A 144,179-nucleotide genomic window follows, 5' to 3' on the forward strand; every position below is an offset into this window, starting at 1 on the left:
TCAACATTGAAAATCTACCAGAATGCAATTTAGAAATGATTAGAATTTAATAGAAACTCAACAGTTAATCAAAAAAATTATGGAAACACCATTACTATATTTTGAATTTCAAATTATCATGTATATTTGTTTTTTTTTTCAAAAATTTATGTGAAAATACGTTTTGATGCAAGATTTGGTCGTATACAAAAGTTGTAACAAACTTCAAGCTTTGACTACGAGATCTCAGTAACTCTGTACAATTGTTTAAAGGGCAAAAATAATTTTTTATGAAGAGGCGAAACTAAGCTTCGCACCACTTGCAAAACAAAATTAGCATTAAAATTTTGCGAACAGAAAATCTGTATATCCTAGAAAGAAAACTATGATTTTAAAAATGACCCTATTCGTTATTCGCTATAAAATGTAAATTAAGATTAAATTGAAAAAACACTTTGCTGCAAAATTTTCACACAATAGGTGCAAATTACAACTTCACAAAAATCTGGAAGAATATGAAAAAGTTTCTGGAAAAGTTTGACATTAAAGCAAGACGCATTGTCATCAACTTGACTCGACTTCAAGTAAAGTTGCTCTAAACTAAAACACACTAAACTAATTAAAACTATAACTAATTTAACGCACTTATAGAACAAAAAAAAATCAGAAAATTTACTGCAGAAAAAATTCAAGCAACAATTTTTGAAAAAAAAATTTTTAGAAAAAAAGTTCTGGCGTGTATTAACCCAGGAGACCATAAAAACATTCAAAAACTTCACCAGGAAGAAAAAAGGTTAAAAATTCTACCAAAGTTAATACAGAACTAAACATCCGGCAATTAAGCCGACAAAAATTGGGTCGAAATCATAAAAATTGACTAAAAAGTCATTTTATTTCTGAAAGTTTTTCAGCTGCATACCAATTAATTTTTCAGAAGCTCTAAACCAGTCAGAAATGAAGATTGTAAAACTGTTAATCCTGTACACAAAAATTTTTATGGGAAAAAAGTATAATTGCAAGGGTAAAAACCACTTAATAAATCAAATTTAATCGATGCCAACAAACGTGAATTCTACGTAAATCACTGATACAATAACCAACAATTTCTCAGAATCGAAAACACTGGTAGTGAGACCACAAAATACGCACTAAACTTAGACACTTTTTAAAAGGAAACAATAAAAGTTACATGATAACTCTTTGAAACTACATCAATAACTACTATTTTACTAACAAATAAAGAAAACCTGTTTTAAATTCGAATGTATAAAAAAAAATTTTAAATAAATTCAGATATTCAACAAACTGAATCTTCGCGAATCGGTTGTCAACAATTTCCAGATCTAACACATCGTTTAGAAAATTTTACGCAACAGAACAAAATTGTTCAAGTTAATTACCTATGAATTAAAATGATCATAGGCACAAGGAGAGACCAGCTCACAAATAGTTATGGCAGGAAATTGTAAAAAAAAAATCTTTTATCTTTCTTGAAACTAAATTCGATCAAATAGTAGCAAATTTTAAAAAACTAAGCGCACTCAACTAAAATATTTAGCAAGGATGAAAACCATAAATATCGAAAACCTATACAACAATCTTCTTCCAGTTTTATTACTAACCAAAAAGGCTAGTCTTACAATTTTCATATATGGTAAAATCCTAGTCATACACTTTTCATGCTTTTCCAAAAGTACAGAAAGTTGCCTGAATGTATATGACTAGTGATTTTTCATATATGGAAAATGTGTGTCCAGCATTTTTCGATAAACCAAAAAAAAATGATTTTTTGAATTTATTTTTACAAAATTTTTTGGTTGCGTTTGTTATTGAGCATAAGTAACGAAAATCTCGGTAAAAATAACAGACGTAACAAAATTAGGAGTCACCAAAAGTTTGACCGTCTTGCCTTTATAAAACATCGAAAACTTCTTGAATTTTTCTAGATCTGTCGTAAACGAATCATTCATATGCTGAAAGAACCAAACATTAAGAATTCCTCAAATTTTTTTTAAAGATGATCATTTTCAAAAATTGATTTTAAAAAGTTAATTAGACATTGATCAAGGCATTCAATAAGATGCCATACACTAGAAATAAGATTTTAAGGCGTTTCTGAAAAAAATTTATCCAGAGAAACGGAAAAACATCCAACTTTTGTAAACCGTAATACGTTATACACATTTAAAAAAATTTGCATGCAAGAACTTGTTTTGGAAAATGTTTGTTTGAGTACAAAATTCGTTTTGCGGTTAAAAAAAAAAAGTTTTAGGGGCAATTTTAATTTGACCATAAAAAAGCTAGCCGTACAATTTCCATATATGGAAATTGTATGATCAGCGTTTTTTCTGATTTCTGGTAAAAAAGCTTTTTTTCTTTTTTGCTTCGTACAATGCACTGACTTTTATGCCAAAACAGGAAAAAAGTTCTTTGAAAATTCGTTGACACCATTTTAGCACACCATTTTTTGATGTATATAGTTTGTATGACTAGTTCTTTGCATAGAATTAGTTTGAGTTGTGGCAAAAAAAAAACTTTTTATATAACTTTATACTCTGGAAAAATTGTTTATCTTTCTGTTTTCACACTGTTTTTGGTTCCTCATTTTTTGGCTCAGAAATTAGTATCAAAATAGTAAAACTTGAACTTGAATTTGAAAAGCATAACTTCTGAAAACCTATCCGACACCAAAGGAAACACGTTCAAATTCTCACCACAAACTATGCTAACAATTGCACGTATTCTTATAATCGATTGTAAGCATAGTTTTTGAAAATCAAAGAGGATGCTCAATTCAACACATTACTTGTTCAAGCATACTTTGAGAATAATTGAAACATTAACAAACCACACAAAACCTCTGTTGAAACATTTAACAAATAAAAAATGTCAATTTAGTTTTCATTATTTCTAGTTTTTTGCTATAACGCTTGCCGTTCAGACTTTCGAAAAAAATTTCGGACAATTTTTTCCTCGATGTAAAAGTTTTTCTTCAGGCAAAACTCAACTGTGGGTAATTATTCTAAGTGTAATTGTGATTTGAAAGATGTCAATTCGGTCAGTTTGAGACAACTAAGGTGCAATGTAGTATCCGTGCTTTTAACGCGTAAGCCGAGACTCGACCCGGCCTCAAATATTTTGCAAACTTAACATAGGCTAGCAATTATTTTCATTAGTATAGTTTTAAAATTGTTGAATTTGAATTCAACGGAAAAAAAAAAACATTTTAAAAATTGGCTTTTTTTCTCCGATTAGTCGTAATTTGACATGATATAAATTCAGCCAAAAAATTTTAATAATTAATTTAAATTATAAGGACCCAATCTGTTGAGCAAACGTTGGCCCGAAAACTGTATTCCTAAAATGCGTCTTTTTGTCAGTTCTTAGTTAATCAAATCATTGCTAGAATTATCTTGTGGTGTGCAGACCAATTTATGTTAAAGTAGACCCCATATGAAGACCAAAAAAATATGAGGCTTATAATGTCTAGAAATTTGAATGAACCACTACAACTGAAACATTATTAAAAGAGACAAAACCTCAATTGAAACATTCATCAAAAAAAAACACATCAAAATACTTTTCATCCATTCTAGTTTTTGCAATAGCGCTTACCGTTCAGACTTTGGAAAAAATTGATGTACAATTTTTGCTGGGTCTAAATTTTTCTTCAGGCAAAACTCACCTGTAACTCATTGTGATAAGTGTAATTGTGATTTGAAATTTGTTAAATTGGCCAGTCTGAGACCCCTAATGTGCAATAAGGTTTCCGTGCTTTTAACGCGTTAGCCAAGATTCGATCCGGCCTAAAATAGCTTGCAGAGGGAACTTAAGCTAGCTGTTCATTTTATCAAAATAAGTTCAAATTTATTGAAAATAAATTGAACGCACAATAATTCTTTCAAATTGGCTTTTATTAGTCGCACATTCACGAAAACTATTTTGAGCGAATATTAATAATTAAGTAAAGTTAAACGGATGCATTTTTTTGAGCAAAAGTTGGCCCGAAATTTTATCCCTAAAACGTGTCGTTTTTGTGAGTTTTTTAGTCAATCAATTTACGCTAAATTTATCTCTCGTCGAGTTTATGTTAAAATAGGCCCATATTTAGACCAACAAACATTAAGAAGCGTATAAGATCTCGATTTTTGTATGAACAAAAATGTTTTTCATCCAAATTTGTGTTTTATAGCAAAGAAAATAAATTTACTTCATCAAATACAAACTCTTAATTTGAAAACAATTTTTAAGGTTTATCACAATTTTTTAGAAATCAAACCCTCTGTAAAATTTTTTGAGGCTACAAGAGAGGTTTACTTTGAGGAAGAGTGCTTAGCAAATGAACCAGTAGGTGGTGTAGCGTTTTTTTAGGTGGTGTAGCGTGTTAGTTAGGTGGTGTAGCGTGTTAATGGGAAATTGGGAGAAACTTAAGCATCAATTTCCCATTAACACTCTATTTTGACCCAATTTTCTGGGTCGCATTCAAATTTTTGAAAAATGGGCCGGAAAACTACGTTGTTTTGGCGCAAATTCCCCTCCAAATTGGTGTATATTTAATTTCCTTGAGACTGTTTCAATTGTTTGAACTTAAATTAAACGCACAAAATTTTTAGCAACTGGCTTTTTCTCAGATTAGTCGAAATTTGACATAAGGTAAGCTGAGTGAATGATATTTAAAAATAAACTAAAAATATAAGGATACAATTTTCTGAGCAAATGTTAGCCCGAAATCTTTGTCCTTAAAATGTGTAGTTTTTGTGCGTTTTTAGTCAATCAGATCTACGCTAAAATTATCTTGTCGTGTGCAGATCAGTCGCTGCTGTACAAAACAGTCCCACAAAAAACAGTCCACTAGAAAACAGTCAGAAAAAATATGAAAATGAACGAAAAAACAGTCCGAAAAACAGTCCCAATTATTTATTGTTATAACAAGCCGGCACGCCGAGAATTGTCTTTTGTTTTACAAACATAATGAACAAAATAGTGACCGCTGCAGTCGCGCCAACGTGTTGCGAGCTTGCCAACAGAGGGTAGGATTCAAAACGAAAATAAGAGCCGTTATCGACCTTAAACCGGACTGTTTTGTATCGGACTGTTTTTTTCCTCCGTTGCATGATTTTTTCGGACTATTTTGTATTGGACTGTTTTGTATGGAACTGTTTTGTATATGCACCAGATCAGTTTATATTAAAGTAGGCCCTATATGTAGACTAACAAAAATTATGAAGCGTATAAGGTCTCGAACTTTGTATGAACGAAAAATGCATGTCGTAAAATTTTACCAAAGGCCCACCATTTTCCCCCCTAAATTACCCCTAAATCCCTCCAATCCCCCCACCCCAAAGACCCCCCCCCCCAAATCTGCCCTTGTCTGCATATGAGTTGTTTTTTACTTGGGTTTTAATTTGCAATTCATACAAAAACAGAAGTTATCACGTAGATTTGAAATTTGAGGTTTAAACTTGACTTCTCGTGTCATTCAAAATTGCGCTTATCTGGAATTTTTGAACTTTAACAGAGCGCGGCCTCCGAAGAACTAAGATGTCATTCAATTCGTAAGGTGAATGCACTTTGTAAATTACTGTTATCATCATTTTGTATTCGTGATCTAATTTGGCACCATCAAACATGATCCAAAAGATCTTCTGAAAAGATTTTCAATTCATTCTAAGAGCGAACTTGTCTCAATAACAGTTCAACGACTTTTCAGCGAATTTTTCTTTAAGCAATGAACGGATTCAAATTCGGTCCTTTTGACGAAAATCCTCTGGTCTTTGATAAGGTAAATTTAGAAATTTGGTTTTTCACCACAATTTTTGCCGAAAAATGGATGACGGCAACATGAATAGACCGAGGAGTTTTCCCTTTTATCTGATCTGCTTTGATTACATTTTTTCGACTGAAGAATTTGACGACGCGACTAATCAAATATTAATACTTGTCATATTTACGCTAATAATACATATTTCTTTTTCATTTACACGAGTAATATAGATATTTACTATTTACTAGTGAACACTTAATAAAAATTTTCCAAATATTTAACATATTAATATTTAAATTTTTTCCAAATATTTATCACACTAAATCATTTATACGCTAATGTTTTTGTATTTCTGCTCCTTGTTCTAGGCTTTCGTGGGAGGAAAATGGGTGGACTCATTATGTGGAGACACTTTCGAAGTCATCAACCCAGCCAATGGAGAAGTACTCGGGTAAGGAAAAAAAAAACTCGTTATGCTCGTTATTTCACAGAAAAAAAAACCAGAAATGATCCGGTTGCTAGCCATTTGTCTCAAATGAAGAGTTAAGCGACTATTTTTTCTTTTTTTTTCAGTAATTTTGACACTGAGACAATTTTAGAAACTTCTACCTCAAATGATTTTTAAATCATTTGCAATGAAACTGAAATAACTAACAATGAAACCAAATGAAACGACTGCAATGAAACCAAAACTAACATTAAAAATATTGATATGATCAGCACGAACATTTTTTTGCAAAGCGAATGGATCAACGTGCAATAGTAACTAGGTCGAATACCGAAATTCATTAAGTCGTTACCTTCGCGATCCAAAAAAGTAGGCCGGATCACTTTGCGCGACCAAAAATATAAAAATCTCGACTTTTTGCGACCGATATTTTTAACGAGACTTGCTCAACAGAGAAAATCCGAAGCAATTTTTGCAGTGCAAAGACTTAGGCGCGACATCAACCTAAAAGTGAATTACTTTTTAGCCAACTCGATTCGCGGTCAACGCGTTAAGCAAATAATTTAAGCATTGCGCAATAACAGTCATAATTCCAACAATGGCTAATTGGTAGTTCCCACAAACTTTAACTTCACAAATCACGATGGACTTTTTTTTATTTTGACTCACTTCGTCCACTTTTTCAGTTTTTTTTTCAGCAATAAATGTTTGTGAGCCAGATTTCGACGTATTTGAAGCATGTCTTTTAAGGTTTATGGAGCAGTAATAACATAAATATCATTAACATATTAAATGTAATAAAATAAAATGAAAATTTATTTTTCTAAAATTTGAAATCTTTTCTACAAAAATCATCCCCCACACACCATAAAAAGTACAAAAAAATAGATTTCGCTCCTTGTATTAAATCAATTATGGCAAAAAAGCTTCCTGAAACTAACTTGGAACGATTTCTAAGACGGATTAAACATCCGCTAACGCGTTAATAGCGCGAAATATATCTTAAGTTGCGCTGAATTTTGTCAACTAGAGTAATTTTAATTAAAAAGCTGTGTCTGTCAAATTTTTCACATCTCAAAACAATCTCAGTTGATTTTGCTTGAACAAAAATTCACTGCGTAACTAATTTCTAGGAAAATAATTAAGACATGGAAAAGGTATGATGAATATCTTGGCCAAAACTCAATGCATGAAATATATTTGTTAAGCTTCAACATAATTATTTTTCATCCTAAACAGTATACTAAATCAACAATCAACGTCTCAAAGCAATTTGCTCCCACCGCCACGTAGTTGAGTTGTTTTGAAATCATTTCTCTGGAGTGATCAAAAAGTGAGTAGCTTTTCCACACACACACACATACACTCACACACCCATACGGGGTTAATTTTTGTACAATGATGAAAAAAGTATATATTATTCTAACACTACGACCATTAAACTACCGAAGCTTAATTTGAAATATCTTTGAGCCAGTTTGTTTCAACTATGCTAAAAAGTTGCCAACGCGAGCAAAAAAGAACCAAGTACACATAGACACAACTTGCACGTAAAAAAAGGGATATAACTAACTATACTAACTTTGCGCCTAATAATTTGGGAAGCATAAAACAAAATTAAGTATAGATTATTCATTTCAAAAAAAAGTGCGAGATTTTTAGCTGAAAATTTCTGGAAGGAATTTTTACTATTGTACTATTATTTGAAACGAATAACTTTCTTCGGTTCACTCAATGAATGAAAAATGCATTAGCTCTCTCAGCTTCTTACTAATCGAAATTACAAGCACATGCTATCAAAAAGCAGTAAACGAGCCCCAAAGTTACTAACATTTGCAAATTAGGCTGAAAAAATAGATTAATTTGACTGTTAAACTATGCTCGCTAAAGCGCGCAAATGGAAACTAAAAACATTTTGTACAACAATACAACTTTTTTGTCATTTTGGAAGTTAGTGAATTTAATTTCACAGAGTCGAGAAAAACCAATTTAAAATTTTTGATTTTTCGTTGTGTTTCGAGCGAATAAAGCGAGCGTGATGTCTTATTTCATGTCGAATATCGAATATAAATAATTCCTTACTTTTTTCAGCTCCTTTTATCACAATGCGCCGAAAAAAAACAATAATTTTAAAAACGTTGCTATAGTTTTCAAGACCACCGTCGGAACATTTTGTGTTACTTGCACAGTAACAGGCTATCCTTGTTGCACTCTGAAATCACTTGATTAAAATTATGAAAAACTTCTCCACCAGATACCACTTATTTCTCTTTAGGTTTGTATGTCTTAACATAGAAACATGGGCCAATTTGAGACAACGATTGAGCACTACTTTAATAAAAAATAACAACAAGTTTGCTTAAGCCTCCGAAAAAAAAAACAATAACTTAAAAGCACAATATGTTACACAAAGTTTTATCAAACTTTAAGGAAAAAGACCTTGTTAATAATGCTAAAAGATCTAGGTCAACCATTTGTCCAAAAGGAAAAACGAGCTAAAAACTCTGGGTAAAAGATGCTCAAAAACGCAGACTGTCCTTTTTGATTCATTCTGTCTGTTCCAATTTTTTGGCGCCTCTCAATATAACTAGCTATGTCTAAACAGTTGGAAAATGTTTTAACGGAGATTTAATTTTTAAAAGCAATTTATTTTTTTGTTAGTTTTCTATGAGATAAACATGAGTCCTCAAGCTTGCCCGAGACATCACTAAGAAAACCAAAAAAATGCCTACACCTAATCTGTTTTGACCTAGATTTTTTGAAAACACAGGTCAAAAAGGCGTTTTAAGCCGGTTTTTATAAAAAATTTTGGCCAACCTCCTTGCGTTTTTTTGGCACTTGCTCCCCGTCAGTACATATAGTACATATTAAAAATTTTCATCTAATTGATCCGCTACAGGTCTTAAGGTTGTCTGAAACATCAAAAATGCGCGACAAAATGCAACTGTTGTTCTTTTTCAAAACATAATTTCTGTTCAAAAGTTTTGCACCTCATCTATCTATTATTTAAATGAGCGAGCAATTTCCAGCCATGTTTAAGAAGTCTCTACCTTGACATTTTACGCATGTTTTAGCTACAGTCTATATTTCTACAGCTATGCTGTGCAAATAGGTTTAAACGCTACTGCTAACCTGCGCTTTTCATCAAGCATCGGTTTTGTGCATAATCTTATTGTTTTTATTTAAGCATGCATATTTGAACTAATTGATGCTTTGCAAGGATGTTTTGTTTCACTTTTTTATACCATTTTTATGAAAGATAAGCCCGGGTTATTTTTTGATGCTTGGTGATAATTTTTTGATGCTCTGCTGCATTTCAGACTCATTTTACTAAAACTACTCTTGGTTTTGGGCTTCAGTTTTCGTTTTGAAAGCTGAATCCCAGCTTGAATTTGTTCATTAGTTGCTGCCGCATGGGCTCAGTTATGTGTCCACTACCTCAAATGCCTCCATATTCCTCTGCGGGTTTTATGGAGGCTACAAGTACATGGCACAGCTGGTAAAAGCAGTAACCGTAAAGTGAACAATTTCAAGAAAGTTGAATGAACCGGCTACGAGTCCAACGACAAGCGAGTTTTCGAGTCAAATTTTACTTTAACAGAGAGATTTGTGGCAGGAAACTGGTTGAACTTACCTTTTCAAACATGTTTTGTGAAGAGCACCGAACCACAAAAGGATGTGTAACGTCAGGGTTGCCATCAGCAGCTTTCTATAAAAAGTATTTAAACTGAATTTTTTTAAAATTCAGTTTCTTTGTTTCCAGTTACTTTACTTTTTCCTTCAACATCTACTTTTGTTAATTGAGTGATTCATTTTGTCCAGTATTGAATGATTTGGGATTGAGATAAACCGTTAACCAATCAATTTGTTGAATTTTTTCGTTTGTGAAAAAGCAGTAATTCGTTTATTAGAACTTTTCAAAAAAGTTCGCAGCTGTTGTTAATGAGTTTTTTCCCTTTATTTGTTACTTTCATGTATTTAACAAACTGCTATGCAGTAATTTCTTCTATTCGTTTTTTAAATTTGAATAAAGCTAGTAACTGGTTACTTCAGTTGTTTTCTTCTCTAAAGCGTTGCACTGATTTGTTTTTTAATTTTAATTTTTTTGTGTTTTTCACAATTTCTGGTTTGAAGCCAAATGTTTTTTTTCTATCTCAATTTTGTATTTTTCTCATTTCGAGTCTCCATCGAGTGTTGGTTGATACTTTTTTTAAATTGATTTTCTGAATTTTTGAGTTGGCTGATTTTTTAACTCATCATATAAATTGTACAAAAGACGCCCGCTAAGTTTTGGCTCTGATGATATCACTCTTATGCTTTTGTTTTGTATGAGCCGTTGAGTTTCTGAGTTTTTTCTGATGTTTTAAAAAACGATACCCGGTACTTGACTCGGTATGATCCTCTAATTTTTGGAAATCGTTTTACGATTGTATCAAGATTCGAGCTTTGAAAAATACAAATTTTTGAAATTCTGCTAGTTGTTTAGAAAAGTCCTTCGTTTGATTCATTTATGAAAAAACATTTGGAAAAAGTTAGGGTTATGTTCGAAATCTGATTGATTTTTTTTGTATCATCTGTGTATCGCTGAATCAGCCTTATCTCCAGGTCATATCCTTATCCTATAGAATAGATAACCGGTAATTTTTTATTTCTGTGTGAAATACTGCTTTTCAAATTTTTCGACAACAAAACTTAATCGATTTATGATTAATCGTCCTACTCTTATGTTGCTGTTTTCTTGTAAACGCTTAGTGTGTCTAATTCACTATTTTAACTGTTTTAAACCTTTACTGCTGGAGCAACTTATTTTCTGGAATTTTGGTGATATATATGTAACTTTTCGAAAAAGATTGTGTTTTATGGAGCTTTCTTCGAAATATGTTCAATAAAGTTTCTGTAAAAGACTAATTTTACCCACTCTGATCAATATTTTGAGCTCTGCATTAAATTTTGCCTTGAGTTTCTTGATGATAAAGAAGTTCTGCATTAAATTTTGCCTTGAGTTTCTTGATGATAAAGAAGTTGTGACTTGAAATCTCACAATATTTTTCACTGATCAATTTTTTTTAGGTGTTTTTCTAGCCTAAAAATTAGATAATCATTTAGAATGCAGAAAATTCTGCAGTGGATTGCCAGTTGATATTTATTTGTGTAGATCAGTTCCTGACATGGATGAGGTTGACACTTTGGAGGCGATTGAGAGAGCACATAGAGCTCAGAGGGAATGGGGAGAGAGTACTTTGAAGGAGAGAAGTGGTCTGCTTAGGAAGCTGTTCGGCCTGGTGGCCACCAACACCGACCACCTCACCCAACTTGTCACTCTAGAGGGGGTAATGTATGATAAAAAATGGTACTTGGGGGGGGGGGGGGGTGTTGGTAATCCCATCTCAGAAGGACTGAATGCGAATTATTTCACTTGACCATTCTAATATTTCTAATATTTTTAGTATTTTTGGATAGCGCTTTCGAAAACTTTTAAAGTTTCCACAAAAAAATTACCCAAATTTTTTGAGCCCCATTTCCGCTAAAACTGCTTTATCTGCTCCTGATTGCATGAGCTGGGTTTTTTCTAAGCATTTCTCTAAGCACACCAAACTGTCGATTGAAATTTTTTTTCAGAAGAAAATTGGCGAAATGTTATTTAAATAACAAGTGTGCGTGTGTGTGAGTAGGGTAAGCCTCTATCTGACTCTCGGGGGGAGATTGTGAAGGCGAATGTGTTCCACGAGTGGTACTCGGAGGAGGCGAAGAGGGTGGGAGGGGAGTGCATGTTGGGGGTGCAGAAGAAAGACAGCCAACTGCTCTTCCTCAGGCAGCCAATCGGAATCGCCGCCCTCATCACACCTGTGAGTTAACAGTACTTACAAGCCAGTTTTTACTTTATTACAATTTAAAAAGCTAATTTTTACAAATCAGATTCAATCGGAATCGCCGCCCTTGAAATTCCTGTGAGTTGTTATTATGTACACAGAGGCAAACCAAAGGTTCACAAAAAATGCGATACGAAACAAACATAGCCTAGCAATTTATTGAGCATAAAATGAAGGAAAACTGCTGTCGAAAAAATTTTAAAAAATTTTTGAACAAAAAAACTAGATCTACCATTATTTTCATATATTTGGCGTAATTTGTTATGAAAACCTCATTTTGAGAAAAAAAAAGCATCGCAACAAAAGTTAGGAAGCGATAACAAAGCCCACAGTACTTGAGAAAACACCCGTTGAGCTGAAAAAATGTTTTCTCAAAAAACTTCTCCTTCAAAACATACAAAGTCCCATCCTTCAAAACATACACACTCGTACTCAGGAAAATTGTTTGCTCATACGATGCCCAAAGATGCTATGGAACCGATATAATATAAGCCGAAAGCTTTGAAACCGATAAAGTAGAAAAAAGATTTTAAAAAAAACAAAAATGAATACCCGGGTTTTTTAAAAGAACGGGTATTTTAAAAGCTGAAAAGCTCAAAATTCGTCTATTGATTGACAAATGTACAGATTGGAAGATCCTGTGAACAACGATATTTACGGGGGGGTGAAAGTCTAGTTCTCACATTACGAGACCAAAATGTGCACTGGATAGGCGCACAATTTTGTGTCTGTATGTTCCTGGATTCCAGAGACAAATCTTTAAACATGTTTCAAAATGTAAGTGGAATCCACTTACAAAAACTTCGTGGATTCCGCGAACAAATACCTGTAACGTATATTTTGTCGGCGCATTTGTTTTGTTGCGGATTCAGCAACAATAAAAAATAGCTAGTCGTTTTGGGTTCCGCAACTGTAAGTGGATTCCGCAAAATGTAAGTGGAATCCGCAAAATGTAAGTGGAATCCGCAAATTTAAGTGAAATCCGCAAACAAAATGCGGATCCCACTTACAATTTGCGGATTCCACTTACAATTTGCGGATTCCACTTACAATTTGCGGATGCTACTTACAATTTGCGGATTCCACTTACAATTTGCGGATTCCGCTTACAGTTGCGGATTCGGCATACAAATTTTGCGAATTCGACTTACATTTGCGGATTTCACTTACATTGTAATGTAAATAAACATGTCTTATTATTTGTTTGTGGATTTCACAAATTGTTCTGGATTCCGCAAATACAGTTGCGGATTCCGCAAATTTGCCTATTTTTGGAGCAATTTTGAATGGTACAGTCTTTTATGTATTTGTTTGTGGAATCCAAAACAGCAAAGAAGATTAAAGAAAAGTAGCAATGTTGCGGATTTCGCAACAAATCTGATTTTGACCTGTTGCGGAATTCGCTTACAATGCACAGAATGCCCAGTTTGGTTTCGTAATGCGGTTGCAAAACCCTTGTTTATCGCAAATGTAATATCACTTCATCGCTTAATATAAGATAAAATACAAAAAATTCATAACAAATAAGACCTAATCGAATAGGTCGCCCTGGTCACTCCTGTGAATTGATAAAATAACAACCCATTTATCACTACATTTGAAATTACAAAAAAACTTTGTAGCAAAAAGATCCAATTGGAGTAGCCACCCTCATCATACATGTAAATTGATAAGGTTTGTTCGAGTTATTACTTAATTATGATTTTGAACAGTAGAATTGATAAATTTAGTCTTTTTATTACAAACCTGGTTAAATTTAATTCACGGAAAGTGATGATCGTACAACTCAATGGGTTTGTGACTTTACATACCTTTGGGAGTTTACGGAAATGCTTTCACAACTTCATTGGAATCTATGGAAAACTGCTTTTATACGACTTCCATAAATGCAATTGATTGAATGAGCATTGTTACATGGCACCAAGAAAATACAGTTTACAAAAATTTGAAAAAAACTTGAAAATTTTTCGGGAAATCATTCTATGCTCAAGCTAATTTTTTTCCGAAAAAAATAATTACTTTCACGCATGAGTAAAAAAAGTACAGAATTAACTTTTCAAAAGATTTTCAACCACTAGGTTTTTTGAAGTAAAAGCTTCATTGCGGCTTCATTTTCAAGTTACTATTTGGTTATTTTGAGTGAAAACAAATATGAAACTTAATAGCAAAATTCTGAATGCTGTTTACAGGCTAAGTTGTTTTCCTTTAACCAATGGTATTTCTTATTAGAGAAAACAAAGGTTATTTTTTTGACAAAAACTCAAAAAACTAGTATTCAGATAAAAAGCTGCTCAAACATTGTTTTTTGTGTAGAAAACTATTTGGCTGAATTTTTTTTGATTTTTTTTGCACCCATAAAGACATTAAAATTGTTTGACAAGAAGCATTTTAAAATATGAAAATTGTATGATTAGAACAGTTTAGTCAATCTGGGTAATTACAAGAAGAAACAGTTTTTTACGAACGACAGTGAATGTAATAAGTCGCACATATCGAACGGGTTTTTGAAACTTGTAGTTCACAATTCTTATTTTACAAATACAAAAAAAAAACTGTCAGTTTATTACTAAGTTGAAATCGGCTCCCTCATCGCATTCTGGCGTATCGGTAGTGATGATTCCCAGCAAGCGTATGGTTGAAAGTTCGAACCGACCATGCGCTGATATTTTCAAGGCGTGTTCTTTTCTTGTAATAGCTTGATTAAACTTGCCATAGCTTGATTAAACTTGTAAATTAGCCTTCGGGCTAGGCCTGTGGCTCATACAAAAAACATCTCCTAGTCATTATTATTCTTTTATTTTGCAAGAAAGTCGAATTTTTACTTTTCTGAAAATTTCGTAAAATATAGAATATGATCTTTTATAAGGTGACTACCCTACAAACTTGTTAAAGAAAAAAAAACTAAAAAACTATAGGTAGTCAGGGGCGGACGCCCCCCTTTCAGGGATTCGAACCCTTGCCAACCCAAAGGGTCCCCCTTTGGTACTTTTTAAGAAATCCATTTTTGGCCGACCGACTCTAAATTTTTTCTAAAGGCACCTTCAGCGCCAATATATACTAATTTTGAGGGGGAGCGCGCGCCAAAAAAAACGCTTTTTTTGTCAAATATTTCAAAAGTGCCCAAAAACGGCTTTTTTGACCTGTTTTTTCAAAAAATTGCCTGCGGCGCAGAAAATTTGGCCAAAACAGGGTCTTTTTACTGCTTTGGGAGAGCTCGGAAAATCAATCTGATCGACCTAAAAAAAAAGGTCGTCAAAATTTTCAAATTTTTTTTGAAAATCCGCCCCCTCGAGAAAATCCTAGATCCGCCCCTGGCTACTGTGTTTCTTGGAATTTCAATTTAGCTCATGTGCTTTCTGTTTAGTTCTGCGTAAAATATGTTTTGCTTATTCACTAATAACTTGAGTTATTGATTTTCCTCTGCGTCAGTGAGGCTTAAAGAATGTGGGTAAAGACTGTTTTCAAGGTGAAATTAGAATAAAAAAAGATACAACACTAAATTGAATGAGGTTTGATGTTTGCTACATTTCATGTCGCTTTCCAGTGGAACGCGCCCCTGCAGATGATCTCGCGGAAGGCGGCCGCCGCCCTGGCTGCGGGTTGCTGTGTCATCGTCAAACCAGCAGAGGACACGCCCCTATCTGCACTCGCTCTGGCACACCTCATCAACCTAGCTGGATTTCCACCGGGTCAGCTGACAAGTTTATACTTTTTTCTGTTTTTTTTTACTTCTTAAAAACGTTTTTTTTTTCGACAAACTAAACAAGCTTTCAAACGTTTTTCTTATAAGTTTTGTTTAAACTCAAATTTAGAGATTTTACTACACAAAAACTGATGCGTGCACCAATATGTTTGAAACATCGCAAGAGAGGCGCACAATCCCTTGCTTGACAAATTTTGGCTCATGTAGGGTTTTTTTGCCAGATTTTCACAAAAAAAAAAATTTTTGTCGCGCTTGTTTAGGTCAACAAAATTGATTTTCCAAGCTCTATTGACATCAACGGAAAAAAAAGGAGCAACAAAACTTTTTTTGGCTTGGAAATTAAAATAGTACATTTCGCGTCTAAGCGCTTCTAGAAAAGTGAAGGGCTGGTCCGCCAAAAATGGGTGTCTTAAGAATAGCACAGGGAGACTGGATATTCAGGCTGCTGAGTTCCTGCAGGGAAAAGAACGTACAACTCCCCCCCCCCTCTCTCTCCAATCTGCAACCCTCCCACACCACCCCACCTACCCATCGCCCCTTTTATTAATTGAACAAGCTGGTAGAATATAATAAAGAGTTCCATTTGGTTGATTGGTTAACTAGGTGTACCAATCAGATCAAGGCATCTGTTGCAGGTGTGTTCAATGTAGTCACGTGCAGTCGTGACAAGATGCGACGGGTGTCTGGGGTGTTGTGTGACAGTCCACTGGTCCGGAAACTCTCATTCACAGGATCCACAGTAGCAGGAAAGGCAAGAAATTAATACGTTTCATTTCTTTAAAAAATCCCCATATATTTATATTATTTAAATTATTACGTCAGTTATCTGAGAATTGAACAAAAAAAAGAAAAACATCATCTCGAGCTCAAATAAAATCACGCCTTTGCTGCCTCCCTAATTTCATATTCGAATTAATTGATGAAAAATAAAAAATCAAACGGCTTTTTCTTTTTTTAATTTCATGACAGCAAAAAAAAAACGATAATGATATGGTGTAAGGGTACCCGGATTTAGGGGTGGGGGCGGCGGATTGGGAGGGGGGTTGCTTTTTAACTAACACCCTGTCAAAAACAACTTGACACCCTGACCAACCAAGGCCCCCTTGAGTACTATTTTCGGCTGTCCGACCCTAAAGTTTTCGAAAGGCGCCAATGTATAATCATTCTGAGAGCGCGTGCGTCAAAAAACGCTGTTTTTTGGTCGAAATCTTCCAAAAAAAGCCCAAAAACGTCATTTTTGGTCTGTTTTTTTTCGCCTAGGGCGAAGAAATTGTGTTCCAAATAGATTCTTCATAGTGATTTCTGCAAGCTCGGAAAAAAATTTGGTCGATTTACAAACAAGTCGACAAATATTTCGAAAACTTTTTGAAAATCCCCAACAGTAAAATCGTAGATCCGCCCCTGTGGTGTAATAACATGAATTTTCCTTTTAACTAATCATATTTGAAAACAGCAATTTTGAAATGTTTCAGTGGTTGTACGAGCGATGCAGTCAAACGGTTAAAAAACTTTCGTTGGAGCTCGGAGGAAACGCAGCCTTTATAGTTTTCGAATCTGCCGATTTAGAAAAAGCTGTTCAAGCATGTACTGACTCCAAGTTCAGAAACGGAGGCCAAACATGCATCTGCGCCAACAGAATTCTAGTTCAGGATTCAATTTACGATCAATTTTGTCAAAAGCTGGAAGAAAAAGTGAAAAATATCAAAATGGGCCCCCCTATCAATTCCAAAAACAGTCAGGGACCCTTGATAAACAAAAGAGCAGTGGGAAAAGTTTCGAGACACGTTGACGACGCAATCGCGCGTGGAGGGGTTCTAAAAATAGGCGGGAAAGTCGACAGATCACTGGGCCCCCTTTATTTTGAGCCGACACTCATTACTGAAGTTCCAAGCGATGCACTTGTACATAGAGAGGAGACATTTGGACCTCTGGCTGCTATAACTAGGTAAATTTGAAAAACCTAGTCGAATTTTTAAATCAAACTTGGTATAAAATCAAAATTGATAAATTGTTCAAAAACAGAATCAATTAGACGGATACTGGCCTATTAGCAGGTGTGTCGATTAGCATGCCCATTTAAAAAATAAAGTTGAATAACGGATAGAGGATCAATTGAGCCACCTCAAAAAATTTTCTCGCTACTCATGTAAATTGAACTTTAGTCGATCAATTGCTTGCGTGCTATGATCACATTAACCATCTACTTGCGTTTGCTGAAGTCGTTTTGTAGCGTCTTACTACTGGGGAGATAGCCCAAATTGTGTCATAACGGGTGGTGGGGGGAAGGGGGGGGGGAGGATTACTCAATGGATCCTGAATAGATTGCTATTTCACGATTTGCTGATACAAATTTGTGACTTTAAACAGCGTGCATTCACCCAAAGTATTAATTGGTGGAAAAGTCTTTTTAAATTCCCCGACGAATCAAGTTAAAGCTTTTTTACTCGTCTGAGTGAACATCTAATAAAAGCAATGCTGATAGCATTCTAAAGGTCATTTATGCTTATTACTACGCCCCTTCGATAATTTTATAACGTATGACAAATAAGACCCCTATTAACCGTTAAAAGCGTGTTATTTTTAAGCATTTAAAAAAACCCACGCAGCTGTAATTGTTCCGATTTTCGAAGAAAAAAGCAAAACATTTATGCTTAGTGTAGTTCTTTTTCTATTCGGTCACTTTTCGATTTTTCAACTAAGCGTTTGAGACAGAAGTTTTTAGAACTATCTGAAAAACTTTGTTGTCTAGCGCCAAAAAGTGAAAAATCATCTGCGATCTTTTTCCTAAAGCTATTGGGGTTAAAAATTGGCCAATGTGAATAATTAACGCGCGATATATTGCGTTCTGACAACACGAGTAATGCGTTTTAAGGCGGATTAATGCCTAACTCCAAATTGAATTGAGGAAGTTATTTGGTCTGGATTTCAGTTACAGACTTAAAATACACCACTTTGTTGTTAAAATCAAGCGTGTGGGGGTAAATTAAAAAAAAAAACTAAACAACCGATTATTTTGTCAATTTTTCTACCAAAATACTTTTAAATTGGCCTTAAAGTGCAGTCGTCGGAATAATCAAGAATTTGCTCCGGTATATGAGCAGTCTTCTTATGCTGAAATTTTCAATTACTTCGATGTCTAATTGAGGGCCGCAGCGATAAGGATGTGTGCATATTAGCATGCAATAATTGCTATAATATGTGGTTGTCAGACAACAAATATCAGCCTATTTTTCTTTTTTATATCAACAATGACTTTGTTTAAGGGAAAGATAGCTCAAATGGTGTCATTGCGGGGGAAGGTAAGGGGGAGGATTACTCAATGGATCCTGAATAGATCGCTATTTCACGATTTCCTTATAAAAATTTGTGATTTTAAACAGCGTGCATTCAGCCAAAGTATGAATTGGTGAAAAAGTCTTTTCAAATTCCCCGACGAATCAAGTTAAAGTTTTTTTACTCGTCTGAGTGAACATCTAATAAAAGCAATGCTGATAGCATTCTAATGGTCATTTATGCTTATTACTACGCCCCTTCGATAATTTTATAACGTATGACAAATAAGACCCCTATTAACCGTTAAAAGCGTGTTATTTTTAAGCATTTAAAAAAACCCACGCAGCTGTAATTGTTCCGATTTTCGAAGAAAAAAGCAAAACATTTATGCTTGGTGTAGTTCTTTTTCTATTCGGTCACTTTTCGATTTTTCAACTAAGCGTTTGAGACAGAAGAGCTATCTGAAAAACTTTGTCTGGCGCCAAAAAAAGAAAAATCATCTGCGATCTTTTTCCTAAAGCTAATGGAGTTAAAAATTGGCAACTGTGAATAATTAACGAGCGATATATTGCGTTCTGACAACACGAGTAATGCGTTTTAAGGCGGATTAATGCCCAACTCCAAATTGAATTGAGGAAGTTATTTGGTCTGGATTTTATTTACAGACTTAAAATACACCACTTTGTAGTTAAAATCAAGCGTGTGGGGGTACAATTTAAAAAAAAACTAAACAATTGATTATTTTGTCAATTTTTCTATCACAAAATTCTTTGGAATTGGCCTTAAAGTGCAGTCGTCGGAATAATCAAGAATTTGCTCCGGTATATGAGCAGTCTTCTTATGCTGAAAACTTAAATTACTTCGATGTTTAATTGAAGGCAGGAGCGATAAGCATGTGTGCATTTTAGCATGCAATAATTACTATAATATGTGGTTGTCGGACAAAAAATATCAGCCTAATTTTCTTTTTTATATCAACAATGACTTAGTTCGTTTAAGGAATCAAAATTTTGTTTTTGATCAATTAATAATTTGGCGAACTGCATGCTGTTCAAAGTTACAATAATGAGTAGTAAATCAAGATGACCGCTCGACTAGCATAAAACTCGACTTGCATAAAATTTTAAAAACATTAAAAACATCGACTAGCATAATTTAATAGCATTATTTCTCAGAAACACAAAACAATAGTATTGCGATCAAATTGAAAGATGCATTTCTGAGAGCTTGAAATTTGAGAACTTGAGCAATCAAAATTAAATTAAATTCCTTTTGGCATGATCAGTCACAACAGGACCAGTAATGGCTTGAACCAAAGACTGATCGCCGCGCAAATTATGAAATAAGCGAAAAAATTGATTGCATCATGATACTCCCACCCTCCTATTGCAACAGGGGGGCCAATTCGTTTAAAGGTACAAACTTTATCGGATCTAACAATTTCCCCCTTTTCTAGAAGGGGGAGGAGATTAAGTAGATCCAAAAATTTGCATATGCTTACCTGTTTATAATTTTTTTAAATCTTGTTAACTATTCCCCGCCCCCTTTCGGGCCTCTTTTTAATTATTCCCCCAATGCATGTATCTAACAGCCATATCTGGATAAAATATGTATTTCAAAAATGTCAAAAACTAATTGGGTTTTCATTTTCGCTTGTTTTTGTTTGTATTACTCACTATTTATATAATACCTACATAAAAATTGAAAATAATTATAATTTCTGAAAATTGTTTTAAACTATTAAAAAGTGACAGCCGAAGTTCAATTTCTAAAAAATCGAAATAGGAGAGTGGGAATAGTTAACAAGATCCTGAGGGCCATATATTGTCATTGAATGTCTGTAATAATTTTAGTTTTGACTAGTTGAATTTCGTATTGTGAGTTTTATGCTAGTCGATACGATTTTCAATTTGTAAACTTTTATGCTAGTCGAGCTTTATGCTAGTCGATGCACCGCCGTAAGTCAACTATGAAACAGCGAAGCGAACGCGTCAACTACATTCTGTTTCATGTGCATGTATATCGATGCACATGCTAATGGGCAGGTTATCAAAACAGCTTGACAAAAAAAAATAATTAAAAAAGTCCTCACGTTGAGTTTGAGTATCTTGGCTGAAAAACGCCTCCAAGAACACAATGACCTTCAAATCGCTATATACTGATGTGACCACTCGTGTTGAGAGAGAAGGAGCTGCTGTATCTTGCGCTTTTTTCCACCCAACTTCGACTACCTCAAAGAAAATTTCGACTACCACTCTTACCTCATAGTTAAGTGTGATATCATAATGAAACCCTTTCCTCATGATTTGGATTCCATAAAAGTAATCAGAAAAGTGGTTGGAGTATCATTTAATAAACCGTTTACTGAAAGAAAAATCACACGAAGAAGAAATTAAAAAGCATATTACAATTTTTTTCAGTTAATTTTTAGTCCTCGTTTTTAATCAACAGAAAGAAAAATCAATTTCGGAACCATTTCGAATTAGGATGGAGTGTGTGAACCGTTTTCTCAGTTGATATATATTTTGCTCTCAGTTGTGAAAAGTAATTTGAATTGTAATCTTTCGAAGCACTTTAAAGTTCATTTAGATCGTTCTAAAAGTTTAAGGTTACCAACATTTGGTTTCGTTCAATTTATATTGAAAACGAACTTGCTATATTATTTTGATCACCTGATTATAGCCTTTGTCTTAAATAACAGCTGAACAATTGGTAAATTTGGAAAGGTTTCATTGCGGTAGACTATCTTCTGTCAATTCTTAAAATCTGCTTTAAACAAAATGCAAATGCATGAGCAAAATATTTGTCCCAAAATGTGACCTTTTCGGGACAAATGTTTCGCCCAATTACTTGCGTTTTATTTAGAGCATATCTTAATGATCAATAGAAGATTGAATAGAAGATAGAACTGAAATAAAACTGAAACCTTTCTACATTTACAGATTGTTCAGCTGTTATTTTAGGTCAAAGTTTATAATCAGCTGATCAAAACAATATGGCAGGTTCAATTCTTAATATAACTTGACCGAAACCAAGTTCAGGTAGCCGTAATCTTTAAGAACGAATTAAATGACCTTTGAAGAGTTATTCGAAAGAATACAATTTAAATTAGTTTAATTAAATATAAATCCAAAAAAAAAGTTGACACGCTTTTATCATCAATTTACAATGACTAGAGGGGAAAACGCATCAAGACAAAACTACAAAAAATTATATAAATTAAATGAAAACTCAGTATAATGTTTTGTCGATTGGTTTTTTATATATTTTTTTTCAGGTTCATCTTCGAGGAGGAGGCAATACAAATAGCCAACAGTGTACAGGCCGGTCTTGCCAGCTATGTCTTCACAAGGAACTATGGCCAGGCCCATAGACTTTCCAAGGCCATAGAAGTGGGCATGCTAGGAATCAATGAGATTTCGATCACACCAGAGCAAGCGCCCTTTGGAGGGATCAAAGAGTCGGGATTGGGACGAGAGGGGTCAGTTCATGGAATAGAGGAGTACCAGGAAATCAAGTACTTGAACTTCAACATGGCAGCATTTTTGTAAAATTAACTGTATTTCAATCAAATTTCTGTAGAAATATTCAAAATTCAAAAATTATGAGTTTGTAGAACATGTTTTTAAAATTGAATGACAAGGCATTAGAAAACTTCTGACTCATTTTGGAAAACTTCTGACTTAAGATACCGAGACAAAAAAAAATTTTCAATTAGACATCATTCTCGACTTAAAAAAAGGTGCAATGCAAACATTCGGTACAGCTTTGTGCACATCAGAAAGACAATAAAAAAGTATTAAATCCTTGTCTAGAACTGTTGAAATAACAAAACATCCCAATTTTAAGCATCAAGTCAGCTCTTGAATTTAAAAACAAAATCACTTAGCATAGTAGTAGGGCTTTCACTGTAAGACTATCAAAAAGAACATGAGTTCAATTCAATGCCCTACCATGGTGCTGATTAATAGTGTGTAAAAACTAGCTCTCACTTGACCTCTAGCTGCAGGTCTTACAAAGCTTGACCGGTTTCGGCAGCATATAGTGGTACCATGTGGAAGTTCTATACGCATAAAAACAGCCCCGAGTAGCAAATTAAGAGCTTCGCTCAACAAAATAAAGACAGGCCTGATAGACTTTCATGGATCATCTGCGCATCGCAAAAACCAAAACTATTATTGAAATTAAAATGCATTGTGGTGCTCCGGTAGTGATGTTGCCCTGAAATCATATGATTGTTGGTTCCAATTGCACGTGCATCACACTTTGCAAGGTGAGCTCTTTCTAGTAAGTCATAGCTTAATGGGCGCTGTTCATATACGCTCTAGTCAACTGAAATATTTCACTTCCGGGTTAGGCCTCCGGGCTGGTAGACTTAAATGAAACCATAGTATGGTCTTACAAAAGGAACAAACCACAACAGAAAAAGCAAGCAAAATATCACAATACATATTAACAAAATTTCGCAAAAAGTTCCAGCTACTTCATAACGTTACGAGTTGTCGTAATTGAAGTAGAGCCAGTTTTAGAAAGTTTCGCATAATAAAACAAGAATGAAGAAAACAAGGTACCAGTTTTATTCAGACAAACCTTTCCATATAGGACAGTACTGAAGATTTAAGCCTGTCAAGAACAGTTCATTTTGAATTTGAAGCTTCAATTAATTTCAAACAACTGGACAAAAATGACCATTGGACTAATAATTAAATAGACTTGAAACTAAACACTGAGACGAAGCGGAGCTTCGTATCACTTACAAAACAACAAAAGCGTAGCAATGCAAACTACCATATGGAAAGTGAGATTGAAATTACTAATTCGAAGATGGACACTAGTGAGAACTAGAGTTCATGTGAGAACAGAAACATAACCACTAGCATTAAACAAACTTAGTATTTTCCAAGCGTTCATTAGGCCGACAACACGTGGCTAGACGCCCATTGATCCAAAATAAAAAAAAAGGCCGAATAAAGTTTTTGTCTTAGAAAATTTTGAGCAATTCAATTGTTTGAACTTTTACCTTTTGAAATGGTACCGACCTGATTTATTTTAAACAAAAAAATCTGAAGCCGAAATTATGTAGGCCAAACAAACTTTTTAAGCAAAAAAGCTACAAAAAAAACGGAAATTAAACACGTCAGGGTTAGTAGATTCACAGAGTACAGGAGTTAATCAACGACACGCGAGACTACAATAAAACCTTTTAGTGCTAAAAAACCGAGGTGTGCCAACTAAGCCAACAAAAAATAAGCCGATAAATTATAGTCCCACTGAGGAGTTAATTTTCCCGGAAAAAATTTAACTTCGGACACTTACAAAGTACAGCAGTTAATGAACGACATGCGAGACTAAAATGAAAACAACTTACCTTGCAAACAACCGCGGTGTGCCGAATAAGCCAACAAAATATAAGCCGACAAAGTATAGTCCGACTGAATTATTAATTTATCCCGGAAAAAAAATAATTTCGGACATTGAAAAAACAAGGTGCGAACGGGACTCGATCCCCAGACCAAAGTGTGCAAGTGCAACTGCATTACATCTAGCCGAAGTGAGATGGGGCCTGACATTTGCTAAAGTTTGATAATAAATCAAGCTCAGTTTCTGACAAGTTTGTACGAAATGTTGTTTACGGGTCTTAAAAATACATTAAGACTGCACAAAAAAGATTTTAAATTATTACCAGATCACCATTGGGGAAACTTCAAAAATTTGAGCATCAAACCAGTGATTTAAAACGCTTGTGATGAAAGATAAAACTAAAGAAAACCTGAATCATTGAAAAATATAGGTGGCAAAAAGTAGAATCTAGGTAGACGCCATTTATGCCGAGGATCTCCGAAAAAAAAATTACGAATTTTTTTTCTACAGTTCAGGTTAGATGCTGCTATAGGTACATTAAAATTGGGTTAAATAACTTATTAGAAGCCAGTAAAAGAAAGTTTAGTCGAAAGATGTTGAAAAAGTCAAGTGAGAACAGAAACATAACCACTAGCATTAAGCAAGCTGTTAGTATTTTCCGAGCGTTCATTGGGCCGTTAACACGTGGCTAGACGCCCAGTGATCAAAAATAAAAAATTCTTGAAGAAAATTTTTGTCATAGTAAATTTTGTGCAATTCAATTGTTTGAATTTCTACCTTTTAGAATGGAACCGAACTGATTTATTTTAAGCAAAAAAAAATCTTAAGCCGAAATCATTTAGGCCAAACAAACTTTTTAAGCAAAAAAGCTACAAAAAAAACAGAAAATAAGCCAGTCAGGGTTAGTAGATTTACAGAGTACATGAGTTAATCAACGACACGCGAGACTACAATAAAACAGTTTAGTGCTTAAAAACCGCTGTGCCAACTAAGCCAACAAAATTTAAGCCGACAAATTATAGTCCCACTGACGAATTAATTTTTCCCGGAAGAAAATTAATTTCGGACACTGAAAAAATCAAGGTGCGGACGGGACTCGAACCCCAGACCAAAGGGTGCAAACGCAACTGCATTACCTCTAGCCGAAGTGAGATGGGGCCTGGCATTTGCTAAGGTTCGATAATAAATCAAGATCTGTTTCTTACAAATTTGTAAGAAATGCTGTTTATGGGGAAAAGTTTAAATCCTGATTACAAGAAACTTTCTCTCGCAAGTGTTGAAAATACATTAAAACTGAACAAAAAAATTTTTATATTATCAGATCACCATTGGGGAAAAATTCTTTAAAATTGAGTTAAATAACTTATTAGAAGCCAGTAAAAGGAAGTTTAATCGACAGATGTTGTAAAGGTAACAAAGTTGTTTAAAGGGGAAAAAGTCTAGCTCCCTATTTAAGACACCTGCTAATGCAAGCGAAATCAACGATAACTAAGCAAAGACGAAATCAACGATAATTTTAGTGGTTTGCAGACGAGTAAATTAGCCACACAAAGGTTAAAGCGTTTCAAATTAAGCCTTAAGTAACACAGAAATGGAATATTTTCATGTGAGGGAACTTATGACACCGGATTGAATCGTCCAATCGACATTTTGTTTCTTGGCGTGTAGACCACAAGAATTTTCAGAAAAAAATTTAACATGAAAACAAAACTGGCTGCTCACAAGCAAGTTAAGACCTTATATCCACCAGGGAAATGACCAATATAAGAGTTGTTCGCCTCAGAGCTAAACGCTCTTGCACCTCTGAATATTGAGAAATACGGGCAATTTTTTGATTTCTCGGGCGTGGAAAATGTTGTCTAAGCCTTGCAAGCAACTAGCACGAATAATGGCGGCTTCAAACTGTCAAAAAAGAGGCCTATGTAATAATAATTAATAAACTAACTATTCTAAATTTTAACAAAAATTTATAATTGAAATTATTTCATGGGAAACAAGTCCAACCTATGTGTCTCATAATGATACCAGTCTTTATTTGCTCGCACGTACAGATGACTAGCGTTCCCAATTTCTGTCTGTTTCAAAATTTTTCCTTTACAGAACTTTGCCTTGAGTTTCATTTTCGGTAACTTTTGCGACAAATTGTTCGCAAAATGTTCTCTTTTCATTGCTTCGAGTTTCTCTTTTGTGAACAAATTCGATCCGATTTTTTCCGAAAGGTAGAACAAATCTGTGAAAAAATCGTGAAAAGATTTTTCATCCGATTTTTTCACGTTTACCGATACGAACTTCAAGCAGCTGGAACTGTACACGTCTTTTGATAATGTAAATGGTTCACACGTAATCAGATCCGTTTCTGAAGTGTCCAAATACCGAATGTTGGGACAAAGATGGAGTAACGCACAAACATTGAAAGTTGAAGTCTCGCTGCATTTTAGAACAGTAATATTTGTCAGGAAGTCTTCTTTAAAACGAGCCAAGTTTTCAAGTTTCACTTTTTCCAGCTCAATTTCTAATTTTTGAGCAGATTGCGGTAAATTGTCCAGGACAGAATGCCAGCTTTTAGAGATATTCGTTGTATTACTAATGATACACTTGATTTTTTTAAATTTTCGATTGATATTTAGAACTTTCGAGCCAAATGGCGAAGAAGGGAAATTCTTGAATTCGACCGTAAGATTTTTTAGTTTCGTAAGAATATCCCCATTGAAAATATCTCGAAGCAGACCAATGCATGCTTCGGACGGCAGGTGTTTGTGGAGTTTCAAATGTAGTGATTGCAGGCTCTGTTCTTGTGAGCGGAGGAACCTTTTCAAGGGTTCTTGTTCTGTGAGAGTAGAATTTGTGAAGTGTTTCATCGTCTTGGTCTCGCAGCTCCTAAACACATAAAAACTGGGAGCATATCTACGAAATACTTCCGAGCATTTAGCGTATAGCTCGACAAACTCTCTAATAACCGATCAGCCGAAACGATTGTTTCTTTTTTGCCAAACTAGTTTTTTTTTCACCAAACGACTATCAGCTCTTTTTGGATTAGATTAATACTCGGGTTATCTTGATTATGAACCGATTGAAATTAAAGTTTGATTTTTTGACTGGGTTTTTTTTTCGAGCCTACGCCTCCATTATGGTGCACATATTCTAAATGTTCTCGAACCAGAGGATTGCGATACGCTACGCAGTAAATATTCAGTTTGCAAATAAGTACAGATCCTGTCCGGGCTCGAACTAGACCTCTGTCGTGGCAAACATGAGCATTGCATCTCGGCCACATTAATATTTTGAATGTGTTTTAAGTGTACGGCAAACTAAAAAAAATGATAAGTAATTCTGCTTCGCCGTAAATTTTTCATCGTAAAAAAATTGCCAAATCTATTGGCAAACGTAAATATTACTAGAAAAACTTTAATCCTCGTAATAGCTTTACCAATTTTTGTTCCGACGGCATTTCAAGCCCTCAGAAAAACCTGTGAATTGTGTGAGTTTCATGGATCTGGTCATACATTAACGACCGTAGAATATATTTCCAAAAATCTTTTTGAAAGAAGGTTAATTTGAAGAAACCGCGTGTTTTTTTTTTTCAACCAGTGTTTGTGAAGTTAAAATAAATTTGGAAATTTAAATAATAGAAAGAACATTTTAGCCGAAAATCCAAAATTTTTGGAAGAAAAATTACTATAAACTAATTCAATTTAAAATAATTGCTCGTATGGCTAGTGGTTGAATAATTAATTCTGCCGGAGTTGTTAACAGGAAAAAAAATCTTGTTTTCGATTATAAAACACTTGCGATCTCAATTTCAATTGTCCTTCTATCGAGATAAATTCATACCTTAGGACAAGTGCGGAATCCTGCTCTTTAAAATCAGCCGGGAGTTTCAGACTATTCAACATTCGAAAGCCAGCCAGCCAGCCAGACACAAGATGCGAACTTCTGATTCTGAACTGAGAAGACTCTTCAACGTCCAGAGACTCCAGCGAAGGAAAGAAGTAAATGAGCGCCATTATCACAGCATCATCAATTCCAAACCAGCCACTTAGTTTAAGGCTACTAACTAGGAAAAACTTGGAAATATCTTTCGGTATTGTGAATTGAGGCTTGAACAATGTGTTGCTGTTATCTATACAGTGTAAGGTAACGTCTTTGAGATAAGGAAGATAATTGAACAAGCCGAGAATCGAACGCATGAACATAGCTTCATCATCCGGGTCCAGATCACGAAATACCAGGGTGCATTTTGTGCACAGCTTACGCGTGAGATCATAAAGGCGAAAACATGTGAGAGAAAGCGAGTAGATGTCGTCGAAATCGTGCAGGAGTGAAATGATGTCAACTAAGATATTGTCGGGGAAGGTTTGTAACATTGCCCTGAAAGAACAGAAGAACCCTATGGTGCAAAATTAAGTCACAAGAAATCGCATCGCGTTTAAGTTCGGCAAGCTAAAAGATCTAAGAACAGCTAAGGTAGGACCCGGTTCAATTCCCGATTGTTATGAAAAAATTTTAGACCAGAAATCTTTTTTAAAATCTTTTAATCGACGAATTTAAATAAATCATCGGCACATTTAAAACAATACACCATGAAATGGTTTTTCATTACAAAAAAAACCGAGGCAAAGCTGAGCTTCGGACCTCTTGCAACAAAGCGGAAAATTCCTGCGCAAATACTCATGCCAAAAAAAAACGTTTAAAATTCAAAACTTACGAAAAATATTTCAAAAATTCAAAAAACGTAATAAAACCATCATAAAAAGCAAATTTCAGATGAAGGAATCCAGGATGCAGGAGATGAGTCCTGTGAACAATTATTAAAGGGTAGTACCCGATTGCAATACCCTTGCTGATCGCAAGGGTAATTATGCTCAGGAACATTTCAAATCAAGCATGTTAACTGAAATTGATGCAGAAATTTTAGTTGCTTGTAGGCTATCGAAATCATTTTTAGATAAGGTTTTTTTTTATTTTAGGTACTCGAGTTAAAAAATTCTTCCAAAACAACAGTTTTGATGACTAAAAAATTCTTCAAAACCTAGAAAAACTCCCCAATTTTTCTTGTAAAGCTTAAAAATATATAGATATTCTCGCTTATAAGATTCATATATTCTCCGCAAACTTAATATTAGGCTTCAGAAATGAAGCTTAGTTGAAATTGAACAGCTATAAATTTGTGATGCAATTATTATTTAGCTGCAAAAATTCAGCGGAATTATAAATACAAAACTTTCGAATGCTTTTTAGACATATTCCGCAACACCAAAGGTTCCCATCAAAACAGCATCTATGAATTAAAAATGAACCAACCAGAGGTGTAAAAATATCGATATAGATTATATTGCGACCTTAAAATAGATAATCGATTATTCTTACCAGTCGCAATAGATTATTGCAATAATCTTTCGAATATTGTTGAGAAAAATAGATTATTGTTTACAAAGAAGCTGAACTTTATTGTTTAAATTACAAGCATATCGCAAACAAATTAAACAACTTCATTTTCAGCAAAAATGTCCCAAAATCAATTGTTGACACGGAAGAATAACTGTGATTCGACGTTCACATGATCAATCCTTCTGCGCTAATCGTCGAATGTACCACGTTTCGCCCCACACACATTTCGCCCCTCTTAAATCTAGTGGCACATTTCGCCCCTCGCACATTTCGTCCTCGCACGTTTCGCCCCTAACTTATTACAGTTATTTAACGCCGCTTTCTTAATGTACATTTTAGGGGCGAAACGTGCCAGTAATTTATGGGGGGCGAAATGTGTGTGGGGCGAAATGTGCCACTAGATTTAAGAGGGGCGAAATGTGTGAATACCATAATCGTCGAATACCATCTTCACCTGGCTGTATAGGCGTTCACACGTATTTGACGTAGCTGGTATCGCATTCCATATGATTAGCTCTGATTGGTTGAAAAAGATTACATACCTCAGCAATACAGCGAAGTGAAGAGAACAAAAGTTGTTTAGAATTTCACCAGAATTCATATGGTGCATTTTTTGCTCCGAAAATCGCAACCAAAATTTTACCCCAAAAATGGGTCATTTTGGCTTTTTTCAATTAATCAAGAATTACGCGGAAACTACTTTGTTAATTGATAAGAAAATTTTATCACAGGAAGCCTCTTACGCAGCTCAATAAAGTTTAATAAGGGTTAAATCTCCAAAAACCAGTATAAGAGAAAAAATTTTCACTTGATAGTCAATAAATTTTAAACAATTTGCCCAAACTTTTGGAGATTTAACCCTTCTTAAACTTTGTTGAGCTGCGTAAGAGGCTTCCTGTGATATAATTTTCTTGTCAATTAACAAATTAGTTTTTGCGTAATTCTTGATTAATTGAAAAAAGCCAAAATAACCCATTTTTGGGGTAAAATTTTTGTTGAGAATTTCGAAGAAAAAATGGCACCATATTAATTCTGGTGAAATTCTAAGCAACTTTTGTTCTCTTCACTTTTTGTCTAATCTTAACCCAATTTGAGAAAAACGCGTTTTAATTTTCAAGTTTTGTTCGATTTGTCCGGATAATTTAAATCAGCACTGTAGTTTATTGTATTGTGCAGCGTTATTCAATAGATTATCGATATATTTTTTGCGATAATCTAGGTTAACAATAATCTTTTTTAAACTCCAGAAGCCAACAGATCTGCAATCTGTATATTTAAGCAAATTAGTTGATGGACACTGGAAAAGATGGTTTAGAGGCAAAATACAACTACCTACAATTATGCTTTAGTGGGCATATAACTGCTCTATTGTAAATAGAAAGCTCTAAGTGGTAAAGTATGCTCTTGTTAGTTAACTATATTGTGCATACTTTACCGTGCTTTACTTAGCTGGACCAGCAAATTAGGCGATACTTAAAAAAACGTAATTTATTTAGACGATAACTTTTTTTTTACAAAACTGACGTTTTTCTGCTTATGATGAACTAATACAAAAAATTTAACTTAGAAATTTTTCATATAAATGGACTATCAACTATTAAGTTGAACGCGATACAACAAGTTTAAGTTTAAAATGGCATGAGCTCAAGGAGTATCAAAGGGGATTCCAAACGATAAAAAAAAGGAAAAGGATTAAAATTGAAAAGAGAAACAATGTTAAGTGGAAAAAACTTTCGCAAAAATTACGTTTTTCATGTTAAAACTTTTTAAATATTTTTTAAAGAGAGTCCAGGTGGGCTTGACTTTAAGCGTTCATAAACTTATTATCAGCGTCTTATCAATCTTAGTAATAGAAACAAAAGGTTAAGAAAATAAAATATTAAAGACAACAAAATGCAAGCCGACGAAATTAAAGACGCCACACAATACGCTGAAATACAATCAAAAAATTTCGGCAAAAAAATCTCATCGGAGAAAACTGCATGTACCTCTTACATAGTATCCATAAGTGCTGTTTATAGTGTGTGCAAAGTGGCATAAACAATTCGTAAGCAAAACCACTACAGCTTACGTCAACATCCATGAAGCCGAAAAATAATCAGCAAAAAAAAGAATATCGAGTATCTATAATTTTACAAACAATCTCAAGAACTCCAGATGTATCATTCACCTGTAATTAGTAGCATAGGATCAATGAAATAGCATAAGATTTGTTTAACAAAATTCAACTGATTTTGTCGAACAGCTTCTAATCCGAATAAAAAGCCTAAATTCTAATTGGATAGCGCTAGCTCAACCTCAAGCGTACTAACACATTGAAAAACTAGTCGATATTCATAGATTTGAGTGACATACGTCATAGACAAAAAAGTCTACACGCATGAGCAGCAAACAATTAATTTTCAAAACCAATTCCCAACCAGAGACTGATCAAATACTTAAGTCGTTATACAAGCATTCGCAATAGATAACTAGCAAAAATCGGCTACGGAAACTTTCAGAAAAGCACTTTAATTGCGATGAAAAAACTTCCAAAAAATGGCAAACACTGAGCGACGCCCACAATTTTCCTCGTACAGAATGTACTTGCAGCGGAACAAACATTCGCTACTTTCCAATACCGCGTTTAAAATTCTTGCTTTTTAGAGTTCTTGCTTTTATTTAAATGTTGCAAGCTGTATACTTTTCTTGCTGTGAATTGTAGCGGTACCACTTCTTGTTGGGAACCCCTCAAGCGCAAAGGACCCAATTCTCGAAAAGTTTGACAGCCAATCAGAATTCATTGTACAATAATTCGAAGAAAATAAGCAATATAATCAGTCAGTTTTGTCCCGCTGTAGAGGCACTGATTAAATGAGATGTTTTTGCGCATGAAAAACTGACAATTTAACGGGCAATGATTGAACGAGAATTTTTGCGCGTTCGGTCCAGAGAGCATGAAAATAGCCCCCCTTTTGTTGGCAATTTGAATGACTCACCTGCCATCATTTCTCGTGTAGTAACGCCTACGCATTTGCAATCTCGATCTAATCGAACAAGTCGAGTAGTCCATTCCTTTTTAAAATATTTTGTAGCTTCCGTTTATTTCCCAAGCTCGAAACTTATCTAACTCGTCCGAACAATTCAATTATTTTGATAAATAAATTATTGTCAGATCAACAAAACGTTTTGCGTCAGAGACAGTTAAATTAAGATCACCTGCAAAACCAAATATCTTAGATATTTATTAAACAATTGATCAACCTAAAATACATTCCTTTCTGCAACCAGAAAAATAACGTACGTCATCATGAATCAAAGTTCAAATAATCTCTGACGTAGCTAAGACCAAAAATTGCCTTTTATGCACCCGCAAATCTGTTTTTGTTCAGCCAATGAGCGGACGTGGCTGGAATTAAATATCGAAGGGTGGCTTTTTTCCCGACTAATTTTTACTACCCTAAGGAAAGCGCGTAAGAAGGTCAAGTCTGCTATCAAATCAAGCCCGATTAGCCGTGATTCGGATTCCGTAACATTCAAAAACGTCTCTCGTGTGTCGAGAACATCTGATGTTCATATTTTTTCAATTCTTGCTCAAATTTAGCCAAGAGATGCTGAAAATAGCTGTTATACACAGAGCATCTATGCGGTCATTTATATGATATAAACACAAAATATATATGTCGGCTTTGTGGCCTTATAACATTTTTTCATATTAAAACTCAAAACAGTTTTGTACCTCCTCCGCTTGGAAACATACAAACAAGAAATTTTAGCTCATCAAACGACGCAATAAGACGCCACAAAGCTGATATAGTTTAAGCCAAAACCTTAAAAACAAAAAACTAGACCGAATAAACAAAAAAAAATTAAAACAAAAGAAAAACAGAAGTTACACTTAAATCGGAGTTAGTAATTTTACAACCACCATTAAAAAAAAAACAAATTTCGAATGGAACGGGCGTTTAAACTGCAGTCATATTAAAGAAAGTAAAGTAAGGATTTATAAATGCCCAGCAAGATCAGCCATCCTGAGAACAAAGTTACTTACAGGAAAAAAGTCTTGTACCCGGTTGCAACACCCTTGCTTATTGCAAGGGTGAATAGAAATCTATTTTTATTTGTTTAAAACTTCTTTTTACAATGAAAATGGGGTCAGAACAATCTGTCATCTATACACAGCAACTGGCTATCCTCGTTAAAATTTTTGGCCGCGCAACCAAGTAGCAGAGGAATTTTATTCGTTGCAATCCAAAACTAGAAAAATTTTATAGAAAATTTTTTCCGAAAAATGTATCTATCGCTGAAACATTTATAAACCGCTCATAAGACGCCGTGAAAATTTGAAAACTTTATGAATATTCATAAATTCTGTTTTCCCTTAGATCTTCATTCTTGTTCACGACCCTTATTGTTCCAACTATTCAGGTGTGGAGTTAACCATATCTTTTCCACGCAAAATCAGGTAGCATAAATTAACTTCATGTAAGTCGCGTGATATTTCATATTAAAACCCTTCCCATCCCGATTCAGATCCGAAAAAATATACAATCTCAGGAGTAAAATTTTATTTGTGTCGGGAAAAACTGGTTAGTTTGAACGCTTCCGCTTTTCAGACCACACTTTTAGCAGAGGATTACAAATCTATTCCAATAGCCAATCCCTTCAAATTATTCTTTGGAAGATTTTAAACCTATTTAGGCTAATATTGTCGTATTATATTTTCTTGACGTTGTTCTGGGGAACTTTGTTCCATACAAAGCAATAAGTTTCGATGTTAAGCATTCGAATTTTGATTTTAAAAAACAACGTCCAAATTATGGTCACTCAATCAAGCTGAACTGCTTGCTAAAGGCACCTCACAAGGAACCCGAATTCAGTCAAAAACACAAAGAAACACCGTGCGTGGGATCGAACCCCCTTACTCTGACCTTTATACATAGCCTTACTTGACCAAATAGCCCCAATTGTACAAACTCCGAAACTTTTACGATTTCAGGAGATAAACGCGCACACTGATTACAAAAAATTGTATGAAAAAAGTCCTCTACAATTCTTAGGGAACAATTTCCGAGAAAATCAGTCAGACAATCTGCTGATTTCTTTCTAGATGCTGCCTGATTCTTCAATAATAAAAACAACCAATTAAAAAACATTGCCAACAGACAATTCGGAAAGAGTCGATGAACGCAAATTTTGACAATACTTTCTGAATGATATCAAAAAAATTCCGTCAAATATGGCTTGTAATAATCATTCAGAAGGTATTGCTGTCCTGAGCTTAAATATGAAAACTTCGTGATATGATTCGCGCTATTAACGCGTAAGCGGAGATTTAATCCGTCTTAGAAGGAGCGAAATCTCTCTTTTTGTACTTTTATATGGGCGTGTGAGGGTAGATTTTCTCAAATTATTTTTTTTACTTTAAATTTTTCATGCTATTACTGGTCCATAGACCTTAAAAGGCAGTCCGAACATTCAGGGCTTTGCCCTGATACGAGCAGTCTTGTTTCAGATAACAAAAAGAATATAGACTTGTTTCAAATCACAAAACAAAACTTGAGACGTGTTAATCTGAAACAAAATTCAACTTTAACTAAATTTCTTTTGCGTTTTAAAGAAATAGAAGATTTTTTTCAAGCAGACGCAGATCTAGGACTTTCTCGAGGGTGGAATTTCAAAAAAAAATTTGATCAAGATTTTTCTCAGCTCTCACAAATCCGTTTAATGACCTTATTTCGACCAAATCTTCTTCAACGCAGGCAACTTGTTTAAAAAAAACAGCCAAAAAAGGCGTTTATAGGCGTTTTATGGAAAATTTTGATTAAAAAGCGCGTTTTTTGGGCGCTGGGAAATATTGAAATTAAAATTCAACTTCGAAACTAGAAATCGATAACGGTTTTTTGCTTTTCGCCGGTAAAATATTAGCTTTGACGAGGCGCAAAAATTCTACAATTGATTTTTTTTTACAAAAGTAACCTGAAAACTAAGAAAAATGTAATTAGTCAAAAGTTTTGAGCACGAGATTGAAATATTTTGCACCAGCGAAAAGCTATCCATGCTCACCTGAAGCTCTTTTACCAAAAAAAGATTCGTTAATTCCAGTCAATGTGCAACCGCAGTTTTCTTTTGAACGCTCATACTTTGCTGAATGTAATTCGCGGAGCTCGAAAACTACCGGGTTGGGGGTCGAACTCTTAGTGAACAAAAACACGTTTTTTTCGCGGATTTTCAAAAGTAACAGGGTGGTCCCGCAACTTTGAATCAATTCTGATGAATATTATGACTAAATCGAGCAAAACTACAATTTTTTTACGTTGAAAGGACAGTTTAAGGTTTTGCAGCTCTCAAAATTTGCTGTAAAAAAACGTTATAACTTTTCTGGCATAACAAATCCAGTGGGTTCATTCAGACCCCATCCCCCCGAAAAAAATTAAAGGGGATCAAAATTCCAGGGAGATGGGGTTTATGAAGAGTCAATTTTTGTTGCGGGGTGTCTCGACAGTTAACAATTCTACATTCTAGGTTCTTATAAACCATAACAACTTTTCGATTAATTTAATATTTTACAGAGTTCTCATTAGGCATCTTCAGCCACAATAAGCAATATATTTTTTCTGAAATTAGTGCATTCAGAAGACAAGATACAACTTACCTGAGCATGCGTAAAAATCAGAACAAATCACTCCAAGAAAAAACTAACTCATGATTTGAACAAAAGCATAGCACAACCCTGAATGCTTCCCCAATCTAAGTGTCGCACATTGAAAATTAGACATCTGAGGCTTTGATTATCATATTTTCTGACATAAAACATAAAGCCACCAGTGCTGCTGGTAATTCAAATTAGTATATATAGCCCATTCTCTTCAAAACGCTGTGAAAGAAGCTCTGCTTTCTATATTATATGCGTCTACAGGCCCAATACCATTGCAACCGTCTTATATTGGAATACGTAGTGAATTATTGTTCCGACTTTCGTAACGAAATATTTGTGCTCGGGGTGGTTTTTTTCAGACAAATTTTGACAACAATACCTTCTGAATGATATCAAAAAATTCCGTCAAATATGGCTTGTTATAATCATTCAGAAGGTATTGTTGTCCTGAGCTTAAATTTGAAAAGATATTCACCTGTGATCATTTTTTGTAGAGTTATGGGGGTTTAAAGATTGCCATTTTGGGACAATTAACGCGTGATTTACTTCGAACTATTAACGCGTAAGCGGAAATATAATCCGTCTTAGAAGGAGCGAAATCTATCTTTTTGTACTTTATATGGGCGTGTGGGGGTTGATTGTCACAAAAAAAATTATTTTTTTTCTTCAAATTTTTTCATGCTATTACTGCTCCATAGACCTTAAAAGGCAGTCGCAACATTCAGGGCTTTGCCCTGATACGAGCAGTCTTGTTTCAGACAACAAAAAGAATAGACTTGTCTCAAATAACAAAAAAAAATTGAGACGTGTTAATCTGTAACAAATTTCAACTTTACCTAAATTTCTTTTGCGTTTTAAAGAAATAAAAGATTTCTTTGAAGCAGACGCAGATCTAGGATTTTCTCGAGGGGAGAACTTCAAAAAAAAATTGATCATGATTTTTCTCAGCTCTCACAAATCCATTTAATGACCTTATTGCGACCAAATCTTCAACGCAGGCAACTGGTTTAAAAAAAAACAGCAAAAAGGCGTTTATAGGCGTTTTTTGGAAAATTTTGATTAAAAAGCGCGTTTTTTTTTGGCGCGAGCTCCCCTTTAAAATTAGTATATATTGGAGCCAAAAGCTCCTTTAGAAAATTTTAAGAAAGGTCAGCCAGCCAAAAATTATCTCAAAATAGTACTAAGGGGGACAGTCCCCCCCCCCCCCCCCCAAAAAAAAAAATCCACTTCTGCTTTCAAGAAACTAATATTTTCAAGAAAAAACCAGCGTTTTCAAGAACATGATTTTTTTGTTTGAATAGCCCAATTTGAGAAAACTGCATCAATAGGTTTGTTTTATTGTTCCGCTAGAAATACTTAACATCGCCAACAGACAGTTGAACAAGTGATGAGAGGAATGGACACTTGCGTTTATGTGTGTTATGTCACCACTTAAAGCCAGATGCCCATATTTGAAACGAATGAGAAGCTACAAACGTCTAGTATAGGGTTTAATTTTCGCCCATTAAATACCCATAAAGAGCGCAAGGGTTCATTTTATCTTAAATGCATTGACTTAAAAGGGACCTTGAAAGGGAAAAAACGAGATATGAGCTTATGATCTAATACACTCTCGATCACAAAGGAAGTAGATTATAGAAATCATAAGGCTGCTGTTTAAATAGGAAAACATTTTATTGATAAACACTTTTCTCTTTGGTAACTAAAATTTAATCAGACCGAAAAAAAGAACTATCATCTTTATCATTATGATTTAACAAACTGCAAAATATCTTTAACTTTATTAGAACAATGACTCGATTTCAACCCAGAAACCCATACTACCTAAATTGAAACTTTTCTTCTCATAACGCTGAGTGAAAACAAGCTAAGGATCAAATATTCTAATTTAAAAATAGGACCATGCTTTGTTAAATTTTGCACAAAGACTTACAAATCATATTTAATTCAGATTCGACTCGATTCATTGAGACTCAAAGCGTCAAAACCAAATTCAGTTTCTAAATCACATGTGACTGAATGAAAGAGGGAAAGAAAATAAGTAAATAGATTTACTGCACGAATACGAACGAAAGTTCCGACAACCTACAGTGAAGTCAATAGGGTCAAATTATCGGTCGAAAAAGGTTAAAAGTGATACAAAATCAGGCTGACCGATTTAACCAGGTCAAGACCAATTTACTATTGCATTAAATTAAAACTATTTACAAATTATTTCGAGGATAGTGATGGTTCGTGTCTCCCTCATCAGCAAAGGAATAAAAAACATTGCCAACAGGCAGTTGGAAAAGAGTCAAGAAACGCAATTAAACAAAATTTAATACTGACTTGTTTTTTTGAAAAATTCCGACTTTCGAATTTCAAAGAAAAATTAGATTAATTTAAAGCTCTTTGAATTTCTATAACAATTAATGATTGGCAGTTTTTTGATGAAATTAACTCAATTTGATAAAACTGGAGCGATAGATAAAATTTCTATTTCGCTGGGAAATTTGATAAATTAATTCAGTTTTCGAAATAAGAAGTCGATCATGTTTTTCGTGACCTTCACTATTTTGCTGTTAGATAGTGGAGTTCGCTTTCCTTTTAAAACTGATTTTGAAAAGAAATTCAGACCGCGAAAAATAAATTTGAGCTTGATAAAACACAAAAAAACCATCACGACCTGTATAAGAGTCTGAACTACGTTCATCGACTCTTAATAGACTTGAAGTGAGAGGTGATTATAGCATTTGAAGGATGAATAAAATGACGTACTTTAATTCTTAGAAAACTAGATGACGATATAACTTTAATAGTACTTCACAAGTTGAGTCTGGGAAAACTGTTTAGAATCTCATCAAACCATTTTCAGCCTAAAAGCAAAATTCACAGAAGATGATTTTTTCTGATAATTGCAGAGCTGCCAAAGTGTATTGAAATTCTTAATAAAACCTAGTCTATGTTTGTCAGTGATGACTAAACGCTATCCTTAACTTGATTTCCTTGATTTTTGTCAACTCCGTTTCCCAGTCCAAGCTTGTTGTCTACTCTAATAAAATTAAGTAAAGTTTTGCACCAAATGATTAATTCTAAAAAGCTTCCTGATCACAGATAGAAAACTATTTACAATTTATTAATAGTTTTTTAAATTAACAGAGTTTCAAGGTAGGTACCACACTACACTGCAAGCAGAATAGGTTAAGTAGAATTTGCAGCAAATATAACCCAAATTACTAAATTAATTTTAATGTAGGGGTCTTTTCGGTTACATCACCAAGATAGCATGAATACCTTCAATTCTTGGCAATAAAGCAACCTGATTGGCTGAAAGAAATGATCGAGATCGAAAAGTCATCACAAAATTGTATTCAGAAAACTACAGTCTAATTTAAAAAGTATAAAAACCAAAAAGACCTGATTAGTGCCATTTTTGGAGTTCAAATCATGTCAGAAGAACGTCAGCTTCTGATTTAATGGCCATAAAACCATTAATCAACAAGCAGATTAAATCAATTTTATGTTATCATATATGTAACAGAATTTAAGATGACATATTACTAGGGTTTATAGCCAAGCAGAGTTCTTTGTCATGTTTCATACTTTTTTGCGGGGGGGGGGATATTGAAATTAATTTCAAATGGCCCAATCGGATACGTATACAGTTTTTCAGCTGAGTGCCTTTATGATTCAACTGCGAGTTAATGAGCGTGTAATTTTAATTTAACTATTTGCACCACTTTTCATATAATTTCTCAATTATAAATACTTGATGATTTGTTTGCTTGTGAACCAATACTATCCATCTGATTTTTCTTCTTGTTCACCACTTTGAAAGCATGAAGACATTTTTGATTTTCCGGTTCAGTTGGATGTTGATGTCAACACATGGGGATTGAAGGATGAAGTAATTAGAAGAGGTCGCAGAAATGAGGGGTCAAAGGTTACCACCAAGGCCAGGGGTCAAGACAGAGTTGTTGCAGTAGAGAAGTGTCTATGAAGTGTTAGTAGGACTCGTCGAAGTACTTAATCGTATAGGCATCAGGGATCTTGTCTAAAATCACAAACACTCAAACATCAACCTCCCAAAATATCTTCAACACCACTTTAAGAGCATGCTTTATGCAACAAATTGCCCATCCAAATGATTAATTTCTTGTTTTTTAAGCAAAAATAAGAGAACATCTCAAAGGTTAACTTCAAATTTTTTTAAAGTAAATTATAAGACGGCTTGAGGCTAGAAAACAACTCTTTCTTTTTTACTGGTAGAAACTCATCGACACTTTAATCATGTTCAAAGAAACGTTTCAAATTTGCAAAAAGGATAAAATTAATCCATATCTTTGCTCCGTTTTTTCAATCAATATTTTATCTTCACTTTTTTTGAAAGACGCCTTTTAAGGCATTTAATCTCCTGTAAGAACTAAATCCTCAAAAATCGTTTGATTTCAAGAAAAACAAGAGAGCTCCAAAAACAAAGATAAAAAAGATGATACAACAAAGCACTTCAACACGCACACAGCAAGGGGCGGATTTGGGTGACTTGTCCCCCCTTTACCCTAAATGTCTCCAATTTTAATAAATTACATTTTTTTCTTAAAATTTGAACCCCCCGCCCTCCGATTACTCTCTCGATCCGCCCCTGTACAAACGTAACATCAAACATGAGATGAACAGTGAAATGATCAGTGCTTGTGCGTTTATAACAATCTTGTCCCAAAAAACGTCGATAAAGTCCGGTTAAAGCATTTTTATAAATTAGTTAAGATAGCTTTACAAAAAAGATGTATAACTATATATATTTGATCAAGCAACAGTTTTTGTTCTAGTATACTATCAAAGGAGTGCGGTCTGTATTTAGACAACCGCGTATTCATGCTCGTCAGTAAGCAGACAAATACTGTATTAACCAATCAGAATCGAGATGAGAAAGCAAACTTCAGAAATAAAAAATTATTAATTACTTCCTTGTCTCGATTCTGATTGGTTAATACAGCATTGGTCTGCTTACCGACGAGTTGGAACACGCAGTTGTCTAAATACTGCTACGTAACCACTATCAAACGCGGTCAACTAGAATTCGTTAAACTAAAACCAGTCGGATCTAAGCTGCAAGTTGACCGAACGATTGAACTATCATTTTTGCACTTTCAGTCATACTAATCTCAATCTGCGCTCTTTCCAATATCTCATTTATCATCGAGCAAGAAGGCTTTATAATATTCAGCTTCTATAATTAATTTTCCATGAGTGTAGTTTTGTTCATGAATGATCTTTGTACTTGTGACTTGACGTTTTACTTGAGGTGATTTGATGTGACAAATAAGCCAGCTACCATATAAACAAGCCGAAAATACAGAGAAGTTATTTCATAATCAAGATAACAAACCAAATTCGACAAAAAAGAATGTTTCAGCACAAGAGTCAAAACTTTCGATAGGTTTATATACTATGCTCATTTTCAGATCGTTTATACATTGGCTAGTTCATCCGATTTCACATTGGCGGTCGGTGTTTATCAGCGGCGTGCACAATTTTTATCTATAACTTTTAAATGGCCGGCTGGGTTTCTGAACCTTTTCCGCTGAACACTTCATAACAATTTTAGCACATCAAATTTGTTTTTGAACCGCTAAAATAACCTTTTTATGGATTTTCAACAAAATGTGCTCTCACCCCCCCCCCCTTCCCCCCACCTCTCTGAGAAAAGTCCACCAGATCCACACTTCGCCCACGCAACTTTTTTACAGCCCACGCCACTGCAAATTATAAGTGATTTCAAATAAAATACAAACCACTTGCAAATACCACAGCGCATTCAATATCCCAGTTTTAGAGAAAACTTCACTGAGATATTTGGCTGAAATTAAACAAATTCAACTCCCTAGTTCTGTCATTGCAAACAGGCTCTAGAATATTTCTTAATTGTCAAATATTCCAAACAGAAAATCAGTAAACTCCAAATCAAACAACAATTCCGTATGGTATCATATACACATCTTTCTATTTTGTAATAATTTTTGTGTTAACCTTCAGCTTAGTTCGACTTGAAAAAGTTATCAGTTGAAAAAATTGATGTCTAGGGCATCGCCTTTCGCAATTGGTTCACTGCCCCAAACTGCTAATGCGTCCTAACCCCGCAAACAAAAGACGTCTACTTGATTCCTAGGAACTCGATTCTATCTAGAGGAACTCTATCTAATTCGTCCTCGGGCTCTCGAGGGAGAGAGAGAGATAGAACTACAGAATGTAATTAGAGCTCAATCAAATGGGAGTGTGAACAAACTCGATCAAGTGACAGACAGCAGCAGCAGCAGCAGTCAATCTCTTTTCAGGAGTGGCCCCAAGGAAAGAAAGAAGGAAGGGGACTTGTGCTTTTCTGTTTTAACTCATTTACAGGAGACAATGAACAAATTGGTTATCAGTGCCTCCTTCTTCTCAGAGAGCACCAAACTTCCTGATTTGTTTGAAAAAATTTTGAAGTCAATCAATAAAAACCCTTCCAGTTGGAACAGTGTTAATGAACCCTGGAAAACAAAATATTGCCAACAGACAGTTCAAAAAAAGAGTCAGTGAACGCAATTAAACAGAAAAAACTGACCTGTTTTGACAAAACATTGCAACTTTCGAATTTCAAAGAAAAAATAAATGCCCTAACAGCTCTTTGAATTTCAAGAACAATTGATGGTTGACACTTTTTCAAAAAAATTAACCCAGTTTGAGAAAACTGGATCAATAGGTAACTTTTCATTTTGCTGAAAACTAGAGGTCGATCACGTTTTTCATGACTTTTTAACTTTCTCAGTTCGATAGGGGAGCTTGTCTTCATTTTATCAAAGAAAACAAATTGAACTTGAAAAGAAAACAAAAGTCAACCCGCGAAAAAGTAAACTAAAATCATTGCGACCTATATAAGAGTCTAAAATACGTTCATCGACTCATAAAAACAAACTTTTTGAAATCAAAGATTCAATTAAGAATTGATAACTTACAAAATTTATATAATATTAGATCACCCAACACCCAAAATCTTTTTGAATTTCAAGAATCATATGAAATCGCTTATTTTAATAAAAACGAAGTCAATTTGAGAAACAATCATCAATACGGGTTTTTTCCACGGATCACTCTTAAAACTAAACACCTGAACTGACTTTCTGTACAATTTTCTGAATAATTTCTAAAATTGTCAATTGAGAGTAAAATTTCAAATCAAACTGAAACTTGAAAAATAAAAAAAAGGTTATTTTTCTTTTCACCAAAGAACCTGAAAAATAAATCCACTTTCGAAACTTCATTTCATTCGCATTTTTTCGCGTCTTTTGCATTTTTAATATTGAAAAGTATATTCTTTTAGCAAAACTTGAATTGCACTTGTATAGTGATCAAAAATCACAAAAGATGAAATTTGAATCCATTTTCTCAATTTAAAGTCAATCATATTTTTTGCGCTATTTGCACTTTTGATATTCAAAAACAAATCGTTTCCTTTCAGCAAACGAATTTGAATTGAACTGAAATAGAGACAATACGTCATATCGCAAAAAAAATCAAATTTCCATCCACTTTCAAAGGTGAAAAACATTTGCGCTAATTGCACTTTGAATATTGAAAAGCATAGTTCGCCCTCCTTTTGACAAACGAAATGGAATTGAAATTTTATAGAGATCAAAATCAAATCATAAAAACTCACTTTGAAATTCAATTATAAAACTTAGTCATTCAAGTTTTTTTCGCACCATTTGCACTTTCGATATTGGAGAGCACTATTTTGAATTATGCTGAAATAGAGATCAAAACTCAAACCGCGAAAAATCAGTTACAAAACTAGACGCCATTAACATTTTTTGCGCCATTTGCACTAGTTTGCACAATATTGAAGAACGTAGTTAGCCTTCCTTTTAGCAAATGAATTTGAATTCTACTTGAATAGAGATCAAAAATGACAAAAGATCAAATTTAAATCCATTTTCTCAACATAAAATGAATCATCTTTTTCAGGTGATTTGCACTTTTGGTATTTGAGAGCGTAAATTGTCTTCCTCTCAAGAAACGAATTTCAATTGAACTATTATCGATATCAAACGATATCAATTCAATTATATCAGTAAGAAACCGCAAATATCAAACTTGGGCGTGAACAAATTGAATACAAAAATCCTAAAAATACACAAGACTTAAATAAGTGTCTTGACCTTGTTCATTGACACTTGGTAAATTGAAAAACGCAGATCACCCAATGTTTTTTTGGGATACAAAAATTTGAGTTAGGGGGCGTAAAGATGGCATTTTTCTGCGGTAAGAATAGAACAGTTTTTCATGCTGTTTTTATTTTGATCCCATCCCACATTTGAGCTCCGTGTTGAAAATGAGGGTTTAGATACTCTTTGCAAAAGTCAAAACATGAAAACAAATAAACAAGCGGGACCAAAAAAGACTGACTTTCGATGACAAAAAATGAAAACGATCACGTGTCCTAATTTTGTGACAAATCACACCCGTAAATCACACAACACACCACTGGACAAACACCTGACAGAACATAAAACATGGGTTGATCACTCACAGATGATGATAAATTTTACACTCATTTAGTACGATAACGTCAACTGGGCGATCAGAGGAAACCAATAAACCCTAGTCAAAATGACGCGCTCGAAAAATCGTTGTTCAAAATGTGGTAAAATAGATTTTAAGTTCTTTCTTGACAACATAATTAACTTGAAAATTTTTCGATGAGCGTAGAAAAATGGGTCTTTTCTCGACTGTCCAATTAAGCTGGTTTAACTCTCAACAATCTTGATGCTCATCAACTTCTGCAGTCATATCTATGTTGATTTTAACATAAACGTGGTAAAATTATTATCTAAAATATTTGATATGCGTGAATTACTAATGATTTTGACTAGCCAGACCAAGTGGGCAATTAAGATTCTGAAATCTTGGCATATTCATCGACCAAGCTCGACATCAATAAACGTGTCCTCTTCTTCTCGTCTTGATAATCATTAATTTTAAAAATCCTTTAGTTTCGTAGCAAACTACATAAACCCACCCTTGCCCTTAGAATAGCACGAGCCAAACAATCCCCCTCACTTGCCTGCATACAAAAAAGCGGCACGAACAGATCATATTATATAGTTTTTATTCTAATTTTTATGCACCAAGGATTGATTAAATTGTCCTAGAATGAATGCTTCGATGGCAAAACTAATCAATTATTTATTCTAACGAATTTTGGGTCCGTTAATTATACAAATCTTCCTCAATTGGAGTTTTCGAAAACCATTGCAGTCAAAAATTAGCTTATGATGATGCAGAAATGTTAGCTGCTGGTGTAAAATTGTTCATCTAACTCCAGGCTGTCGCATTAATAATTAAACTAATCAATTTGCTTTTAATTTTAGGCAACTTCATAAGTAAATCCAGTGTCGTCGATAATTCAGCGTATCCAATGGTGGCTGTATGTGCACTTAGCATACCGAATTTAAAGCAGAAAACGCATTCAAAAATTTTCATCAGAAATTATTCTTGGGAACCACAGGAACGCATACGTAATTTTCAACTGAGCCTTTGGCTGAAATCATTTTATGGCGCGAACGTTTCAGTTGCAAGTTCATGTATCAAATGTCACTTTGATGAAATGAAATGTAGATAGAATTTTGATTTTTAATTAGTTACAAATAGAATGACGACTTAGCCGAAAAAAGAAAATTTCCAACGCTAAATCAATACATCCCGTTTTTACTGCCAATGAGCAAGTATCTATGTAGCAACTATTTCTCTGACACGCCTACTACAGAAAGTGGTTATTATAACTTGAGTTGATTTCAACAACACAACACATCTTAAAATTATAGGGTCGACGTTCTTGGACGCAATCAATAAAACCCTCAATAAAAAGACAATGAAAAAGACGTAAAAAACCGAGATGAAAAAGACGATATGAAACAAAAAACACCTTCATTCCTTCAGGAAATGAATAAGACTCACTTCGGCTAATTGCCCGGTCTGCTAGAAGTGCCAGCATCAGAAGCAGCAGCTGCAGCAGAACGTTTCCCGCCATACGTTACCTCCATGTGTTTTCTGGCAACTTGCCACTTACTGGACCTCGTGATGAGGTTTCCAGTCATTCCCCCGCCCGAAGTAGAGGCGGAGGAGGAGTTAGCCTGTTTAGTACAGATAGATACTAGTTATTACTAGATGGTAATTAAAAGTCCTAGTTATTACTATTTGCTATTTAAATGTACCAGTTGTTTGTTAATAAATACTAAAAAGAACCTAACCTCATCATCTAACCCATAACGGGTGCACGTTACAGGTAACATTTCATGGAGCCGAATTGCCAAGAAGCCGAAAAACGAATGATACCGTCAATACATAGAAGCTAGCCAAAGTCCCTTTGAATTGTTTAGAAATATAATTCCAAATCGTTTAAATTAACTTGCTGGCGAAACGACCGATGAAGTTCTACCGTACATACTATATAATCAATAAATTATTTCACAATAGGGGAAATTATTTCACAAATCACTAAAAATAAGAAAACACTTTTCTACAGCTAAACCAGTGGGCACATTTGAACACTACTTAAAGAACCAAGTTATTAGTTTGTCGATTTCTTAAGGATATAAAATAACCTTTCTGATGATTCATAGGCTTCAATTTTTGTTAAAAAAAGTGAAGTTGAGGATCCAGATTTGATGTGTTTACCTAACGTTAGCTTATAACTGATATCTAATAATTTATTTAAAGTAACTTGTTTTCTGTTTGTCAGACGGTTGTCATTTTTTCGACAAAGTCAACGCAACAAATTGATGAGTCATAGCCCTTCGCTTGTGTCCTGGTTTAGGAGACACGCTCCGGTCTGGTTCCTAAAAGACTTCTCGAAATCAAACCGTTTTTTAATATTCTCAAACTGTATTTATTCCCTCTAATCTGGTATTTTGTAGAACTAGTTTGAGCTTTCTGACGTAATGTTTTAAAATTACTGTAATATCTGTACTTATACGATTATGGAGAAATAAATTTTCTTTCTTCCTTTCTCAAAGCTAAAGCTGACATTAAATGATCTCTCTGCTTCCGTAATTTTCCAAATTAATGCGCGAAAAAAACTTAGTCGAATCATAATAAATCAAACTCCAAGCTGCCTGTGAAAAACCAACCCTAAGTCAAATATGCTTCGAGCCAACTTAGGGCCTCAATAAAATACTAGCACAAGTACAAGTACCCTTATTCTTATGATCATTTTTAAATGTCTTATAAGCTTAAAAAACCTCCTGTCAATTACATTTAGTGCGAGGAGTGGTGATGATTCCCTAACCCTAAACACAAAGCCTAGAACGAACCGCAACACAAAAGGAGTACAGTTTCAGGTTTGTACCCAAAGCGCTCTTGAACGTTGAACTTACTTGTTGGTCTTGTTCTAATAAAGTAATAGATTCACTGTCAGAAATTAGTTGTGCCTCTAATTTTTGCACTTCTAATTATTTCACTTGATGAAAGTAAAACAATCATCAGCGGTGCGGCAACTAGCACATGTGCCAACCATCTCGCGATAGCTACTTCAGCTGCCTAACGAACACGCTAGATGAAACTTCAATGTTCTTGGTAAACAGCTGATCATCTAAGTTTAAAAAATTGCAAACCCCGTTCCGTCGTTTGGCTCAGAACTTTTCCAACTCTTTTTCCATATTAAGCAACGCCAAAGGCAAACTCAAACTATGTCTTTAGTGTGCTAATTGAGACAAACGTTGATAGAACAGAAAATGACGCCCGAATGAACACCAATGTTTAAGTTGTTCTTCTAGACGACAACGACACATTGTGAAGTTCTTTGCATTCTTACATTATTTCAACGAAACAACAAATCCGAAGAACTAAAAAAGGCCAAGTCAAAACATCCAACAATTTCGGCTTGTGTTAGATATAATAGTAACGTTCGGATTTTGGGTCATTCTCAGTATAGCCCCCCGTAACTTTTAGCCCCCCTCCCAATAATAGAAATATCAGTGTATGGGATTATATATTTTTTTTCTTGGGATGGGGGCAATAATGGGAAATAACCAGGTAATCTTGGCAATCCTGGTTTTCAATTTCTTTTTATTGCCTTTTTGATCCGTGCTGATACTTAGCAACTCTTTGAAACTTTCTCAGGTTGAAAAAATACTCAAGATATTTTCAAACTCCTGAACTATTGCATGTTTTGACAGTTGGTCCTCAAAAATAAAGTAAACTTTTGAAAAGAACTAAATTCTGCAATCGAGGGATGCAAGAGCAGAGTTAATAGTAAGAGTACGAAAACAAAAGTACAATCTATACAACTTCAAAACAATTCAGCCTTACTCGTTGTCTCATTTCTGTAACCAGACAAAACCAAAATTGTTCATTTGTCAAACAGTTCTACATTTTTGATGCAGTTATTTGTTCATAATAAATCATTCTTTCAACTCATTAGCATGAACTTGAATTACCTTTCGCTTGGCGGCTATTAGCTCTCTGTATTGCTCTGATTTGATGAACCTCGGGTAGCTGTCACTTCGCATTAGTTTATAGATATGGTCCTGAAACAAAATCAAACATAATTACTCAAACAAAGAATGCATTAATGCATAAATAAATTGAGGGTAGTCCTAGTTCAGAAAAGCATTTATTAAAACATAGCCTACTTTGAAAACATCATGTTTAAGGTTCATTTTCGAACTTTTTCAGAAAACTAACCTAATTAGAGAAAACTAAGACAAACGTTTTTTTTTTCAGCTGGAAAATGTTTTTTTTTGCGCCGTTTCCAATTTCTTAATTGAGGTGAGCGTCACACGCCTTCTTTTAAGCAAATGAATTTGAACTGAACTTGGACAGAATCAAAAGCCAATCCGCGAATAATCAAAGAGCCATATGTTTTATTGAAGGTCAATATTCATCGATCAGGGCGATATACATTTAAGGGTAATATCCTTATGTTTTCCACTATTATGCGTTTCTTCTAGCGGTTTGTTCTACTTATTTCAATATACATCAGATAAGTTGTGGTGCCCAGTAGCGAATTTGGGGGGACAGTCTCATCCCCCATCAGGGATTCGACCCCCCGACTACCCAACGGGTTTCCTTTTGGTACTAATTTAAGACCTCCATATTTAGCTGGCTAACCCTAAACCTTTTCTAAAGGCGCCAATATATACTAACTACGAGGGAAAACACGCGCCGGAAGACCCGATTTTTCGGTCAGCATTTTCTAAAAAATAATAACTAAAAACTCCTTTTTGGTCAGTTTTTTTTTTAATTTTGCAAGCGGCGCAGAAAATTTGGACAAAATTGGGTCTTTTTAGTGCTTTGGGAGACCGCAAACTCAATTTGGCCGAGCTTAAAAAAGTCGGACAAAATTGTTCAAAAATTCACAACCCCCTCCTCCCTCGAGAAAATCCTAGATCCGCCCCTGCTTGTGCCATGATGAAAAATTTATCAGAGAAAAACCTTCTATTTCATGCACGAGAAAAACCGATCTTAAGATTTTCATTTCATTTACTGAATATAAGGAAATAAAGCCTCCGTCACCTCACAATCTCATAAAACTTATCAAAAAAAGGATCTTATGGAAGCGACCAACCATGGCCTATGGTCATTTTTGTCACGCAAAATCGAGTTTTATTTTTTATTTTCATAAGTTTAAAGAGTTACTTCTTCAAAAAAATTAGCATTTTTTGAAGAAATTTTTACCATGAAGCATTGTATGTTTACTTGGCTTTCTGGATTTGAAATGTTTTTTAGTTATACGATGACTTAACGTGACTTCACGCTGACTTAGAGGCGAAGTTGTGTGTGTGCTACTCACTCTGGCGTCGTCGAAGGTGTGTCTGCCAGGGTTGGGTCCCTGGGTCTCCTTCCTTGTCTTGTCCATGCACTTGCTGTCTATGTTCACAGGGGACAGGGCACTGTTAGGGTCCAGGAACTCTGCCCAGATGGCCTTCACCTTCTCCACCACTTCCTTCTCACTCACCTTCTTCAACTCATGCACTTGGTTGTAAAAACTAAACACACAACATTAACAACAGTAAAAAAAAAGCCGGTTGCTAAGCACACTATGTTCCCATTACTCGAATTTTATAAATGATTTATTGTTTTTGAGAAACTTTCGAGCTTCAAAACACATCACCTGCAAGCGATTTGAATTTTAAGAACTTTTTTGTGCTGCAAAAACTGGATCAATAGCTAGCAATTTTATTCCGCTGGAAAATCAGTTTATTTTTGTTATATGAGAGCATAATTTGCCTCCTTTTAGCCAATGAATTTCAATTGAAAACAAAAAAGTCGAACCGCGGAAAACCAAAAATTAGCGTGAACCACTAAGATTTTTTTTATGCTTTTCAACGCAAAATTTCTCGGGTCAATTGCGCTTTTTTACCTTATTTTGTCTGTGTGATTTTCTGAAATTAAAAGACAAGCAGCGGTTGCTAACTTGAGGTTTTCTATTGAGTACTCCTTGGCTAGGAACTTGGCAAACTGCTCTTTTCCAGCCGGATCTCGCAGCACTTCGTCTATTGAGAATGCCCATCGCTTCACGCGCCGCGTCGAGTAGTCCTTCGTGTTCTTCTCCAGGTCCCAAAACGTGGTCTCTTCCGAGATCCAGGGGTTAGAGGGTTCAGCCGGGGTCAGCATCGGGTCATACTCTTTGTACTGCTCACATGATTGGATCAAACTGAAACAAAATGTTCTATCTGACAAAATAGAACATTACTGGAACCTAGAACTACCCCACGTGAGTTCTAGATAAATCATCAAAATTATTTCAAATTCAAAATTTTGTCGTTAAAATCAGGGGGCGAATCTAGGACTTTCGGGAGGGGGAGAAGGGCCGGCGGATTTTCAAAAAAAAAAAAATTTAGATCGACCAAATTGATTTTCCCAGAACCCTATTTTGACCAAATTTTTTGGGCACTTGTCGGAAAAATTTATTTAAAAAACGCTTTTTTCGACGCGATATCTCCTTTAAGATAATAGATCGCATGCAACTCATAGTCAATTTATAAGAGATTCTCGACAAGGAAAAAATACTGGGCTGTTTTTACAACGACAGTTCGAATCCCAATTCTAAGCACTTTCACATCATACCACGCTTAACTGCATCGGATGTTTTTCTGTACCTGTTTTGGTACCTTAGCTACCAATTAAACTATTATTTCCATTTTTTCTCTGAAATACATTTCAAGTCAATCTTTCACCATGGTATCTTTTTCTATGGTTTTTGGTACATTTGGCACCAATTAAAACTATTCGTTCCAATTTTTCTCTGAAATACTCTGCGACTCGAAAGCTTATCACTTGTTTTTATCTTTGACTATAGGTTCCGAAACATAAAAAACTGAAGCAAACACCTTCATAAATCTGTTCAGTCAACGTATAATCAATCTAGTTTGAACGCCTTGGAAAAACCACAGCAAGACAAACGTTCAAAAAGGATGTCACGTCTTTGTGGATTCTATTTACTATCTAGCTTCAGTTATGATGTACATTGCATAGCGCTGAGAAGCCTAGAGTTTAACAAAATGAGGAAACGCAGTCTAAACTAAGACACTTTTTCAGTCTCTAAGGCTCAAAGCACAACCACGTGGCTTTAAAATGGTAAATACCTTCTCTTCGTCAACATTCGAACGAACCAAAATCACACCTTCACTATTTTACATAACAGTTCATCAATCTTGAGCGTGCGGTTAGTTTGTACAGATTGTGGTTTCCCTTTTCTAGTCATTCCATTCCGCCGTTTGAATATCAAAAAGTAATCACTTTTGTTTCTAACCACCAAACCATGCATGAATATCTAACAATTAACATCCGTTTCAACAGCAAAAAGCGAAGATGATTTAAAAGCCAAAACATGACATCGATTGGATCAAACAGACAGTTCTGATAGTTTGAAAATTTAGTACAAAATTCATTCTAAGGCCCCAGGCTACGGCAACAGAATCTGATTCTGCTGTCTTTGATTGTTTTATTTTTTTTTCCTTTTGTTTTCCACGCAAAAAAGGTACCACGAATAATCATTGGAATGGTTCGAATGATATATCATGTTGCTGAAGCAACTTTCCCGCACTATGATAAATCATGGAATAAGTCAAAATTGATTCTGAAAGTCACTGCGATTTGTAACATACCAGTGGAAAGTGTGAATTAAACCTTCGTGAAACTTGTTGATAAGAAAGATTATCAATACACGCTTTGGCGAATGCTGAACAGTGATTACTATCATCCATTCGACAGCCGATTAACTTGAGCAAAAAAAATCTTTTTTTTTCACTCTGTTTTTTCCAAACAAAACACCCCCTTTTAATACACCTGATCCCTGATCTTCCCCTGTATTTTTTCCTCAGACTGGCACACCAGATTTTTCCTTTGACCGTGGACAATATACCGTGAAGACGAAACTACACAATCGACTGCACAGTTCACACTATTTGGAAAATAAATTCAACAACAGAAGAAATAGCAAAAGCAAAGAATTGAGAAATAATTTTTGACAAGGAGATCATCAAAAAAAAAAGCAAGAAGAGAAAAAATCTGACAAAATATACATGTCTTCATAAAAGAAAAAATCTTTGCAGTTAACCAATATATGTTTGCTTGTATATTGATTTTGACTTGTAACCCCGAGATGAGCGAACAAAGTTGCGAGTAACTATTCTGAGGAGAGCGACTTTGACAGTAAAACAAACCTTTTTTTAGCCGTTTTCCTCCCAGACTTGCTCTCCCCGTAACCAAGGAAAACAAAGCTTTTTGAGCGCATATCTGAGTAAAAAAGAAACCTGATTGCAAACGACGCGAACGCGACTTTGTTTTTACGTAAACTGGATCTTGCCTCCCATGTCACATTTAAAAACTTTGAAAATTCCCTTTTCCAATGAATAGTTTTTTTTCGGCATTTACTCATTTCTTAAAAAACTGTATTTCGAGTTAACCTGTTTGCATTTTTCTGTATGATCTAAATAAACACCTAAGGAACAATTAACTTTGAATTTAAAAAAAATGATTCGGGGCGAGTGGTTCCTTATTGTCTGTGATAACGGCAACGTTTGTCAGAGGTCTTGAGTTTAACATTGTTTCTGTTTCCGTAAGAATGGTATTGAATAGATCCAGCGTAAGCTTTTTAGAGCCACGAATGATTGAAATTATGCGTTTGGCGATCTGGATTAATCGCTCCCAGGCCCCACCAAAATTAGGACCAAAAGGCGGCTTGAGTTTCTATTCAATTTCTTTGACTGCTCGCTTGGTTTCAATTCTTTCTTATCTAGTTGTTTGAGGCATTTCTTGAGCTCATTACTAGCTCCTACAAAAGTCTTCCCATTGTCACTGTAAATTTTTTTAGGGCTACCTCTTCTGGCTGTAAAACGGGCAAGTGCGCTAGCAAGGTTGCGCCTATTAAACAACTGAGTGTACCAAAACTTGAACTAGAAGCTGCAACAGTTGGAGCACGCTTTTGTCATTTGCGACCAAAGAACTTCATATCAACAGAACAGCTGTTTTACATGTCGAACAGACAGTCAAGTGATACTCGATTGGATAAAATCGTCGAAACAGCAAAAAACATTTGTGGTAAATCGACTAACTGAAATCTCAACAATGGATCATCAATTACAATGGCATCACCTTCCAACTACTCTGAATCCTGCAGATCACGGTACTCGAGGTCTTGAACCCAGGGAAATTAATGAGAAATGGCTTACACCTCCAGTCTTCTCGAAACAACCTAAGCATCTGTGGCAGGATAAAACTTCGCTTGCAACAACTGCGGTTGCTGCGAGTTTTCAAAGACAGACCAAGCAAAAAAAATTGTCTCTGAATGAGCCAATTTTTGACAATAAACGATTTTCTATATAAAACAAGCTGATTTTAACTCTTACTACAGTCATGAGTTTCATTTCCAAAATACAACTTCGGATTCTCAAAAGAAAAACCAATCAAAACCCATTGTTCAGTGACGAAAATGCACGATCTTTATGCAACACAGCGGATACTGAAAAAGACAAGCTTTACGCAATTAAAATTTGTCAGACTCAGTCGTCTTCCAATACTATCAAAAGTTTAGAAAAAAAAACAAACAAAATTGACAAAAAGGACAAATTGATTCAATTGAATCGCTGTTTGGACAAAAAGACTGTTCTAAGTGCTCGAAGTCGTCTTGAGTTTGCACCTTGTATGAAAGAAGATGCAAGATTTCCGATAATATTGAACGCTAAAAAATGCAATAAAGAAGTTGTACATTGAACACGCACATCAAATTTGTGTACATCAAGGATCAGAGTTTGTCATATACTTCATACAGCAACGCTACTACATTATTGGTGTACGACTGGCTCTACGCAGTGTACGTTTTAAATGTTTTATATGCAAACGGTTCAAGATTTCCACAGAAAAAAAACTCACTAACCTTTCATCAGCACAGGAATAGATTTCTTCCGACCAATCTTCATTAAAAACAGAAAGAAAACAGAAATACTACGCTATCATCTTCAACTGCCTGATAACTAGAGCAGCTCATTTGGAGTCTTGCCCATATTTGAACACTGATACCTTTCTTAACGCACTTGCCCGCATTACAGCCAGCAGAGGTAGTCCTAAAACAATTTACATTGACAATGGGAAGACTTTTGTAGGAGCTAGTAATGAGCTCAAGAGATGCCTCAAACAACTAGATAAGAACAAAATCGAAAACAAGCTAGCAGTCAAAGAAATTGAAAGGAAATTCAACCCGACTTTTGATCCTGATTTTGGTGGGGCCTGGGAGCGACTAATCCAGATCACCAAACGCACAATTTCAATTATTCTTGGCTCTAAAAAGCTTACGCTGTACCTATTCAATACCAATCTTTCGGCAACAGAAACAATGTTAAACTCAAGACCTCTGACAAACGTTGCTGATATCACAGACAATGAGGAACCACTTTACCCGAATCATTTTAAAATTCAACGTCCTTTTATCAATCTGCCACCTAGAACTTTTGACTATCGACAACCACTCCGTTTTGAAGATTGGTCTCAACAACAACTACTACTCAACCACATCTCCGAAGACACAATAAAAAGAATAATTATCGACCCTGTTGAAGCGAACAAAATGGAACTTCACAGAACACCCGCTAAAAAGGGGAGATGTGTGGATTTTGAAAGATCTGACGCCGCGAGGAATAAGACCAAAGGGACGAGTCACAGCAGAACATCCTGGACGAGATGGGACTACTCGAGTCGTGACCGTGAGGACGTTGTACGGGACATTTGAACACCCGGCTAGTGCACTCGCACCCGTTTTTTCGTTCGACTCGGAAAATACTTCGACTTGAGCCCAACTCGTCTCGCGCCCAACTTTCCCGCACTATGATAAATCAAGAAATAAGTCAAAATTGATCCTTAAAGTCACTGCGATTTGTAACATACCAATGGAAAGTCTGAATTAAACCTTGGTAAAACTTGTTGCAAAGAAAGATTATCTTTACATGTCATATTAACACCCTTCCAGCAATAAACCAAACGACATTAAAACACTTTCAAAAACTTGTCCCAGTGTCAAGAAAAACTGGCTCGAAGTCTAACTAGCCTAATTTCGAGTAGGTAGTGTGATCAAGTAACGTTCCTTATGTAAACTGGTCAAACAATTTATTTTAATTTAAAAAAACACGGGTGTTAGAATCTTCATTTAACGCTTTCTTGGCACGAAAAAGTTGTAAATTTGTAATTTTCAAAAAAACCAGAAATTTGTTTTGAAAATTTTTCATTTTGTTTTTTTTAATCAATTTTCAACGTCAAATGCTGTAAGCTAAGCTTAATTCACTCACGCTCTACATTTTTGTATAGTTCTTTCGCCACCAACAGACAAAAAAGAACACTTAACTTGAAAAAAAAGGAGAAAATGTTTGTTTGTAGTGTTTTTATGAACCTGGTTGGAACAATCTTTGCTTTTTGCACCGCAACCGGTTATCCTTGTTAATTTATGCAATTAGCACGACAAATAAAAGTGGGAGAACAAAGTAACCAGTAATCGCAGTGCATTATTTGTCTAAGCTTCCTCTGAATAAAGAATGAGATTCAACTACTTGTGTATTCATTGGAAAGAAAAATTAAGCCAGATTGAGAAACTCTGCTTCACACGAGGTCGGAAAGATAAAGAAACAGGGATTATGACGTAGTAATGCGATGTTTTCTTATTTGATCAAAACACGACCTCTTTAATTTGCAAAATATAAAAACAATTTGGAAACCAAAAATATCCAACAGAAAGTTGGAAAAGCGTCAATGAACTCAAAAAAAAAGCTAAAGACACAAAATCATCTGAGCTCGTAGAATTACAACAGCAGCATCTTCTAATCACTTATTGACGTGGACTGAACAATAACCTCATAATTGACCACATACTTACCAATTCACTTACGATAAGTCAATTTGATTTTTCAATGTGAAAATTGTGCGTAACATGATTTTAATTAAACTAAAGACTCATTTTAGAGTCAGCATGAAAAAATCCACTGAGATCTTGTTTAATCCTACTTTTTTTCATCAAACAATTTTTAACACAGAGGTGCAGAGCTTTGCAACACTTGTAATGCCAAGTTAATTTCCAAGTTCGCCGATGAGGCATTTAGTTTATTCTATACCATAGCCAATAAACCAGACAGTATCAATGCCAACGGAAAGGTGGAAAAGTGTGAATGAACGAAAGGAAACAGAAAAAAACTGACTCATTTTTGACAAAACTTCACCTTTCGAATTTTAAAATTAAAAAAATAGTTTTCAAGCTCGATGAAATTCATGAATAATTTATGATTGGAATTTTTTGAAATTAATTTTATGAACATAAATTTACCCCAATTTGAAAAAAAGGATCAATAGGTAAAGTTTTAATTTCGCGGAGGTTTTATATCTGATAGTTAAATTGCATTTTTTAAAATAGAAGTCCATCGCGTTTTTGAGACCTCTACATTTTTGCTTTTTGCTGTTCGATAGTTGAGTTTGCTTAAAAAAATTTAAGAAAAACAAAATTCAAACCGCGAAAAATTAAAATTGAGCTCGAACCTGAAAAAAATCACAAGACATAGAGTACTCACTAGCGTTCATTACTCTTAATACATCAACTCAAATAGAGAAATTTGGATCAATAGGAAAGTTTTTATTCCGCTGGGAAGTCTAAAAATTAAACTTCACTTTTAATTAGTCGTTCACGTTTCCTTAGGCGCCAATTTAATGATCGCCTTTGGAGGGTGCAATTTACCTAAGTTTCAGTAGATGATTTTAAATTGAACTCAAAAAGTTCATCTATACCTTAGTGCATTCACGAATGCATTAATATGTATGATTGCACATCAAGCCTTGCGAATGAAACATTAAAAACTATTTGAGGTCAAATTGGATGCCGAACAAAATTTCAATTAAAATTTTTCTAATCAGGGATTTCATACAACTTCGGATAAGATTTTCCGTATACGCTTTACAATGCAGATTTTTCTATGTTAGTCAGTGTTCTAATTTTTTTGAAATTAGAAAATGACGTTCAAAACTTCAAAAAACATGACAAAATCAGAGATTACACAAGGGAACCGAGCCCACATTTTAAACGCCGACAACCAAAAGGCATAGAAATCAATTTTCACGCCCTAAAGAACCAAAAAAGCAAAGCGCATGATTTTGAAAATAAAGCCTTACAAGGTTCCAAATACGCCACTTAAATGCACACGTAAATCATGTAAATAAAAAAAATTCAGAAACTGAACAGCCAGAGCTTCACTCGCAAACTGGACTCCAGGAAACCAAAAAATTGTCGACAAAAAAAACAAACTCAAAAGTACGATCGTTACATAACAATTACTCTAAACCCATATAAAAAAGAGCGACTTAACTGATCTCTAGCGAAAAAGAATGGAAACTAAGCAGAGACGAATTGATGCGAACACCAATAAGTCGAAAAAAATGAAAGACCTTAATACTTACAAAGGGGGAAAAACAACATCCGTTCGGGACTCAAGCCCCAGACCAGTAAAACCTCAAACAGGCGCTTTTTGAATACACTAATTGTTAAGTTACTCAAGAGTAATTGATATTTCAAGATTAAACAAACTCAATTTCTAACAGATTTGTAATGAAAGCTGCATAATGGAAAAAGACTGTTTCCCCGAAGACACTTGCTCTCGCTAATTTATTTATTAAAAAAATCGTCCGGATATTCAATTTGAACATTCTGAACATATTATCTCTTCATCATAATGTCTCAGATTTAGCCGAAAAAGCATGCAAACATAAGAAACAATTTGTATTGTAGGTTCAACAGGGATCAATTTCAGACAACAATAACTTCCTGCAAACATTTGTGACATCCAGACATTTGTGTTCTCACATTCAGAAAACAATAAACGGTCTAGTCCATGTGTTCTCAGTAATAATTTGGTTATGGACGCTTAATTAAACACACTTATTAATTCCAATGAATGAAAATTGAAACAAACTCGGTTGGAACGATTTTTTTTATCTTACTTAAGCTATAGCGGTATAATTTAATATACATAAAACAACTCAATTGAAAACTTAAAAACAGAGCTAAAAGCATAAACCATCCCACAAGTATGAATGAACCCAGACAACTATAGAAAACTACTTTCGAAACATACTGAACAGTAGCCAGAGGCGGATCTAAGATTTTATCGAGTATCTAGGGTGATCGGGAGGAGTCTGGTCGAATTTTGTAGGTCGAACAAATTGATTTTCTTAGCTCTCCCAAATCCCTATAATGAACCGATTTTTCCTAAATTTTAAATTTGCTGTGCCAGCAGGCGAATAATTGAAGATAAAAAACAGGCCAAAGAAGACTTTTTTAGGTACTTTTTTGAAGATTTTGACCAAAAAACAGCGTTTATTTTCGAGGGGCACTCATCTTTTTATATATTGGCACCAAAGGCCGGTCTTAAAATGGTAGGTCTTAAAATGGTACCAAATGGGGGCCCTCTTGGGCGGTTAGAGCATCGAATCCCTGAAGGGAGGGGTGTACCCCCTAAAACCGCTACTGAAAGTAGCTGAATGAAGGAAGATTTCCAGTGCGCCGCAAACCCCGCTATTCAGGTATTCGGCAACCTCACTACCTAATATCTCGTCTTGATACTAGTTTACAGTTTTCCATTTTGGTCGAGTAATCTTTTTTAATAGCGCCAAAAAATAACAAATTTCGTTGACCCGCGTTCTGAAAAAATTTCAGTATTTAAAATACCCGGAATAGAATCTATTTCCGATACCAACAAGTCTGATTGCTGTACAACAGTTATTCAGGCAGAAGAACAGCAATTTTATAACATTCTGACACAAAAATGATTTTGCCCGAGATTTTCAAAACACTGTATAAACACTTACAAATCTGCCACTTTTGACATCTTGACGTGACTTTTATTCAGTCTATGCTTGAGGAGATCCCTCATCTGGTGCAGGTCCTCCGAGGAGCTGGCTGCCAGATCCACACCACTCATCGGAGGGGATCCCGATACCGATGTCTTTTTGCCTGGTGCTCCGCCTCCACTCCCGGTATCCTGAAAAGCAAACAATTTTTCTTCACGTTTTTTCACGCATTTCCCTCTCTCGCTATTGGATTTAATCTCTCCCTAAAATGTCCTTCCTTTTAGCAAATAAAGTTGAATCGAATTTAAATTAAGATCAAACACCAAATCGCAAAAAATTACATTTAAATCCAATTTCGAAACATCATTCGCCTTTTTTTCGCACCATTAATATTTTTGATATTGGAGAGCCTAGTTTACCTTCTTTTGGCAAATGAATTCGAATTGAACTTAAATTAGGATCCAAAATCAAATTGCAAAAAAAATCTGATTTAAATCCAATTTGGAAACTTCAAGTCATTAACGTCTTTTGCACGGTTTCCGCTCACGCAATTGGAGAGGGTAGTTTTGCCCTCCTTTTAACAAATGAATTTGAATTGAACTTGAATGAGATCAAAAACCAAATCGCAAACAAAACAAATTTAAACTAAATTTGCAATTTTGACTTTTGAACCATTTGCACTTTTGATATTGGAGAGTGTAACTTGCTTTCGTTTTAGCAACCGAATTTGAATTGAACTAAAATGAATAACAAAAATCAAATCGCGAAAAAAATTATCAATCCAATTTTGAAAATTGAATTCATTCACGTTTTTTGCGCCATTTGCTCTTTTGACATTGGAGAGAGCGTAGTTTGCTTCCTTTTAACAAATGAATTCGAATTGAACTCAAATTAAGATCAAAAATCAAATAGCGAAAAATCGTATTTAAATCCGACTTCAAACCTTAACGTCTTTCATGTTTTTCGCACCATCTGCGTTTTTGATATTGGAGACCGTAGTTTGCCTTCTTTTGGTAAATCAACTGGAATTGAACTTAAATATATTCAAAAATCATATCGCGAAAAATCTCATTTAAATCCAATTTCGAAACATCAAAGCCAATCACTTCTTTTCGCACCATTTGCCCTTTGGATATTGGGGAGCGTAATTTATATTCCATTTAGCAAATTACCTTGAAGGACATGAACTGAAATCAAAAATCAAGCAGCAAAAGATCAAAATTAACCTGAACAAAAATATTTTCTTTAAAAAAAAACGAAAAAAACATCACGACCTATATAAGAGTTTTTACTAAGGTCATTGACATATTATACAGTGTTTATTTTAAATGCTATCCGGACAAAACTTGACAAATAAAACTTGAAACTAAAAAGCCTTTTTAATGATGACGACATAATTTACTTAGAAATTTAGCAGAACTATAACATGCAATTTTTTAGCAAAATTTGGGCCAACACATTTTACATCCAAAACGATCGCCAAAATCGATCGAAAACAACTGCAAATCTATCGGTTAAATTGCTGAAAAACATAAATCCCAGTGAGCCACTTCTGTAAAACAACAAAAATTAACGTCTATAATCTTCTCAACTTCATATCAGAAAATATATTTTCGTTTGATAGCCAAAAAATGTCATTTTTACTACAAAATACCAATGTCTAGTTTAGAAATTTAAAAACCATTTTTTAAACATTTTGCACCATTTCGCAGAATATACCTTTCTTAAACTTTGTTAGGCTACATAAAGGCTCACTCTGTTTTGACAGCAATTGAACTTAGCTTTCGCGTTATTTTTGACAAGCATGATTGTTTGATGCTTAAATTTTAGTCTAAGGTCAACCCAATTTGAGAAAAAAAAACGTTTAAGTTTTCAAATTTGATTCCTTTGTCGGATAATTTTAATCAGCACTGTAACTTGCTTCCCAATTAACAAACTGAGGCTGCAATGTTTACACAAATAATTTTTAACTAGATACAAAATATAAGCCGAAGCGAAGTAGGACTTCGGATACGCCAGCAAAAACAGAAACAAAAATGCTGACCTGAAGATGGTTTTTGAAAGCAATTAATCAAAGCTATGTGGTACCAGCCAGAATCAATCGCCATTATAACTCGTATTTAAGATAATTAACTTTGCCTACATAACCAACAGAGAAATGAAAGCTTTAATTAAGCTGATTTAGCATATGCTGTTGAAAATACGACAATAGAAATCAGGGCCTTTCAAAAATTAATTGATGGAAAATTATTTGATCTAATCAATTCTAAGACATCCAATTATTTCAATTAAAAATTTTACCAAACCAATAAATTGCAAATAATTGGAGTTTCTATTTCGAAGAAACAAGGCCAAATTACGTGGTTGATACCTGGAAAAAAACACTGAATTGGCGTGTGTAAATACATTCATTATTTGTTTAGGCGGTTGTGCCGTTCGTTTATTGATTCATGATTTATTGTTGAGCTATCATTTCAAGACATGAATCTGGAAATGCAGTTGTTTCTGGAAAACAACTATCAATTTTGGAATAAAGCAACTGTGGACGCGATCGCAAACGAGGATTAAAACTTTCTCCAATTAAGCACAAGTTTATCAAAAAAAATTGGAAACCAGTTCCTAATACAGAAACTTGAGGCAAAAATTAATTTTATAATTTCTTTATTATCTTTATCAGAGAAGCAATTCTATAACAATAACAAAGCTTAAAAGTTGAATTGAAACCTGACCGGCAAATAAGACGACAGCTGTTAAGACGACAGCTGTTAAGACGACAACCGTTTTTGATGTGACTTTGAGACGACGCTACACGCAAGCTCTCCAATTGTATTTCAGAGAAACAAACCGTTTCAACTCAAACAGTTATTTTTATATGTACTAACACTCATTTGTCTTCTTAATGTCATGTCGTCTTAATGTCCTGTCGTCATATTTACCAAGAACGGAGCATTCGCAGTTTAGCTGTAGTTAAAGAGGAGATCTTGAAACTATGGTAACTTCAGATTTTAAAATTAACTATCGTAACTTCAGATCTTTTTGGTAGATAACATACAGCATATAGTAGTGTAATACCGACCTGGTTGTTATTTGAGTCGTCTGCTGTTGCTGTTGTTGTAGTGTGTGGAGATGATGCTTGTCCGTTGACTAGACTGTTCTTTTTGTTTAACAGAGAGGGACTAAGTCTGCCTCCTGGGACGTTGTAGTTGGCCTAGTCAAATAAACACACGAAATTACAAACCAACCATAAGAGAGCACAAAATGGTAGTATATTAATTAACCGAAGTACTAACCAGCTGATCTCTTTAATTACCCCCCACCCTTTAGCAAAAGTGGGGAGAGGAGATATTCGTTACCAAGTACAAAATTCTCAAATGCTTAAGCGTTGAATTTACTTCATAATAGGGATTATAGGGGTGGCAATTTGTTACTAGTTACCGAAGGGGGAGGGATAGTTTAAGAAATCCTAACTAGCGAACACATGAAACAGCCGAAGTTTCTGGGTAGAAGAAGAAATTATTTCTCATTGTTAATGGTAAATATGCAAGAGTAGTTATATGATACATGATTAAAGCTCAAGCAGCACTTGAAAAAAAGTTAATTTCAACCAGAATTACGTAACTTTCAGCTATTGTATACACTCTGCTAATGCTCGGTTCATTTTTACTTCGGCTGGTTTATTCAGACTCGCCCAAAATAGAACTTAATTCAATTACTAGTACACAACAATCACCATAAAACACTCTCTCACTTTTTAAATAGACCCTTCAAGCATTGTTGAGGTTTACCAAATGTTCCATCAAAAATACATCGGCAATTCCCCACTTTCAGCTTTTACGTCAAAAAGGATGATGGACGATAGTCAAGGTAAATAAATAACCCCAGTTGCCCAAAAATAACTTTTCTAAACTCTTTGGCCTTCTTCGTCTTAGTGATAAATCAAAGATAATAGGTTCTTATTATAGCTAAACTTAAATCTAATATAGCGAATTGTTGATTTACTTAATAAGCTCTTAAACTCTATAATTTTGTTTAAAGTATTGCATGTACATTTTTGCTAAATTTCGGTGTTTTCTTTAAATTTTGTTTTATTTATCAAAGTAAACCAATAATCGATTAGGGAAACTGAAAACGCCTAGAGCCGTTTTTTTTCTGCTCTTGGCATTCGTAAAGATCTAACGAGAAAAAGATTTATTGAAATAGCTCATTCAATTCAACTTATTTACTGATCAATTTGAAGCACTTAATGATTGTATATTAATATAAAACTTACCTCGTACTCGTATTACTTTTAGATATAATAACTCGTTTGCTGATAATTTGACATAGCCCAAAAGAGTGTTTAATCTACACAATAAAAGGTCAAATGATATCTCCTTTTTCGGACTATTTAAGCAGCAAAATAGCATATGACGAGCCACAGGGAAAGTGAGACGAGCAGGGGAACCAAATTTCTAGTTCTATTTCCAATAGGTGACCCAAGGGCGAAGCGATCTCTATTTTTGTAATCAAACGAGGGCTTAAAGAGACAGATACGTCGGATCTATACGAAAACAGGCCCTATTCTATATCCGTAGATTACCTTAACTTGAATAATTAGAAGTTATTTTTCTAATGTTCGTGTTAATCGCCAAAAATTAAACGGTGACACAGCTATATGACTCATTAAAAACTTTAAGGCACTGCTGTGAAAATTTTCAGTAAAATAAATCAGGAAAACAATTTAATCGAACTTCGACGTTCGAAACAAATAATTAATTAGTAACCGATTTCACTCCCCTTAAAATTAGAGCGTGTAAACTACTACTCACTTTGCGTGTTTTGAGAGGTTTGTGTAGCTTGCACGACTTCCTGATATCTATTTCCGTTGTGTTCACTGAGCCGGGCTGAAACATTACAATTCAGTGTCAATTAAAATCAACACAAAAGCGAAGTTGCACTTTGCAAAATCAAGCGATGAAACGGCAAAAATAAGCCCTACAAACGTCATAACATAGTCATCAGAAAAATGAAATAATGCCAATGATGTCAACTAAACCAAAAAAAACTCATTGAATTCCCGAAATCATTTACAATTGGAGCTGTTTTCAGAAAATTAAGCCAATTAGAGAAAACTGGGTGAAAGTTTTTCTCAATTTTTTGTCAAACATGTAAATTCGAAATAACCACTTGGTTCAACATACATACTGCTAAAAATGAAATTAATACACAGGCAAAGCTGAACTTCGCACCATTTGCGATACAAACATGAATGACTATGAAAATCAAAAAAAAAAATTCGAAAAATCGTTTTTGTCGATAAAAATATCCGGAACAAAATTGCCTACACCATTAGAAACTCTACAACGAGCTTTGAGAATGCTATATAGAAGTCAAGTTTTCAAAAAAAAGTCCTTTCTGCGGAAATAAGCTGACAAAATTAAGCAGACAGACAATAATTTGAATCAACTAAAATTTTTTGTTTCCAAGAAAAACAAGTCGCAACTGAAATCGAACTCCCTGCCTGTGCGTCTCAAGCATGAGGACTACAGCAACTTATAATAAAGCTGAAGCATGGAGCTACGGGGACTAAGCCGACAAAAAGTCTAGTTTGCAAAAAAGAGCCTGGCCGGATTCCAACCGCAAATCTTTGCCATCTGAAGCAGTTGTTTTACCTCTACGCCAGATGCACCTGATGGTTGATTGGATTTGAATTTATAGTTGCCAAGCGGCGGTAACAAAGCCAAAAAAAAGTGGAGCAGAAACCTTTCATGCAGAAAAGCTCTTAAATTATAACAAGTCCCTTTTCACCTCAGAGCACACGCACGCGCACAAAAACTTTTTCGGACACAACGACGCAATAAGAGGCCACTAAGCCGATTTTAATTAAGCCGAAAATTATCAAGCCTAAATTTATTAGGCCGATAAAAAAGACAAAACAATATAAAAAATTAAGTGAAACTTAAATAAATTGAGCTGGTGGAACTACAAATTTAAAAGCAAATTTCGGCTCGACCGATTTTCAAAATGCTTAAAATAATTGCAGTGCAAGTTGTTTACAGCTAAAATAAACGATTCTTAGATAGGGCAACTAAGCAGACAAAACATAAGCATACACATAATAGACCGAAATTTGTTTGAACCGGAACATTAACCGTTTAAAAAAACTGGTACTGGTCAGATTCGAACCCAGGACCTTTGCCGTCCCAGTCGTATTCGTTACCACCAGACTAAGTTTGCACGAAACACTACAAAATTAGAATTCATTATGAACCAAGGTTCAAATGTTCAAGGTTCAACCAAGGTACAAGATGTTTACGCGAAAAAAAAATCTAGTGCCCGATTGCAATACCCTTGCTATCGCAGAGTTAATAAATTGAAAATCAACAATTACACCGGCATGCATACAAATAAAACTTGTAATAAAATGAAAAAAAATACTAATATTAGATTTTGAAAAATCTGAAATACAGTTACTGGATCTATCAATAGGAATTCTATCAATTGATTTCTTTTCCAAATTTGTGTTTAGGATTCTACTTTGTTTTATTTGTTTTGCGCATTCGTTTAGTTTCAGATGTACTGTTCAAGATAAACTGCCTACCAATTTCATGTCTTGATATTTTTCGCCTTTTCGAACATTTAAGTCAAGCTATGTTCGGCTGGTAAAACTTTAGAGTTAAAAAAAAGTCCCGTCAAAGATCAAATGAACTGAGGAGATAGCACACTTTAATTCCCCAGTTAATTTGCCTGTTTAGACTGTTAATTTGAGACATTAGTAGATTTTGAAAAAAATTACGCTGCAAAAACTAATCTCCACTTTCGAAACATAATTAATTCGTGAATTTCCGTTTTTTGAGCTTGATGTGATTAAAAAATCTACCGAAAGCTGGAACTTAGAAATTTTAATAATCACAGTAAAAATAGGCTAGCATGGCATAATTTTGTGTAGAAAAAAAGGACAAGAAAACAAAAAGGATAAATTGCAGTTTTATGAAAATTTGAAGTTTTTATTCCCATGACGGAGCTAGAAAAACGAAAAAAAAATTAGTTAAATTGAAGCTCCACGGCTTATTCGTTTATAAGAAGCCTGCAGGCTCGAAATTTGAGCCTGTTTTTCTCGACACTGGGACAACTTTCGTAGGTCGTTCGAATCTGGGCGGAAGGATTTTAATTTGGTTGAAAAAAAAGTAAACCTGCTCGCTCACTATATTGGCTCGAAAACAGAGTAAACATCAACAATAAGTTTTTCTTCACACTGAGAAAATTTCAGGCAAACTTTTAATACCTTTCGAATCGTGACTGCAAAGGCTTTAGAATTATATTTTACTCGAGCCATTCCGATGAACATTCGTGGCTCCTGATTTTGCGTAGAAAACAGGAACATTGCCAACGACAGTTGGAAAAAAAAGTCAACGAACGCAAGTAAACAGAAAAACACTGACTTGATTTTTGAAAAATCTCAATATCTCTAATTTCCACGAAAAAATAGATGAACTTGAAGCTCTTTGAATTTCTAGAACAATTAATGATTGACATCGTTTTGATTAGGTTAAACCAATTTGAGAAACACTGGATCAATAGGTAAAATTTTTATTTCATTGGAAAATCTGATGATTAAATTCCATTTTCGATATTAAAAGTCGATCACATTTTTCGTAATGTTTACACTTTCGCTGCTCGATAAAAGAGCTTGTCATCTTTTGAACAAAGGAAATGAACCGAACTTGAAAAGAAAATCAAAAGTCAAACGGCGAAAAAGTAAAAGTTAAGCCCGAACAACCTTTGAGACTTTTACTGAAAAAAAAAACGAAAAAATAAATCATCACGATCTTTGTCAGTCTGTACTATGTTCAACGACTTTTTAAAAAAAGAAAACATAGCCAACAAACATTTGTAGTCAAGGAACGAAGGTAAACAGGAAAAATTACAGACTTGTTTTTTGAAAAAATCTAATTTTAGATTTTCCGAGGAAAAAATAGATGGCCTTAAAGCTCTTGAAATTCAAGAACAATTTATGATTGACACTTTTTCAAAAAAATGATGAAATTAAATCAATTGGGGCAAACTGAATCAATAGTTAAATTTTTTATTTTGCTGGGAAACCTGATAATTAAATTCCGTTTTCGAAATTAGAAGTCGATATCGTTGTTCGTGACCTTTACACTTTTGCTGCTCGATAAAAAAAGCGTGCCTTCCTTTAAAAAAAGGAAACGAACTGAACTAAAGAAGAATTCAAAAGTCAAACAGCGAAAAAGTAAACTTAATTCTGAAAAAGTGTTTAGACTTTTCCTGAAAAAAAAAACAGAACAAAAAATTCATCGCGACCTATATAAGAGTCTTCGTTCATCGACTCACACCCGATTATAAAGTTCCTCCCCATTTTCAACGGTCGGAAGAAAAACACGACCAAATTAGGTATTTTGTTTTTGTGAGCCCGTTCACTGCATTGGACGCGCTCGTCAAAACGGGTTGATTGAATACTACGTTCTGTTTGGATCAGCGTTCTTGCTTGGTGTCATGAACGTTCATAATGGGTTTCACTTCGATCATTGACACTTATAACGGCAAAGTACAACAAAACACTAAATTCAAACTAATACTTCACCTAGAGGCGAAGCTGCACTTGCAAACACAAGCGAGGAATTGCATTCGATTCGAAACTTCAACCTCGAGGTTTCGAGTCTATCGTCCTCGCATCTGCGACACGAGCCCTTGAAATTATTCTAACCCTGACCACCAATAAGCAGCAACAGATTCGAACAAACTGCCATTGGTCTGCAGGAAAAATGCCACCGAAAATAAACTTTGCACGTAATAAATTGGAAATTAAAACGCCGAATTTTTTTGCTAAAAATATCGGAAAATTAAAAAAATGGAGTTTTTTTATTGTTCTGTTTTATGAAACAAATAGCATTCTTTGGTTCAATTAATCAATTAAAAACCCATCAAATGATTCAACTTATTACATTTCGATTTTCAAAGCACAGGCTAAGAAACTGCCAATGCCGCGTGCTGCATAAGTGTCACTAACATTTCAAAAACAACAAAAATAGCACTAACATTTGTGTTTTAGGTTGAAAAACAAAAAGCAGCCTTGTAGTAATACACTACGCTTTGCTTGTGTAAAAAAAAACCTGATACTACGGGATTTGAATCCGAACCTCAAGAGCTGCAGTCACTTAGGTGATTAAACTAATATCACGATTAGTTGATTATTAGATATCAGTGATATAACTAAATCATATGTTGTGCATTTAGCGCAAAACGTTGCACTAAAATCAGCTAATTTGATTTTATAAAGTAGATGGACTGTATTACACTACACAAATTTTCAAGAAAAAACCTCAAAACCTTGAACTAATTACATTATCTAATATATTTGTCTAAAAAACAATCAACATACCATAGGTCTGTGGACATCCCAAAAAGCTCTTTCTTGGCTGTCTAAAATTTTGCGCTCCATTTTGTCTCGTTTTCTATCGACCCTAAAACAAGAAAAATATCATAACAAAACATCATGTCATAAATAACGGAAGCTCTTAAATCGTTTGCCATTTTCGGATTATCACACCTAAAGGATATTCCCCGAATGCATTAGTTTCTAACCAATACAAATATTTGAAACAATTTCACGATCATTTCGTATTTCAATGTTATTTAGCATGGTTTTTCATTAAAAAAATTTGCAGCAAAGAATAGCGGCTCATATTTATTCAAATCAACATTTCGTACTTGGCCTGGGCTTCTGCTTGCATGAAAATGAACTCCCAATTGCGACTGAACATTTTCTGTAACTTCGAGAGACTCTCCTGAAACATAAATCAATAAATGCAATTTGTCAACACCGTAAACACTTCAAAAATGTCCTTATTGCAACATACACCCAACAAGCTAATAATTATTACATTGTACCAAACAGGACCAAGCAGGAGTTTGCAAGTCCAACAACTCCACGACAACCCAAAGGTATCAAACTGCCTAAATATAAATGAGACGAAAAGAACAAGCATTCAAAAATGAACTAACTTTTGTTTTTTTTTGTTTCAATGAAAAACATGATCATCATAATCAAATTTTCCCCGGCCAATTTTTTGCTATCGTACTCGCTTTTTTCAAGAACTGAGATTTTCGAGTAAAAATCACCACCGTCACAAGAAACAATTCGCCGTCAGTTTTCAACAAGGCCGCTACGTAGCAATGGCACGTGGTAGTCTTCACAGCAACTATCATTTTCCTTTCTGAGGCCACTTCGAATTTTCTGACACTGCTTATTACTCTTCTCTCACGCCTGGTTTATTATAACTTCTCTAGTTATAACTGTGATTACAACTTACTGCTTCATAGTCCGCCAGTTCCAGTCTGGTTTTGTTGAGCATTGTCCGCTTGCACAGGTACACTGCATAGTCTGTGTTCTCCGGTTCCCAACAGTTTGAAGGCCAAAAGTAGGGCGTCTGAAACAAAACAGGTTTACAGTTGATCGCACTTTTAGGTCCTTCAAATTATAACAAACCAAACGTCTTCATAATTTGAAAGTTTGAATACCGTTCAAAAATCATTGACACTTTCTTACAGTCTGTTCATCCAACAGACAGTTGGAAAAAGTTCAATGACTTTTTGAACAGTATTCGAACTTTCAAATTTTGGTGAAAAAAACATCACTTTAAAGCTCTTAGAAGTTCAAAAATTAATTATGAATGGAGAATGGCAATGTTTTAATAAAATTAACCTTATTTGAAAAAATTGGATCATTAAATGAACTTTTATTTAGCTGAGGAGAAATCTGATGTTTTTGTGACCTTTATACTTTTGCTGTTCAACAGTGGAGTTTGTCTTTCTTTCAGCAAACGAATTTGAAATGAACTTACATGAAGCTCAAAAATCAAGTCGCGAAAAATCCTATTTAAATTCAATTTCGAAACCTTATGTCATTTAAAATTTAAATTTTTTGGGCCGTTTCCGCTTTCCCATTTGGTCAATCAGTTGGTTAAAATTCAAATAGAAACAAAAAATTTGAGCGTGAAAATAGACTTTTTGCTGAAAAACCAAAGGACCTAAGAATAGTGTGTTCAGTTAAGTTTGATCACAAATTATATATTTGATCACAGAAAATAGGACACCGAAATGCAAACGTAACTCCCACAAGCCAATTTGCTTGAAAAGGGGAAATAATTCAAGCCTGCTGCAAAAAAAAGACTTGCCTATTTTTGTATACGTCTCAACCGAACTGTCTAATTTATTTTCGAATTAAATTTCCGAACTTTAAGTAACTTTTTTCATTAAAATTAAATTCAGTTCAAAGAGTGAAAATTTCTACGCACGTTTTAAATCTACCAATCTTTTGAACTATAAGAGCATAAAGATATGACTTTCGAAGCTCACTTGGAATTATGGCAAAAGACTGACTCTTGGTCAAAAGATCAAACGATCGATTCACAGTGGATCAGAAGTTTTAGTTGAAAATCGATAAAAATTGTTCCCTAAACCCCTAACCCCCTGTACTGGGTAACCCGAATGTGAGGGCGGGGTGACGGAAAGGGCAAAATTATTCTTGTATTGGCCTCTATCACCACCCAAAAAACGGTACCTCTACAATGGCTATAAAGCCAAAAACTTAAGGATTTTTGGAAAATCAATTAAAAATGCATCGAAATGCGGACAATTTGAGAGAATTATACCGAAAATTTGACAGAATGAAATTTAGGAGACAGAGTGTTGAATGAGCCACAGCTTGAACATAACTTACTATATCTGAGTTTTCGTAGAAGTTAGTTATCCTTCGACCTTTTTCATTGAGTTCTCGGTACTTTTTACGGGTTTGATTGGTGTTACCGCTGATTGCTTTCAGAAAACGTATGAACCGAAGGGTCGCTGACCTGGAAAAGCGACGTAACGCCGTTATGCCAGCCTTCAACTGGATTGGTTGTTCGAATGATACTAGCTGCCATGTTGCCGTAATGATTCCATAGAGCTTGGGGGGAATGATCACACTGTTGTCGACCAATTGTCTCCTTTAAAATAAGTTTTCTGGAAATATGATACTAGCTCGTCAATTTTCTCAAGGATATCAATTGGAAGGTCGAACTGATCGGAAGTTTGACAAATTTCGTCTATGACAAGAGTAAACGCAGACTCGACATCTTAGACAGGAACGAAGCTTAAAGCTGGGATCATTTTTGAGATTACGGCTATCTCAGCATTGATTTCAGTCTTATATAGGGACGAAAATGCATTCAAGGCAGCTTGTTCCAAAAAGGCTAATTAGGGCTTCAAGAAACCTATTGTAAGTGGACTCCTTTGTGTTGCTAAGCAAAACGCAAGCGGAGGGGGGATCAAAGCCGCCAATCTGGATATGTACTGTATATAATTGATATACTTGAGACGGGCATATCTTCAAAATTCCATCACAAATTCAAACTTTGCTATGAACACAAAGAGCATTTAAAATTTCCATATCCGGAAATTTTTCACTGTCTTCTTTTCCGAAGAAGGAATCGTTCACTGTCTTCTTTTCAGCTATCATGTAGACAAAATGGCAAATATTTGTCGGGAATGTCGAAGTGACGGTCGGTCGATGAAACCACTTCGAGTGGTTCTTGCGTTTTGTTCCTATTTAGGGTCCTTGTCAGGGCTGCACATGAAGGAAGTGAAAGCTGAATTGCCGGACTATCGTTCACAGTCTTGAGGCTAGCTGCTATAAACTGGTTGTTTACAGGATTGATTTGCGATTTTGCTGTTTCTCTCAACTGACTAACAAGCTGCCTTGCTTCTACGCGACCGGGGTTAAACTCATGGCTATACTTGTGATTGAACGAAATAATGGTTTCGTCGCAAGTTTTAAGAGTCATTGAGCATTTATGTGAACGCCATTTTGCACAACGCCAGTGAGTGGTAGATTTGGTGTCTCTCTTTTTAATGCACACGTGTCCGTCCAAGATAAGTAACGCTTTGCCTTGCTGAGTTTTACCGTAGATAAAATCTGTCATACTGGTGTTCATTGTATTGGTGCTATGTGTGTAATGATATACCTTTGCGTTGTGTTTCATTATCAAAATTTTCTCAATTAAAATTTTATCCCTATGAAAAATTTGAAAAATTTTATCCCTAGAAAAGAGTCTTTTATCATTAGCAATATCTCTATGTGGAGTCTCGAAATAATTGAGGCAGTTGAGCTGAGTCTCTTTTTAATTGCGATATAGATATAAGCACCAATCTTCGGTAATCTATATCATAAATTAATGTTTAATCCTCTATGGGATAATTTAATTGAGGTGGGCTATATTGGCATGGGCTGTTGTGACCATTGGGATATATTGGTATGGGATATTTTATTATGGGACACTTTCGTATGGGATACTTTGTCCTGTCACCGAAAAATGCATATAATTCAAATAGTATTTTCAATGTTTTTTCAGGAAATTCTAAATTAAATAATTTATGAGGATAAACAGCAAAAAAAATTAGCGAGTTCAGTGAACTGTTATTCTATTTTCAGACATTCATTTTTCGCAACCAAAATTCATCTTAAAACGCCATTGTTGCAATTAAAAAGAAGTAGCAGCCTTTTTTGTGGAAAACACAATGAGATGCTTGTTAAAATTAGTCAGGAAAAGACTTGATATAAAACAAAGGTTAACCTTGCAACCCCTGTTAACCCCGTGAATTTCATCAAGAAAGAGCTTTACAGTTAAAATGGTAAAACTAAGTACATTTTCAATTACGTAAGCAAAAACCGTCCTTCAGATGCTAAATTTCTAACAACTCTTTAATCGCAATTGAGTTCTGAGGGAATTCAATTACGGCAATGGAACTCAAGAAAAAGCTTAAGAGTATTGATGGAAAATAAAGGCGCTTTCATCAATAAATGTTAATTGCTTCAAACATTTCAGCCCGGCCAACTCGATAGAACGTCGATTTTCAGAGACAAGCAAGTAATCACGGCACAAAAAGCCTCGTTGAAAAGTAATCAATAATTGAATTCCTGGATTCAAATACCAGACAAAGCAACTCGGTGGTCTAGAGGAAGGAAAACATAGGCAACTGAAAGTTGGAAAAGAAACAATGAAAAAGGGTAAAGAAAAAAAAACAGACTTGTTTTTTGAAAAACATCAACTTTCGAAGTTCAAAAAATGTACATGGCCTTAAAGCTCTTTGAATTTCTAGGACAATTTATGATGGATACTTTTTTGATAAAATTAGCCCAATTTGAGAAAACTGGATGAATAGGTAAAAAAAATTCCGCGGGTAAATCTGAAAATTAAAACCAGCTTTCAAAACTAGAAGTCAATTACAGTTTTCGTGGCTTTTACACTTTTGTAGTTCGATAGTGGAGTTTGCCTTCCTTTTAACAAAGGAAATAAATTGAACTTGAGAACAAATCAAAAGTCAAACCGCTGATAAAAATCCTCACGACCAGCGTAAGAGTCTTCACTATGTTCATTGACTTTTATACACATTAAAAAGTTACTTAAAACTTTTATTTGACACATCAATGAATGAGGAAAGCAAAATTCCCAACGAACAGAAATTTTTTATTTCAAATTTGTTGCTCTTCAAATAAAGGGAGATCAGGGATTAAATGAAAGGACTGCGTATGCAAACTCGGTCTACAAAGTGTCCACAAAAAAACATAGCCATAAACCCCAGACAAATCTTTTTAAATAGATACAGATATTCAACTTTCATCGAAATTCCATGTATCAGCAAAACTATGAATAAGTCTAGATAATCCATAGAGTAAATTCTACATATAAGCTCAGATCTTATTTATAACAAAGATAAACGCAAAAAAGCTTAAATACGAAAAAATATGGCCTTCAAATAAGCCGCCACTAATTGAACCGAGAGCTACATAACCACAAAATAAATCAGAAATTTCGAAATCGCAGCTAAGACTACAAAACACAAACATCAAAAGAAGTTCACAGTCAGCTGGAAATTCAAAATTCACCTCGGAAATTGCCTTGCACTTCTACTTCACCAATATTTTCCGGGTCACTTCTTCCGAAAATGGTTATGGCAGAGTTGTTTACTAGAAAAAAAATCTGCCTCCCGAATTGAATACACTTGTTCTCGGACGTTTAAAAGAATTTTTCTATCATTATCTTTCCACCACAGGGGTTATCTTCAAAAAAATCAATTTACATCACAAAAGGAAGTCACTTCACTTTCATTTTTGAGAGCATTTTCCATTATGTTTGAGAGCAGTTTTCATTGGAGTTAAAAAGTAAACACATAAACCTGTGTAATCTGTCAGGACGATGAAGCAACTGAAGGACACTGAAATCACTTTGCATTTCATTTTTAACATATTGAAAACAGAGTCGAAATGGAGTTTCGCAACACTTGTGACAAAACATAAACATCGCATTACAGGCTAGTGGTTAAAAAATGAAACCAAAGCCACAAAGTCAACAAAAAATTGAAAAAACACAACTACCAAAATCCAACGTTTGTCTCGAATATTGTTAACTTGACGAAAACACGTTAAGTAACACCGTCGCTGGCGTTCAATAAGTATTAGTTAACAATTATCGAGCGACATACAAAGTCGACAAAATTGAGTAAATACCCGTTGCGCCTGAAACTTTACGCCCCTTTTCCGGAAACAAAAAATAATATGCCAATTTTCATTTGAAACGAAGCAATTTAATTTTAGGCCACTAAATTCAACCAGGCAGCGCAAATTTAGCCGATATAACATTAGCCAAAACCATATAGACCGAATAAAGCTTTCGACTTTGGTCCAATCCAGTCGTGGCTTCTGCCTTTTTCAGGTTGTTTCAGCCTACAAGCATATCAGTCGAGCTCGCTCCTGATAACTAGTGACGGTTCAAAACTGGATCATAGCTGAGTCTATGAAACCAAAAACTTTCATCTATCTGGTGTTCCGCAGATACGATTTAGACGACATTAGACACCCTCACAATAGCTCCGATATATTTCCCCATTTGTCTGATATCATTTCCTCCTTTCCCCGAAACGGGCGCCGCAACCAGAATGACAGGACGTCTCAGTTATTGCAACCTACCTAGAAGCACCCCGGCGGTGGCCATAGTATGGGACTTGGACGATACGAAGAAACCAACAACCTTCCCCTGGCAGTACTGTGAACAACCAAAACCAAGCAAACAACCTTCTCTGAAGTACTGTATTAATGTCTGAACTATTCAACATAAATTTTTAAATAATTCAAAACGAAATGAGACCAAACAGACGAAACTTCAAGCGATGCCCATCGACACGGCACATAATACAATAACATAAACAACGCTTTCGAGCCAAAAAATCTATACAAGATCAGAGGAAAGTAAATTAATAAGTTATAGGGAAAAATAAACTCAATTTCAATTACAATGAAACTGCTTACAGCACAAGAAAAGTACGCGATGTTTCAACTTCTAAAAAATAGACAACCGATAGTTTGACAAAAGACTGTCACTTTTTTTGAACGAAAAAATTTAAATTCATGAAAAAAGCAGGTCCTCGCCGGACTCTGAACTAAGATCGTTATCGTCTCAAGCATGGTCGGTACTTCTGAATTAATTATGCCGGAAAAGGATTTTAATTTGAAATAGTTATAAATCAAGTTACAAAATGATCAAGTGATTTATTAAAATAAGATGTTACCATATTAATACAAGATGCAGAGTCTATAATCCGATTTAAACCCGCTGCTAGTCGTAACCGTAAAGCAAAATAAAAACCCAAAATTTCGAAAAGCAAAAAAGGACTTCTTTAGACAGATTTCAAATTCCGAAAACATCACGCTGAAACTATTTGCATTTCATCAATTATTATGACACGCAAATCAACCTAATTAGAGAAAACTGGGTCACAGGGCAACTTTTGCTTCGCTGAGAAATCTGAAGATTAAACTCTACCTTCTATTTAAGAAGTCGATTACGTTTTTCGTGGTTTACACACTTTCGCTGTTCGATAGTAGTTTACCTTCCTTTAAACAAGGGAAATCAACTGAACATCCAAAGAAACCATAAGTAAAACCACGAAAAAGTAAGCTTGAGCCTGAACAAAGGATCTTTCCAAAATTCTTATCTGAACTTTCCTTAAAAAATTACCTCGAACTATATAAGAGTCTGAACTAAGTTCATTCACCCTTGAAAGCAAGTAAAACGAAAACAAAATCTCAACCTTTTGATTTTCCAAAAAAAGACTGCCTTAATGCTCTTTGAATTTCTATAACAATTTATGATTGGTACTTTTTTGATAAAAATAACCCAATTTGAGAAAAATGGAACAATAGTTTTTAGTTCGCTGAAAACGGATAATTAAATACCGTTTTCGAAATTAGAAGTCGATCACATTTTTCATGACCTTTACACTTTACACGTCGCTGTTCGATAGTGGAATTGGTCTTTGTAACAAAAGAAATGAACTGAAACTATTTAAAAAAATCAAACCGCGAAAAAATTCCAACCGCGAAAAATTAAATTTGAGCCTGAAACAAATCATCACGACCTACATAACAGTCTGAACTACGTTCATCGACTTCTTTTAAAAATTTCATACTTCAGTCTAGAATGTAATTTGAAGTGATAAACATGTCGTGAAACACAATAAACAGAGTTACGTGAGCATTCAGAATCCGCTTTACCTCAAGACAAAGTGGAAGAGCCTGGAAGTTGTTAATGTTCAATAATAAAGCAAGTTCAATTTCTTACAGATTTGTAAGAAAGTTGTTTACGAGAAAACTCTCGCTCCAGATTACACGACACTTGCTCTTGCAAGTGTAAATTACCTATATAGAGAAAAGGCCTCAGTTTGAAAAGCGGGCTGACAAAAAGCTGTAATAGATAAATTATATTTTAAGCTGTAAAAATTATATTTTTTAGCTGAATTTTAAAGAACTTGCACATGTCAGTCTTCACTTTCACGTGACAGCAACTGCACGCGATATGCATAAAAAACACGGTGGATTGTTTTACGTTCTTCGAAAATCGGAACAAATCGTATTTTCATTGAAGAAACTTCCATTGTCAAACTTGCAAAAACTAGCAAGCGAATAAGCGGCACTTAAGTAAGTGAAAAATTAATTTAAAAAGCGATGACGATAGTCTGATTAAAACCGGATTTTGATTCTGACCTGGAACCGATAGAAGGTGCCGTCGTTGGTGACTGTGAGGTTGTGTCCATCTATGGGGAAGAAGTAGCCATGAGCTGCTGTGAGAGAAGCCAGACTCACCGCTTCTGAAACTTACACATGTCACCGTAAATTCAGACCACATTTTTCAAACACATTTTTGAGCTGAGACCAATTGCATTGGAGAACAAATTGTTTCTTTTTTAGTCAACCATCCCGGAGTCCTAACTTGAGCTAAATTTTTCAAATTGACAAGAGCGCATATAACCAGAATCCATTAAGCTATGACTTTCTTCTAGATCTCACTTAACAAATTGCAGCGGACGTGCGATTTGAACCCACAATCATATGATTGCTGGGCACCATCACTACCGGAGCGCCATAACGCCACATACCGAACGATATCTATTTGAAGAATTATTTAAAAACATAGCCGTTAACTAAGACATTTATCATCAAACACTTTTTTGAGCTGAGACCACAGTGAGCTGAATGCAATTTGTTTTAAAAAAAATCAAATTTCCAGAAAAATTTAGGTGTTTCCAAGTAGTACAAGTACCGCCCCAAACAATGTAATAAAAGTATGACCTAATATGTCCTGTTATAAGTAACTAAACTTTTAGGCCTACAAATTAGGTACATGCTCCTCCAGCTACTAATCAGACGTAACTTGATTAGAAACAGTCGATCATACCTATATCCTTGCTGAGAGTTAAACGGGTTTTGCAGTGATGGCTAAAGCAGCTCATTGAATTACCTGATTCGTCGACGTCGTAAGTTTTCATGAGCCATTGCACCAAGTCAGCGCCTGCAACAAAGCAGAAAAATTCACCGCTGACTTTCAGATATCTGATTCAGTAATTAATTCAATTTTTTTTCTCATTTTTCCAAATCTTTGTTGGTTTTTGAATATTATCAACAGGGGAAAAATGGTTAAACAACTAAATGCTTTATTGCTCGATGAGAGGTCGAGTTGCTTGGAATAAAATAAAATATAAACAGAGGCGAGGCGGAGATTCGCAACATTTGCCATTCGCTCTACATGCGATACAACACAAACATAGAAAACGTAAGTTCAAAAAAAATATATAAAAATGTTGAAAAAAACTAGATTAACCAAAACTTTTGTATGTCTTGATAAAATAAATTTAGGCTCCCAGCTAAAGCTGGAGGTACGTGTTTGATAATTTTGGAATTTGTTATACTGATGCGGTATGAAATTGGTAATTTCAATATTAGGATTTTGCCCAAAACTTTTGTTGTTTCTCTACTTAAATAAGTGAGAAAATTGAAAAACTGATATATTGGAATTTTCCCAAGGACGTAACATTTCTCTTATATAAAATAACGAGCCGACGCTTCTGTAGGAAAAACTATCGCAACTGGTTCTTTCATCTCAGATTTGATAGTGTAGTTTTTAAGAAAAGTCAAAAAACTGATGCTCGTGTGAGGCGAAAGGGAAAAAGCAAAAGAGCCGACAGCTTACCTGTGAACACACTGGGCACTTTGGACATAAATGACTTGGCGTTCTTGATTGGCACTCCCTCCTTCTCGTCCTGCATCCTCTCCACCAGCAACTCCATCTATCAATTATCACATAAAAAATTAAAACAATCAATTCAGTAATTTATAAACAGGCGAAATAGACTTTCGAGTCACTTCCAATACATCAAAAACATAGCATGGCAAGCTGGCAGACATAAAATGAGACAAGAGGTATTATTCCGAGAAAGTATTCGAGCAAAACGAAAATTGAAAAAACGGCATCTTCCAATTTTTAATACATTTCTCGACGAATGAATTTCAATTGAAAAATACATGGCTTGAAAAAAATTTCCAGCATTAAATAAGCTTTCAGGTAAAATGTATGTAGCAGTAGGTAAACCGACAACACGTAGGTAGACACCCGTTGAGCAGAAAGTAAGATTGTCATCACAAAAATATGAACTAGAAAACTTTGTTCTCGCAAATTTCTCCATAGCTCCACTCTGAAGCTCACACGCATAAAAAGCTATCATTAACCTCCGAATTGAACAGAAAATTACAAAAAAGCTCAATTATATTCAAATTAAAAAATATAACAAAGAGGCGAAGCGGAGCTTCGCATCACTTGCGATACAACGTAAGCGCAGCATTGCAAGCAAGCAAGCAGAAAATGAGACAGAGATTAAAAAAAAAACAATCAAAAAAATGACTGCCAAAAAACAAACCGTAGTTAAATAAAATGTTAAAATTTACCGAACAGCGGCCGCTAAGCCGGCAACAAGTGTGTTAGACGCTCGTTGATACGAAAACAAGAAATGTCGTAAAAAAATTGGTGTCATAAGTAAATTTTGAGCAATTTTGATTACAGAGCATGAGTCTGAATACAGCTCATGCTCTGTAAATTACTAAGCAGATACAGAATAGACCATGAAGTGAACTTTTGCAATGTTCAGAGTACTGATAAAACGTCTAGCATGTACTGTTATAGCAATAGTCCAGTAGCATAAATTCAAATTTTCATGAGTAGCATAATTTAAATTTTGATGAAATCAAGCATATAAATGGGAAACGCTAATGGAAGGCAAGCGCAGTCCAATGATTCAAGAAATTTAGCAAAACAAGTTGTCAACCCCAAAACAAGTCTGTATTCCTATTTTAAAACGCTTGCTATCGCAAAAGTTTAAATATACGATACATAATACAAACATAGCCATCAGAAAATTGGAACATAGCCAACAGAAAGTTGGAGAAGAGTCAATAAACGCAAGTGAACAGAAAAAATTCTGACTTGTTTTGTGAAATATCTCAACTTTCGAAAATCGAAGGAAAAATAGATAGCCTTTACGATTTTAGTGACCTCTACACTTTCGATGTTCGATACTGGAGTTTGCCTTCCTAGAAAAAAAAAGAAATAAATTGAAATTCAAAGAAATCAAAAGTCAAACCACGAAAAGTAAATTTGAGCCTGAACAAATTTCAAGATTTTTCCTTACAAAAAACAAAAAAATAACCACGACCTAGTCTGAATAACGTTCATTGAACCTTAATAAAAATGTGCAATGAACTAAAGAAAATTGACGACAAATGATGGTTTTTTATTCAAAAATTTTTTTTCAATTTTTGAAGAGAATCTTGGAAAGAAAAACTTGTTTGTAGCTCTTTAAATGTGAAAAATTTTTATGACTTATACACTTTTCATACACAGAGGCGAAGCTGAGCTGCGCACTACTTGCGATACAAAACAAAAAAAATGCTAAGTCGAAAAGAAAATTGAAAATGTGGAAAAAAATAAGATCTATCAAAATAAGTACTGAAACAAAAGCATCCCAAGACAAAAAAATGTGAAATTAGTCTCGAAACAAAACATATAAAGCAGTAGCATATAAAGCAGTAAGATACAAAGCCAATCTTACCTTAGAATAAACAATTTAAGCCAAAAGTCCCTCTCACCCCCAAAACACACACACACAAAAAAAACTTTTTTTCGTTCGTGGAACGATGCAATAAGAGGACACTAAGTCAATATGAAACAAGCCAAAAATTTTTGAGCCGAAAAACTTTTTTTGCTATAAAATGAAACTTTAACAAACAACAATAAAAGCAAACTTTGAATCAGACAAATATTTAAAACGCTAGCATGCACAAAATAAATCTGTAGCGGTAAATTTGTTGCAAACAGTCTTCCAGGAAATGAGTCCAACAGAGGCTTCCAGGAAGTGATCAAAGTTATTTACGAGGTAAGAAGTCTAGTACCCGATTGCAATACCCTTGCTGCTTATCACAAGGGTAACAAGAACGCAATTAGAGAAAACTGGCAATTTCCGCTTTTGTAATTGGAGAGCGTAACTTGACTTCCTTAAGCGAAAGAGTTTGAATTGAAATTAAAACGGAAACAAAAGTTGAACCGCAAAAATAACTTCATAAAATATCTTTCTAGAATTAAAAGAAATAATTTTTTTGCAAAAAAAATCTCTTATAGGAGACCTCTTCGACAAATGGTGAGCATTAGCGCTAATCAATTGAAAGTCCAATGACTATTTTTGCCCATCACTCGATTAATGGTAACAGATCAGATGATATAGGCTGCGCATGACAAAACAAAACAACAAAACTTTAAAAAGCTTAAGCACGTGTGCAGTATTTATCAGAATGGAACACACATTCACCAACAGAAAAATCAGCTGGGCACCTAAAAAAACTGTTTTCTGAAAATATGGTAATATCATGCCCACCCCTCTTCTAATGCAAAATTTAGGACCAAGTTAGCATTCTCCCGCTGGGCATTTCACGAATGAGGCTGTTAAGTTGCTTCAAAAACAGAAAATTTCAGCCAATCGGAGTTCACGCAGTGCCAACCGTAGTCTGAACTAATATGTGGGGTGGGTGATCTCAACTAGATCCAAAACTTATCCAAATAATATCAGACTCTTAGCATTATTGACAGATTCATTGTATCCTAGACTAGACAAGGCCGGACCAAACTGAGTCGCAGTTTCTACTCAAATTGTCCTGCTATACTGGATGGCATTTCTGGAAAGAATAAAACGAATCAACTATTGATGGCCACGGAAAAAGGAAGTCGCCAGTTGGTCTCCTCCTCGTACCAGAAACTGTCCGGAACAAAACTTTAAAAGCTTAAACTTTCAGGAAATGATAAATAAGTAAAACAGAAAAAAAAAAGATTCTGGAAAGTTACTAAGAATTGCATAGGAACTGCCAAACTTGATTCGAAATACTTCAACTTGATAATAAGAAAACATTCAACTCTTCACACATTCTAATCCAAGTTCTGATTAAACCAGTGCGTTCATAGTTCATAATAAACACTATCCAAATATCATTCATTTTTATTAAGAGTAATGAACGTAGCGAAGACTCTTATATTGGTCCTGCTGATTTTTTTTTCCAGAATTTAGTTTTTTAATTTCCAGCGGAATAAAAACTTTACCTATTGATCCAGTTTTCTTTAGTTGGGTCAATGTTATCAAAAAAGCGCCAATCATAAATTCTTCTAGCAATTCAAAGAGCTTAGAGGGCATCTGTTTTTTTCAACAAAGTCAGTGTTTTTTCTGTTTACTTGCGTCCATTACTCTTTTCCAATCTTCGATTGGCTATGTTCGTCTAACTCACCTTTTTAAAGAGGGCGTGATTTGGGTGTACATTCTCCTGTAGGGGCGGAGTAGTGTCCAACATGGAGGCAGTTCCAGTGGTCGGTGTAGTGCCATTGTCGCTGGATATTCTCTTTGAGGACCCATTGTTGATCTCGGCTACCGGAGGGAGGGGCATTATCTCAACTCACAACAGACGCCTCCAAAGAGTAATAGAAGAAGAAGATGACACTCAGAGGTTTAGACGAGGGCGAGCTGTCCTAAAATAGAAAAAAAAAACATAAGCAAGGTTGAAAAATCAGGACTCCAAGGAACATAACAGCAATTTCTTCATCCAACAAATTCTGTCTCAAATAAATTTTCAAGCATCTCATCATTCACTATATCAAAAAAGAATTTTATTTTTTGAAACCATAGTTTTATTCTCAGTCTTATTACGCGAAAAGACGAGCCAAGAAAACAGCAAAACAATTACCAAAAAACAAGTAAAGCCAATTGTACAAAAACACCAAATATTCCAGCCACGATTATTAAAATTAAAAAAAGGAAAATATTTTTCAAATAGGGAGAAAAAGTTTTTTCTAGAGACTATTTGTTTTGTCAGCTTATTTTGTGACAGAGCGAACGAATTGTCTGGACAACTGCAATAAGATGTAACAATAGCTAAAACAATATTGCAACGTGCGCTCAGTCTCTCATTCTCGTCAAATTTTTATTCTGACAAGTTTACTGTTTTTTCAAGAATGCAAATCACGACTAAAAAAACGTTGATGTAATGCTTTATTTTGCTCATAACGAACTTTTTTCCAGAAAATCATAATCGGTCGGAGAAAACCTCTACTCTTTTCTTTCCCTTTTGAAATTTAACAAGATTGTTTATAGTAGGTACATGACAGCTGCCACAAACAAACTTCACATGAAATTATTCATATCTATAACAAGGATAGCCACTTTCTGTGCAAGTGACCCAGAAAGTTTCCACCACGATTAAAAAAAAAACTTTAAAAAAAATTTCGAAAATTGATATTACTGGAATTAAGCCAAGTTTTCACGACTTAACTTAATTTATCAGCAATTTATCAAAAATTTCAAACAGGTTTTTCTCGAAACTTTTTAACTAGGGTGCGACTCACAACTGCAAGATCTTTAATAAGATATAGCACTCAGTTTTTTCGGACAATTATTGATGGTAATTGAGTTTGTGTTTAAAACAAAAAAAAACGAAGTGTAGAGGAACAAAAAATTGTTGCTCAAAGAGGCCATTAAATAAACAAAATTAGAAATGAGAAACTCTTTTACAAAAACATTACTTAGGAGAGCGCCATGAGACAAATATTAACCCTGTTTTCAGGCATCTCAGAGATAGAATCAAATACCGATATTTTTCAAGTACCTTTTGATAAAGAAAAACCTGAGATGCGAGCACAACGTGCTCAGAAAAGATACATCCCTTTTAGTGGTGATTCTTGAATGCATTTTTTTTTCAATGCATTTTAGGTTAAACATTTCTCCTTCAGAACCATTTCAGACATCGAAAACTCACTTCCTATAGAGCTATCAATTATTGTTTCGACCACGTCACCAAGTAACGGAAATTAACTATGGCGTACGATTGGTTTTTTCCGCCCAATTTGGACCTCGAGGAGAGCTCGTACGGAAGAGTCAAGTGAGGTACCAAATTTAAAAATTGAAGCCAAAATCTAAAATGAAAAACATAGCCAACAGAAACTTGGAAAAGTGTAAAAAATCAAGTAAACCAAAAAAACATTACTGAATTTCTAAAAAAATGAATCATTACTGAATTTCTATTTTCGAAGTTCAAAATACATCACTTTGAAGCTCCTTGAATTTCAAATACTGTTTATGACCGTTACTTTTCCGTAAAATTATTCCAATTAGACAAATGGATCAATAGATTTTTTATTACGCTGGGAATTCAGAAAATATAAAGTATATTTCTGAAACTAGAAGTTATTCACGAGTTTCGCGACCTTTTTTCGCAAAAAAAACAAAGGGAAGTGAAAATACTTGGAAAAAAAACCCTTTGAATTTCAAGACTCTTCCTGAAAAAAACTTGAAAAAATCACATCTTTACACTTAAGAAAATTGAACTTTTCTCAGTGTTGAGAAAAACTGATTTGAATTTTTCGGTATTCACACTGATTTACGTCTAGGTGAAAGCATAAGAAGAGCAATCACTAAATAAGGTATATCTGATTTTTTTCAGCTCAAACCAAGCGAACATTAAAAACATAAAAAATCAGCGAGTCCAAATTTTAAAACTTTCTAAAAACACGCACTAACAACCAAAAGAGAAAAAATCAGCGAGTCCAAACTTTAAAACTTTCTAAAAACACGCACTAACAACCAAAAGAGAAAAAATCAGCGAGTCCAAATTTTAAAACTTTCTAAAAACACGCACTAACAACCAAAAGAGAAAAAATCAGCGAGTCCAAACTTTAAAACCCTTTTCAAGTAAGTGCGTTTGGAATGTTTAGTAACTTTAATCGCCGACAATGAGCTGCGGCAATCAATGGTTCCATTTAGCAACCATTAGGAAAGCTATTCTCAAGAAAAAAGAACATCAAAAAAGAACGCAAATGGAAGAAAAAACTTTTTCAATCTTTACAGCATAATAATACCCTCACCTGTTGTTTGTGATCAGTTGAAAAAAACGGTCAGCACATTTGCTTCATTAAACTGGGGTTGCTCATATTGCTATAGCTATGACGCAGTGAAATATGCAAATGAAGATGTACTTCTGCGCTCGCTTGTAAACAGTCGTTTGGGAAGGATAATGGATAATAATGTCCTCTGAATGACCACTTTGTAGGTAGATTATGTAAAACAAGAAGACTACAAAATAAGGAAATAGTTTTGTGGTTTAAAAGCAATCAATACTTGTTAAGTGATCAGAATAATTGATGAATGAAGACGGCAAGAAAACATGAATACAAATATCGCTTGAAATTTCTCCTTCAGTAACGATAAACTCTGCTATTTTTCCTCTAATCTTAGGAAAAATCACAACTAGCTGTAAGAATAAAGTATGTTTTTGGTACTAAATATTTCCCATTCTTCTGTTTTTTGCAAACGTTTTGATTAAGATTGTGAACAAACAATTTGTGCAGAAGTTTAATTTTACCACAAAGAAAAGGTATCAAAATGGATCGCAACAGCGCGGCGGATACAATTAATTGTGCCGGTCAGTTTGCGACCCGCTAGGGAATTTCAAAGCAATTATCTCTCAAAACACTGGATCAGGGCTGTTATTTTTAGCCCCAACAGGTTCAAAATTGGAGGAGTAATATACAAGAAGGCTGCTGCGGAGTGGTGAAGCAGTGAATTGGCATTTCACCTGAAAGAAACAGAAGAACCTGAAATGCTGCTATTACTGCTGTTGTATTTTACACATTTAGATGCCATCCAATAGACGATGAGGCTTCGCTCGAACAAGTAAAATAGGGCCGAAAAGGCAGGAAATTTCTCAGCTCTGCTGTTCTGCTTCGGTGGTGGCTCTCTTAGTCTGTTCCAAGGCAAATATGTAAAAAGAAAAAGCGGCAAAGTCTCTGTAATAAACTGCAATATTCACTTTACACCATTTTCCTTAGCAGTAAAAGAGAAGAGAAGCTAAGAAAGAAAAAAAGAGTGCGGGAGAAAAGAAAAAAGCTATATTATGCTGAAATAGCTCCACTATTCATAGAAGGAAACGGAAAGCTCTGCTCTGATAAGCTCCGCCACTGAAGAACGTCTTTCCTATACGATGCGAAGCCTCAATTCTATCTTATGGTTCCAGGCTGCTCTATTTAAGCAATAAAGTGACGTGTTTAAAAGACATTTTAAATCATTAAATTCAAACTGGCTTTCTAAACCGGAAACTCGATGATACCACATTTTGCAATGCAAAAACACTGACATCCTAGGCTGCTGTGAGTTTTTTGCCATAAATAAACTGGGCTAACTTCAAATCACTGTTTTTTCTGATAAGTTTAATCTGATGATAAATAAGTTTGGCATCTAGTCTTCATACGTTTATATTGACTTGCGCCTAACAAAATAGAAGTGCTCAAAGAGAACAGATACTGTTCAGCAAGTTTTGACAATATAGATCACGTGACATCAAATAATACACGAACCATCAGGCATAAAAACTTTAATTTTCAAACAAAACAACCAAATCTTCAGATCACTTTTTACAATGTTAGCTGGCGTTTTCGATGTATTTAATATTACTGAAAAATTAGTAACTTGCAATAAAGTTTGGCGTTGTAATAAAGATAAAAGGAACAAAGGCATCAATATTCAAAAGAAAACAACTTTATGCCAAAAGGAACCAGTATAAGATTTCACACACAGGCAAAGCTGCACTTTGCAAGCATAAGCAACACAAACTCACAAGAATGAAACTCCAACAAAATGCAAAAAAAAAACGAATCGATTTGGAAACGGAGGTACTTGAAGTACGAACCTACCCGCCAAAAGTCAGATCCGTTTACCACAAAAAATTATTTCTGGTAAGACATCAATGATTTCACACATACTACACAGAAACGCGAAGCTGAGCTTCATATCACTTAGCAGCGAAACAAAATGACCACAAAATAGCAGCCCACGACAGACTATCAGAGTTGCCTGAACAAGAATCTTAACACAGAGGCTAAAGGCTAAACGGAGCTTCGCACCACTTGCGATACCACGTAAAATATCCGCAACTGAGCCGACCAAACGCGAAAGCCGATAACAAAGGCCGAAATATTTTGGACTACATAAAATTCAAAAAGGCGAAAGAAAACAATGCCAAAAAATAGTTGGAAAAATGTCAATGAAAAGCTGGCCAGTTTTTGAAAAAAAAACTTCAACTTCACAATTTCAAAGTAAAAAACATGTGGATGTACAGCTTCATGAATTTCAAGAACAATTATGATTGACACTTATGAGATAAAATTAACTCATCAAAGTTGTTTACGCGTAAAAAACTCGAGCAACTCCGTTGCAATACCCTTGCTAATCGTTAGGGTAAAGACGTGAACTGCTCAGGATACGCGATGCAGAAAAAAAACTTTCTACAAAATCCAAAACAAAAACAAGCTAGAAAAATATCGCAAACACATGATTGAAAAGTTTCAATTAACTCACGGAAGCCGAAAAAGAAAACATTTTTTGCCGGAAAATTTTCAAACTTTGGTTTCGAAAAAAAAACATCAGATTACACCCCAGTGAAATTAAATGATTTTCTATGTTCGACAGTTTTCTGTTATCACAAGGTTAAATTGACACGAACTAGATTCATACGAACAAATTTCATTCCACTAGGAAACTCTGCATTTATAACCTAATTTCGCTCATTTGAAGTGAAATTATAAGTATCGAAAAACCTGGGGAATATTGAGCGTGGAAAAAATACAGACCAATCTATAGCAAGTAAGAATACAGATTATGAAAGCTGGTTCCAGTGCAATAACAAGGTGAAAGTTCCGTTCCGGCCACATTTATCTTAGAAAAAAATTTGACCTTTTTATATTCTTTTCAATTTATTTAATACCATGAAATTGACAAACTTTCAAAAATCAGCACATAAAAACCAATAATATATCAAATGAACTCTGCGGGTGAAAAAAAAACGTTAAATTACAATGACAAAAAGTTTCGAATCAAGCAAAGTCTTAATTTTAAAAATTAGGACACACTGGTTTGTTTAATATTACCCAAGTCTAGATTAATTGAAATTATTCAAATCTTGTAGAAGAATAGTTGCGGTAAATGGAAGTAGTAGCGACGTTGTTAGCGACATAGTAGCTATCGCGAATGAGTTCAATGGCTATTTTTCCTCTATGGCATTCATTGAGCTAATGAAAACCTAAAATAGAATCCGATCAATTTTCTTTTGAGCCTGATTTTTGCATGCGTTTAAATTCAATAACTGTGAGTAAAATTGAAGTAATTCTCTTTGCGCTACAAAACAAAGTATCTACTGGAATAGATTGAGTAAAAAAATCTAATCGCTAAAGCTAGTTTTTACACCATGGCTCCCTTCTTGAATCAACTCAATGAACTATCCTTTAAATCAGGATGTTTTCCTACTGCTCTGGCTCAAGCCGTAGTATATTCTTCATATAAAGCATGATCGAAATTGGATGTCAGTAACTACCGATCAATATCACTATTTGTACTTTGGAGTAAGGTATTTAAACACGCATTGTAGAACAGAGTACAGCTATCTTGAAAGAAACTCACTCATTTCTATCAAACAATTTGGTTTCCGAAAAAAAAACAGTACTATTGATGCTATTGCTGATGAAACAGAAAAATGCCGCTTAGGTAGAACTAAATCACCCAAGAGAACAGTTTATTTTGATTTAAAACAGTCTTCTGACAAACTTGATCACGGGATTCTGTTTCGTAATTTACATATGTTTAGTGTGAGTGCAAAAATTTTGCTTTGGTTTATAAGTTACTTAAAGGACCGCATAAGAACTAAGCTTAGAAAATAAGGTGGCATCGTTTCGAAAATGCGTCATTAGGTTCACATAACCGTTATGAATGAATATTATGGCTCTAACATCAAGCCTATTTTGCAAAAGGGAAAATTGGTGTATGTTTGCAAGTCCTACACAAACCTCTTGCCCCTATTCATGATCCAAAAGAAAAATATTCTATTGATTTTTTCAAAAGTAGAAATGAAAGCATTCTACCAGTTTTTAACAAAGAAAATTGATAATAATAACAGTCCACGAGCTGCATGTTCATGAACTCCTGAAACTTACCTTTCGATCAATAGCAAGATTACATTCTGAACATTTCTTGAACGAGCGTCTTGAATTTGATATACCGTCATATTTGATCAGCAGGTCAACTTTCAATGTAATGAAAACTCCCAATTTCAAAAGCAAAATTCAAAGAGCTTGACTTTGTTACAGAGGAGCTAAGCTTTTTAATTTACTTAAGAAAAAAAAACATTCAACGCGTTGCCCGCGAAATTCAGATATTCAACGCGTTGCCCGCGAAATTCGTGATTTGTTTGTTTTAAGCAATGAAGAGCTGATCAAATAGGTTTTTTGCTGACATATTTTACCTCAATGGAAGACTAAATTGAGCAAATCACAGAATTGAACTGCCTGAATGTTTTAAATTGTTTGAATAAATTTATATGGTTTTCAAAGCATTTTGAAAACCACACTTGGGCTTGTTCGCTGGTTACTGCCGCATGAGCTCAGTTAGGTGTCTACTGACCGTTTAGCCCCCAATCAGTTCTACTGAGGTTAAGGAGGTTTCAAGGGATAGAACACAATTAGTAGAAGTAGCAACCATAAAATGAACAAGTTCAAGTTGTTTTAAAACTGAATACTGGTGGCTACCACTAGCGAGTTTCAGAAATTTTGGGGGATGAATTTGAATTTCTGGATCATCTAGATTGGTTCTATACCGGCTAAGATTGAACAATATTTTTGAATATTGAGGCAGAGCTCGGACTTTATGTCATTAACCTGTCTAGACACTGCCATTAATCTGCTGCTGCTTTTCAATCTTTATTCAAACTTACACATTTTTTTAAATTTTTTTCTTCTATATTTATTATTGTTTTCACTTTCATTGAAGATCAGATGTTGTATTTCATTTGATAAAACGCGCAGTGCTTTGTAACCTAAATGGGTTCATTAAATGTCCCCTCGCTGTTTCTGGTGCTTCATGTTAGAGTTTTTTTATATGCATATTTGACATTGACAAAGAGAAATAAATTCTTCTTCTAATCTTTTATTAGACAAATCAAAAAAAAAGTTAATCATAACTTTCACAAAAATTCAATTCATTTCAGAAATAACAACCAAATGGAATTTACTAAGTTGTTCAGTCAGATTCCAACTGGCGAGTCACCGACTAACGCACCTTAATAATGCTAACATAGCTACTAGCTACTTCTTTTCAAGTAACGGAGTAGAATGTAATTTGCACAAAGAAGTTGCACATCAACAACAAGAACAACAACAAAAACATGATAAAACCTGAAAAGACAAACAATTCTTTTTTCGGCTCAACGTGTGTCTGTTCCAGTAAAATCGTGTAGTTGCTTTAAAAATTTCCCTTTTAAATTAATTCGTAAACAACTCTTGAGCAGACACACCAATTCAGACTTAAAAAAAAATCTTTTCATTGAGTACTTTCGATACAAAATAAATATAGCATGGTGAAGTAACCGACAGAAACTGAGACAAAAGCCGCAGAAAAAAAATCGACTTGACCTTCTTTTGCTCGTCAAATGACTCAAAACGAGGCTGGCTAAGCCGATATAATTTAAGCCGAAGCCTTTCAAGCCAAATAAAACCAAAAAAAAAACGAAATACTGAAATCGGAATTGGTAGATTTTACACCAACATAACAACAACAACAACAAAAAACTTAAATTAAACTTTGTTGATTAATTTGTTGATTTTACGAGATGTGCTATACAATTAGGTAAATTAAACTAGAAATACATCTATTTCGCTATATATCAGTCGTTGAGTTGCCGAAGGAGACGGTCAGGGAACAAGTTCTTGTATTTTTCTTTCTGTGTTGTGCTACTGCATGGTAATCGGTTACGAGTTACAGGTACGCTGAGGTAAGATATCTTTCAAAAGATGGGATGGTGTAGAAACTATACGCTCATAAAGTTTTTGATCACAATCTGCAATTATCTTTTTGACCGGAGTGAAGGTACAAAAAACGAACTGCCAATATAACAAGCATTTAAAATGCAGGCATGCTAAAAGTTCATTTTTAAGTTGAAAATAGAGATTTGGAGATGATCTCCAATATGAGTCATCCAGTGAACAAAAATACCAACGAAGGTAAAAAGTCTAACCACCCTTGCTTATCGCATGGTAAAAAAAGAAAGAAGTGACTAAGGAGGGCAAGAAAAAGAAAATTTTATAAACAGAGACGAAGCGGATACATCACAAACAATATATGGCAAGCAAGCCAATAACAACCTATATTCAAAAGTTTCAAAAATCTGGACAAAATATTTTGACAAAAATGACGTTAGTCACTTTTAAAAAAATCTCTTTACCGACTCTTTCATACGTTTCTCTCGATTTACGTCAAAAACATGACTAGAAAAAAAACACAATAGCCAGCGTAAAGCCATCTTTGAGTGCTTTCCTGATACAAAATTTGATTCAGATACAACTTGAGTTTAAAGCTATACCAGTCTACAAAGCCCCGATATATATTAAAGATAAAATTACTTAAGCCGAATAAAAATTTGAAAACAAACAAAATCTGGGTTGTTAAAATTACAACCAATATTAAAACAATTTTCGATTACAACGGGTATTAAAACGCAAGTATGCTCAATTGACTTTTTTAACTTCTGGCCTTAATCAGCATGCCAATCCGTTACCAACAGGCAAGGGACCATACTTATTCTTAAAACAAAGTCCTAATGACATTATTGATAAATATTAATCACATTTTGGTCGCTTTATCAAGCTTATTATCAAAACTTAAAAAGGCATCATTCTAAACTTATGTAATAAGCAAAAACATCAGACCAGTTCTGCTCGACAAAAAGAAAACAATTTGAAAAGTTTCTAATATGGATCGCATCACAACTGAAAGAATTTAATAATGTACTAGCGTGTAATACACCTCCAGTGCTTCTAATGTTTAACAACTAGAAAAAAAAACACTGTATTGGAAAAGATCTGCATCATTTGAGTTTACTCTGACAGCACCCAATTACAGGGTGATCATTTCAAATTTTGTAGTTTTTTATTGAAGTCATTTTTTAACATGACTTCTTTGAAAAAAACTTAAAACGAAGTAAAAAAACGTTACGTCTCGGAAACTAAAAGCAACTGAGCATTCAAAATTGGACGCAAAATTTGCAACTCCTAATAATTTTCTTACCTTATTCAACTACAGCGTTTGGAATTTCAAAATTTGCGAAACTTCAAACTCCATAAAAACTATAAAACAAACTTTAAAAAGCCATAAAAAAGGTCATATCTTCAAAACTACCAAGATTTGAGCCGTCAAACTTGCAGGCAAATTAAAAACTCCTGAGAGTACTCTGACAGCCTCCAACTACAGAGTTGGAAACTTCAAATTTTGAAAAAAATATATATTCAAGTTTTCTGAAAGACTTTATTTAAAAATAACAGAAACCGTCACATATCGGTAGCTACAAAGATTTGAGCGGTCATATTACTGGAAGCTATACTCACTCCCGGCTACGAAACAAAGTATCTTTGTGCCAGTCGGTCATATTTGAAAGTTTGACCTTGAGAAAACATTTAGTCTTGATTTTGGGGTTAAATGCAATTTTTCAAATATTCGAAGTGAGCATGTCATTCTCAAGTTTCTCACGACAACTGAAAATATCAGAAAATAAGACCAGAAGACTCGAACTACAATCGCGGGAAAGTAGTCAAAATAGCATCGGGAAATTGCTATTCGCAATTTCCGATACAAAATTCGAACGAGAGTAGAGCTGTCTTAATCATGGCAGGAGACAGAAAATAATCGCGAGTGAAAGGAAAGTAAAATTCAAGTGGACCGGAGTGAACCTTCGGTGGAAAGGTGGACAACCGAAGTCTCCCAATGGTCCAAACCCAAAACTTATTTCATGAGCTATGTGCCATTCCGCAGGATTGACACAGCGTAACCTTCCGGCACAACACGAAAAAAGAATTAGAGGCCTTAACGATCATTTATTAGTAAAAAGGAGGGTCAGAATATTCTGAAAAACGAGTAGAATTTAGGTAACTGACGCCGGCCAGTCATTAAAAGGTACTCTTTCTATGCTCCTTCACTGTGTAGAATTTGGGCGAATGTTACACAAAAACTAATTCGAGACAAACTTCGCGAGTTAAAATTAATTGCCCACCAATTCTAGACTTGCTTTATAGTTTAGTTACTCGATTCTAGAGGTCGTGTCGGTATGTGACTACCAAATCTAATTTTCTTGAGTGTGTTTTTTCTTGTTATGTTGAGTTAGGGATAGTTTTTAGGTTGATCCATCTGAATTGGATCAAAGAACCACTAGCTAATAAAAAGTAAATATACATAAGGTTCCGACCCTATTTTCAACGGCGTTCGTGTGTTTTTGTAACAGTCGCTTACTTCGGTCACATATGAGGCATAAGAAAAATAGGCCCTACAACCATTGACTCAAGAGTCAGGGACGCTATCTCTTGTGTTTTTCTACCTCAAGAACGGTCGGAGCCAATTCGGTTCGCTTGCGACATGAGACTAGAACCCGTTACAGCTTAAAGGCTACTACCAAAATATCCCCCCACTCTAGAAAATAAGAACGTTCCCATACTCAGGTCTCGAAATACCCAAAATACACGAACGCCGTTAAAAACAGGGTCGGAACAATCCGTGAAGTTACTTTTTATTGGACAGTGGAACTTTGATCCATTTCAGATGGATCAACCTAAAACTCGCCTTATCTCAACATAACAATCATAAAACACACTCGAGAAAACTAAATTTGGAACTCACATGTCGACACACTCGAGAATAGGGAGTAATTAAATTGATGAGCAACTCGAGAATTAAATAAAATAACTTGAGTAGTTCAATACTAATCAGTTTTAATAAAGGAAATAAGTTTTGACTCTAGAATTGAAGTTTTAGTCTGAACCATTGCGACACTCCAGCTGTCCACCTTTCCGTTGAAGGTTCACTCTAGTTCAGTTTGAATAATTGTACTCTTCTCTCGCGATTATCTCGTCTCCTATTACAGGATAAGACGGCTCTACTCGTGTCTTACTTTGTATCTGGAAATTGCGAATAGCAATTTCCTGCTGTTTTCTTAAATATTTTCCCGCAATTGTAATTTTTCATTTTATGTTTTCAGTTGTCGCGAGAAAACTGAGCATGACAGGCTCCATTCGAAATTTTGAAAAAAAAACTTCACTCCAAAATCATGTATATTCGTGTCCCTCAAGATCAAACTTCCAGATATGACCGACTGGCACATTTAGGTAATATGAGACCTAAGTATGGGGGCATTCTTATTTTCTAGAGTGGAGGGTATTTTAGTAATGGTCTTTAAGCTGTAACAAGGGTTTTAGTCTCACGTCGCAAATGAACCGAATTGGCTCCGACCGCTTGAGGTAGAAAGACACAAGAGATAGTGTCCCTGACTCTTGAGCCAATGGTTATAGGGCCTGTTTTTTTAACCTCATTTGTGACTGAAGTAGGCGACTGGTACATAGGGTTTGTTTGGCGCTTCTGGGTGTTTTTACGACATCAAGACTACGGGATCAAACACACTTGACACAGCTCCGGGCTACATGCCCATTCTAGAGTACCAGTGGTACGAGTCAACGGGAACAAATTCACCTTCTTTTAACTTAATTGACTTTTAACGATTGACTTTTAATTGACTTTTAATTGACTTTTAACGAATTGGAGATCATCAAGCACTTGCTAACTTGCTAATATTTAATTGACTTTTAACGAATTGGAGATCATCAAGCACTTGCTAGCAAGTCGTATTTCGACTTGCGTCGGATTAATGAAGGGAAGGTAATTTCAGGATGGTTAGTAGTTAAAATTTTGATTGACAGGATTGGGTTTGGGGACTTTTTTAAATACTAGAGCTCTAGAGTTGGTACTGGGATAGTGGATTAGAAATTCCAATACTCGACAAAAGGTACAGGGGAGTTCATCAATCAGACGAAGAAACACTTGAGCTACGAGGTTGGAAGAAGTGCAAGAGTCTAGCCGGCGGTCTTGGGATAGTTATCTAAGTGTCCCAACACTCAGTCCTGGGATAGTGATCCGACTGTGCCAACACTAAAGAACAAGCAATCCGACTGTCCCAATACCAAAGAAAAAGAGATCCAATTGTCCCAACACTCAAGCGAAGTCTGCAAGGAGGGTTCAGAAAAGTCCTGGGACAGTACGAAGTGTACCAACACTCGAGCGAAGGGTCCTAGGAGGGTTCGGAAAAGTCCTGGGACAGTACCAAGTGTCCCAAAAAGGACACGAAGGGTCCTAGGAGGGTACATAAAAGTACAAGGACCGCACTAGAGTGTACCACGACCCCATCGAAGTATCCCAACACTTGAGCGAAAGGTCCCAAGGACAAAAATTGATTTAGATTCAAAACTGATTTAGACTAATTCGTCTGATTTTAGTTTTTAATACATTAGGAAATTTTGTTTATATAGATAATTTCAATCGTATTTTACAACAGGGACTTGTAAATATTAAAATTGTAAATAAAAAAAATTGTATATAAAAATCATTAAGTAAATTAGAGTATCGATAACAGAAAAAAGAGTACCAAGACTAAAGCAAAATCAAACCTAGTCGCAACGGAAAGCAACAGTATCAAATCCGAAAGTAATGAGAAAGAATATTTCAGTGAACATGGCCAATACAAGAAGCATAAAGGAACACACGGCCTAGGAGAAAGCTATGGGAGAACCAATTGTATCACTGGTAAAAGAAATCGATCTTGAAACACCAGATCAGTGTATTGACGGGGTGGAAAGAAAGACGACGGAATCAACACCAATGCCTAATGCAGAAGAACAAGAAAAGAAGACGATAGAGTTCTCACCAATTTACATTGTAGACAATACAACAAGCAACACGCCGGAAACAATAAAAGACGATTCTCAAACAAAAAGGACGTCGTTCACAGAGAGGATTGCAGCGATGGTCTGAATAAAACCAGGAGGTGATGCAAACGACCGAGAAGGGCAAAACATTTGGAACAGTTTCCGCAATAACAACAGAGGCCAAACAAGGCGAAGAGCAGGTCACACATAGAGCAAAGGCTTACCAAGAAAAAACAATTTCGCTTGAGCTGGGCAACTTGATGGCAAAGTTGGAGCAAACCGACAGAAAACTGAAATACAGCGAGGAGGACCGCCAAGTGCTAAAAACGGAAATACGATACAACAAGAATGAGAACTTAGACAACTGCTTTAACCTGGCAAGGGCGACGGAAGAGAAGCTACAGCAGATGTCAGACAAGGTAGAGGCTACCCACAAAGAGCGAGAGAAAGATATGGAAGTAATGAAGAAACGGTATGACACCGTGAACGAGAAGTTATGGAATCTAGATACCTCAATGGATACAATGGGCGGGGAAGAAGCTGAAAGTTCTTGTGCCATACAGCTCAAACTGGATACTCTCTTGAGAAACTCATTAGCCCAAGATAATTAAGTGGTGGAAAAGCCATCGGGAACTAGAGTCGATTTCGTTGAACCACAGCGAAAGAAACGAGAATCAACAACGTTAGCACAAACTGATAGTACCATGGCGTCAGGAGGGACAAGGACAGCCATGAAAGCGGGAGTCTCAAACACAACAAGGGCAACAGAGGACTCAGAATCAAATACGCGCGTACAACCGGATGCCATGACGTGGGCCAATACCTGGGAAATGATGAACAGGACGCTTGAAGCATTCGCAACGATGAACACAGACTCAAGTGACAGAGGCAGTGGCAAATCCCGGAAAACCTTCAAAAAACCTAAGGAACTCGAAGGCGACTCAGATGGCTGCATTGACACATGGGTTGTTGTAATGAGACTACATCTAGAACAAGATAACTTGAATGATGAAAGGCAGGCCTGCACGGCAATACTAAGCAACTTAAAAGGCACCGCACTAAAATGCGTGGTAGCAAAGAAGGAGGAGGATCTTCGAATTACTTTTAAACCGATTCGGGTCAGGGATGAAGGGACATCAAGCGATGATGAGATTTGAAAAAAGAAGACAAAGGGAACACGAGTCAATCGATCGATTCCTGGATGATGTTGAGAGCTTGAGAAGAAGAAGCGACCCGGAAGAATCGACGAACAGAAGAAACTTCAGCATCGCTTCAAAATTCATTGATGGGGTGAGAAGCGACGACATGAGAACGATGCTGGCAACGTATTATACACTATCGTAGGATAATGCACCTACCCCAAAAGAGATGAGACAAAAGTCAAGAGAGTTCATGTTAATGAAACCAAAAAGTTACCCATAATCAGAAAGCAGGAACATGCAAGGGGGAGCCAGCCACAAAAGTCGTCATGGTACAAGCCTAGAGACGACAGGGACAAACGTAGGTCTTGCGCAAATTGTGGATCACCGGATCATCATGTGGCGGATTGCACGACATACAAGCAGGGCATGAAGAGCTTGGGATACGCACCGGAAGAAGAGGGCAAGAATCCAACGGAGGAACATGAGTTTTACAGTGGCTTGATCATCATGATAGGCGCGAGGTGTTTTTTCTGCAATCAAGAAGGCCATTTCAGAATGGACTGTCCTTTGTTTTGAGAGAATCAGAATCAACCGAAACACAAACTAGCACTAGCCGCAGTGCAAAATACTAGGAACACACAAGCTGGCTTGACAAGTCAGGGACAAGACGAGGTGGCTTGACGAGCTGGCTTGACAAGACGAGGTGGCTTGACAAGTCAGGGAAACCAATAGAGGACCATCCCGAGCTACCAGCAGAATATGAGACAAAAAAAATTTCAAGAGAAAAACAGGGATGCCAATGGAAATGATGCTCAAGTCGAAAATAGTAAGGGAAACACTAAAAGCAAAAAATTATGACGATAGGAGAAGATCTGAGGAGACTACTCGGGAAACTAGCCGACGATAAACTGGTAGCCCGGAACACCGAACAAGACAAACCGGAAGTCACCATATTGAAAAAAGGGGAAGCGGCTCAAGGCGAGAACTCAACAATAAGGCAACCTGACGACAAAGAAGTAGTGCGGACATTGTTCGAGAAGATCCCAGAGGACATACTAAGACAGACTACGCTTCGGAAGAAGAAAGTGACTTTCAAGAAGGAAGCCGAACACCTCGGACCAGATCAAGAGTCCGGGGAGTGGTCGAAATCAGAAAGAGACAGTGAGGAAGAGAATTTATCTGGGGATTCGGATGAATGTGAGGATGACCCAGAGAATAGTGGTGATGACCAAGACAATCTTTGCATGATATTAGCAGAGGAGAAAATGAAGCACCGCGACAGAGAACTACAAAATGACTCTTCCGCAGGATCCGAGCAACAGGATGAGCACGGAGGAGAAGAGCTTGAAAAAATAGCGGTGTCAAGGAAACCATTCAGGGAGCTATCGTGCAACTCAAACGATAGGACGAACCTAGAACCGGATGATGACAGGTAGGTCTTGAGATGGATAGTTTGCGTTAAGCTAAAAGACGACATCCGCAGTCCCGGAGAACTGAATGGCCAAATGATGGTATTGAAGGAACACGTCAAAGCGAGATACAGACTATCGGATCTGATACGAGCCCAGAAGAATGACAAGATGACGAGCAACCTCTCCAAATGGATCGGGACTGGAGACAAGGAGAAAGGTGACCTGGAGGAAGATATTTACAAGATCTTGAGCCAGTTCTACAAGGAATGAAGGGACTTCTTCTATCACACAGCTGATGGTGTGGTAGCCTGTAGGAGGAAAGATGAGTAGAAGATACTACACAAGCACAATCTCATCATATTACCACAGCTATACCAGACCGAAGTGTTGTTCAGAGCGCACGACCAAATGGGGCATCAGGGGATAGACAAGGTACAGCAAAGAATACTACACAGGTTTGATTGGCTAGTGTTGAGAAAGGCTTGTGAAAGGTGGGTGAACGCATGTTTGTCGTGTTTGCAAGTGAAGGACCCTAGAAAAATGAAATTCCCACTGAAGTCCGTGGAAATCTCTGAATTTAACGAGGTCATGCAGATAGACCATCAGAAGATCTGCATGACCGAAACGGGATACAATCAGATACTGGTAATTACAGACCACTTCACGAAACTGGCAGAAGCGGTACCATGTCAGACGGCCTCAGCGGAAGACACTTGTGATCATTTGATAACGCACTAGATATCACGATATGGTTGTCCGGTGACATTCCAGTCGGACAATGGGAAAGCCTTCGTGGGGGACCTGACAAAAGAACTGATGAGGAGATCGAATTTTGCCCAAGCACATTCAACAACCTACCATCCTCAAACAAACGGATTAGTGTAGAGGCAGTTTTGAGGCACTACAGAACTCTGGTGAAGAAGCTCAGGGTATATTGCGCGAGATACATGACAGATTGGGACAAATATCTGCCACAAGTGGTAGGGGCGTACAACAGCACGCAGCACTCGACGACAGGGATCATTCCTTTCATGATATTGACTGGCAGGGAGAGAGCAATGCCCCTGACTTGCTTCTATCCGGAATACGAGGGGAAGAAGACTTCGCCGCAGGCGTACGAGAAGGAAGTGGTCAGGAGACACCAAGAATTGAACAAGCTCTGTAGAAGGAACACGGCGCAGGCACAAATGAGACAGCGGAAGAAGTACGATGAAAAAAAACGTCAGGCGAAACAGTATGCTGAAGAACAATACATCTATGTGTTCGAATATGTTATATCCCCAAAAGGGACTAAGAATTTGCTGAAGAAATGGAGAGGACCCTTTATGATAACAGAGGTAAACCAACAGGGCCGATTCTATCGCTTGAGTACAGGGCGTCGCATCTCCGCAAGATTGGTGTATACCACAGAACATGGAAGGACTAGAGTACCTACTGGTAGAACCAGCATGTGAGAATCAGAGTGGCAATCAGAATCAACCGAAACACAAACAAGCACTAGCCGCAGTGCAAAATACTAGGAACAGACAAGCTGAAAATGATTTGAACAAAAAAAAAGCAGCCAGTGGTGAATTGTCAACAAAGTCAGTAAAGGGCGTGACACAAAACAAACATGCCCCGGGGGCCGAAAAAAGAAACTCTCTAGAGATAAATTACAAGAGGGCAGCTGCAGAGGCGATCAACAAAGTAAAGCAAGACTTGGCGACGAAAGAAATCGAACAGCGGGTTAAACAGGAGATAGAAAAACAGAGATTAAATGAGACGCTCTGTATGACAAGACCAGAACCAGAACGCGGAGAGAAATTGATGCGCAAGGGCAGCTGCAACACCTTGAAAATGGTAACGGGAAAACCATTTGGCATCACGAAAATTGGGGCAAGAGTCATGTCAATAATCACAGTGGGCGGCCACGAAGTAACAAGAAACCTGAATGAACGGAGTGATCAGACAGTGATGCACATAGATGTTTATGCGGACTACTTGAGTGCAATAAGCCCGTAAACTCCTTCGAGAGCTTTAAGGGCCTTACTCACGAGAGTTGGTAGCAAATCAGTTCGCATAGACAACAGATACACGGAAACCTAGGGACCACATGAGGTCATGTTGAATATAGATGGCATAAATATCTACAGAAAAACGATGACAACATGTGACGAGGATCTTGCCGGGTAAATCTATGTTTGTTGAGAGGAACTAGAAGTGAGATCCATTGGGCACTGTGCTATGCTGGAGGAGGATGCCTAGGATAGAAAAAAGTCTCTCAAAATTAGGTGACGCAAAATAATTAACAACTCTTGATCTAGGATCGGCCTTTTGGCAGGAACCACTGAGGAAGCAAGGCAGGAACAAGACGGGTTATGCATGCGATCTGGGATTGTTTCAATGGAAGAGGATGCCTTTTGGCCTCTTCAAGGCGACAGCAACCTTCCAAAGACTGATGACACAAGCGCTGACAAACGCAACGAAAAAATATGGCAATTTAGTAACGTGCTACGTAGATGACGTGGTGATTGCAACACCTACACTGGAGGACCACATTGAACGACTGGACGAGGTGTTTGCTTGTATGAAGAGAGCAGGTCTGAAATGTAAGCCATCAAAGTGTGAGATACTGGTGGACAATCAAGTATCCTTCTCCACGCAGAGATTTCACTGGCAGACGGGTGAGTGGTAAGGATGGTGAAAAAACATGGTATTAGACCAGACCCAGATGCGGTAGAGGCAGTACTGACTTGGAAATCGCCAAAAACAGAACAACAGTTGATGAGCTTCTTGGGTTTCGCAAACTACTACACGGAGTGCATCAAGGCCTATGCGGACAAAATTTATCCAATGCAACAACTCATGAGGCACAAAGGTAAGAAGTTCACGGGGAATAACGCAGCAGAGGAATCAATTCAGAGGATAAAAAAAAATGTGCGAAGCACCAGTGCTAGGGATGCCCACGGAAAAGGGAATGTTTGTGCTGGACACGGATGCATCGGTGGTAACGATCTCAGGAATACTCCACCAAGAACAGGAGTGGAACGGGAAGACAGTCTTGAGACCGATAGCTTACGGAAGAAAAGTCTTGAGTGATACACAGATGAATTACGGAGCACCCAAAGCGGAAATGTTTGCGGTAGTGACCTTTGTAGAAAAATATAGATCATACCTGGGCAGCGAGCCATTCAAGCTACGAGTCGACAACAGAGCAATCAGTTGCTTAAAAACATACTCAAGTGACTAGAGCTACATCGGGAGATGGATAGTGCACCTGAATGGTTACGACATGATTATCGAGCACAAAACACAGGACAAACATCAGAACGCCGACAGTTTCAGCAAAAAGACGAAGTTTTACGAGAGACAGGAGCAAAAGGAGGCCGACAGGCCGGAGATTAAAGATGGTTTCTCATTTATGGACAAGGAGACGTCTGACAGTCTTCCACTCATGAGGTGGCTTGACAAGTCAGGGAAACCAATAGAGGACCATCCCGAGCTACCAGCAGAACATGAGACGAAAAAAATTTTCAAGAGAAAAACAGGAATGCCAATGGAAATGATGCTCAAGTCGAAGATAGTAAGGGAAACACTAAAATCAAAAAATTATGACGATAGGAGAAGATCTGAGGAGACTACTCGGGAAACTAGCCGACGATAAACGGGTAGCCCGGAACAACGATAAAGGCAAACCGGAAGTCACCATATTGAAAATAGGGGAAGCGGCTTAAGGCGAGAACTCAACAATAAGGCAACCTGACGGCAAAGAAGTTGTGCGGACATTGTTCGAGAAGATCCCAGAGGACATACTAAGACAGACTACGCTTCGGAAGAAAAAAGTGACTTTCAGGAAGGAAGCCGAACACCTAGGACCAGATCAAGAGTCCGGGGAGTGGTCGAAATCTGAAAGAGACACTGAGGAAGAGAATTTATCTGGGGAGTCGGATGAATGTGAGGATGACTCAGAGAATAGTGGTGATGACCGAGACAGTCTTTGCATGATATTAGCAGAGAAGAAAATGAAGCACCGCGACAGAGAACTACAAAATGACTCTTCCGCAGGATCCGAGCAACAGGATGAGTACGGAGCAGAAGAGCTTGAAAAAATAGCGTGCCAAGGAAACCATTCAGGGAGCTATCGTGCAACTCAAACGCCAGGACGAACCTGGAACCGGATGATGACAGGGAGGTCTTGAGATGGATAGTTTGCGTTAAGCTAAAAGACGACATCCGCAGTCCCGGAGAACTGAATGGCCAAATGATGGTATTGAAGGAACACGTCAAAGCGAGATACAGACTATCGGATCTGATACGAGCCCAGAAGAATGACCAGATGACGAGCAACCTCTCCAAATGGATCGAGACTGGAGATAAGGAGAAAGGTGACCTGGAGGAAGATAATTACAAGATCTTGAGCCAGTTCTACAAGGAATGAAGGGACTTACTCTATCACACACCTGATGGTGTGGTAGCCTGTAGGAGGAAAGATGAGGAGAAGATACTACACAAGCACAATCTCATCATATTACCACAGCTATACCAGACGGAAGTGTTGTTCAGAGCGCACGACAAAATGGGACATCAGGGGATAGACAAGGTACAGCAAAGAATACTACACAGGTTTGATTGGCCAGGGTTGAGAAAGGACCCTAGAAAAATGAAATTCCCACTGAAGTCCGTGGAAATCTCTGAATTTAACGAGGTCGTGCAGATAGATCATGAGAAGATCTGCATGACCGAAACGGGATACAATCAGATACTGGTAATTATAGACCACTTCACGAAACTGGCAGAAGCGGTACCATGTCAGACGGCCTCAGCGGAAGAGACTTGTGATCATTTGATAACGCACTAGATATCACAAAATGGTTGTCCGGTGACATTCCAGTCGGACAATGGGAAAGCCTTCTTGGGGGACCTGACAAAAGAACTGATGAGGAGATCGCATTTTGCTCAAGCACATTCAACAAACTACCATCCTCGAACGAACGGATTAGTGTAGAGGCAGTACAGAACTCTGGTGAAGAAGCTCAGGGTATATTGCTCGAAATACATGACAGATTGGGACAAATATCTGCCATAAGTGGTAGGGGCGTACAACAGCACGCAGCACTCAACGACAGGGATCAGTCCTTTCATGATGTTGACTTGCAGGGAGAGAGCAATGCCCCTGACTTTCTTCTATCCGGAATACGAGGGGAAGAAGACGTGGTCGCAGGCGTACGTGAAGGAAGTGTTCAGGAGACAACAAGAATTGAACGAGCTCTGTAGAAGGAACACGGCGTAGGCACAAATGAGACAGCGGAAGAAGTACGCTGAAAAAATACTTCAGGCAAAACCGTATGCTGGAGGACAATACGTCTGGGTGTTCGGGAAGGTTATATCCCCAAAATGGACTAAGAAGTTGCTGAAGAAATGGAGAGGACCGTTTATGATAACAGAGGTTAACCAACAGGGCCGATTCTATCGCTTGAGTACAGGGCATGCGGCCCACCACGAAAATCTGAAACCTCACGTCCCATCTCCGGAAGATTGGTCTGTACCACAGAACATGGAAGGACTAGAGTACCTACTGGTAGAACCAGCATGTGAGGTGAACGAGAAAGGCACCAGAGAAAAGAATGACGGCAACGAGATGATAACGAGAAGATAGAGGTGGATTCGGACAAGGGTCTTTCGCGGAGGAAGATTGGAACAATTCAGAGCAGAACGAAGTACCAAAGTGGACAGAACCAGGCCAACCGATGACCACAGGGACAAGGAAAGGGGATCACAAACGGACAGGCATGAGATACAACAGTTATGGTGACGACTTCTTGATTGAAAAGATACAACCCGATGAGATAGGAGAGGAGTTGGTGAACGTAGGCAACCTGCCTGGTAGCCGATGAAGAATGGCAGATCATCAACGACAGCGAGCACTCCTCGCAAGAAGACTACTCCGTACCTGAACGAGAAATAAATGTGGAACAGAGCCAGATAGAAAGAAGGGAAAATACAAATCTGAGGGTACTGGAGTGGATGCATAATCTTGAGACTGACGAAAGGGAGGCGCAGAACATCCAACAAGTCGACGTATTAGCAATGAAACATGTGAAGACAGGAAATTCACTATTTGATTGGACAGCCACCGACGGGCCACTAGAAGTACCACCGGATAACTTGAGCCCAGCACCATCGACAGTGACGTCGATAAATATTTTTGTCCGGGGAGTGGGGGTAGGACTTACCCACACCGAAAATTTGATGATAAAAAAGCTCAGGGAAGTGAGAGAGACTAACGGGTTGGAACTGCATCAGGAGGAAACTGAGCCTACCATAGGAAGAAATTTCGAGACAAAATTCGAGATACCGAACGAGTATTCAGAGAATATCCTGATCACAGACAGCGACTTGATTTTGTCAGATAGGACGAGTGCGATCTGCATAACAGCGAACACGAGCTTCAACACGAGACAGGAAGCAGACTTTTAAAAAATATATCAGAAAGTGGAGTTTCTATTCAGGCAGAGGCCAGGTTTGGGAGGAATGGCTGCGCTTCCTCCTTCAGTTTCACAAGTTCCTGGTTAATATCTGTGCTTCTTGGTGACGAGGGTCAACGAGAGGAACACGATAGACCCCGAGCATGTGATGCTGGCACTAACGAGGTTGAGGGACTTCATGGTCGAAAGAGGGATACGAGAGGTCTCAATGGCGGTCTACGATCCAAACAGGGGCAGGTTGAATCCTAGGGAACTATACGCCATCCTGCACGTGGTCTTTGCAGAAACGGAGATAATGGTGCACCAAGAAGTACTACTTGAGTATCGCCTGAGCTTGAATGAACATGGAAGTCTTGAGTCGGGAGGCACAGGGTTCTCAAGCTAGAGAAAAGGGGGGCACGAGTGAGGTAGATGGATTTTAATGTAATTGGCATGACAATTAAAATTTGAAGAATTAATGGTGCTAAAACACAAAATGAATCTGCATGTTTTTAACCTCTAAATTGAATCATTTTAAAGGAGTTGATTAGAATAATGTCTTAAAGCTATTGAGTGGGGGAGGTTTAGGCTAAGCACGAGCAAAAGCATCTTAGTCTAAAAACGAACTCTATTTTCAGATTGATTTGCAAATTGAATTGGCAATCAAGCTACACTTGCTTGAACAAAACAGCAGAGATTTCGAACAGTTCTTCACTAGGAGTACTAGAGGAGGACATTTCTTGAGTTTAACTTGGGAAGGTGTTTTTTGAGTTTAACTGGAATGTATTTCTTGAGTTTAACTGGGAAGGTATTTCTTGAGTTGGTTTGGTGAAAAGATTTCTTGAGCTTGTTGACACGTGAGATCGCTTGAAAAGAAGCAACGATGGCGGATCGTTTCTGGAAGTCTATGCCAGCAGTGCTCAAAATACCCACCCTCGATGAGCTATACAAGCGCTTGAGGGACCTCGATTATACACAAGTGGATGAAATATGGGCAGTAATGTTGAATGCCATCCTGCAACTGGAAGCACAAGGCGAATGCAGGGAGTCAGCGGCTGAAGCCGTGTTGATGGTGGGATACACTTCAGACGGAACATCAAATCGGGAGCAGACCAGATGGCTATCCTGGAACGTGAATGAAGGCCTGAGAGGACATGACCTTGCGAGAAACTCTGGCTTGAGCAACAATACGGAACATGCTGCGGGAGAGTTTCCCCTGCCGACCAGACCGCCAGCAGGAGCGGGGACTCAACCCACAAGTAAGCCACCTTCAATGTTCCCGTCGCAACAAACAGAGGAATCTTATTCGGATCTCGGCAGCATGAAAAGAGAGTTGGAAAGGGCCCAAAGGGAACGGGACAAGGCCAATCTGGACAATGACCAGGCGGCTCTTGAAAGGGATCAAGCCAAGCTTGATCGCGAGCAGGTAGTACTTGAGCGAGATAAGGCGATTCTTGATCGGGATCTGCTGATGGCTGAGCGCAAGAGCAGAGGCTACAAGAAAGCGTAGCCAATTGTGATCAAATAAAGTCAGAATTAGGGCGGCTACAAAGGAGGCAGCAAGTGGTCGCGAGTGGTAAAGAGAAAAAAAAGACGACGACTGAGCCGGTGGTAACAAGATCCAGACCAGAGTCGAGAATGGAAGTGGATGAAGCACCCAGATCGAGCGGCCGCTTCAACCTGGACCGCGTGGCTCAAGAACACATGAACGAAGGTTTAGAGGCATGGACGCCACCTGAGCCCGTTCCTTCCGTGAGGAACCTGGATGCGAATCGAGTTAGACCACTAATTGACATTGCACTGCCCGGACTGACGTCCAGCTCAACTAGCGGCAGTCAGTCCGGGACAGGAACGTTACGCCTCAGGGAATTGCAAGAAAGGTTGCAGGCGAAAACTCTTGAGAACGCTGCACGTGAGCAGCGACCAGCCACCTGGAGGGAGCACCTAGTGAGGAGTGTAGTGATCTCGAGTTACAAGAAGAACGTTGACGGCAGGTACCACCGACATAATCGAGAAGAGTGGACGGCTGCGCCACGAGAGAGAAGAGATGCATTTCATGACGCTACGTGGGCAGAGTACTTTGTACAACCGAGATTAACCGAAGGCACGATACACTTGATTTTTTTGTGTATCTATCGTATTTGTAGTTGATTTCTGTTGTTATAAATGGGGGAGGTAAAGATTGAGCTGTTATATTTAGGGGGGGCTAGGGATAGGGGTTGATGAATTATATTATTTAGTCTTTCTGTGATTTCAAATTTTAGCGTCAAATTATCTAGTAAAAGTATTTGTATGTTATTTTTTTGTATATCTTTGTAGATAGCTTGTCGATATTGTAATCTGTTTAGTGCCCAGTTGTGTAATCTGTTACTCTCGTGACGTTGTCCAAATAATGGAGGGGGTGCTACGAATGTATTCCAATCTAATCGTAGATGTATGTTATTTGTTGAAACTTCTCTATATCTGGCGTCGAGATTTGTAGGAAAAATTGGAGGAAATGCTGTTTGTGAAATTTGAGTTTAAGAAGGGGTTGGAGGGAGTGAAAGAGTTTCCGGTAGTGACAAAGATGTGTCAGATGAAACGTCTATTGGATCATTCACTAAATTTGGTTCGCCTTGAGTAAAAGCTTGTGACTTCCAAAATGGGAGATATTCTGTAGTGGCTGGGGGATTGAAAGGCCTTTCTCGGATGTGTTCTATGTAGGGGTTGAACCTAAAGAGGGATTGTTCGATGTGTTTGGTTGTGATGGATTCTGGGGAGTACTTTGAACTGTACTACTGGAAAGGTCTAGAGGATTTGTTGTTGGTGAATGAGGTATGTTGAATTGAACTCTAGGGGTTTGCAAATTTCCGTTCTGTATGGGATGAATAATTTGTCTGTTAATTTCGAGTGTGTTTTGGTTTTGACTCTGGTATCTTGCTTGATTAAAATCTTGTTGGAGTGGGGGATATATATTATATACTGGTTCGTATTGTGGTTCGCTCAGAGATGCTTGGCGAATTACTGGTTCTAGTGGTTCGGACAATCGTGCGTGTATGGATTGTCTTGAAAAGAGATGCGTGTTAAAGATTGGGGGTTATTTGTTTGAGTATTTGTTGGTGTTGTTGGAGGTTCTCGGGACGTTTTTGGTGGGGATTGATGTGGGGGTTGTGGATTAGCAGTTTTGGTAAGTTTGGCAAAGTTATTTATTTATGATGAATTTTTGTGTTTTTTGTAATATTCTTGAATGAAAAATATTAAAAATACTGTTGCTAATGCGAAGGTTAGAATAGCCTTTTTTTTTAAATAAATTTGCACATTGTCATTTTAAAGGATGTTTTAAATGTAAGAAATAATTCAAAAAGAAGAAAAACATCTGTTCTACTGAATAGATGTTGGAAAAATTAGATAGTTATTTGAAATATCGTACCCGAGGAGATGGTTAAAGATTTTGGAAAAATTATCGTAGGTTTGAGCTAGGGAGTAAAAAATAATGAAAAAGTTGCAAAAAATCATCAAGGAGAGGATGAATATTTCTAAAATGTCGGATCAAAAAGTTATACAAGGTTTGAAAAGTTTGAGAGGATTGAATATAGGCTTGAAAGAATATTATGAAATTTGTTGACTGTTGGAGAAAGAAGCATTTGAAGAAATGATTCGTTCCGTGGAACTATCTTTTGTTTTTTAAGGCTAAATTCGAGCATGTTCGGTTTATTTATTGGTTTTTAGACAAGTGGGTTGGATTTCGTCAATTTTTGAGAAAGGGAAAATTGGAGGGCTCTTAAGAGCCTTCCTGTTTTTGTTGTTTTTTATTAGATGATTGGGGGTATCCAAGAGGAATTCGTATTTTAAGCTAAATTATCATTTTTAACGTGTTAAAAATGAGGTGATGATTCGGAAAAGTTTCTGATTGGCTGAATTTGAACTAGTTTGTTCAAGTGCTTTTCAGCATGAATTTTGAGAAAAAAATTCGGTTTATGAAAATACCTTGAAGAGGTAAAAATGTTAATAAATTTTAAAGTGGTTTCTGAAATTCAACTTTTTTTAAAATTTTAGATTGTGGGATGAATGTTTTGTAATCTTTTCGTGGCTGATTTTGAAGTCGCGATGATTGCCTATGTAGAGATTTCTCTTTTTGATCTTGTGGTAAAATTTTTTCTTCTAATTTTTGGTTTTTTCTTTCTGTTTGAGGTATCTTTTTGTTGTCTACATTTTTTTGATGTTTGTTTGGGAAGTTTTTTTTTCGTTTTTTCAACTGGTTTTTAGATAGGGCTCATATTAGTGCTTCGATTAAGTTCGTGATCTGAATTATTTCGAATAACTTTAATTCCTGTAAAAGAGTACATTTGAGTAAGTTCTCGAAGGTAAAAATTTTTTTTGATGTTGAACGATTTCTTTTTTGTTTAAATCTGTAAGTTTGTATGTTACATCAGTGGGTTTATCAATAATTTGATATGGTCTTTTTCGGAGTGGTCGTAATTTTTTTAGAAATTCCTTTTTGTGTTGTTAAGTTTGGAATTAAAACGTATTTTTAAATTTGTAGCTGGGGTAAATCGAGAATTTATTTGGAAATTAATATTTTTTCTTGTAACAGTTTTTTTGTTACTTTCTGGTAGATTTTGTTGTGTTTTTTATCTCTGTTTAAAGTCCATTTGGTATTTGTACCGGAAACTAGTTTCAAAATTTGTGGATGATGAATGTGATCTTCATTGTGGGAATGTAGTGGTAGATTGTAACATATTGATTCCTCAGTGGGTTGGCAATAACTTTGTGCATTTTTTGATGAATTTGCTGTGAACATTATCGGTTTCCGTGGTTTTTGATTAAAAACCTTTTCTTAGGGTGATAGTCCTAAAGTTGTTGTTATTTTTGAGTTATAAGATAGTGGGAATAGTTTTACATCTGTTGACCATTCAGTATATCGTGTGTCATTTCCGTTAATGATACATCTAATGAACGGTTGATGCCTGCTAGGATATCTGTGTTTTCGTTGATAGAGGTATTGTTAAATTTTCTGAAATATCTGAGAAGGGTTTTATTTCCTAAAATGGTGGTATCGGCTTTAATTGGCTTAGTTTTATATTTGTGCCAAGATTTTAATTGTCTAATGACTCTAATGAACGGTTCATACCTTCGACTAGTCCAGCAGTCCAAGGTGCATGAGATGTACGTGGTTTGTGCTTAATATTATAAAAGTGGCATAGTGTAATGATTTCGTTATTTTTAAATCGAGCGCCATTATCTGTGACAAGGATTTCGGGTAAACCCAATTTTGCTATCCAGTGTTCATAAAGTGTTGTAAATGCATAATAAGCATTACAATGAGGTACTGGGTTAAGTGCTAAGTAGTGTGTGAATGCATCGACTATGACCATTATATATGAGTTTCCTTCTGAGGATGGTGATATTGGTCCTTTTGTATCGAATGAAATTCTGTGATTGAAATATAGACTTTGTCCTGTAAAATCTTGTTTTTTTTTGCGATTGGTTTTTGATTTGGGTATGGTTGTTTAAATGACATGTTGTGCAATCGTTGCATAATACTTTTATCCAAATTGGTGCATTTGGGAAATAAACATTTTGTATAAAGTTTGAGTATCTTTTCTCTGCTCCAAATTGTCCTTCAGTGTGTAAAGAGTGAGAGTTATGAAAAGCTATAAGCATCTTACTGAAAGGTAGGCAGGGTAATTTGATATCAGATGTTTGGTATCCTAGGATATCTGTATTTTCGTTGATAGAGGTATTGTTAAATTTTCTGAAATATCTAAAAAGGGTTTTATTTCCTAAAATGGTGGTATCGGCTTTAATTGGCTTAGTTTTATATTTGTGCCAAGAATTTAATTGTCTTATGACAGGATCAAGATTTTGATGTTTTTGTAATAATTCGAGTGTGATTTTTTCGGTTATTGGGAGAAAAATGTTTTCAATTTCTATTTTTGTTAGAGGTGTTGTATCTAGTGGGTCATGAAGGTTAAATATATAGTTTATTGTAAACTTTGAATCATTATTCGGTGGGCCTGATAAATTTATATTATCAGTGAGACTTTTTTTTGTATTAAGGGGAATAGATTTTTTTAACATAGTTTTTGTGTGATTGGTTTTTGCTGTGTGTTGTTTTTTATCCATGAAGAGTATCGTATTGGTTTAAATATAGATTGTCCTTGTAAGTCTACTTCGTAGTGATTGTTTTGACAACCTAGATATTGTAGAAAATGTTGTAGATTACTTATTTGTGGTTGGTTAATGTCAGTTTTAACCGCATGTTTGCATTGTAATCTTGGTGAAGCTTCATCTTTTGCACGGAAAAATTTAAAATTTTGTGGTATTGATAACTGTTGTTTTTCTTGTTAACAATTCAGGTGGTGTATTTCTATTGACAGTATCGGCTACTGCGAGGTTTTTTCCTGCTGTCCAAACTATATGTAAATATAGGAACTTCATTAAATATGGTTGATACCTATATCCTCTATGGTTTGGGTTTGATTTTTGGTAAACGTATTAGAGGTAAATGTAACGGTGAATTTAATTTTCCGACAATAAATTGGGATGTTGCGTAAACTTTTGATTAATTTAATATTAATTCAGCCAATTGTTCAAATTCTTTTTGTGTTATCTGAGGGTGTTGAAAATTAAACATTGTTAAGAAGTCAAATTCGTAGTCAAATTCAACATTTATCATGTTAATTGAAATTGTGTTTTCTGTGTCACTTTCGCTATCTGTGGATTCGCAATTGATGTGATTCAATTGTCTTCTGTGCTTTCGTTATTGTCAATATCAGGGGGGTCTGGTTGAGTTTCCTCAGTTGATTGTACCTGATTTATTTGCCTTTGATGTTTAGGTGTACTACTATAATTTTGTTGTGAATTTTGATAACGTGTTTTTTCTATGGGGTGACTGAGAGTAGTTTCTTTGTCTACTGTTATAAGTCGAATTTCTTTTCTGTGAATTATCGCGCGATCTATTGTGATAATTGTTTAATTTTGATCTGTTGTTATAATAATCGCGTGATCAATTATTTGATATCTAGGGTTTCGATTATTTGATTAGTTTCTATTCCTATCGTTGAAATTTTTTCTATATCGATTGTTTGAAGAGTTTTTAGATCGATTAACCAAATAATTTCTTTTTCTAGAATTTGAATGGGAACTGGCATCAAACGAAAATTCAGGTTGGTTTCAATTTGATCTTGAATAGTTATTTTGATATTGACTATTTCGACTCTGTGAATCGTGATCTTCCTGAAATTTCGTGAATGGTGATCTTCCTCTATAATTCGTAGTTAGGGTGATTGTTGTCCACAGTAATTGGAGTTATTTGGAAGTGGTTTTCCTGAACTATTATTACAAAGAATGTTTTTGTTGGGTAAATTTTGATAATTTTTCATGTATTGATGAAATGATTTGTTGGGTTCTCTATTTTTTGTGGTTTATTTTGGTTATCTTGTTGTTTTTTTCTGCATTCAGCAATGCTGAGTCCGTATCGTCGACAATAATAACACGACAATGAATGATGGTTTGCCTTTAACATTTGGGTTTTTCTCGTAAATGTTCAAAAATTCAATAATTTTTTCGGATAGTTCTGTATCAGAGTCGTTCATATTGTTTTTTTGTGAAGTAGTAGTTTGGATGTTGTTCACATATTTTAACATAAGGTTTTCCCTTTCTTCTAAATTCATAGTGATCTTTGCTTGTTCTATTTTATCTACTAGTTTTATTAAGTCTAAATCTGGTTCTCGGATCGAGGAAGGGTGTGATGCTCTCTTTTTTATTGCTATTTTGCGCAATTGAGGTGTTAGAGTCATCATTAGGATTTCTGTCATCTTTGTATTTTTATAATCATGAGTATTGAGTGAGTATACTGTTCGTTTAGTATTTCTATTCTTACTGCAAGTTGTTTTATTGTTTCACTGGGTAGTCTACGAATTTCATTGCATAAAACTTTTCGATGTTGTTTGTTTCTTTCTGAATCAAACATTTTTGAGAAGTCCTATGTCAATCTTTTCCAATCTGATTTTATTTTTATAGGTAAAACTGAAAACCATTTTTGGGCTGCGCCGTCAAGTGTGGTTTGGATAAAAGCTGTGTGTCTATGTATCCAATTGTGATGAAGTGGCGTGTTTACTGGTTCAAGTCCTATATTTAAAATTAAATTTGCTGTGACTGCGTTTAAATTGTCTTCTACAGAATATTCAGGGTCTGTGCCTGTGAATACCATTTTTGGTTTATTTGATGTTTTTGATGATCCACCCATGAGGCATGGATTCATAGTCATTTGTAGTGTTTCTGGGGCATGTTGCATTTGAGAAAAGATTTAAATTGGCTTTTTGTTATTTCATGTTGATGAAATTAATATAGCAGTGGAATTTCGTTATGGATTTGAGTTGATTGGTATGATTGTGTGTTAACGGGGTTTTGTTGTTGAAAAATATTGTTGTAAGGTGTTGGATTGTTTCTAGGTTGTCGTATTTGTTGGTATCGTGCGTATGGTTCAAAAATATCTGGTTGGTCAATACTGTAAGAACGAGGTCTTTGGCTTGAATTAAATCGCTGATGATTTTGATTATAGTATTCTTCATCATCTGTTGGAAAATGATTTTGTGCATAATAATGAGGTTTATTTCTGGTATGGTATTTGTTTTTTTTTATTTTGTTGAAAAAGTGGGTACTTTCCACTTTGTTCTTGTGAGAATCACGGTTGATCATGAAAATTTACTGAATTTGAAGTCGTTTGTGGTATATTCTGACTTTGTGAAAAGAAGGAGTTTTGAGTATTCATCTTAGTTTTGTTGTTTTTGGTCCATGTACATAGTTGTCATTATGTTCTGCAATATTATTTCTATGTGATGTTTGTTGTTTGTATGATGGTTTTGTTACTGGTCGAAACGTTGGATAAGCCATTTGCGTATGATTGTTTGTTCTAGCGTTGGGTTTTTAATTTTTGGAGTTGTAAAATTGGGTTGAATTGGTGAAATGCTTCGTTGTGCTTCTGTTGTGGTTTTTGTTTCAACCACTTCTTCGCTTACAAAATGTGATGGAGTTGGTATATCTTGTTGTGTGAGAGTTCTTGTTCCATTTAAGTTATCCTTATTTATAATTGCAGAATTTGAACTATTATTTCCTGTTCTTTCAGGGAAGAAAGAATTATAGTTGAAAGGTGTTGCGTCAATTGTAAGTGGGTATACTCTAACATAATTTTTGTTAATAGAGATAGTGCTCATTGCCTGACTTGATATATCTGTTGGTATACTAATAAATGTTTCATGAGACCATTCAGGGTCCCAAACATAATCTGATTGTTCTGCTAGTACAGTTTCGTCTTCTGTATTTTGTGGTCTAAAATTTTTTCTTGCTTGTTCAATAAGATCAATATTGTGATTAAAATAATCGATTATAAACCATGCTAATATTTTTTGTAAATCGTGTCTAACATGTTGTGTTATTTCATTTTTTGGTAGATCTTCCCGGATTGCATTTAAAAATTTTGAAAACGTGTGTATTTCCTAACGTATAACTGTATGTCGAGATGTTTGAGTTGGTGAACCGCTTTGAGGTTCATTCAATTCTAATATAGATAAATAGCTATAGATAAGTGAAAATACATCATTTGTGAATATTGAGTTTGCTCTTATTGAGTTTTGATGTTGTATGCTTTTTATCTATTGTGTGAAAATTTTTGAAAGTTCATTATCTACATCATCAATTTGAATGAGATATCTGTCATGAAATGCATTTGGTGATCTGATTTCTGTTGTGTAGATTCCATATCGTGATGTGAGACTACATATACGTTTGAGATAGTGATCAAGAAGTTGTCTTTCAATTTTTACATCGGGAAATTCTCTTGTGCACGGATTTTCTCCCTTTTCGAAAAATTTTGCGATTAAGTTTTGACAAAATTGTATCAGCCCTCGAGCTTCAATTAATAGATATATTAAAAATGGAAAAACTGAATTTTTTGGGTTATCTTCATTTCGAATCATTTTTGTGTTGTATTACTGTTAATGTGTAATTTTCAATGTGTCTTTTTGGTTGAATCTAATTGTACAAACGTATTGGTTTGTTTGTGTAGCTATTTTTTATTTTACGTTTACCTTTTATTGATGCTGGTGACGTGGTTTCTGAATCAGTGAAATATAGTTCATCGTCAATTTGATGGTTTTTGTTTATTGAGTCTTTTATATTGTGAAGCTCTTGTTTTGCGGTTGTTTCTGATTCTGAGACTGCGTTTCTTTGTTTTGAAAATCTTTTTCTAATAATCTGTTTTTGTTTGTTAAATATTTTCATTTTTAGTGTTTGTCTTTTGTTCTTATGTATCCTACTAATTGTCTGTGTGGTGTTTTTACGAGGTTGTATTTGTCGTCGCTGATCAAATAAATGTGTATTATTATTGTTTGTTTGTTTCCTAAATTGTCTCTTGACATAAGGTTTATGATGATGGGTGCAAAATCTGGATTAGTGATTCTAATGTCTTAAACTGTTAGTTCTTACAATTTTTTTGTGGTTAGCTTAACTTGGGTCGTATTGTTGGGATGGAGAGAAAAGCGTTTATCGATTCCTGAGAATAATTTGTACTTTCTCGTGACTAATTCCAAGCTAAGATAGAGCTACCTAATCTTACTTAGGGGCTGTGGTTTGTGATCAAGGGCTGGAGTATAATTAGAACGCAAGTAGTTCGTTAGATACTCTTTTATGACTTACTAAGTTTCAGTATTCTAGCCTGGATCATCTAAGAGGAGGGGGATCAAGTGAATGATGAGTAACCGAAGTTCTTAACTGTTAATCTTAATTAAAATGCTTAGTTTTTTGAAAAACTTCTGTTAATTCTGGGTCGTTGATAAGGGTTGGGTAATGAATCGACGTTTGAGGTCGTTAGACACTAATTAAATTGGGAGGGGGAGAACAAAATTGTTCTATTTGATCCAAGGATAGGCCTTGATGATCAGAGATTTAGAAAATTTAAAATTTAGCTATAGTTTAATTTAAAGATCCAAGGAAAGCCTTGATGATCTGTTATTTAAATGAAGTTAACTTAAGTGAAAGCAAGGATAAGCCATGATAGTTTAAAAATAAAGGATTAAGGTTTAAGTTTTAGTTTTGATGATTGTCAGTTTTTTGAAATTCGCTGTTATATTTTAGATGATGAAGCTGGGATGATGTGATGATTTATATATACTAATGATGTATGAAATATACTAACGAATTTTTGTATTTTTATTATCAATAAATACTTTTTCAAGATGTTCTTCAATTTACAGCTGATTTAAGGAAAACGACAAGTGTTGTTTTTATCAGTCGTTATTGAATAATTATTAGGTTTAGCGCCATGAAAAGTTATTGAAGATGATTCTTCAAAAAAAAATTTTGTCAGTAAAAGAAAAGTTGAATTTACTGCTGGTAATATTCTAAATACAAAAATTTGATCTCGTTTTTGTCGTACTATCATGAAATCAGTTTCTTCCTAAATTAGTTTTCTTCCTAATCGTATGTCGTCTCTTGTTTGACGTCTTCTTCAAATACTGGGTAGTTCTCGTATTGTTCGGAATATTGGATCAGATTTATTGAGGCGTAGAGACATATCTACTAAGTTTTTGTCATATTACATTTTTGAAATGTTCTATTTGTCTAATTCTAATCTAATTTTTGTCTAACTCTAGGTTAGTTAAGGTCTGTTTGAGACTTTTGGTCGCACCAGATGAGTTATGAATGGATTACTATACTCATAGAGTAATTTCAGATAAGGTACGCCGTCTGCTCGTCACGCTGCATCTTATTTTTGGCCGGATAGATTCGTGCAACTTCTTAGTCCAATATCAATCTTAATCTTACTCTTATATCTCCTAGTCTCAAAAGATCTAGTGTACACCAGTTTGCGCGAGTTAGTTCTAGAAAAAGAAAAACTGTATTCTAAGTTAATTTTGAATTGTTCTGGTGTTGAAACTACAAGTAGTTTCAATACTTTACAACTAAATAGGTTGTTAGTTTGATGGAGTATGATTGGTTAGTATTTAATACTTTATAGAGATAAAATATCATATTTTTAACCAATGATAAATACTAGTTTAGATCTGGTTCCATTAAGCTGACGTCGTAGTGAAAAATCTGCAAATTTCAAACTTCTTTTTTTTTGGTTTTTTCCAGTAAGACTGCATGCCTCCCAAGATGTGAACGGGTCAATTAAGTTCAGTTTTACCGAAGATTGTGGGATCCAACATTCATGGTTTCTGGTCCGCGGGATCAAATTATTTGTTTCACAAATTTTTGTTCAGTTCAAAACTTTAATCTAAAAACTGGTTGAAAAACTTGCCTTGATGCCTATTTTGTTTTATAGTATAAAATTTCTACCACTGGCGTAGTGGCACGCGCGTTTAGTACCTATAACCAGTATGAAATTCCATGTGAACAATCTGTGCCTCAGAATTGTGTTTCTACTTGCAATTTCCGAGAAATTAACATGAATTTTACGAAAGGAGTCAAATTCTGCTTGTTTGGTTGAAAAAGCACTCCTCTGCTAGGAAATTTTGTATTCGTTTTTGACTTTTATAGTTATGGCGTTTGCGTCGCTAAGATGTGAACGTGTTGGTTATAATCTGATAATCTGAATATAAAATTAATATCAATAGAGAACTAAAGTCTTCCAATTTTTTTACTAAGACTAAAAGTGTGATTTAATTCAAAATCTCGCACAGCGCCGCACGTACAGGTAAAATTAATTTTGAACAACATAATGAGAAAGCCATTCTTGGTTTTTGTCGCGTTAATTGAAAATCGGATTTGGTTATTTAAATTTCTCGTACCTAACTGTATTCTTCAAAGTTCGAACGCGAAACCTATGAAATTTTAAATGACCTGTTTATTCGTGTTAAAAATTAAAATCGACAACAGCAAAGATAACTAGTTTTCAAAAGTGTGTTTAAAAATTATTGGCAAAAAAAAACAAGTAAGTCAGTCAATCAAAAAGTAGAATTATTATTGATGACTAAATACTACGCGTTACGCTCTGAACAACGAGCGTTTTTGTTTGATTCAGTTATAACAACAGGTTTTCATTCTTTGCAACAAAATACATACTTCAACGTAAACTCATGGTTAATTGAGAATAAATTAAAACTTAGTTATAGAAGACGTAATTATGATGCTGTTTGATTATTTCCAGTCCATCATCCATTTATGGCTTTTTTCCAGTCCAGCTCCCCCATCATCTATCCCCGAGAAACCTGTTAACCCTGTGAGTTTTGCATTCTTACGACCATTAAACATGGGTAGGAACTTTGTATTCGGGTGTTTAAGTTTTTATCTTTTTTTTTTTTTTTCAGCGCAACATCAGGTATCACAAATACTCAACGAAATGGGTCGAATGATGTTTAAAAAAAACCCTTTCAATCGTGATTCGAACGCAATTAAACATGTTGCAAAAAATTGTCGCGGTGTTGAGAAAAGCCGGTTTGATCTTTGAATGTTAGACAAATTTCAAGGAACTAAGCGATCAAGTAAAGTGATGATTGCGTTTTTGAAATTGTTCATTTTGCCAAAAAACTTGTTTTTTTTTTTAAATTTAACAATACTTATGGATACAACATTTAGCTCTTTCTTGTCATTTTTTTGCATTTTAATTTTTCTTTTTTGATTGCTGTTCTTTTCTTTGAGACCACTACTGTCAATAAAGCCTAATTTTATTTTATTTGACGCGTGCGTATAGTTCTTTCATCGCACCACGGACAAGAAACGAAACTAATTTATTGGTAGTTTTCTTATGATTATGGTAAGAGCATCCTGTGTGCAATCCTTGTACGTTGTTGCGTCATTTTTTCTATCCTTTTATATTTGCAAAAGGGGAAGATTTGTAAGTAGATTCTCAAAATGATGATATGCTTTGCCGTTGAATTGTTTTTTTAAAGAGGGGAAAACCGTAAGTATGAACCATAAGGGAGCGGATACTGCAGTCCATTTGCACTTTGTTTTTTTTTTCAGCATATTCTTTTTTATTTAAAAGCTAATTTTACCGCAAAAAGTTCACAAATCGCTGTAAAGTGTTTGCAAAAAAAAATTTGCATCGTTTTTTCATATTTTAGTTGTTTTGTCATATCAATGCTTTTTGGACATCTCGGATTTTTTTTTTGGGGGGGGGGTGTAGAAGATATCTAAATTGTTTTTTTTTTAATTTTCTTCTTTACATGCGGGTTTCATTGAGCAAGGTGACTGAAAGTGAAATGGCGAAAAGAAACAAACACAAGAAAACATAAAAAGCCTAGGATAGAAAGTACAAGCTAGATTGTCCGCAAAAAGAAATTGAAATTTTTTGTAACAAATTGTGAACCGTGAAATAGACATTTTAAAATATGTAGCAGTTTAAAAAATTGATATTGTTTTAAAATAATATTCTATATTGTATTTTACTTAAAGTATGGGTTAAAATTGTTATTTACCTGCTTTTGAAGAATGTGACGAAAAATGTGTGCTCGCGTTGATTTTTGTTCTCGGAGCCCTTTCGACTTTTCAACTAGCCATTTGTGATCGTAATTTTCATGCAAACTGATAGCCAGTAGTGTCATTAACTTAATTTTAGAAAAAATGTTTTACCTGTGTTTTAACCCGCTCATACATAGTTCCAAAAAGAATTGAGGCAAAACAGCTCGTGCTATTAATACATTATAGGACCCTACAATTGGAAAAATTCGGATGTCGAGTGTATTTGTTGAGCACTCAAAAACTGAGTACACAAGTTTGAATCTCCATCTAACTGACGAAAATTTTTCCTTTTTATTTAATTACCTAACATATGTTGATTTTTGTTTGAAATGAAACATTCATATCTCCCAGTTTAAAAAATACAAGAGCTTGCGGTTTTCACTAGTATCATTTATTTACTCATTTGTTTCGATAGAAAAACTTCGCGGCTGCTCACCAGGATTGCAAAATTTTGGCCCTTTTCTTCACTTAAATGATTTTATAACCTTTCTTATTTATCTATCTCCTTCTCTCTACTGCCAATAACTGTGTCTATACCAGTAAGTGATAGTGAAATGTTAATAGAAGTGAGCAATATACCAGAGGGGCCAGTTTTAGTCCCAGATAAGGCAGGTAAGATTTTTTACATTTTTAATTTTGACTGATTTGAAGTCAAATCTGTTACATAAAACTTTCTAGGATATTTTTCTCAAAGGTTTGTAAATGCACAGACATATTAGACTGTTTCGCGTCCCCGCAGGGGCTTGAGCGGAAGAGACCTACAGAAAACATTTGATGGTGCCTCGTGCCATGACTAGCTCATTTAGTTACCATTGTCATTTTTTAAGCTTTACCGTGAACTTTTGATTTTTGTTTTGCCGTATCTAGTCTGCATAAAACTTTTATAACAAATAAAATGATGTGTTGGATTTAATTTTCAGAGCCACCGTTTGTCAAGAAATTAGAATACTACACTACACGTACACGTAAAAACGCACCATTTTGAGAGTGCCTAGAAAAAGTTGACTAGCATTGTAATCGATGGATGTTAAACATTGGGGGACGATATTTTTTCTAGCTTCTTGGATATTCAGCACCTTTAGTCTTTTGGTTAAGTCTGGAACTCGTGTTTGTGCGAAGTTTTCCGTTTCCTATTTTACTAAGCGCTCATTGCTGGTTGAATGCTTAGTAGTTTTATCCTAAATTATAAGTCTCACCTTAGATCGTCAAATTGTCTTGACAAAGAGTAGAGTAGAAACAATAGTTAGAAAAGGTATGAATTAATTAGTTGGTTAGATACAAAGCACTGGGTTATTAGGTTATATAAAAGAATCGAACAGCTTAAAGAATTATACCTATGAGGGGAGGTTGAGCTAATCTTATTTTGTTCATCAATATTTTATCTTCTCACTAAGTTCGGTGGCTGATAAGTATGTATGGTTGCCCTTGATTTTGTCCAAGTCAGCACTTCTGGTTGGGTCGTCTGAATCGTCTTGCCGTAGTCCTTTGAGTACTTGTAGTCCGGACTTCCTCGGGTGTGCGTATCTCGAGTATCTCGATTTATAATTTTTCAAACCTAAAATAAGAATTTATTCTCTTTTTATAAGTGGAAAGGGCTAGACTAATTTTAGTGTTAGGGCAGAAAAGAAAAAATATTTATTTTTAAAAAATCTGACTGAAGAGAACTGACTCGCTGCTTACTGAGCAAAATGAAACACTGAAGATTTCAGGCCAGTCCTTTTGCTCGTAAGCATATACCGGCGGCTGATTCAATCTTTAATTATTCAGGTTTCACTGCTCCTTTGTTCTCCCTTTCTTATAAGGGAATTTTCAACTAGTTTTTATTTGATTTTTTCAAATCAAATATCTTCAACTTATTAGTCCTCTTTGAACAAAACCGCAGCCTTCAGTTTTTCTGATTAAAAATTCGTATTACTTTCTCTGATGCATCATATTGCAGGTGCATCTATGCTAAATCAAAGCAAGGAGAATTTTAGTGCAGCCGGCAAGACTGCTAAAAATTTATCCAGTTTGTTTCAAGTTAAGTTAAAAGGAATGTATTAATAATCGCCGCCCTTTTAAAATATTGAGCATGAAAAAATGAGAAAAATTGGACAAGTATTTAAAAAGGAGTGGATTTTCAAAACAAGATTTTATAGTCCTAACAAGAATAAATCAGTCAATATCTGATTTAGTGAAAAGAGGCTTTAATTTAAATGGCACGCTCCAATTTAGAATTGGGTCGCTAAATAAACAATTAAGACAATGGTCTTTTGTGTGTGTAGTATTTCGCAATACTACAACTCACCTTTTTTTTAGAAAATTAAGCTGTTCGATTCTTACAGTTACTATGGTGAAAATTTAAACACTTTAATGGTTAAATACTATAGTTATTAAATTTAAAGAGAACATCAAATGAAAAAGTTATAAAGATAAGTTAGGTTTTATCTAGAGCTTCCTTCCGGCTTCTAGCTCCATGTTGTATGATCTGAGGATCGCTATCTTCCTCTGTGAAGCCTCGAGTTTTTGTTGCAGTTTTACTATTTTCTTCTTTTTGATTTTGTTCTTGATTCGTAGTCTGCTCATTCCGTCCGTCAGTTCTTGAATGTCGTCCTAATGTTCCTGTCTGTTTTTTACATGGTTCGGAAAAGCAGTTATTCCCTCAAACGGGATGGTGACTTGCGTGCCTCCTGCCTTGAGGATGTAGCCGTGTTCCTCCCTCTTCTTTAATTTCCAGAAGTTGGTTTCGTTCTTTATAACAACTTCTGGCTGGGTTATGAAATCGATAGGCATCATCGCCTTTTCCATTGTCATTGAGTTGACGACTTCAATGAACGATGGCAGTTTCTATCTGTTATAATTTTCCTTTAATGAGTACTTTAAACTCGTTATATATTTTGGATTTTCCGTATCCAATTTGGTTTCTCTGCACTTCTGCAGTTCCATCTTTGGGTTAAACTGGGAAAATTGCGAGGGTTCTTATTTAACCCGTCGTCCATTGACAAAGATTGAACTGCTACCGGTTTCCGTTGTTTCTTCCTGAGAGGCAGCTTTCTTTTATATTCCTCTGGTGCAGGGTCTGCATTTTGGCAGTTCCAGTTTAAAATTGGGTCGTATTCCATTTTGCTAAACATCAATATAAAATGACCAAATATTCAAAATCCCGAATTACATTCGGATATTAAGGCTAATTATCAAATGTTTGAACAATGAAGGACAAAGTGTAAAATTGTATATATATAAAAGGTGGAAAATATAATCTTGTGGTTCCATACAAACCCACCACGGAAAACAAATGAAGAAAAACGATCATGGTGTTTTTTAACCACAGGAATAAAGCACTTTACAACACTGAGTTAAGCTCAGATATTAAACTTATGTAGTTAAAGCAAAAAATGGAAATTTGGGCATTAATTAACCCCTAATCTTCAATGTATGTCCAACTGGGGTCATCCACAGGCTTACCATGGGGTCCCCTTTTATAGGTAAAAGGGACTAGAAAAAACCGGGGGGGGGGGTAAATAGTATATAATATAGCATGTGTAAAAGAGATTTTTGTGTTTATTGTTATTTAAAAAGATTTATAAATTGTGAGCGGATTACTGAAGTCTTGAGATCTTACCAAATGTAGGAATGTAGAGGAATCGTATATGGACATCGTAAAGTGTAGAGGATTAATTCCAGGGGTCGGAAAAATCACAAGGGATGTGGCATAAGGGACAAAAATGTGCCGTATTAGGGAGGCATCTTGTACAAATAATGATACCTTGATGGCAATCAGTAAGATGTTGATAGCTTGCCATACATTGGGTTTGGGTATTTCCCCAAGTTGCGCTTTTAATCATTTTTTCGCATAAACAACAAGGGGAATAATATGAAAGTGATTGGGTATAATTTGGGACTTGGCAAATGGGGCATAAAATTTGTCCATATTTAGAAGAATGGGCTACAATGGGTAAAGTTAGTTGAACCATTTTTAAGGAAGGAAAGATTAAAGAATAAGTCAATTGGAGGTTTGGAAATTGATGTCGATAACATCTTCGTCATTGTTGAAGGCATTTATGATAATATTAAAAAATCTACTGCTGCTTTTGACAGTAAATTTTTCTTCATCGTGGAAGCCAGGACTATAACGTTGGCAAAAAATATCCAACTGCTGTTGATCGGGATGAATATAAATACGATTTGTGCGCGCTTGGTAACCGTCAACTTGGACGAGGAGATTATAATCAAGGACAAAATCAATGTCCATTACCAAGCAGAACATTTTGCGACTTCCTAAACAAACAGCATAATTGTTTATTCATTTTTTTTTTATTGCCTTTACAGGTCAGTCATTTGTTAATTTGTTCGAAGTTTAGTACGTGAACATCCTGGCGGCATATTGGGCATAAGAATTTGTCAAAAATTAAGTTCGTTTTGGATTTGAGAGTCATGAAGCATACATTACAAATAAAATGAAAGGGTTGTGGATACTTTCTTTTGTGAAGTTTTCTTAATTGAAGAGTTGTTTTCAATTCTAGACAACCAGGGCATTCGTTTGCCATTGTATAAAAAGAAGTTATGCCCAAAACTCATCGAAGGCAATTTTGGAAAAACAGATAGGGCAGATGTTTTTGCATTTCTCAAGGCAGTTATTGCATACAGTAATATAAGGGTGCTTAACTATCATATGTTCACCCTTTCGTTTGTTTCTGGATAACACTAATTGGTTGCAGATATTACAGACATCGTATTCTGTCATATTAATTACATGAATAATCTGCCTGCAAATGGGGCAAGGAATTTTTGCGAATGGTGTACTAGCTCTTAGCTTGAGTTTATTATAACAATTAACGCAAACTAAATGTGGTGGTTGTGGAGGTAAATTTTTATGTAATTTTTTCATTTGATCGCAAATTTCCAAACATATAGGACATTCAGTTGTCATTCTCACTGCTCATTCAATCTGGTCTAGATCGCAGGGAATGGGAAATGTTAGGCTATTTGCAAGACATAGTATTAAAGGCCAGTATTTATTGCTTGGTTTAATAATGGTGCTGTGTAGTTCGCCATTATAAATTGTTTCGAAATGAATTATAACAATGGGGATTATTTTGAAATTTTTTGCTAGAATGAAGGAGCGTTGGAAACCTTTAATTTGGACAAAGGTTCCTTCGTAAAAAATTATCATTCTAGTCTAAGGTACAATGTTCACATTCAATATTGGTAGGACAAGACTCTGGGTGATCAGATACAAAAAGAAAGAATGGCCAATATCGGGAAGTGGGGTAAATACTAAGTTCCTCAAAAGTACCTGTTTCGATGTATCAAACATTAACTATCATGTAAACTTGTAAATGTGGTTGTACTTCAAATGTTTTCTTTAAATGAATAACTGAAACTGGTTGGTCGTTGATATTAAACATCATTTTTTCTAATCAGAGAAAATAGGTGGATTTAGAAAAAATTCTGCATTTGTGTCAAAAGCAAGAAAATGACTTAGTTCAAGGAAATTAGGGTGATTTCCTGGAATTGTGATTGTAGTTTATATACTGGAGTTAACCTTACTCACATGTAAAAGATAAAAGTTTTCAGAGTGTTTCTCTACTCCAATTAATGAGTAACGTAGGTTTGGTAACCGGATAAATAGATTACGAGAGGTTAGTGAGATCATTTGAATGGAAATCGCTTATGTCTTTTGGCAGATGACTTAAGCAAGTATTCGACAAAACTAGGAAAAAACTCCAATATGGCGAGTTGTGAAAGGATTCAATTGTTCCTTCTTCCCACGTGTTACAATAATCGAAATATAAGATAAGTTTCGGACAATATGAACCGTTACAGGCGTCGAAGGATTTTTCTATTTGGTAAAGGAGTACGTGACGATTGTTGTGTTTAATTAACATGGGTTTATATTTAATTTTTTTTCTCACAAAAAATAATTTCTTCACAAGCAGTTTCGATTATGGCTGAGTTTTTATACTTTAAGATGTGAAGAATATCTTTGTATCTAGGATTGGTTTCCTTCACGATAATATCGTAATTTGATTATGGTGAAAGTCGATGATAATTAAGTGTAAATGGTTATCAATTGCTACGGATGGTAAAATTCCTGTTGTGACTCGGGAATAGAATTTCTTTGGGAAATGAGGACAAGATATGATTAGGCAGAAATTTTTGATTTAGTATGTCAAGGAACATTTATTTTTCTCCAAATTTTATATTTGGAAAGTATCCATTCAGTTTTGTTGTTTCTGGTTAATACTTATACACAGAAGTGAATTCCTTCGAAATCGGTCATGACGACTGCCGAGCTATTTCCTTCAAGTAAAGAACAAATATAATCATATTTTTTGTTTGAAGAGTCAATTTCAATTTCTTGAACAGTTTCCTCAGGATAAGTTATTATCATAAGGTGAATACAATCATTTGGTTTCGTTTTTGGTAATCTTGCTGATGCTATTAATGCTGGTAGTTTGTTTGCGTAACCTGGGAGTTGAATTAACAAACGAATTTCTCGATCCAAAATTCCAACCAACATTTAAATGTTTGTGTTCAAGTAAATTCTTTGTATCGTGGTGTTTTCACACACAAAAATGAACTCCTTCTGAAGTAATTTTTATGATAGCAGATTCGTTACTTTGAAGAAACGATCAAATATAATTTTTTTCGGATTTGATGATTCAATGACAGCTTCATGAATCACTTTTCCTGGATAAACAACTAGCACGAGGCGTATAAAATTATTGGTTCCTGGTTGAGGCAAGTCAAAAGCTGCTATTCGTGTAAACAGTTTATTTGTAAGTGTGGGAAATTGAATTAATAAAAGAACTTGTCTGTCTAATATATCGACTAGCATTTAGTCAATGGGGATGCACCGTTTTCTTGAGGGCATTCTGAAATAGAAAACTCTTGCCTTAGATTGGTGTTATAGTATTGTTGTTGGTGGTTGGACGAGGGATTGTTGTGCTAGAAATTGTTCCTATTACATTGTTCCGTACTAAATGTTCATTTTGATTATTTAGGTCTGGGTATAAACCAGGTTCGTTTTGTGAATCTGTTGGCATTAAGGGTACTGCAGGTTCATTTCGCTCTACCATAGGTATTGAAGCAGTGCTTTCTTGGTAAATGTTTTGATTATGATTTTGTTGTCGTATTTGTTTTTGTCTTGAGTTTCGCAAATCTGATGATTCAAGATTGGAGTTTTCTCTTGAGAAAACAGAAGTAAAAACGGATAGAACGAAAAAGTTATACGTGGCACCTAATATTATCTTCCAGAAGCTCATAGTACGATTTGTTAGCTTATTAAATTCCAAAGCTTCAATAATTGTTACTATTATTTCTAGCAGGAATTTGAGAAAAAGAAAACAGGCAAAAGAAATTCCGATTTTCTCTAGAAAAAAAGAAACAAAACCGAATGTTCCGATGAAACTATTCATGAAAAATCCCGATGAGAGCAGAGAATCTAGATAAATTTTTTGGTTTAAACCCATTGCGGCGGTTAAAGCGTCGGAATTTGCATAATCCATGTGTCCATTTTGGAGAACAGTTCTTGTAATTTTTTTGAGAATAGATGTTGATGCTGTGTTATGAATAATGTTATCCCAAAAAGCTTTTAATTGTTTTGGGGTATACATGCCTGCGCGTCGCGAATCGTATACGGGAAATTCCGTAATATGGCCTATATCGTGTGGAGCGAACATTAAAGGAGTCTTGAAAGGTATTGGAGCCGGCATTAATTGGTACCAAGATAATTTATCATCTAAATCAAGTTGAAAGGCGTTTTTTGTAGCCACCAACGCAATGTATTTCTTTGGCAAAAGGAAAAGTTTGGCGGGTAATAGGGTCGACAAACATTGTTCGCCCATTGTAAAAGATCGGTATTCGATCAAAGCATTTTTCGAGAACTTTAAGAGGTGAAACTTTTTAGGGCAGTGATACAGCCATCCAACTGCTCCATCGGTGTCCAAAAACATAGAGCGGTTGCCAGTTAACATGTATCCTGCAAGCCTGGTATTTTGTAAAGCTAACATCATTATTGTTAGAATTTGTGTTCTTTCGAGTTCACATTGATTCTGTAATAATTTCATTTCAGAATGTCTGAGTTGTTTAGCATTAAAGTACATTATGTAACCTAACTTTGCGCCCAGATGAAGTTCGTAATCAATTTCATCGGTACCTACATGGCGCCAAAGAGGATCCCGATTTTTATTGTTACGTTCATCATGGAGGAAGGAAAAATTACTTGATCCCAGAGGATAGTTCAAAGGTTTCACTCTTATTTGATCGTTCTCATTTATTTGCATCTGATAGTAATTTCTATCATCATGTCGTATGTTGCTGGATTTACCAGTGTTCATATCAAAACCACCTGAATAAGAAATAAACAAGGACTCGAAATTTGTTTTATATAATGCTCCTGGCCTGCTGCAGACTTCTTGCTGCTTGTTGTAAATGCGAATTTTGAGGTCTAAGCCATTGGGTGCCGATCCCTCACTCCGTATATGATATTGAGGGTGGTCCAACTTATTAGCGTACTTGACCATTTTCTGTTTTTGAGAAAAAAATTTTGTGACTACGCAATTTTCGGGCATGTCCCATGTGTAAGCATAAGGGTCTAATGATGTTGATTTGCATCCGCCTTCGAGTACTGTGCATGGTAATGGGATACCGTAAGGATTTGTACTTGTTTTGTTTCTAGGTTTGAGTTGAACTTTTTGCATGTGCGTTTCGTAGCTACAGTGTTTGATTTGTCCCCTTTTCTTGCATGATGTCGAACTATCTCCTTCTAATGATGTTCCTTCATTTCTGTGTTGTAAAATACTTTCATCCATTTTTATAATTAGTTCATGGGTGTATCCATCTTCATTCACTGTAATTTTGTTGTTTTTTGCTGCTTTTTCGCAATCTTCTGGTGGTATAACAAATTCATAGGTTATCATGTTCATATTGTGAACGATGGAAGAATGTGCCCTTATTCCGCAATTATAACGAATGGGAAATGTTTTAATTTTACACATAACTGCGTTCAGGTATGTTCTATAAGACCGTTGACATACGCTAATTGTGCTATCGGTAGTGTAAAGGTTTTCTGGGCTAACTTTACATAGGGCCACTTGATTTAAAGCATACATTTTATTTTCCTGCATGCTTGAACAGTCATAGTGAGTAACTTTGAGAGAATTCGATACGTTTTCCAAATCATCATTCTGTAGAATGACAAGAGGTATAAATGTTGAAAGTAGAGTAGTAAATTTCATCATTATCGCAAAGTTGCTAAAAATTAGCAATAGTAAATTTTTTGGTTGGTTTTTATTGGAAGAAACCATTGTTTTTTTAAAAAAATTGACTAGTTTGATTGACGATTACGTGTGAGGTCATAGTTTGAATAATCTTTTGTATCCAAATTGATGACCCGGAGATTACAAAATAGGTTTTTTAGGTTTTAGTTAGTGAAGACTATTAGAGATTTTTTAGTTGAATCCTGCTTGGTAGAAGCTGGGTTGTCGCCGATGTCTCTGAGGTCTTTCGTTTGTCGAGCCCATTTGAACAGATTTCTGTCCGTTTTGGGGATGGTGTGTTGATGTAGATGGTATATATGACAATTCATCGAAATTATTACCATTCCTATCGTTTGGATAAAGAGGTGTTGAGGTTAGCCTTCCTTGAGCTAATCCTGGTGTATGTGGTTTTTGTATAGTTTCTGTGTTGTGCTCTTGAAATCCTGAGTCGATATTTTTTTTGCTCAGTTTCATGTAGTTCTATATTATTTTCTCGTCTATGGTGTGTTTCGACAGGTAAATATTCTGATGAACCCATTGGGTTTTGAAATGATTTGTTGGTTAGTGGTGTATTGACAATTTTATTCCTTGATTTCCTTAGATTTTCATAGAATGGTTTGTAGGACTGGTCTTTTAAAACATAGTCATTCACCAGTTCCTTTGCTTTTTCTTCAATGGGAAAGTATTCAATTAGATGGTTTCTATGAGCTGTCTTTTTTACAGTTTGATCTAAATCTAATTGTATTTCATAATTTACTTTCGTTACTTTGTTTGTTACCGTATATGGGCCTGATCGTAGTTCTTGTATTTTTTTTGATTTGCCATCTTCTATGGAATGGTTTTCCAACAGTACTTTTTGACCTATTTCTAAGGGTTTTCCTAATTTATATTTATTTCGATATTTGTGGATTTTGGCGTTGTTTTCAAGACTTTTCTTGTAAGCTGTATTATAGATGTATTTAAATTGGTTCTCTCTGATAAGTAGTGAAGTGTTAATTTTTGGTTTTAATAATGATTGTATAGCTTTATTTGATGATGTTTGTAAAGAATGTCTGTGTAATGGGAGATAAGCACAGAACTCAGAGTTGCACGTTAATTCTGAATTTCGGAGTAATCCTAGTTTTAAAGAGATTGGTATTTGAGGTTTTTGTCCGAAAACAATTTCGTATGTTGTTAATCCAGTACTTGCGTTGATAGTGGTGTTATGAGCGAAAGCGAATTTCGCAGCTAGATCACTCCAATTTCCTTTTGCTTGATCAAAGGAAATTCTAAAATGTGTTCCTAGATGTTTGTTTTGTATTTCCACTTTACCATTTGTCCATGGTGAATATGCGGTTCTGGGAGCATGTGTTATTCCTAGTTCATGAAGCCAACTAGTAAAATCTTCGTTCATGAAAGCTGTTCCTTTATCATAAACTAGTTTTTGTGGAATACCAAATGTGAGAATAAATTTTTCTAAACTTTTTATTGTTTCAAGTGCGGTAGTGTTAGCTACTGGATTTACTTGGAGGAATCGAGAAAATGAATCTACTACAACTAAACAGTGTTTCTTTCCGTTTGATGTAGGATTAATTGGTCCCTTATAATCTATGTGTACAGTATGAAACGGGAAAGGTACTGTATCCGTCCATTGTTCTAACGGTGCTTGGTTAAGATCGTGACGTTTGTGTTTATTTTTTTGACAATCAAGACATCCTGCTATTAATTGGGTTATCCATTTATACATGCCTGGCCAAAAGAAAAATTGCTTTATATTCGCAATGGTTTTGTCTTTTACTACATGACCTGCTAATTGATCTGTATGGGCCAATTCAAATGTTTTTATAAAAAGTGACATAGGTACAAAAATTTTAATTTCTTTTACTTCGGGATTATCTGATGCTTGTTCAATGCAAAGAATATTTCCTATTAATAGTAAAGTTTCAAATTTGTTTAGATATGAAGTTAAGGCTCTTGATTGTCTATAGCGTATATATTTTTTGAGTCTTTGTTTTTGTTTCTTACTAATTCTTTTACGATTTTTATGACTGCATCGGTGTCTTGTTCTTAGGCAATAAGTTCTGTGTTTAAATCTATATTTTTTCCTAGGTTGTTGAAACTAGTAAATATCTGAGTAAGGTTATCCTTGTTTGTAAGTGTTTCGTTAGGCATTTTGGTTGCAAGTTTTTTGTTTTCTAGTTTATTAGTTAATTGTTCACATAATGCAATTTCATCGTTTACTAAACATTCTTGGATTATCTCATCTTGTTCATTAATCGTTTCAAAATATAAGAGGTCGGACTGGTCTTCAATATCGTAATTTGACATATAATCCCCAAATTGGGTTGGGTTAGTGTTCAATTCGAAGGACAATTCGGAGTAGTTATGATCTGATTCTTCGTCACTTGCATTATTATTTGGTACTTTGTTTTGAATCATTCTAACTTGGTTGATAGCTGAACCTTGTATAAAGCAAGAACTTATATCAGTTAGTGAGCAAATTTGTTCTTTTTTGTTTCTTTGGGTATTTTGATTAATTTGTCGTTATTTATTTTGAGTCTAGTTACACCATTCTTATCTTGTTTAATGACAGGAAAAAATTCGTCGCTGGGTCCCTTTTCGGTATCATGGACTATGAAGTATTTTTCTTCGTAGCCATTTTTGTCGTAAAATAAAATGTCTTTAGGAATTTTTTTATGTTTAGGTTGGTGTTTGTCTAAATCTTTAGTTGTTACATTTCTGCTTAAAATATCTGGGAATGCTAGGTTTTTTCCTTCGGTCCAAATAATTTTTAAATTTTGGAATTAAGTTATAACCAATTGATATCTAAAATATCTATGGGAGAGTTTACCTCTTCTTCCCCAAAGGTAAATCAAAACTTCGTGATCAGTATAGAGATATATTGGATGTGGTGAACCTAATAAATAGTGTTCGAATGTTTGTAGAGCTGATACAACACCGCAAAGCTCTCTAGCTGTTGTTGACATTTTTTGTTCTTCTTTGTTATATACTCTTGAATTAAAGGAGATAATACGTTTTCCTTCTGGGAATTCTTGTACCAATATTGAACCTATTCCTATTGATGATGAATCTACGTGTACATGGAAAGGATATCTTGTGTCTGGTATTGCTAAGATTGTATCGGCGCTAATTCTTTCTTTTATTTCGTTAAAAAAAATTTTCATGATCTTGTGTCCATTTAAAAACTGTATCATTTCGTATCAAATCATAGAAAGGCTTTGAGTCTACATGTAAGTTCTTTATATACATACTATAAAATCCTAAACAACCTAACACTCTCATTACATCTCTTTTGTTCTCTGGCGATTTCAATGCTTTGAGATCATCTACCTTTTTCTTGACTTGCCATTTTTACTTATTACATGTCCTAAAAACTGTACTCTTCTCAAAAAAATTTTTGTTTTTTTCTGGTTGAGCTTTTAGTCCTGATTTTCTTAATAAGTCATGGTATGTAGCAATGATGTCGAACATTTCTTCTACAGTTTGTGCTTGCATTATTGTATCGTCTATATAGGTTACTGCTTGATTTCTTTTTATTAAGGGTGCAAAATGTATTGTCATTATTCTACTGAAGAAATTTGGTAGACCCTATAATCCGTAAAAACCTCGTTTAAAAGTGTATTGTTTTGATCCAATTACAAAGCTTGTTAATTGTTGTGTTTCTTCTGTTAAAGGTACTTGATTGTACGCTGAGCATAAATCACTCGTGGTGAAGAAGTTTCCTTTTAGCTTAGTGATGAGCGATCCTATTGGTTCTAATGGCCATGAATAACGACTTAAGTCGGTTATTGAGTTCAGGTATCTCGCATCGATAACGAGCTTGACTATGTTCCCTTTTGGAAGTATTATAATTGGGTTTATAAATTCTGATCCCATTTCGGTATTACTTCCCATTTCTCTAATTATTCCTGATTTACAAGTTGGTCTAGTAAGTCATTCAGTTTTTCTTGGTAATGCAATGAAACTGTTGATGGTCTTTGTTTAGTCAATACAGAGTTTGGTGAAAGCTTTACGTGGAATTTTTGCTTTATTAGTCCTACGTCGTATTTATGTTGTGAATATACGTCTTTATTCTGTAATAGCATATTCATTAGGTCTTGTAATTGATTTTGGTCTATATCAGAGTGAGTAAAGTCAAATTTTTTTAGAAGCTCTTGTTTTGTCTTGTCAAACTTTTTCTGGATTTCATGAATTTGTATATTTGTAAAATGTGTTTGGGAGTTTAGTTCAGACTTGGGTTTCAGGTCCTTCAATTCCTTGCTGAAATCTGTTTCTAGTTCGTATTTATTTGAATAATCAAGTTCTTTTTGTTTCAAAAGTTCCTTGTTTTTCTTTTTTGAATTTTTATGATTTTCACTAATTGAAGAATTTTTGAAGAACAGTTGATCTTTTGATTGCTCGCTTACATGAAAAATATGATCTAAATGTTCGTTTTTGTTGAACAAAACTTCCATAAAAGCTATATTGTCGGAGACGCTGTATATTGTTTTTGAATCAGTTTCAATGTCTTCGAAAGTTTGTCCAATTGAGCCTTTGGATATAATGACCTTCGATTCTTTAGGGTTGTTTAACATTATAGGTAACGTTTTCTCGTCATGGTTACAATAGGTGTTATAAGTATATATTCCTTTTTGTTGTAGATCTTTATCTAGTTTGAACGATGTTCCCTTTTTGAAAACTTTGTCACCTGGGGATATTGAAATGACACGAATTGATTTTGGTGCTTAAGTTATGGTTTGGTCTAAAAATACATTCTGATAACTACTTATAAATGGATAGCTTTTGCTTTTTATATTGCTGACAGCGACTGATACTCCTGGGTACATTTTAAGTTCTAGTTTCGGTGTTGAAAAGTCGATCGATTTAGTTGAATTAGAGAGGAAATCCATACCTAATATATTAAGTTTACATCCGTCCTTGGCCGCAACCCATGCTCGAATTTTTACAGAATAATCACCTTTACTGTCAAAACTAGCGTTAAAATTTGAATATCCTAAAAAATTGAGTTTTTGTCCATTAACAGCAAATGTTTTGGATTGTGCTTTAGTAAGTGTCAACTTTTGTATTTTTACGTTTTCTAAATAGGTATCATAATTTAACAGTGAACAAGTTACTCAAGTATCTACGAAAAATTGGGTTTCAAGGCCGTTATTTTTTTTTGTCTCCGACGGGATGTTGATATAGATTAATATACATTTGTGACTTTTTATCTTGCGGAGACTGTTCTAGTTTAAAGTAAGTTCTTCGCCTTCTTCATCGCTGTAATAGCCATGGATTTTATTCTCACTAAATTGTACTTTAGGGTTTCTGTCTCGACTATTTTCTCTGGAGGATGGTTTTGAATCACCTAGGGATCTTGCTTGATTTTTGAAGGATGGGAATTTATTTTCGTGAGGTCTGTTTTGGTATCGCATTCGATAATTGTCTTGTGAAAATGATCTTCTATTTCGATCGGGTATAGAAATGCTTCTGTTCCTAATTTGATTATAGTTGTTTGAGGCTGTGTTGTAAGTATTATAACGATTTGGGTTATTTTGATCGTTAAATCTATTATTGAAAATTCTATCTCTTGATCCAAAACTTTGATATCGAGATCTATCGAAACTATTTGTTCTGTTATTGAACTGTCTAGTATACGGAGAATATGGTCTGTTATTGTTATTTCGCTGATTATAGCCATTGTATCGATTGTTATAACTATTTTCTTCTCGAGGCCTAGATCTCCTATTATAATTGTCTGAGAATTTTTCACGATACTGAGGTGGTTTTCTGTTTTGATCTTTGTGGTCTTTATATTTAAAACAAACACTGATAGTATGACCTGACCTACGACACCATTTACAAAATCGGGTATGCTTTTGTTTGTTTCTGGGTTCATTTGGATTATAGGCTGCATTTATTTTATGATCTTTCATTAGTCCTGTTAACTCCTTAAGCTGATCCTTTATTCCTTCTATCTCCAACTTATTATCAACACTACTTGAGGCTGTTCCAGTAAACTCACTACTTACTGCAAAACTTAAGTCTTTTGTTGCAATATGATCTTTTAATTGTTGCCATGTTGCGGGTGGATTCTCAATTAGGAATTGATGAGCCTTTTGTTTCAAGCCTGGCGGGCTTAAGCCGCGTACAAAGAATTCCATTTTCTTTGCTGTTCTTTGATCATCATTAAAAGTTGGATTAGGCCATCCACGGTCTACTGCGGTGCTTAATCTATGTATGTAGCTCTTAATGAATTCATCAGGTTGTCTTTTTATGTTTTCTGCTTTATTCGTCTCCTATACTTATCCTTATCATCAGTGAACCTATCTATGAAGTGATCTCTTATATCATTCCAAGGTAAGTTTGCTGCTAATCCCTGATACCATTGAGCGGCTGGACCTCTTAATATTGAACCAAATAAGGCTCTTTGTCTGTTATCATATGCGTTTTGTTCGTCACCTGCGTCTCCTGGTCTAGTGCCTAGGGAAAATGCTATCTTTTTCTCTACTATATCAAAAAAATCTCTTGCATCTTCATTCGGATCTAAGCCGGTAAACTTTTCGAGAGCTAAATCTGGATATGCTACTACGTTTGCTATCTTTGTTTAATTCACTCAATGTTTTGTTAACAATATATAAAGGGTTTGGATGTGTTGTGTACTGATCAATTGTTCGGACTGAAATAATTGTATTTAAGTTACAATGAAGTTTGCTGGGTTCAATGAATACGAATTTTTGTTAGATAGATCAATAGTGCTATGGGGATGATTAAGCTTTTTTAAGATAGAAGTTATCTCTGGGGTATTGCTGCTGGAAAGAAATGTTAATTCGTGAATATTTTTGTGTGGGTGTTTGGACAAAATTGTGATTTGATCTTTTTGGATATTGGTGATATACCAAATAATTTTTGTGTATTTTTTTTAATTTTAGTTTTAAATTAAATGCTGTTGTATTTACTTGATAAAAGTTGGTCATAGCATTTTACATCCTTTTAGGGACATAAATATTTATCTAGGGAATGATAAACAATATAAAAAATAATTAAATTTTTTTTATGAAATTGTTATTATTTTTAACTTTTGTTAAGGAAAATTTTGTGTTTTTAAAAAAAATGATTACAAAAACAAGTAGTTTTGTGCTTGGGTATATTATGATATCAAAAAGCAATCGGGAGTGAAGCAATTAATTGCTCTTCCGGTATACAAATTATGTTATTTGGTATTTTTATTTGCTGAAGAATTGTGTCAATTTCTGGAGTATATCGTCGAAAGAAGACGTATAATTCGTGTTTATCTTCATTAGGGTGTTTCGCTAGTATACTAATATGATTTTTTTCAGTGCTAGTGATATACCATATGATATTAGAGACTTTATTACCTAATTTGAGTTTTAAATTTATTGTACTGACGTCAATTTTAAAATGTGTTGACTTTAATTTCACGATGTTTGTTCTCTTTTTCTTAAGCCAAGTTGTACTATTTGATTAGTATGTCTTAGAGTAATGAAAACCTCTTAGGAATTATTGAATATTAACAAAGGTTATTAAAAATAAGATAAGGAAATTAAAAAATTTCTTTGGGAAAAAAAAATTTCTAAAAACTTTTCTAAGTTTTTCAAGTTTTTTATTCGCTGAAACCTTAACTGAAACCTGAAACTTTGTTCAGGTGAAGTTTTATTGATGCTATGGTATGGTTAACAATATATCTTTATGCCTTTATTGGTTATTATTGGTTCAAAACTTAATTTTTTTGTTAAAACTTTTTAGAAATTTTTTTGACTGAAACGATAAGCTGAAACCTGAAACTATGGTAGCTGAAGTTGAGTTTTTTTAATCTTAAAATTTTCTATACGCTTTATTATATCTGGTTTTCGCTTTATCTTGCAAAAAAATTCGAGAAAACCGAATCTTTTGATATCTTAAACTTAGTTTTTGAAAACTCAAACGTAAAACTCTTAAACTCTCTCAAACACGGTGCATGAAAACAAAAAGTTGGTTTTTGATAGCTGGTCTAGTGTAAATTAGAATTTTGAGCAGGTTTGTAACTTCAAAATCAAAAATTTGTTTGCGGAAACCTAAGTTTTTGGGGCTGAAACTATAATTTCTTTAACTGAAACTATGGTTTGACCACTTGGTTTTAGAGTTTTGAGATTGGAAATTTAGGTTAGTCTCTCTAATATATTTCTATTTCAGCAATAAAATTGCCAAAAAGATGAAAATTTTAGCCTAAAACGACGATTTTAGTTTTGTGAACCTATAAGTTTGAGGGCTCAAACTAACACCTTCTAGAAGTTTTTTGAGTTTAAAAATTTGTTAGTGCATTAAGGATTCCTATTATCTTTCAATATTTTACAAAAATTTCACTTGGGAAGCAAGATTTTTGGGTCTGAAACCAAAAACATCAATTCTGAAACGTACGTTTCAGCCTTAGGAACTAAATTCTAAAACTGATTTGGTGGGTTTTAACACTGTTAGTTTTCTCTAGAAAGTCAAAATTCGGCGTTCGGAGCTCAATTTTGAGACCAAAAACTCACTTTTTGTGTTCTGAAACCTGAAACTAACAAAAACGTACCATTTAAGACCAGGTTTTTGACTTATGGTATCCAAATTTGGGTTTGACTAGTTCAACTTTTGCTGTTTTACCCGAATCCGTTTACAGAAACTTAAAATTTTGACCGGAAACTATACTTATTTTAACTGAAACGTTTGACCCTATAACTGAAACCTAGACTGAAAACAAAAAAATTTTGGCTGGTAAAAATCAATTTTTCAGTGCTTATGCTATCATATGAAACCTAGTTTATCAATATAAAGTGGATGTGTCAGTGTTTTGGACTTAGTTTTTGTTGTGAAACCTGATATTTTTGTGCTAAAACTAAACCTTGGTGTTTGGTGTTATGTGGTTAACATTTAAGATTGGGTTTCAGTGCGTATTCTTATTGTTTATTAGGTGTATATTTAAACTGTGTCATAAAAAACCAATGATTTATTAAAAAACACGCAAATCCGTTCCTTCCTTCTTGGTTTTTTTTTATTTTCTTCCTTAGTGCAGAAATTGGTAGCTTTACTGGTGGATGATTTAGGTTCAAGTTACGTTAAGGTGGATATAATTAAAATGAGTTTAAGAAAAATTGAGGATAAGCCTCGAGAATTGATGAAGGATCAGAATAAATAGCAACAAGCGTGGATGGTTTGAGATAATGTGATGAAGAATTCAATTTATCATACAATTTAGGGTACTCTTAGATTGCACATATGACCACTTAACCCCCTCGAAAAACAATGAAGATATGTAATAAGTTTTTGAGCACTTTAGTTTAATATAGAATTTCGTTAATTTTGGTGATGATAACTTTGAACTGAAGTTTTGGCATGTAATTAGTGGATTACTGGACAAAACGGGTATATCTTACTAGCAGACTTAGGCAGAGAACAATTCTTTCAGAAATTTTATATATTATTATTATAATAGATAATAGTTAAGTTCATGAGCTAATGTCAGTTAGAAAGCCGTCTAATAGACCTCGAGATGGAGGAATATCGTGGGCGACTGCTAGCGCAGGGGATGCTTTCGCAAGAACCCTACTAGGCATAAACCGGCGGCTGATTCAATCTTTAATTATTCAGGTTTCACCTGCTCCTTTGTTCTCCCTTTCTTATAAGGGAATTTTCAACTAGTTTTTATTTGATTTTTTCAAATCAAATATCTTCAACTTATTAGTCCTCTTTGAAGAAAACCGCAGCCTTCAGTTTGTCTGATTAAAAATTCGTATTACTTTCTCTGATGCATCATATTGCAGGTGCATCTATGCTAAATCAAAGCAAGGAGAATTTTAGTGCAGCCGGCAAGACTGCTAAAAATTTATCTAGTTTGTTTCAAATTAAGTTAAAAGGAACGTATTAATAATCGCCGCCCTTTTAAAATATTGAGCATGAAAAAATGAGAAAAATTGGACAAGTATTTAAAAAGGAGTGGATTTTCAAAACAAGATTTTATAGTCCTAACAAGAGTAAATCAGTCAATATCTGATTTAGTGAAAAGAGGCTTTAATTTAAATGGCACGCTCCAATTTAGAATTGGGTCGCTAAATAAACAATTAAGACAATGGTCTTTTGTGTGTGTAGTATTTCGCAATACTACACTATCCTGAGTTTTTTTGGAGCACATCTCGCGTTACAAATAACAAACATTAAAAACTAAATTTTGAATTTTTTTCTGGATAAAAACAGATACTCTTTTTCTTTTGTTTTAGCTTCTCAAACAATTTTCCTTTTCCATTGCATAGAAAAGTTTTTGGACACAGTTTCTGAAGTTTTGCAGACGCATTCCATATACTATGCAAATCATGTAAATTTTTTTTCCAGCCCGTTTATTCATTTAAGTTTTATGCTTTTTAGCTATCATTAATTCCACAAACCATAATAGAGGATCTAAAAGAGGCTACAAAGTATCCGGGTCAGCTGAGCCGATTGATTTACTTTTTTTCGTCGCCGATGGGAAACCATCTTCTAGATGATATTTGGAATCTGAGATTGTCCATTTTTTCAACGAATGAAAGGAATTTGTTGAAATGGACTGAAATTACCGAGAAAGAAGAAGAAAACCGACAATATCAAAAGGACATGCAGAAAGTTTGGGACGAAAATTACTTGATTCTTCTCGAACATCGAAACGAACAGCTTGAACAAAAAAGGCAGTGGTCTGCTTTAAACGAAGCTTACGCAAAAGCGATTCGGCTACTTGACCCAACGACGTACAACATTTTAAAAGCGTTTTCGAAGCTTTTTGGTGTTAAACAAACGAATATTATTCAAGATACTCTGTTCTTAGTAGGCGATATGACAAAATACTGGTCGGGCGAATTAGATGGTCATCATATTGCTGATCAAAGTGCCCGCAAATATGTTGCAGGTTTGGCTACAAAAACAGGTGCCGCGGGCGGGGCAGGTGTGGGTTCAGCTATGGGAGCCTTGTATGGAGGATCGATTGGGTCTGTTATTGGAGCAGGTGTCGGAGCTTTGGCTGGTTCTTATACTTTGCAATACCTAGCCGATGTGCTATACTTTAATTTATTGGACTATTTTCGACCGTTATCGGAGAGAGAAAAGACTCTTTCTATGGCATATCGTTTTATGGAACTGCATCATGATGCGTCGAAACAAGAAGTTGAGCATAATTATCGAATGCTGGCCAAAAAATACCACCCTGACCAGGGCGGCAAACACGAAGATTTTCTCGCTCTTCAAGCAAGCAGAGCGATTATCACACAATCGAGACAACATTTGTAACATATTCAAAATATTCACAACGAACTTGAAAGTGATTTCGTAAAGTTGTTATTTCTGAATTTTCATGTGTCCGATTACACCACCGACAACTGACCCAAGCTTCAACTCATCTACCTAGTCTAGAGTGACCTAATATATGATTTGAGATAATTTTTTCCATATACATTCTTATCACTGTTCACATTCTGCCCAATTTTTATGAGCGCGCATATATAAAATCTGTAATATCGAACTCACCATGAAATTATTCAGATATTCCGATAATTTTATAATCTTGTTGTTTTCAATTTTTGATGCGATAACTCTTGTCCGATAACTCAGAATTTCCTTGAAATTGTTTTTAAACCATTTGAAATTAAGTCCGGAATTTCTCATAGAGTAATTTCGGATAAAGTACACCATCTGTTCATCACGCTATCTTATTTTCGGCCGGATAGATTCGTGCGACTTCTTAGCCTAATACCAATCATGATCTACTCTTATGTCTCCTAGTCTCAAAAAATCTTGCGTACACTGGTATTTGCGAGGTTTTGAATCAAGAACTGCTCAAGAAGTTAGCTTTTTTCTCTTCTGGCTGAAACTATAAATAGTTTCAGCCTTACAAGTTTTTTTTGACGTTTTAGTCATGGACCATGATTGGTTAGTTCTAAGTATTTTATAGAGATGGTTATCAAGAACATAAAAGGATATAAAAAATATTTGTTTTGGACTGGTTCCACCCATCTGGGCTTCAGAAATTTTTTTGGAGTGAATTCTTTTGAAACAGCGAAGGCGCGATGAGGCTTAGTTGTCTTCATAAAGAGAGAAGGAGTACAGTTGCTTGTGTTGAAGAAGTAGGTCTCGTGTATCGTGATTGAGTTGAGGATGGGGTCTAGGTTGCAGACTTATATAGTGATTCTTTGATTTCGTTAAGTAGAGCGAGGCTACGTTCTTAACTTTCCATCAAATAGCAAAATAGGATCTGACTTCTCTGTGTGAAGCGCCACATGACAAGGATTTTTTTGAATTCAAACTGAGTTAGCCATTGTTCTTGTTCAATGGATACCTTTGCTGCGATATTTGCTCCAGAAAACAATCCTGAGAGGGTTGTTACTACGGTAACAAACCAATAGATTTGCCACTTTAGAGTCGGAATGTCGTCAAATTTTATGTGTCGCTTTGCTGCTCGTTCTCTTTGCTCTCAGAAATATTTTTACATTATATATTTATATCTTCACCATATTAGTAATTTCAGTTTAAGTTATGATTGCTGTTAATTTTTTAGCGAAAGCGTTTTGTATTAGTTGTGATTATTTTAAAGAACTGCTCATCCTAGAGATACTCTAATCAAACATATTTGAGTGTGTCATAAGTGTGGTGTAGCCTGGTGGATGAGGCCGGCTATAGAGCATGCTCGGGACGTCCTTTACTAGTGGGTTAGGCTAGTTTAGGGAGTATATTTTTAACGTCTCTTTGAGCAGGGTCTCTTTTCATGTTTAACATTTTTCCTGTTTTTTATTTGGTATTTTTTCTCATTGTTTTTTTAGTTGTGCCCTTTTTTCAAAAATGGATTGTTTTGATTTGTGGGGCTCTTTTGATGTTTTTGTGTTTCAAGTGATTTTCATAAAATTGCAGATCGCTGTTCAAAAGAATAATTTATCTACTTTTAATCTGGGTTTAATCTGGTTTAATCCTTATAACTTTCTCATACATGCGGCTGGTTTTGTTGCATTAGTAAGCTGCGTTGGTTAGCTTAAGCATATTCATACTTCGATCCAACCGGGTTAAAGGAAGGTTTTGAAACGCGTGAAAGTAACTTAAGATTGTTATCAGTTAGTTTGTTAAACTTAAATCTCATTTCTTAAGCAGTTCTTTATGAACTAATGTGGGTGATTGAAATAAGAAAATTTGAGTTTATAAACTTGAATACACATAAAAATGTTACTGCAATTATTTTTTTGCTCATTCATAATTTGTTGCTTCGTTTTTGTAATTTACAGTGTTGTGATCAGTTTGATGCTACATATTAAATTCATTTCATGTAATTGATTCGTTTCAAAAATAAGATTACAAAAATGAAAGTTTGAACCAGATTTTGATTTTTTTAAATTTTTTTTCTTCAAGATTAGATGATTTGATGCAGTACGTAAAATTTATAAGCTATGGTGATGTTTATATAGATTTATGAATTGTAAAACGGTGGGGGTTGCGAGATGGTGAACTGTGATGGAAGTTTTTTTTATTTAAATTTTAGTAAGTGTGAGTATGTGTGAGTTTATTCTTTAGTGTAACGTTGTGAGAACAATTAATATCTCGTTCTTTTGGTGCTACAAAGTTGAACGTTAGTGCAAAAGGGTCAAATTTACTTAAATATAGTTCTTAAGTTTTTGTGTTCAGTGGTTCAAGATCAATGACAAAATCAAACTCTTTGCTACCAAAGTGTGCTGTCGTGTGCTGTCGAGATGAAAGATGTATTCGGTTTTGATGAAAAACATTTCTGTTATTTGTGAATTGTACGCCGGGTCAGTATGATACGATGAGTCTTCCATAGATCGGACAACCGTGTGATCATAGTGGTTGATTGAATATCGGTTAGCTTTTTGTGCAATGAAATGGTTAACTGTTTGATTTAATCCTATATTAGTGAATTGATTCAATTGTAGTGCATTGGTTGATTCATTAATTATTGTATCACATAGTTCAATATTGTCGACGTTCTTTCTTAATGTCACTTTTAGTGGGTTAGTAAAAATATAAAATGAAATTCAGGAGAGGGTTGGTAGGAGGTTATATTCATCAACGTACTGGACTTGTTCGGCTTGGTTTTTCGCGTTGTAGTAAATGTACTGGGAAGAAGGGAACATTATTTATTAAAAACGATGGTGTATTGGTATGACGTATTGGGATGATGATTTCAAAGGAGTCTATATGGTTGTGGGCGATTTGTAAGAATCTGTGTTGGGTTATTTGGTTGTTTGCTTTTCATAAGAATACGTTGTGCACAGATGGGAGCAATGTGGACTGATGTTATGTATAATGCGGAAGTGCAAGCGGAATGTGTCAGTTGTGAATACTTAGTGAGTTTTTAGTGTGATGAAGTTGTTGCTGACTAGCAATTAAATTGTCTAAGTCATGCTCAAGCTGGTCATCAGTAATGGGGATGGATACGTCGGGTGCATCATTGGATAGGTGGGAATGGGGGGTAGCGTCAGTATGTGAAGAAGTGGGATTGGAGTTTTCAACAGGGGTAGCGGGAGTTATATGTTGAAAAAGCGGTTCAGAAAAAAATGGGACTAGACTCGCTGTCCAAAAATTCACCGGGTGTGTCGACTTCGGAGTTATTGAAGTTAGAGTTAGTGTTAAGAACGGCTTGGGTTCAGTCATCAGAATCCATGTGTGGTGAGTTAGATGTAAAACTGGGTAGGCGGGAAGAGGTGAAGTCAGATATTTTGATAAGAGAGTCGTGGCGTTTGAGATTAGATGGATAGGCTAGGGAACGGTTGAGAGACGCAAATTGTCGGCTCTTCGTAGGCTAAAAAAATGATTGCTGTGAGATCGAAAACTTCCTGTGTGTGGTTACTCGATAATTTGTTCATATGTGTCGTCGAATTTATTTGTTTGAAGTGTTATTTGAGATATGGGTCTTCATTGTAGGTAGTTAATGTGTAACATGCGTTCTACTGAGATCGCATTACTGTAATTTTGTTGAATTAATTTAAAGTGTTATTGATTCGTAAGCTCTGTATGTGTTGTGTTGCTTTAG

The 144,179-nt window shown here is 35.3% G+C and overlaps 4 protein-coding genes across 7 annotated transcripts; 2 read left to right on the forward strand and 2 right to left on the reverse strand.

Annotated features, from left to right (window-relative positions):
• Positions 1–5,566: 5,566 nt before the first annotated feature.
• LOC134851214 (glutarate-semialdehyde dehydrogenase-like) lies at positions 5,567–22,626 on the forward strand. Its single transcript, XM_063867197.1, has 8 exons — positions 5,567–5,761; positions 6,112–6,194; positions 11,347–11,521; positions 11,864–12,037; positions 15,606–15,750; positions 16,400–16,515; positions 17,237–17,709; positions 22,315–22,626. Exons 1-8 carry the CDS (start codon positions 5,708–5,710, stop codon positions 22,586–22,588), a joined length of 1,494 nt encoding a protein of 497 aa, XP_063723267.1. The 5' UTR covers positions 5,567–5,707; the 3' UTR covers positions 22,589–22,626.
• A 3,720-nt stretch (positions 22,627–26,346) lies between these two features.
• On the reverse strand, positions 26,347–28,762 carry LOC134851584 (uncharacterized). Its single transcript, XM_063867726.1, has 2 exons — positions 28,230–28,762; positions 26,347–27,275 (listed from the first exon to the last, which is right to left on the reverse strand). The coding sequence occupies exons 1-2, from the start codon at positions 28,760–28,762 to the stop codon at positions 26,378–26,380; spliced, it is 1,431 nt and encodes a 476-aa protein (XP_063723796.1). The 3' UTR covers positions 26,347–26,377.
• Positions 28,763–38,963: 10,201 nt separating this feature from the next.
• LOC134852133 (regulator of G-protein signaling 7-like) lies at positions 38,964–86,611 on the reverse strand. 4 transcript variants are annotated; one of them, XM_063868425.1, is made up of 16 exons: positions 85,572–86,611; positions 82,946–83,183; positions 79,317–79,413; positions 78,588–78,638; positions 77,834–77,943; positions 70,068–70,184; positions 69,466–69,542; positions 69,137–69,218; positions 64,563–64,637; positions 62,831–62,962; positions 59,773–59,945; positions 50,855–51,094; positions 50,231–50,426; positions 48,876–48,965; positions 46,396–46,571; positions 38,964–40,456 (listed from the first exon to the last, which is right to left on the reverse strand). In XM_063868425.1, the coding sequence occupies exons 2-15, from the start codon at positions 83,099–83,101 to the stop codon at positions 46,401–46,403; spliced, it is 1,767 nt and encodes a 588-aa protein (XP_063724495.1). In that variant the 5' UTR covers positions 83,102–83,183; positions 85,572–86,611; the 3' UTR covers positions 38,964–40,456; positions 46,396–46,400. The 4 variants fall into 4 exon arrangements, with proteins under 4 accessions (XP_063724495.1, XP_063724496.1, XP_063724497.1 ...); XM_063868426.1 differs by having other exon boundaries at positions 38,965–40,456; positions 77,834–77,937; positions 85,572–86,609; XM_063868427.1 differs by lacking the exon at positions 46,396–46,571 and having other exon boundaries at positions 38,966–40,456; positions 85,572–86,606.
• Positions 86,612–118,440: 31,829 nt separating this feature from the next.
• LOC134851774 (uncharacterized) lies at positions 118,441–140,622 on the forward strand. The gene is made up of 2 exons (XM_063868002.1): positions 118,441–118,686; positions 139,547–140,622. The coding sequence occupies exons 1-2, from the start codon at positions 118,591–118,593 to the stop codon at positions 140,435–140,437; spliced, it is 987 nt and encodes a 328-aa protein (XP_063724072.1). The 5' UTR covers positions 118,441–118,590; the 3' UTR covers positions 140,438–140,622.
• Positions 140,623–144,179: the final 3,557 nt, after the last annotated feature.

This window comes from Symsagittifera roscoffensis, chromosome 7 (assembly GCF_963678635.1).
Source record: "Symsagittifera roscoffensis chromosome 7, txSymRosc1.1, whole genome shotgun sequence".
NCBI lineage: Eukaryota > Metazoa > Xenacoelomorpha > Acoela > Convolutidae > Symsagittifera > Symsagittifera roscoffensis.

Excerpts from the sequence above, each read along its gene's own strand:
- LOC134851214 (XM_063867197.1), top strand. The coding sequence starts at position 5,708 with ATGAACGGATTCAAATTCGGTCCTTTTGACGAAAATCCTCTGGTCTTT. Across the intron at positions 15,751-16,399 it reads CCTAGCTGGATTTCCACCGG|GTGTGTTCAATGTAGTCACG; the intron begins GTCAGCTGACAA and ends CATCTGTTGCAG. Across the intron at positions 17,710-22,314 it reads CCTCTGGCTGCTATAACTAG|GTTCATCTTCGAGGAGGAGG; the intron begins GTAAATTTGAAA and ends ATTTTTTTTCAG.
- LOC134851584 (XM_063867726.1), bottom strand. The coding sequence starts at position 28,762 with ATGTTACAAACCTTCCCCGACAATATCTTAGTTGACATCATTTCACTC. Across the intron at positions 27,276-28,229 it reads GATTCCGCACTTGTCCTAAG|GAGCTGCGAGACCAAGACGA; the intron begins GTATGAATTTAT and ends TTATGTGTTTAG.
- LOC134852133 (XM_063868425.1), bottom strand. The coding sequence starts at position 83,101 with ATGCCCCTCCCTCCGGTAGCCGAGATCAACAATGGGTCCTCAAAGAGA. Across the intron at positions 79,414-82,945 it reads ATCACGCCCTCTTTAAAAAG|ATGGAGTTGCTGGTGGAGAG; the intron begins GTGAGTTAGACG and ends GATAATTGATAG. Across the intron at positions 64,638-69,136 it reads GGGATGTCCACAGACCTATG|CCCGGCTCAGTGAACACAAC; the intron begins GTATGTTGATTG and ends GTAATGTTTCAG.
- LOC134851774 (XM_063868002.1), top strand. The coding sequence starts at position 118,591 with ATGATGCTGTTTGATTATTTCCAGTCCATCATCCATTTATGGCTTTTT. Across the intron at positions 118,687-139,546 it reads CCGAGAAACCTGTTAACCCT|CTATCATTAATTCCACAAAC; the intron begins GTGAGTTTTGCA and ends TATGCTTTTTAG.